A 144,179-nucleotide genomic window follows, 5' to 3' on the forward strand; every position below is an offset into this window, starting at 1 on the left:
ATTTATGCTCCAAATACTAATTGGTGTGCAAGCTGGAATCCTAATCCGAATTGGACTTGGATTAGGTGCAAATTTCTTTTGATTCCTTACTCCAATTGGACTTGAATTTAATTGGGTTAGCCTTATTTGACTTCATCATGGCCCTTGTAAAATTAAAGTCTATTAGATTTCTTCTTTGCACAAATCCACTTATTTAATTTCATTACCCTACGAAAGACAAATTCACGCATTAAAATTTAATTAAGCACAAAATTGATTATTCAGCATTATTCCAAAATCAACTATAAATTGCATGAATTAACTCAAAATAAGTATGATAATACTTTCTAATAATGATATAAATATGCAAAATTCAGCTATTATCAGTTTCCAGAAGTTCAAACTTATATTTTATCCTATCCAATTGTGTATAGCAGTTTAAAGTCTTAATCCCATTTTAATAAATATTCTCTTTGGTCCCTAGCTGATTGTGCTACCTTTTGTTTTTGCTTTTTGAAGCAGATATTGCTATCTTCAAATTAAACAGCAAACTAGCAGTTCAACTTGTTACTAGTGAGATTGCTTATTTGGTTGATGTTATTTAACTTTCTTATTTCTTTAGTTATATTAATTACTTACATATGCACCTTATCCTCTATTTTTCTTTTTCATGATAAAAATATACCAATGTCGGAAACAAGTAACTATCTCTCTAGTTCTAATAGTCATTTATGTGATGTTGACAACTACATCATTAGGACTTCCCTGAAATTTCATACATTTGGTAGGAGGTTTTATAGTTGTCGCTATTAGTCGCTGGTAAGTACCATATCCAAGTATTGGCAAAATATTTGTGTTATGCATTAAAGAACCAATTCGTTGTATTCCTATTTATGTGCTGTATTTTATTGTGCAGGACGATGACCGTGCATGCAAGTTCTTCAAGTGGTTAGACACCAGTATTTTTTGTACGCATGGTGCAGCAACAACACCTATAGTTATAGCCAAATTCAAGCGATTAGAGCATATGGTGGAAGTTGCTAACAAATAGTTGAAGCAAGCACACGCCTTGACAAACATAGCATTCGAAAGGGAGCAGGTTGCAAAAAGAAATGCTGAAAGAGCCAAGGCTGCACACATGATTTCTGAAGAGAAAGTAAAGAAGTTGACAATAGCTCTAGTAGTCTCCTGGGTCATGTTTGTAGTATTGCTTATCTTGTCTAGTAGGTTTGGGGAAGTCGAAATCAGGCAGAGGTGTTTGCCATAATGGGATGTGTATGTATGTAATAATACAGACTTATATTATTACATTTGTTTTGTATGTTAATCGTACAACTTATTCTGTATTGCAAATAACAATTTATGATATGTATGTAGTTGTACTTCTTAAAACAATGGGGAGACGTTTGATGGAGATAATGTTAATGGCCAAGTTGATGGAGATTGTAAGTTCTATTGTTGTATATGTGTCTATACCACAGGATCTTCCTTGGAAACGTCACCCGTCTTTGAACATTTCTTGGACAAAAGACCACTGACAATGCCACCCTTGGCTTTCTTGTCTTGGGCCTTAGCTAATTTTTGCTTACTGAACCTAGTCGTCATTCCTGGAAGGAATAAGACAACATAAAAAATAAAATAAAATAAAAAAGAAGAAGAAGAGAAGAAGACATAAGCTCATGATTTCAAGAAAGGGAAAGAAGCACTTACTCTTTTTCACAACTTCCAAATTCTTCCGAACCTTAGTAGATGGTTCGGGACCTAAAAAATGAAGAAATAAAGATTGGGGAGAGACGAGCTCGTCAAAATTCTTGACAAACTCCAAATATTCCTTTACTTTTCAACATGATGCTGATACCTCTTCTTCAGATGAGGACGTTGGGAAACTACAAACAAAAACACAAGTATGTCACATACCATCGTCACTCATAAAAGAAAAGAAAAACAACAGAAAGACGAGAAAGACGCACTAGACACGGGAACTCCCCAACTATGAAAAAACTTAAGGACTTCATCCAAGTCCATACCAGGGACGAACTCCCAACCACTTCCAGAAACAAAAAAGAAGTTTGGCTTCCAATTTCGGAGAGACGATGGGTAATCGAGTATTAACCTAGAAGCCCTATCCCACGGCTTAAACTCATAATAGCCAGCGTCCTTTGATTTTCTCAAACGATAAAAATGAAGGAATTCGTCCCTCCTAATGACATCGCCATCATTGGTAGACATCCAAACCACCATGCAAGAGATGATGATCCACCAAGAGTTGGGCACTAATTGTGCTAGATAGCCAGGGTCCTTTGATTTTCTCAGACGATAAAAATGAAGGAATTCGTCCCTCCTAATGACATCGCCATCATTGGTAGACATCCACACCACCATGCAAGAGATGATGATCCACCAAGAGTTGGGCACTAATTGTGCTAGAGCAAGATGCAAATAAGAAAAAAGTTCCTTAACAAAGGGATGAACAGGGAAGTGAAGACTTCTAGTAAAATCGGCCTCGTAAAAACAAACTTCATCAGCATAGGAGTGACAGGCTCTCTCCTCGTCACTCAGGATCCTAATCTTTATCGAATCAGGGAACTGAAACATATCCCTGATCTGCTTCTCGTCCTTTCATGTAAGAGAACACGAGATGTTCCAAACTTTTATAAGGGGTGGAAGGAGAAGTAGCCTCTGAAATCACTCGATCATCAAATGAGGATAACCCCGTCTCCAAGTCACTAGACCTAACCTTAGACATCTTTAACGACCTAGCTACCTTAGTAGAATGGGAAACCAGAGCGAATAATGAAGAAAGAACAGACTTGTATGGGCAGTCCTCCCCCACTAAAAGACTGATCCACTTGAGACACTCTCCCTTTACAAACTCGAGTAAACAACCTAGGCGAGCAAAGAAAAAAGCTATTAAAGGACATCAACCCTAATAGCAAAGTAATCTACCATGGAAGAACAGGAAAAGAAGCAGGAGCACGAAAAACTTACCAGGGGACGCAGGACAGAGAAAGGAAGCTTAAAGGAGAGACAAACCCTAGAACAAAAACAGAACAAGGAAAGATTGTAGAAGAAAGGAAACAAGAGGGAAAAATGCAAAATAAATGGCCAAAGCATGCGTGGGAAAATCGAGAAACGTCTGCACGTTGAACGCATCCTGACCGTACACATAGCATCCAACTGCTTAAAAATCAACTTGTCATAAATGCACAGTAACAAAATACGAAGCGTTAAAAAAATATGTTCTCATCTCGTCCAACAAACAAAGATTTGAACAAGGGGGCAGCTAATGAGTCAGAAATTTACGATCGTCATTAACCAAAGGACGATGTCAAGCATTTATTACTCTCATTGATGACAACACGTAACGGACGGAGCAACGATCACAGAATGAGTTGTGAACTTCAGACAAAAATTTTGTAACGCACTAGCCGTTGAACATAAATACAGCAATTCGTTGCCCATTAATTAGGCACTCAACTATGAAAGAGAAAGCACTAGAAACCCAAGGTACAACCAATCACACACACAAATACTCTACGAAAGCACTCTTCACTCTTTTTCTCTCAAGAATTTTTCTCCCCTACTAACTTAAGCATCGAAGGCGGTTTGGCTGACATCACACTAGTGTGTTACTCTTTCACCCTGTTCATTTTGTAGGTTTTCCACCTACAGAGACAATACCATTCACAGCATCGTCCATCCACTACAACGAGGAGCTCAACTGTTGATTTTTTGCATCATCAATATCCATATATGAAAATTTAGAAAGAAATAACAATAGTAAGATGAGTTTATTTAATCAAAACTATCATATACAAATACATATGCGTAAGTTGCAACATGGAAAAAAAAAAAACGAAAAATGAAAAACAAAAAAACAGAAACAAAAATGTGAGGTGCAAGAAGGATTCTAGGGAAAGACTATTGGTGAATATATATATATATATATATATATATAAGTTTTGAAATTTTGATAATAGATTTTTACTTGGAGTAGAATTTAAATTTTTGAAACTTAAATGATAAAGTTTTAGCTAAATTAAATTATAATTAAATCTCATCCCTAAATTCAAGTAAATATATCCTAACAATTAATAAAATAATTTTTAAAATTTATTAATAAAACCTAAGATGAAACTTAAGGGGGAAGAAGCGTGGGGTGCTGTGTAGGATTCCAGATTTTAGTTTAAATTTTTTTTAAATACTAGTATTATACCCGTGCGATGCACGGCTTAATCAAGAAAAATGTGCATACTAAAGAAAATATTTATTAATTTAATTAAAATTAAATAATAAAATAGATAATAAAACTAAAGTAAAGTTTTCTATTAAAAAAAATCATATATAAGTCCAAAATTAATTGAATGGAAAACGGTAGATAATTATGTAACTAATATAAAAGGAGATGCCAAATCGAAAATAACTTCATTAGCATTGGATATGATGAAAATTAAGAAGTGATACCTTTTGGCAATGTCCTGCACACCCATATATATATGTCTATATATATATATATATATATATAAGTTGCTGAGTATCCAACCTGCTAGGAAAAAGCTATAGAGTATAAACCATATATTAGCGGCATCCATACCCACCAATATGAATCAACATAAATCATAGCTAACATATACTAAATTTACAAGACATTAAAATTTAAGATTCAAAATATAATGGGAAAGTCAAATACAGGTGAGTTTTAGTTACCCCTTATAGACTTGTTTTCATGATATTAGTGCAAAAAATAATATATGAAGAAATAAAGACCTAATCACTTGATGCATACTAAAGCTTTAAAAAAGTAAAATTTTCTCATATAATAGAAGTATAAGTGTAGAACATATAATTTTTAATTAAATGTGTGATGTACGGATATATTAGCAATATATATATAAACTGTGAAGAGTTTAATCCATATAATTCTTTAGTTATTCGTGTGAGTTCAACAACAACAATCATTTAACAAAGTATCAAAATAATCATGTGATGTAGCAACATTCATTTAACAAAGTATTTAGGAATAATCAAGAAATTCATTGTTAGGAATACTCTAATAAATTAATCTATTTCTATTGATAAGACATACCTGTAGCATTAATAAAATATTTCATCCAACTTGCAATTGCATATTTAGAACAAACTTTGATTAGAATACAATATTTACAAAAGCAAGCAACAAAAAGCTTTTAAACAAACCACAATGATAGGATGTAATTGTGCAAATTGTCCAAATCAAAACATAATTGTAAGCAAATAAAAAATAAAAAATAAAAAATAAACTTCAATAAACTATGTTAACCACCTAAAAAGAGTTTTTTTTTTTTTTTTTTTTTTTTTTAAGAAGAGAAATACATACCACATATATATGTCTTGGGGATTAGGGGATTTTTATATATTGATGTGAGTTTCTCTTCTCCAAAATTTCCTCATATTGGTCTATTAACAAATGCCAAAACTCTCCTTAAATAGTTCATTAACAAATACTCTTAAAGCACAGGACCATAAGTTGAAACTCGATTGTTATTAGTGTCCAAAATAAAATTTAAATAAACAATTTTAAAAATTTTGTTTGAAATTGTGAGGCCAGAGAAGGAAACCCACAAAAATAATCGATTTGACTCAAACAAAAAGGGTAAATTTAGGTTTAACTAATATAAAACTTTAAATTATAATGAGATTAAGAGTTTTAATTAATTTAAAAATAATAATATAAAGAGAAGGTATATAAATAAAGAATTTGGAAGTGAAGAGAAACCTAAGGCTATAAAATGAAGTGTATTAATTGATAAGAAGAATTTTTATTAAAAATATAAAAAGAATTAAAGTAGTACTTGTAGCAATTTAACAACAAAAATAAATAAATAAACGTGACCAAGTTTTTAATACCTTTGGAAATATCTCTTGTAATTTGTAAACTGACTTGAACCCCATCTCCAATAACTTGTTATCTGCACATAAATTGAAACCAAAAACAAAAAAGATACAATCTTTTTACTTTTTTCTTGCAATTTAATGATTATAGAGATACATATGACTAATTTCAGCCCAACAATCATACCAAGCATTCCCTAACTAAAGTAAAAACCCTAGCTTTCATATACCTAAAACCTACAAAAAAGATACAATCTTTTTACTTTTTTCTTGCAATTTAATGATTATAGAGATACACATGACTAATTTCAGCCCAACAATCATACCAAGCATTCCCTAACTAAAGTAAAAACCCTAGCTTTCGTATACCTAAAACCTAGTACCAAACCAAACCTCTTGCTCTTCTTGCTTTGCTCTTTGCTTTGCTCACCATGTTGAAAGTAAAAACTCTGAGAAATCATCATAGGGTTAAGAGTGAGCTTGAGGTGCGGGGCATTAGAGGATTTTTATATGTTGATGTGAGTTTCTCTTTCTCCAAAAAAATAGATGATATATCAACTTAAAAGAGGTTTAACTAATGTAGAACTTTAAATTATAATGAGATTAATATTTTTAATTAATTTTAAAATAATAAAATTAAGAGAAGATGTGTAAATAAAGAATTTGGAAGTGAAGAGAACCCTAAGGCTAGAAAAAGAAGTGTATTAATCAGTAAGAAGAATTCTTATTAAAAAAAAGAAGAAGATAAGAAGACTTAAAGTAGTACGTGTAGCAGTTTTTTTTATCAATTAAGATTTTTTATCAACTTCTAAATTTATCTTAAAAATCTTATTTCCAACGTATTTTAATTATATCTTTCCCAATTCTAAAATCTCTCACGACTCTACGTTAAAAAAAAAAAATTATATGAATTATAAAATAAGTAGTTGATATGAGGTAAAAGAAGTTTAAGTAAAAATTAAATAGGAAAACACAAATTGCTACTTTATCCAAAAGCAAAAAAAAAGAAGTTGATAAGAACAAAATTTAGGATATATTTTATCAACTTAGAAATTATAGGAGAATAAAAATTATATATATTTTTAAAATCTAAAAATCTAAAAAAAAATTTCTACAATATGGTGAAACCATTTGGCGCAACCATGACGTCTAAGCCCAACTTTTATTATATATAATATGATTTTCCTAGGGAAGGAAGTTAAAAAAAAAAAAAATATATATATATATATATAATAAACTTTTAGTTTCAATAAAATTTTAAAATTTTAATATTTAAATGATGAATTTTTATGTAAATTAAACTATTGTTAATTTTATCCATTAATTTGAGAAAATATATCCTAACAATTAATAAAAAAAATTAATTTAATAATTAATGAGAGTATATGTTTATTAGGAAAAAATTGAGAGAGAGAGAGAGAGAGAGAGAGTATAAATTTATCAACTCCTATGAATCTATACAACATATAAATCCTTCTAATACAAATAAATATGCGTAAGTTGCAACTTGAAAAACAAAAAACAAAAATGTGAGGTGCAAGAGAGATTCTATGGAAAGATCATTGGTGAATATATATAAGTTTTGAAATTTTGATAATAAATTTTTAGTTGGAGTAGGATTTAAAGTAACACTCATTGTTACTTTATTTGAAAAAATTGATAAGAACAAATAAGTTGTTATCTTTATCAATTAAAACATAGATACATGTTGCATGTTTGTTAAAACACTTATTGTTACTTTATCTAAATATATTTATAAGAACAAGTCAGTTGTTATCTCTATCAACTGAAACTTAGATGTATATTGCATATTTTGTTAAAACACTTACTGTTATTTTATTTAAAGAAATTTATAAGAAAAAAAATAAGTTGTCATCACTATCTAAATTTTTTTTATCCAAAATATTGTTGTAATTTGGTGAAGTCATTTGGTACAACCACAACTTAGAAAAAATTGCAACAATTTAGTGAAGTCATTTGGCATAACCACAACTTCTAAACTCAACTTTTATTATAAAAACATTTATTGTTATTTTATCTAAAATACATGTTACATGTTTTGTTAAACATTTATTATTATTTCTCAACACAAAGAAACAAAACACTTATTGTTTCTTTATCTAAAAAAATCGATAAGAACAAATAAGTTGTCTTTGTCAACTGAAACTTAGATGCATGTTGCATATTTTATTAAAACACTTGTTGTTATTTTATCTAAAGAAATTGATAAGAATAAATAAGCTGTTGTCTTTATAAACTGAAACTCAAATGCATGTTGCATGTTTTGTTAAAACACTTATTGTTATTTTATCTAACAAGCATGTTGCGGGTTTGTTATAACACTTATTGTTACTTTATCTAAAAAAATTTATAAGAAAAAATAAGTTCTCTCTATTAATTGAAACTTAGATGCATGTTACATGTTTTGTTAAAACACTTATTGTTATCTTATTTAATGAAATTGATAAAAACAAATAAGTTTTTGTTTCTATCTAGAAATTGTTTTTATCCAAAATGTTTTTGTAATTTGATAAAGCCACTTAGCGCAACCACGGTTTAGAAAAAATTGCTGCAATTTAAGGAAACCACTTTACGCAACCACGACTTCTAAACCCAACTTTTATTATAAAATCACTTATTATTATTTTATCTAAAATGCATGTTGTATGTTTTGTCAAAACACTTATTATTACTTTATCTAAAGAAATTGATAAGAACAAATAAATTGTGTCTATTAACTAAAACTTAGATGGATGTTGCATGTTTTATTTATTAAAATACTTATGTTACAAAATCGAAACTTTCAACTTTTTATTATCCTTTTAAAATTAAAATTTTGACATATAAGCTTTATAAATTTACAACTCATTATAATTTATTTTATTTTTTAATTTCTTTAATTAGATTGCAAAACTGACGCACGACACATAAACACGTTGGGACTTGAAAAGAGTTAAGAGACATTCACATTAGGATTGCTCTCTTCCCACCTCAAAACGCTACAGCTACCACAACCGCTTAGTAGTGACAGGGAAAGCTTAATTGAAGTGGAAGCAATTGGACATGAGCTTACAGGTATTACGGTCTACCCTTGTCAAAATCCATGGATCATTTTGTGGCAAGCCCAACAAATAGATTTGCACCTTTTCAAGCTAACCAGAAATCAAGGCCAACCAAAATGTTTTTTAGATTGTAACCAAGAAATAAAACCTTATAATTTATGTTTTTCATTACACTACAGTATAATTTCGAATTTCTAAAAAAAAAAAAAAAAAAAAGACGAATTTCATTTACTTTTCTCATTTTCTTATTTCTAATTTTAAGCCCTTAATTTATAAACACAAGTCACAACAATTTCTACCCAAATATATAAAGCCATCGGCATACCAGTCCTGATTCTTTTAAAAAATTCAGGTACAAAGTTATCTCCACTTTTGTGTGTATGGAATCCAGTTACGTTAGCAATTAGCTCACTTCTCATTAAAAAAAAAGAAAAGAAAAATGGTACGTGGTCCAGGTCCGGGTCCAGCTGCGTTGAGATTCGCACCACTCAACAACAAAACTATTAATAATAGTTTTAACTGTTGTTGGAGTCGACCAGTGGTCAGGTTGAGGAATCTTGGTCTTGCTGCTGCTACTACTCAGGGCCACATCTTCACTTCATCATTTCCTTCTTCTCCGTCTGGCTTCATCACCCTCAGGTTCTCTTACTAGTTCCTCCTTTGGCCTTTGTTTAATACAATTACATATCAGATTAGCCAGAATATGATGCACGGTGCATACTCATATTAGTTTTGTGAATGATTAATGCATTTCTGAAGTTTTGAACTAATACACGCGCATTAATTCCACCGCATTCACTATTGGCCAAATTAAATATCTTATCTCAATTTTATTGTGCAGATGCAAATTCTAAGAAGTAAGAACATCTTTTTGGTGTTTCAGCTTCAACTTTATGTTATGACAATTTTGTGATTACTAATGCAAATTTTGGCTTGCAGAAAGAAGAGGCTTAGTAGGAGGTTGATTGGCGAGAGGTTGATATATAAAATGGCTGACCATGAACAAAAGGCAGTGACTGCAGATGTCTCCTCAGGGGATATGATTTTTCAACCTATATTGGAGGATGGAGTCTTTCGATTTGATTGTCCTCCAAATGATAGAGATGCAGCATATCCTAGTTTATCTTTTATAAACAGCAAGGATAGGGAAACACCCATTATGAGTCACAAGGTGCCCTTATACACTCCGAAATTTGAATGTCTTTTTGAAAAGCAGATTGTTAAAATTGAGGTCAGTTCCTTCATTGCTTTCTTTGATTTGGTTCTCCACATTTCTTTTTATCTCTTTTCTAATGCAATTTCAAGTCTTACATTATTCCTCTTAATTCATACAATGGAATTTGCTTCTAATGTAGCTTCCTTCTGGCACCTCCTTCTATGGGACTGGAGAAGTTAGTGGACAACTTGAGCGGACTGGAAAGAGAGTAAGTCAATTTGTTTGATATTCCATCCACGAAAGCTCTATACTTTCTCTACAAATATTGAGCAGTTGCCTTTCTTTTAGGTTTTTACTTGGAACACGGATGCATGGGGTTATGGTCCAGGAACTACATCCTTGTACCAGTCTCATCCTTGGGTGATGGCTGTTCTGCCCAATGGGGAGGCACTCGGGGTGCTTGCTGACACAACACAACGCTGTGAGGTACTGTGACAATTGAATATATGGAAATAAAACTTTCTGAAATCTTTATAGTTATACTTTATAGTTTTTTACGTATCTATTGGTTGCATGTATCTTTTCATAAACAGATTGACCTGAGGAAAGAATCAAGGATACAGTTTGTTGCTCCATCCTCATATCCTGTTATTACATTTGGTCCATTTCCTTCACCCACTGCTGTCTTGATAGCTTTATCTCATGCAATTGGTAATTTCCTGATCCATCTTAGCTATTATTTCTTTAGTCCTCTTTATGTATAATTTCAATTAATTTAATGTGGCCACAATTATCAAAGTGATTACAGAAGAGCTTAAAATTCATTGATTGAGGTGTCTTATACCGCATAGTATTAGTCTACCTAGTTCTAGTGCGCTTTACTCAATGATCATATATCATTACTTGTCTTCTAATATTTGCTTTACTTCTAATTATGAGACTCCATTAAAATTTCAACAGTGTGAGTCTTCTAGAAGAACTTGATAAGACTTCAAAGTTTCTCTAATCTAAGAATATCTCTTTTCAATTGAATCATATTCTAGCATGGAGATTTTTTTTTTTTTTAATGTTTTTGTGTCGCATTATTTTTTCGGCAAGAACTAAGTTCTACTTGGATATATGTAACAAATCTTTGTATTTGTGTCTTGTTCATGAAGAAACAAAATTACGTTGTTAACAGTAATTATTTGACTACCACACAGTGCAACCAGTATCTACTGACTTGTCCTTTATTCTTAAAAATTATCATTTTGGTAGTGAGTTATATATGCTGAATAACTGATTATTTTTTCTTCAGGATCTGTATTTATGCCTCCAAAGTGGTCCCTCGGCTATCAACAATGTCGTTGGAGCTATGATTCAGACAAGAGAGTTCTTGAGGTTGGTAATTTCTAGTTTACTCAGGTTAATACCAGCCTCTCTCCTTCCTGCATGTATTTGTACATGCATGCTTGCAGTAAATCATGTTCAAGTACTCTACACAAGTTCTCTTAATTTTTTAAGTTTTTTATTTCCCGAGTGATATATGTGAATAAATTTGACTATACTGTGAAGAATACAGTATATTGTCAAAATTCTTGATTTATTCTCTAAATCTTTTCTAAGGAGAAAGCAAAATGCTCATATTGGTTAGTTCATTGTTTTACAATCATGGACCCTCTATGGACGATTCTATTTTGAACATTATTATAATTATTATTATTTTTTTTTCTCCATTTTTGAACACCTTACTTTTGCAGATTGCCAGAACATTCCGGGAGAAAGGTATACCTTGTGACGTAATATGGATGGATATTGATTACATGGATGGTTTTCGGTGTTTCACCTTTGACAAGGCATGTCCTCCTTTAGTGTCTTCTGTATGACAATTCCATAGGCATAAATTATTAGCTATCTCAGTTGAATTTAGTCGCATATTTTTTTGTTCCTTGGAAGTGGATTGGCTGTTCTTGATTAAATCTATATCCTTTTTCTTGATGTGGAAAAATGAATCAATATGTTGCTTTTACCTTTTTTTTTGGGTTTTGCTCCCCAACAAATTCTGAAGTTTATCCATTTTTTCTTCAGTCATTCAGTAATGGAATAATAAATCATGGTTTTTTTACTTGAGTAATCCATTGCTTGTGGCTATTTCCTTTTTTCTGTTTGTTATTTACAATAATATAATTTTACTGATAAATACATTCAGTGTTTTCGTAGTAGGTTCTATCTTGTGCTACACATTACTACAAAAAGTAGTTTGTGTTGTGACTTGGAAATGGATTAGCTGTCTTGCATAAAACCTTTCACATCATTTTTGACATGAACAATAAATCATTATGGTATCTTTCAGGACCGTTTCCCAAATCCAAAATCTTTGGTAGATGATCTTCACCAGAATGGTTTTAAAGCTATCTGGATGCTTGATCCGGGGATCAAGCACGAAGAGGGTTATTTTGTCTATGACAGCGGTTCAAAAAGTGATGTCTGGACTCAAAAAGCTGATGGAAGGCCTTTTGTTGGTATATCTTCTTCATTCACTAGTACTTAATTTTGACAGTTGATGTGTTAAAATATTCCAATCCAATTTCAGGGAAGGTGTGGCCTGGACCCTGTGTTTTTCCTGACTTTACGCAGTCAAAAGTTCGTTCCTGGTGGGCTAGTTTAGTTAAAGATTTCACATCTAATGGTGTTGATGGTATATGGAATGATATGAATGAACCAGCTGTTTTTAAGGTAATTCAATAATTCTTTTTAGAACTTGCCTCTTTCATTGTTATTTAATCTAATTATTTTTCTTTGCAGGCTGTAACAAAAACGATGCCTCAAAGTAATATTCATAGGGGAGATGATGAGCTTGGAGGTTGTCAAAATCACTCTTATTATCACAATGTATTACTCTGTAACCCTAGCCTTTTGCTTTTTCCATGTTACATGCTTGTTAAACCTAGTTTGTATTTGCTGTCGGAATGCATTTGAAATGAATTGCTTTGATCCCATAGGATCCTTTCTATGACCTAGACTGGCATAACAAATTATGAACTTCTCTCAGATAAGGGTTTGGCTATTACAGGTGTATGGCATGCTGATGGCAAGATCAACATATGAAGGCATGAAGTTGGCTAATGAAAATAAGCGTCCTTTTGTCCTCACCAGGGCTGGGTTTATTGGTAGCCAAAGGTATGCTGCAACATGGACAGGAGATAACCTTTCAAACTGGGAGCATCTTCATATGAGTATATCCATGGTACTTCAATTGGTAAGCAATTAGGAGTTCACACTTATTTAAAGAAAAAAGAAGTGATTTTTGCAGTCTGTGCTGTTTGCCTGAAGCAAAATGGGACACTTGAATTCACTTTTGTGCCTTCTTGTGTAATTTATGCTTTTGCCATTCCTGCCAACTTTCCACAAATCTTTTCTTTTATCCAGTGGTCTTGTGGAGAACTTTGGGGCTGTCTACATTGTCGTATGTGCATGGGAAATCAAACTCATTGATGCAGCCATGAAAAATAAGGGTCAAGTTGCTAATCTTAGGATAATTTTTGGTTTTGTCGAGTTAAATGCTTTTTACTTATGGGACTTACATGCAATGTTGGATTGAGACAAGTCTTAAATGGTTCGAACTTAAGTCTTTAGGAGTCTAGGGCTACAACATTTTCCTAATTTGGATTACAGGTTTGGAAGTTGTAGGTGTATTTTATGAGCAGGGGAAGATCTGGCATATAATTTTACTTTTATGGTTATTGACTTGATTGTGTTTGGTCTAAGAGTATTCTAATTTTGGATTTCTAATAGTGCTAAGAACTATTCTGTTTGTTTCAATTTAGGAGTCCTGTCCAAGAAAGTTAAGGAAGAAAAGTTTTATGAATATGCTTTTTTGAATATCTTAAATTTATTTATCCCAACTTTAATTTAGATATTTTTCCTTTTTCTTCCTTTTCTTGGTTCAGTTTTGGACACAATGAAATGTTTTTCATTTCCAGATAATACTTTGGATAAGTGTATTCATGTTCAACTTTTTCTAGTATTACTCTACTTTAACTTTGGTTTTAGTTTGTCTTCAGGGACTTAGTGGTCAGCCACTTTCAGGACCTGATATTGGTGGGTTTGCTGGAAATGCAACACCCCAGCTTTTTGGAAGGTGGATGGGTGTAAGTTCTATGTTTCCTTTTTGCCGCGGGCATTCTGAAATTGACACGATTGACCATGAACCCTGGTCTTTCGGGGAAGAGGTTTGTCCTCCTTTAGCAATACAGCAATAACTTATGTTGAGTATGTGAATGAGCCTTTTTAACTTATTGATGATCAGAGTGCATCATAGTACCACTTCATTAAATGCAGACATATATTTTTGTTAAAACAACATATGATGATTGATAAATTATCAATTGTCCCAAAAACTTAAGTTGTTAGGAAATAAAGAATTTAATCATTATGTGGGCCCAAAATCCTTGGGTTTGAACTCAGGATCACTTGCTCGTATTCCATGATACATTATTGATTATACCAAAAGCTTAACCTGTTAGAAAATGGTGAATTTAAATTATTTAATACTTAACCATTAACTATGAGAGTTTTATATTCAACATATTTATGCCTAGTTTTTCAGCTGTTTCTAATTCCTATTTTTGGGCTTGAAGGGATCATCATGCAGTACATAGAATATGAGTGAGGTTAGAGTACGTTTAATGTCATTTGAGTTTTCTTTCTGGTCATTTGGATGAGAGGTTAGCCTATTTTCTATCATCTCAAAAATGTGAGGAGGGGGTTGGGGTAGGGCCATAGGTCCCAATATTTCTAAATGGAGCCATATCTTTGTGGTATCTATATTGAATACTAGTAGCTCTTGGATACTTCCTGATATATATTTCATTTCATTGACGTACCCAAAATTTTACAATGATATTTACATCTTATAAAAAATGTATACGCTATGTCTTGGATGCTCTTGGACATGTGCCAATGCAATAAACACCTTGAGTAGAATGAATCATGTGTCTTCAAGCTACAGTTTTCCACCTGAATTTTGAGTGAGTGGTATACTGCATAGTTGGAACTATTAAAGCGCACGCATTTATGTATATTGCACTAGTATATGGAGAGCTTAAATCCAATCAGACTAAACTATTGGAATTTGGAAATGACTTTTTGAAGTCGTATATTTAGGCACTATTGATTGCCACCTATTAAATTGTTGTAAAGTTCTTTAAATTCATGTTATTCTGTTGTGGCCACAATTTAGTTCAGAACTTACTTCAGTTTTGTTCATTAGTGTGAAGAAGTTTGCCGCCTAGCTTTGAAAAGGCGTTACCGCCTTCTGCCACACATATACACTCTTTTTTTTAAGGCTCATACAATTGGTACTCCAGTGGCGATGCCTACTTTTTTTGCTGGTGGGTTCTTGTGCTGTTTAATAAGAAATTCCATTTGATGGAATTTGCGAAATTGATTACTTTATTTATGGGGTTTGATGTGTGTCAATTCCTTTTGCAGATCCAAAAGATCCCAACTTAAGGAAGCTTGAAAATTCTTTTCTTCTGGGACCAATTTTAATCTATGCAAGGTTTTCATCTTTTCCTTCACAGATAGATTATTTATTGGGTGATTGTAGAATGTATTCATATGTGTTTATATGGTTCAGTTTCTTGCTCATTCTGCTACTTGGATTATTATAGTTAACATACACTTTGTTTCTTGCAGATTAACATTTAACCTTGCATCTAGTATACTTCCTATGTACTTGATGTATTCTTTTTTGTAATGGAATTGATTACTTATAAAAAAATAATAATAATAATTAGAACTTCTAGAATCTTTGAACCTTAATGAAAGAATTTTCTAAATATAATGCTGGGTGGCTGTCTTCAATAAGTTGGCTGGCCAAACATTGTCTTATTTCTCATTAATACATCCATCTGATGGCATACCATACTCTTTTCACAATCTTTATTCCGGATACCTCATTCCTAACAAGGTCAATACCTAATTTCATTTTTACGAGATAAAACAAAGCCTTATTGTGTAGCAACCATTACAATTAGAAATTACTACTACTCACTTTTATACTTAGATTCTTGTGATATCTGTGATTCTTATCTGTTGCACATAACTTTATCCAATTTTATAAGACTTATTTTATTTGCATTGCTGAGGAAAATAAAAACAGAAAATGTGAATGTGATGTTATGACCCTCTTGATTTTGAATATTTAATTATAAGCCTTTACCACATAAAGGTCTATTTTGTGCTCTCTGGTTTTATTGGTATACATTTTTTGTTTTCTGTTGCTGAATACCTATGCATTTAACCCATACAGTTTGTACTAACATCCTTGACATCTTGATTAGCACTATGCCTGGTCAGTGTTTGGATAAATTGGACTGTACATTGCCTAAGGGAATTTGGCTGAGGTTTGACTTTGATGATTCGCATCCGGTATCTTTTACTTCACTTCTTGCCTCCTTTCTTTTCTTTTCTTTTCTTTTTGTCTGTGTGTGTGCAGTAAAATGTTTTGCATTGTTGGTTTCTCATTTTAATTTTTTGTGGACATGTCAGGATTTGCCAGCATTATATTTACAAGGTGGATCGGTTATACCTTTGGGTCCACCTCATCAGCATGTTGGTGAATCTAATCCTTCAGATGACTTGACACTTCTTGTGGCTTTAGATGAACATGGTAAGTTTGGTGCTTTCAATATTGTTAGGAATAATATGTAAATTGTTCACTTGTTGATTCCAGTAGTTTCAAGTTTCAATTGGCTATTCACCAATTCAGGCCAGGTTCTGAAGCCTGCTTGTTTACCTGAGCTGTTTTAAGTCCGAGTTTTCTGTCCACAGTATTCAATCTTGCATGGACTGTTTAAAATGATAGATTGGCTTTAAAGACATCATTGTATGGTCTAAGGACATACTTCTCTTTTCATTTACAGGGAAAGCTGAAGGTTTTCTGTTTGAAGACGATGGTGATGGATATGAATTCACTAAAGGTGGATATTTGTTGACATACTATGTTGCTGAACTTCAATCATCAATTGTTACTGTGAGAGTTTCCAAGACTGAAGGATTATGGAAGAGGCCAAAGCGTCGTATACATGTGCAGTTATTGCTTGGTGAAGGTGCAATGGTATGTCTTCTTTTTTTGGAGGGACGAGGCTGTACATTCTTGAGACATGCATATGGTAGTAAACCGACATAGGTGGTCCTCTGCTTTATTTTTATTTGTTGATTTTTTCAAATCTGGGTACCTTCAACAGCTTGATACGTGGGGCATGGATGGAGAAGTGCTGCAAATTATGATGCCTTCAGAACAAGAAGTGTATAAGTTGGTTTCTACCAGTGAAAAGTATTACAAGACTTGTTTGGGTAATACAGCTTCTGCAAGGCGGTGTGCTAGCTCACATATTTTTGGTTACATGTGCATATTAGTCTTGCTAAATGATAATATGTTTCTGAACAATTAGCCTTTATCCAAACCTTCTGCTACAAGGAAATTTAAAATTTCGGGTTGGCTATGTGTTATATATATAATGATTTCTTGTGTTTGTACATAGGCTTTCAGACTTTTTTTACTAGAGTTCTTGCTAGATATATATTATAATTTCTTGTGTCTAGATATAGGTTTTCAGACATGTTTGTCCCTCAGTTCTTGCCAATATTCTTCTCACCCACCCCCACCCTCTCTTTTTATTTTTGGGTGCGGGGATTTGGGTGTATGAGGTGCATGATTTGCATTTTTGTCTTGCATTCTTTTTCTAAAGAGTATCTAATACTATTTGTACACTTCTTGTCACTAAAAGAATTTTTTTAATGCAATTCGTTAATTTTTATTGGTTGTCATACTTTTTGCTGATGAAATAGGTTGTTAATTGCAGAAAATGCTAAGCGCATTCCAGATATAGAAGAGGTTTCTGGACAAAAGGGAGTAGAACTTTCAAGGACTCCTATAGAACTGGACAATGGTTATTGGATTCTAAAAGTAGTTCCATGGATTGGGGGTAGAATTATTTCCATGATGCACCTTCCCTCAGGTAATTCTTTTGAATTGGTACAAGCTCAATATTTTTGAATTTGTTCCATGATAATATTTGAGAATAATAGCTCCGATTTTAGAATCAATTGATTCAGAGCCATATTCAGGGATGGCTATACCTTGAGATAACATGATACTTGATGTTTGTATTAAGGAATATACAGGACGACCTTAAAAGAATTGGTATGGTACATTTTGGAGGTAGATAATAGATTATGTTTTGTCAGCAATTATTACAATCAATATTATGCCTTACATATTTAACTATTTGCATGGGCACTACTACCAAGGCACTCTCAGTTGTAGGATTTTACAAACTGGTGTTATCCTGGTTTAGCGCCCAATAAGTTTTCTAGTCAACTAAGCATTCTGCTATCTTTTAGGAAAATGTTTTAGAAAATATTTCTGTGCCTTTTCTGCATTTTTTTGTTGTGAGCTTCTCTGTTGTATATAATCATGCTCAACAAATCCTCTAAGAAACTCCTTATTAGGTCTGTACTTCCAGTAAAGTAAATATTGATAGGTACAATTTGTTGTTTTATTGAATATGAATTGAGTATCAAAGAACCATTTAATTTTTCTTTCTCTAATAGCAAGTTTGTAAGATGCTAATTTTGTTTTAATTTTTCCATAAGAGTAATTTATGTTGGTTTACATCACACCTCAATTATGAAGTCTCCCCAATCCCAACCTATTTGGCACTTTGTAATGATTAAATTAGCTGAATAAGTCTCATGTTAAATGGAGAGAACAGTCACTGCTGATCAAATGGTTCATTTGACGTATATTAGATCATGTCATATATATTGTAATCATGATTGCTAGGTCATCTTAAGTATGCTAATTTATATTGTTGTAATATACAGTATCCACTCTTTATGGGTAATGCTTCATCTCTCCTCCATGTAATCATGAATGTAGGAATGCAATGGCTTCACAGCAGGGTTGATATCAATGGTTATGAAGAGTATAGTGGCACTGAGTACCGGTCTGCTGGATGTTCTGAGGAATACAATGTCATTGAGTGAGTTGCTAACCTATTTTTTAGTAACGGTCTTTATAGGAGAAGCATAAGTTTAAATGATCCATGTAGAATATACAAATTATGTCTATGTAATTACTTACTAAATGTAAGTAGTCACTCCAATGTTTGTCAAGTATCTGATTTATGAATCAGCTGCTAATTTTTATTATTAATGATATGTTTGCGTTAGCATGGTTGTGTTATGTGGTGAAAATAGCTTTGATATAGAATCTTTCACTTGGATCTAGATACTCTTCTATTAGGTCCAGGATCTCCTACTTTGATATCATTTGATGCAGTGGATGAAGCTTAGATATGGATGTGGTTCAGGAAGTTACGTTTTTTGCTAATTGACATTAACAAAAATGTTATGAAGAAATGCCAGTAGTAAGGCTGCATATTATAGCAAAGTGAGGAACAAGATTGAAGTTGAACTATAGATATAAATCTCTAGCTTTAGGGGACCAAAGAAATATTCCAAATTTGGATAAAATTCAGTTTTGGCAGGATCTCTACAAGGAAAGCAAGTCAATGGGTATTGAAGGTCTTGTTGGAAATCATGAGGGAATTTTTCTTTTGCTTCCTTTTTGAGATCAATGGTGATGGGTTGCACCAGCAAGGATGGACAACATCTTTAGAACTCAACTGCTGATTATCTGAGGAAAAGAAACATTATTTTAGTGAATTGGTGTTGTTTGTGTAAATGGGTTGGGGAGACAAGTGATATTCCCCTTTTGCCAAAGAATTGTGGGATATGGTTTTGGCTCTATCTGGAGTTTAGTGGGTGATGGCTTTGGGGCTTATAGATTTACTTGATTGCTGGCAAAGCATGTTTGGGAGACATCAGAATTGTGATATTTGGAAAGCCATCCCTTATTGCTTGATGTGCTTCCTTTGGTGGGAAAGAAATGCTAGAAATTTTGAGGGTTGTGAACAAACCATTCAAAGCATAAAATTGCACTCTCAGGACTTTGTGTGAATGGATGACCGCATCAAGAATCTTTCCTTTCTCCAACTTATTAGAATTTATAGATCATTGTACTTTTAGAGCTTAGTTGTGATATAGATCTAGTATATGCACTATGTACTTGGTTCATTCAATTTCTTTTAATAAAAACTATTCTTTATCAAAAAAAATTTGAAATTTTGAGAGAGTCCATGGGACCAATGGAGATGGATTTGGAATGCTAGGGTACCTTGAAAGGTTGCTTTCTTTACTTGGGAAGCAGAATTTGGTAAAATTTTGATAGTGGGTAATCTCTGGAAGTGGGGAGCCAGTTGAGCACCTTCTACTTCATTGTTCAATAGCTTGAGATATTTGGTCGTTTGTGTTTCTCTTATTTGAAGTAGTTTGGGTTATACCAAAGACTGCAACAAATGCTAGTGTCAACAGCACAAACAATCCAAGATATGGAAAGTGGTTCCATTGTGCATCTTGTGGATAATTTGGAGAGAAAGGAACAATAGAATTTTTTATGGTGTTGAACAACGCAATCATTTCATTGACCAATATTTTGTGGGATTCCCTAGCTTATGTTTTTGCATGGCTGCCTCAAAAGGAGGGTTGGTATTAGTAGCATTATTGCCACAGTTCTTTTTTTTTTTTTCCCCCCTTGGAATACTTGTATAATTCCATTTATTCTTTAAGTTTTATTTCTTTGTAGGCATAAACTTGAGCATGCAGGAGAGGAGGAATCAATTATGTTAGAAGGTGATATTGGTGGTGGATTGGCCCTTCAACGGAAAATATATATTCCAAAGAATGATCCCAAGGTTTTCCGAATTGACTCTAGCATTGTTGCCCGTAAAGTTGGTGCTGGTTCCGGTGGGTTTTCAAGGTGAAAATTACTGTCTTTTCTCTTTTCCTTTTTGGCCTGTCAAGAATTTTGGTAGTATTTCTAACACTCTGATGGAATTGTGAATATGCATATGTTTTTCCCTATTGAATTGCTTGACATATTTATCCTCCCAAGTCACTTGGTTAATGTTGCCTGGTTGATCTTGGTGCTAAAATTTATCTAATTGCTGCAACAATATTGTCAAATTTACATGCTTTCACGTGCACACCTTGTTTGCCTTTTAAGTTTGTTGTTATAGCCTTACAGAACTCCTTGACTGAACTCTGCAGTCCATTGTTAGTAATGCTCCTAATCATATTGTATAATCAAGCACACACTAACGCCCCACCTCCCATATAGTCCCAAAATTGGCCATGAAAAGGAAAATGGAAATAGAAACAACAACGTGTATGGAATGCACGTGGGGTTTGTTTTGATCTATCATTTTGGCTCTTGAAGGTTTGGTTGCTGGATTAAGGTGTTTGACCTTAGGGATTTGCCTAGATCTTAGGGGTATAGTGTGTTAAGTATTTGATAAAGGTTCTTGGTGAGAAATACGCTAGGGTTTATTGAAGATGAGATTAGGGTTTTGGTTGTGCATGAGAATGATGAATGGGTTGTGACTCTTTCAAGAGAGTTACCTTCTCCAAGATGAGATTGCTTCTAGGGAATCTCTACCTCCAAGCAAGACTACAATAGTGAGAGCAACAGCAAGTCTATTATTCCACTTGATGAATGAAATGGAAATTACAAGTCTATTTATAAATGACTAGCTTTGATCTAATTGGCTGACTTGGCTCAAGATTATTGGCTAACTAATTAAACATATGATCATTTGGATTTACACGTGTTTAATGTGATAAATGTGCTTAAATCCTAACTAACTCAAGCTAGTCTAGTCTATCTAGTAATAACTAACTTGTAATTAACTAACCGTTATTATGTGCACTCTTGATCTAAGCCCTTGATTGTCAACTCAGGGCTGAACCACTTGCATGGGAGTGAGGGGAAGCTGCCGTGTGAAAATGTAAGCACTCAGAGCAAGGAGTTCCAATTGGCACTTCGTGGGGGAAGAGAACTGCCAAATGGAACTCCCTGACTGCTGATCAGCATTCTAGGGTCTTCCCTAAGTGCTGATCGACAGTTGGGAACAGTTAGGGTCAGAAGCTCTAAGTCTTGAGTTTCTGTTTTATTTGCGACCCAAGACCTTTTGAAAAACTTAGTGTGAGTTTGGATAGCGCGTTTTGCGCACTATCCGTGCGGCTGCATCTTTTTGTGTGGGTCCCATGCACTGTTCACGGGACCTGCAAGTACTGATTTTAGCAAATTTTTCTTTAAAACTGGGTCCCACGACACTATTCACACATTTAAAAATTATTTTGCTATAGTGTTTTCAGTTTTCAGCAATAAATGGTACCCAAACAGACTCTTAGATTGATACTTTGCTCTTTGCTGGAGACTATCAAACCCAAAAGCTTTAACTGTCAGGAAGTGATCTTACAATGTGGAAAAAAGTGTACACTAACAAGCTAGATCTGTCATGGTGGTCTGGTTCTAATAACCCAGTTTGTGATAGCATGTGCACAGTTTGCAGTTTGCATAGCATTTCATTGTGGATGTTGTGGTGCTGTGGTTGTTGAACAGGAATGCATGTCTCAAAGGTTTAGAATTTGAAGGTCAGCTTGTTCTCCATGATTATCCACATGTTACAAGACGGAGCCTCCTAAACCTGCATAAAGCCTGCTGCTTGGTGCAATATGCCAGAGTTTCTGTTGGGCTGTATGAGCCTTTTTAAGCAGCCAATCATATAACATTAGGGGGTACAAAAGGTTAAAAGAAATGGTGATTTGATTGAAACCTCCCCCCCCCCCCCCCCCCCCACAAAAGAAAAAAAAACAAAAATAGAAAAGATTACCTACAATAGGTGTATATATCCATGGTTAGATTACATTTTTCTTTTACCCTTCATGTTTGCAAAATTTAGAAATGATCAAAGATCGATAACTATGTCATTTATTAAATGTTTGAATTTCAAGTTTATGTATTTTGAAATAATGCATAAAAGATAAGTTTCTGGATTAAATAATAAATAACATCCAATTGGCACAAAATTTGGTTTGCGTGTTAAGAATATAGAGAACATGTAATATAGCGGTGTGAGATTTAAACTTTTTTTATCCATTGAAAATTTATTAGGTTGTGTAACATTACTTAAAGTTACTTCATGAGCAAGTTGATCTTGACCCTTTATATATATATAATAACGAATTTAATTAATTAATAAATGAAGACTCAAAATTGAGTCCATCCTACTGATTACAAATGAAGGTTTACATGGTCCATGATAACTAAACTTTATACAAAATATATTGATGTAGAAGAACAAGTGTGAGTTGGTGGGTTTATTGATGTCAGCAGTTTGGGACTGTCAAGAAGTTGGGTTTGAACTTTGCCATGTAAACCAATTTGGAGCTTGATGGCTATCATCAGTTGTAGAAGTTTCTTCTTCTTCTTCTTCTTCTTCTTCCTCCTCTTCTTCTCTCTCTCTAATTTTTTATTATTTATTTTGAACGGTTGGTTGAGTGGGTAGGTCTTACCTAGTTCTCAATGTGTTGGATGGGCTTGACAAACTTGGATGTTTGGATTTTATTATCGATGGTTGCGGCTTGAACTTGTGGTGTTCAGATTGTGTGATTTGAGGCTTCTGATGACTGAGGTAACCAATAACAATGGGTGACTTGTTGGATCGTTGATTGTCGTAGGTGGTAGGTTTGTGGCGGTTTCACGGGTTTGGGGTCAAGGGTTATGGTAGATTGGATGTTAAGGTCTAGTTTACTAGATCAATGTTTGCTCTGATACCAAGCTATGCAACACATAGTTGCAAAGGGCGTGTCTGACACTGTTTTTTTGGGGCCTTTAGGTAGAGTTTCAAGGATTACAACAAAGAATGAAAGATACGATGTAATCAATTAAATTAAATTCATAAACAAAATCCAAATGAAATTAATATTACAAATCTATGAAGAAAATTAGCAACATTCTTGTTTGGCTTTTAATCAGCGTTGTCATTCAACAAAGCTCTCTTAGCTAGCAGTTTTTCTTATCCCTTTACTGTAACAAACTTTTTAGATGGAAAGATTTTGATACATTTAATTTTCATCATACTTGATGATTCTAACTTTGACTCTTCATCTTTTTGACTCTATTTCTGTCTTTGAATTCTTGCATAATTCTTGGTTTTGCTTTTGTGTTGTAGACTTGTTTGCTTGAGAGTACACCCTACATTTGGTCTCTTGCACCCAACAGAATCGTTTGTGTCATTTACTTCCATTGATGGGTCCAAGCATGAAGTGTGGCCAGAATCTGGGGAGCAGTTTTATGAAGGGAATCTACTTCCTAATGGTATTTTTTTTTTTTTGTGCACTTTAATATCTTTAATGCCATTATAGTGAAAACTTAAAGCTATTTTATTGTGTTGTGGGTATGAAAATTTCTCTGGGAATAAAATTAATGGAGGACATGTTTTCCTTTCAAAATCTGGTTATTTCTTTTCATATGAGAACTCAACGCTTTGATGTAAAATGTGTGGCTGGAGCGAAATCGTGTGTGGATTGTGTGGCTGGAGCGAAATCGTCGATCTTTTGAAGATAAAGAGAAAACGTTGGAGGAGTTAAAGATTTTATGCCAACGCAGTCTAATGGAGTGGTCTCATTGCTGGGGTTTTACTGAGTGTTCTTCCCTCTCTGAGTTTATGCCTTCCCTTAGCTTAGTTTCCTGACTTCTCTCTTGCTATTGTGTTGTGTAGTGTTGTGCTGTGTTGCTGTTTTGTTGCTGTTGTGTTGTGTTGTTGTTCATCATCATGAACATCTTGTACTTCTCTTTTCTTTTTTTTCCTCTTTAATATAAGTTTTCTAATTACCTATCAAAAAAAAGTAAAATGTTCTGTTTTTTTTTCCCAATAATGTTTTTAGAATTTTTTTTTTTTTTTTAATTTTTTTAAACTATTAAGTGATTCTCTAGCTTTTAATCAAACAAACAAATGCATGAGTAGATGTCTTCCAGCTCCTATAAATTTTATACTGGAGTTACTTTTTGCAAGGCAATGTTTGAAGCTGGGATTTCCAAACCTAAATTGAATCTTTAAGGAATTTTGTTTTTCTCATAGCCAGTCCAAGTCTAGAAAAAGGACGGTTATGGTAGGTTGAAGGCCAACATAAAAAATTGGTTAACTTTTCTTATAATTGGGCCCATTTTAGATAGAAGTTGGTCCCTTACTAACAAAGCGTTGCATTGGACTTTGAAGTTCAGATGTAGTGAAAAGTGAGCAAGAGTTAGCTAGGTCTAGCTGGGGCATTCCCTGTAAAGCACATTACATCATGCCATGGTGTAGTGAGTGGCAAGGGTTCTTGCACTTTATGTAGGGCTGTAAACGAGTCGAGCTTTGTTGAGCAGTGCATGTTTAAGCTTGGCTCGTCAAGAAATTACAAAAGCTCAAGCTTGGCTCGAGTTTGTGACAAGCCTAAAAATAGTGTTTGAGCTTGAGCTCGAGCTCGTGGGAAAGCCAAAAAGCTTGAACTTGGCTTGGCTTGGTTTGATTAGATTAATTAGTCAAGCCAAAGTCAAGCTTAATATCAAGCTCAAACTTGAGCTTAAGTCAAACTTTTAAGCTAGAGATCTTGAAAAAAATTACATTATTAAATGCTTAAATCTCTAAAATTAAGAGAAAAAATAGTATACTCATTTTATCATGCATTTAGTCCTACTTATGATTAGCCATTATTCAAATTAAAAAGTTACATAATTAAATTCATTCATTCATCATTTATTGTCTATAGTTTCAGAAATTGTTCAAAATACAATTTTTACATTCACATTAGATGGTGATGAATTAGAAAAATACTTGTTTGTAACTATTATGAATGAAAAAAAAATAACATGTTTCATAATTTTACTATAGATGATTGATAAGAAATGATCATAAGTGGCCCACTTAATTAATTAATTTATTTTTAAATGTAACTATAGTCTAAAATGGTTCTTGGTCAATTTAGAGGGAAAGAAAAATATTAAGGTAATGGGTAGTGGTTCTATGTTGGTCATGTCATTATTAAGATATGTATAATGAGTATATTCAGCTAACGCATATAAACTTATAAATGAGCATATGATTGAATTGTTTTGTATCAAGCCTAATAGCTCATGAGCTTGTTCATGAACAAATTTTTTTTCTTGGGCTTGGCTTGTTTATTAAACGAGTCCAAAAATAAGGCTCAAGCTTGGTTTATTTATAAACAAACAAATATGAACGAGTTTTTTATCGAGTCGAGTCCGAGTTGTTCATGATCGACTTGGTTCATTTACAACCCTATGTATGGGTGAGGATAAAAGAATTTAGTTCAAGACAATAAGATTTGTTTTGTAACTTGGAATATAGAGTTTTTAATAGGGAAAATCATGGAAATGATAGAGACAATTTGTAGTAGGAGAAGAATAAGCATAGTGTGGTTACTGAAAACTGAGTGCGTAGGTGAGAAATCTAGAGGAATTGAACATATAGGATCTAAACAATGGTATACAATAAAAGACAAATAGAAATGGGGATAGAATTTGCAATGACATATAATCTTATATTTGCAAACACTTGCTTTAAGAAAGTGGATTCACACTTTATTACTTTCAAAAGTGGGACAAACAGTGGTCAAATAGATTTCATCCTTAAAAAGTTGATAGTATATATTGCAAATAATGCAAGATGATACTATTTTTTTTTATAGGTAATATGAGAACTATTATTAATGAAATAAGAAAAAAACATACAAGGTGTTCATGATGATGAACATAGAAAAGCATAAACAGTAAACAGAACAGAAGGAATCAGGAGCCTAGTCTAAGAGAAGAAAAAAACTGTAGAAGAGGAGCAGTCTATAAAACCCCAACACCAAGACCAATCAAAAAGTCTATGCCGGCACAAGTCTTTTAACTCAACCAACGTCGTCTCAGAATCTTCAAAGCAACGAAGATTACGTTCCAACCAAATAGTCCACATCAAAAAGCCTGGAATTAAATTCCAAATATCTGAATTATGTTTCCCAAGCTGGTAACTCCAACAAAGTAATAACCTTTCCATAGAGCCAGGCAAGACCCACTGAATACCAAAAGCTTGAAGCATAAGGACCCATAAAGAGTATGCTACAAGACAATGAATAAGGAGATGATCCACAGATTCCCAACTGCAGCCATACATGCAATGCCGATTCGCCAAAGGGCAACCTCTAAGCATGAGATTATCCAAAGTAAGAATGCGGTCATGAGCAACCGTCCACAAGAAAAAAGCCACCCTTTTGGGAACCTTTGCTTTCCAAATGCCCTTCCAAGGGGAAATACAGTTAGGTGTCTTCTGTAACTCGTTATAAAAAGAACGAGCATCAAACTTACCGTTTCCATTAAGGCCCCAACTCAGTGTGTCGCTGCCTACTCCCTGTGGAAGACGAGCTTGAATAAAAGCAAGTAGAGAGAAAGATGCAGCTAACTCCCAGTCTTGGAATTCCCTATAAAATCTCCGGTTCCAAGTTCTAACATTTCCCCCCACTTGATGACACAACACCTCAGAGATACAAGCTTACTTATTAGCTGAAATCGCATATAACTCAAGATACTCAGACTTAGATTGGTGGTACTAGATATTTGTATTAGAAGATTGAAAAGAAGAGATATTAGAATGAGTAACACAAGAATTAGGTGGTGGGGTTTGAAGGAAGAGAAACAAGTTGTGTTTAAAGATAGAATGATTGAAAGCAAGTGAGACCTAGATGAAGTTTTTGATAGGATGTGGAATGAAATGACCAGTTGTATTAAAAGAGTGCCTAAAGAAGTTATTGGAAAATATAAAGGATGTATGATATTGACCACAAAGACGTGGTGGTGGAGGTCCCAGCAGCAGAGGGAAAAGTGAGTGAACTATACAAGTCTACGTAGATGTAGAGACAATGTCGCTTATGTAAGTTTGGTAAAAGGAGAAATAAAGATGAAAAAGTTGTAAAATTGGATGGTCGAGAGATACCAAAGAGTGAGTGTTTTGATATGTTGAATTTGTAATTCATAAAGATGGACAAATTGAAGGAAATGTGAATCATAGGATAAGGGCATGGTGGATGAAGTGGGGAAATGTATTTGGAGTATTGTGTGATAGTAAAATTCCCACTTAATTAAGTACAAAGTTTTTTAAGAGTGTTATAAGATCAACTATGCCCTGTGGTATTGAATATAGAACTATTAAGAAGTAACAGGTTAATTATAAAAAAAGTTAATAAATAAGAAGTAACAGGTCATGTCATCAAATAAAAGTACCGGAAATGAGAATGTTAAGATATTGGAAATATAAAGAAACATAGGATACGAAGTGAAGAAATTCATTTAAAGAAAGTGATTGCTCTTATTGATGAAAAGATGAGGGACAGTCGCTAGAGATTGTTTGGTCATGTGCAAAAGAGAGTGATTAATGCACCAATGTGAAAGAGTCTCTTGATTTAAGTCGGGTAAAGAGGAAGAGAAAGTTCTAAACTAATGTTGTTAGAAGTAGTAGAAAGGACCTGTTAATTAAATGGAGATGCAAAATATGATGTTGAATGGGATAGAATGACAAAGAAGAATACATGTCGCCAACACTGATTAGTTTGTTGAGTATCTATGGTTGATCCAAGGTTTTGGGGCTAAAGCTTTGTTGTTGTTAAGTTTCTGAATAAAGCTGTGTTGCCAGAAATATTAGACTAATAATCGGGAATTGGAAGCTTTCAGGAGCTTCATCAATACCATTTATAGCACTCCTGTAAGGGGGATCGGGGAGGATAAGAGATGTTGGTTGCCTTGTAAGAGTAAGGGGTTCACGGTTAGTGCATACTATCATCTTCTAGTTGGCCATAGTGAGCAGTTTTTTCCTTGGAAAAGCATTTAGAAGCAGAAGATTCCCCCTAGAGTGGCTTTCTTTGTTTGGACCGCTGCCTTGGAGAAATGTCTGACAATTGACAATTGAGGGAAAAGAAAGGTTTGCATTTTGGATTGGTGTTATATGTGCAAGTGTAATTGTGAAACTGTTGACCATCTTTTCCTTCATTGCCCGGTTGCTTTGGTGTTGTGGGATATGGCGTTTGGTTTATTTGGAGTTTATTGGGTTATGCCAATGTCTGTTGTTGGGCTATTTGCTTGCTGGCAAGGTCAATTTGGTCGCCATCATAATGAAGATATATGGATGGTTGTTCCTCATTGTTTGATGTGGTGCATTTGGAAGGAGAGAAATAGTATGTGTTTTGAAGACATTGAGCGTTCCATGCCTGACCTCAAGCTTCTATTTTTCAGAACTTTATTGGACTGGTTCTCTGTGTGGAGGAACCATCCTTTTTCTTCTATTTTGGATTTACTTGATTTTTGTAATGTTCGTTCTTGATTTGTTCACCCCTGTATAGTCCCTGTGTACTTAGGTGTCTCTTTTTTTATTATCAATGAATCTTTATTACTTATAAAAAAAAAAAACTTGAAGAAAGGATGTCAGTTGTAGTTTTTATCCATCTCCATTGTGGACAAGAGTCATCAAATTAGGTGCGGATGCTTGGATCTGGATGAAGAAATCAAAATATGAATTTCAAGTCTTAGAAAGAGCTTAGAGCTTGAAGAAGGAACAGCACATTGGCTGCTTTGTTCAGCTGTAGGCTTGAGTCATTAGAGGGTCTTGGAAGTAAGGATGACTCAGTTATGCAGATATAGACAAAGTATGGTATTTACAAACCTAAAGCCTTTTATTTTTCTTATATAAAAAAGAAAACCCTAAGAGTTAGGACTTATTCTCAGGAATATCGTTACACTTAGTAACACGTATAATTATTATGTCAGAAATTGATAATGCATGGTTTGAAAATATTAGCTATGCTCTATGCTTACCACGGTAGAAACTGATTACTAAGTTGATGGAACTGAGACAAGATATGCACTTTGTTTCCAAGTGTTATAATTATATGTCCCACGATTAATCCTAGATTACATGCCCAAAAATATCTAAGATTACAGTGGATGAACAGCAACGAATTTGATCCACTCAACAATAGAGAAGAAACTGGTATAAAATGAGCATAAACTACATATTCATTGAATATCTGTAAATCATACTGGGTATTGTAGATATCCTTCTATATAAATGCTCTTTACACATTTTAAGGTATGACCAATTCAATCTGTAGTTAGTGACTGCCATTACTGCCATATATCCAAAGATTGCTGATACAAGTTTTATAAGTTATTGCTTTCTCTTCTCTGAAATATATTTTCTCAGTTCACATTTTTTATAAGAAGCTGCAATTACTTTTAAAAGCTATCCTAGGACTTCTTCTCAAAAGCCAACAAAAAAGTCTAAGCCACTTCACAAAATTGGCAGAAAGCTAAAGCACTGTTCAGCTTTTTAAAGGCTGATGCAATCCTTAAGAAACTGTGAAAAACCCCATTATTGGGCCTGACTTGTTTCTTAGTTAACTCAGTTTGTAGAAATTATTTTCCTATCACATTGATCAGAAGTTGGTTTCTAACTTTCTATTGCCGTTGTTGTTTCAGGTGAATGGATACTTATTGATAAATGTCTGGGCTTGGGGCTAGTCAATCGGTTTAATGTCAAAGAGGTTTTCAAGTGTCTCATCCATTGGGGAACTGGGACGGTTAATTTGGAGTTGTGGTCAGAAGATAGACCTGTTTCAAATCAATCACCTCTCAGGATCTCCCATGAGTACGAGGTGATAGAAATCCCAAAATTGTGATCCAACATATAGATTATAGAGTTGCTGTCAGAAGATTCTGTATAGGATCTCCCATGAGTACGATCTTGAAATCAAACTTATATTCACTTTAAATGTGTCTTACATTTGGTTATCAAAAAAAAAAAAAAAAAAAAAAAAAAAAAGGTCTTACAATTACTGCCCCGGGCTACCGTTCCCTTTCAACATTTTTTTGACACCACACCTGACATCATAATGGGGTCCACTATATGAACTCTTAATTTCACCGGCTACATGCATCCATGATCAATCCCTATAATCCTTTAACAGGTTCTACCTCTTACATGATGAGTAAACCATCTCGAGTCTCGACGAACTTTATCAATTAATAGTGCCAATCTGACGTGAGATAGAATATGAGGTTTAATTTTTATGAATAATGCTAGAGGTACGAATTATTCTATAAAATTTTTTACAAACTGCTGATGTGATAGATGATTATTGATAAATGAAAAAATGATATTAATGGTGGGTTTAGGTGAAAACTAATAAGACATTGGCTCATCAACATTTTGTAAAAATGTTGTAAAATAATTTGTGATTGTAGCATTATTCAATTTTTATTATTTGTTAATTTTTAAACTTATTTTTCTGTAGTTTTTGTTATTTTAGGATTTAGCATTTTATTTTCTTGATTTTAGGTGTTTTTAAAGGCTTTCCTACTCAAATTAGAATCCTATTATGGTCAATTAGGATTATTTTCAAATAAAACAATATATATATATATATATATATTTTATGTGCGTGTGGATTCTAGGTTTTCCTTGTGGAATCAATGAATCACTTATGGACATAAGGGTTCCATTGTGCTAGAACAAGATCTAGTCCTTTCACGCTTACTATTCTGAGTCAATTTGTATAAGAATTTGTTAGTATCCTGAAATAGTGAAAGGTGACCGTGAAAGTGTAAGCCTTCTGGATGGGGATTCAAACTAATGGTGAGAAGATTACTCGTGAACTCAATGAGAGTTGAGACATGCTCTTCAAGTTAGATTTGAATTGAATAACAAGAAGGATAACATTCACGAAATATGACTCACAATAAGCTTATTGGTAATCACAATTCCTTTCATGAAATTTATAAGGATTATAGATTTTTTTTTTTTTTTTTTTGAAGAATTATAAAATTTAATGTCTGTTTTTATAAAGAAGAATTCCTTCTTAAGACTTGATTTAGAGGATTTTTTTTATTATGTGGATAGTCCTAAAGAAAGAAAGGTTAAATTTTCTTTGTATAAACTTAGTTGATATGCCCTATGTAAGGACTATATTTGAGTTCCCAGCCCACTATGTGGATGGACTTAGGCCCAAAAAGCCCAAAAACAATGAATTTGTAGAGGGTGGGTTGGAAAATTGGGTTTTAGTTAATCAAACGAACACTGGGAAGGATTCAGATGATAAGAGAATGAAAAGAAAAAAGGGTTGTATTGAAAAAATCGTCCTCAGCAAAGTCCGAGGAGGTCTGTTCTTTTATATTACTCACAAGTCCGATTACAAGTTTGATTCTGGAATGCTATTTTGTTTTTCTCTCTTTTTTTCGATCCCTCAATCTCGTTTCCTCCTTCTTCTTTTATACTCTCCCTCATTTTCATCTCCACCTTCCACCAGTATACTAGATGGTTTGTGCTGATACTTGTCCTATCAGCACTTCCCATAAGTCCTCATGTAGTAGCTGTAAGGCTGAAATACACTGTTCAGGTATCACTTCTACATTAATGCAACCAGGGAGTTAGCTGTAGTGCATTTAATGCGGAGGTAGCAGCTTTCTCCCCAGATATTTTAGGGCTTTTTCTTATCTGATATCTCTGCAATGCTTGTCCGCCCAAACTGAATTTTCGGGGTTGCCATCCTTGCTGTCAAACCATCTTCCAGGACTTCGGCCCAGTTTGGCCGAGGACATTTTCATCCTCGGCACACTCTCCAAAGCTATTATGACCAAACCCCACCTTTTATTTATCAGCACAGTCACCTCTAACGAAGACTTCTCCTCCTTAGGCAGATCATTGCCCTTGGCTTGGGCCATAGGCCCAATATATGGATAAATAATGAACTTTTGGGCCTAAGGGCCCTACAATAGCCCCTCGAGATTCCCCTTTTTGGTTTCTCGAGAAGAAAGGAGGATTTCGATGTCCCTAAATTAGCTCCGTGCCTATTTCCCCCTTGCTCTGCTTATGAAGACGCCCTTTTGTCTACTCAAGACACGCTCCTGGCACTGCAGCATTCGAGACACGTCCGTATTAAATTTTGGCTACTCTTTGTCCCCCACGTTCTACGACATGATGCGAATCATATGGTTGAAGGCTTCATTGGGAATTGAGCGGGAGCTTTCCCGCTCTCTGCTCTCTCCTTGGTATAAATATCTATTAAATCAACTTCTTTTCTCACTTTAGCATTCATTTCATTCTAGTGCTCATACCTTGAACACCTGAGCCCTTACAAATACTAAAGACCTGTCCAAGGACACCTTTATTCTTTCCGTAAGTCTTCTTGAACTTTTACTCTTTAATTTTCTACACATTCCTGTTTTTTTCACGTTCTTTCTTTTTCTCCTCGGTTCTAATTTCCTTCCTCAATCTCTTTAGTTTTCCCAGCCTTTTCTAGAGATTAGTAGATTTAAGAGCTTAGTGGATTTTGAGGAGGGGATAGAAAGCTTTAGGGCTCGTTATAGGATCCCTCCAAGAGTAGGAATTAGGTACTATAGTGAGGGTCAATGGCACGAGGATAAGCAAGTCGGGGAGGTAGTAATCCCGATGATTGCCTTTATAGAAGGAGGGATGAAAATCCCCATGGGTGGAGTCACTAGAGACTACCTTAGATCTCATAGGTTGGCCACCACTCAGTGCGCCTCTAGTATGTTTAGGATTTTAGGCTCCGTGGATGCCCTTAACGAAAAAATGGGTTTAGGTCTAACTCATCATGATGTCAATTAGGTCTATAACTTTCACCGTCTAAAGGGGCAGGGATACTACTTGAAATCAAGGTATCCCAAGGTTAGGCTCATTCAATGCCTCCCCGAATCCAACAAGGGGCTAAACAAAGACTTCCTGATCTTGTTAGGGGAGTGGAGTGATGGTCTCCCTTACCCGACTAGAGAGGGAGAACCAAGTGGGGTACTAGGTCTAGGGTACTCATTTATAAGTCCTTTCTCTAATTTGTTGTATTTTCATATCTGATAAAATTTTATTTCCCTGATGGATTTGCAGACAGACGCACTGTGGAACCGAATTTTAACTTGGTCAACAAATAAAGTTTAGATAAAATACTCCACGTCGAGGTCTTTGTACACGACGATGGCCAACTACGAGCGGCTCACATAATCTTAGGGTACAAGCCGATCTCGTCCGACTTTTAGGCATCGAAGTGCATGATCAGAGCCAGAGACCCCTGTCTTCACCGCATCAGTGTAGCCGTCCCTGGCTTTCTCCTTCCTGAGGGTGTCCCCGTTCCAGAAGGCACCTTCTCGACCCAACCCATCCGAGAAAGCGATCTTCTTATTCAATCGATCCCGGAGGGTATTCCTAGAACAGATCTCCCCTCCCAATACACAGCTGGTGCATCTGGTACTTCTAAACATACCGATAAAGAAGAAGTAGTTGAAGTATTAGAGTCCGAGGACGAATTTGCAGCCTTCAACCGTCCTTTGTCCCCAGAAGCTTCAACCCCTGATCTCAGCCCACCATTTTCACCAATAATCGACGAAATGGGGATACAACGCAAACCTAAATCCAGTTTGCTAGACTTGATAGAGTCCCAACTCGGGGATGATGCACTTGGGAAGGCAGCATGCACCAAGCCTCCGATCCCTCCACCTGCTCTGCCCTCTCAGGCGACTAACTTGAAGAGGAAGAAGGAGCCGAAAAGGAAAAAGGTGATGGGAGCAAGGCAAACCCTTCCCCCCCGTGAGGATGATGTTCAAAAGGCATCAAAACAATCCAGAACGGGGCAGAGGGGCACCGAGAGGGGTGCCAAGAAGAGGAGTGGTCCCCATGTTGGGTCTCTAGCCTGGCTCCCTGCTCCAATGCTGAATGGGGAACCCCTCCTTGCTAACGCCTCCATTAGCGACTTTCAAGGAGGAGTAGCCGGTTACGTGGTTGACATAGTGGAGCAAGCCTTGCTGCTCCCCGAGGACATGGCCAAACTACATGATATGAGGAGACATGAGGTTTTTCTCAGTCTCAAAAGATATCTTGCCATGGTACGTCCCCCTCTTTTCTTTCTAACTTATTCTCATAACTTTCCTCTTCTAACTCTTGTTTCTTTCTTTGGTAAGCTGTTTAAGCCTCTTTCCGGGCCGAGGAGATGGCCAACTCCTGCCATCGACAGATGAAGGAAGAGGAAGGGAGGCATAACGCTGCTATGGAGGCCTTTAGCGTGGCCGAGAAGAGCAACCAGGAACTCAAAAAGAAGCTACAGGAGGAGGAGAAAGAAAGGAAGTATGCAGTGGCAGCCCTGGAAAATGTTGAAAAGCAAGCTGAAAACCAAAGGCTGCTGCTGCGTACTGCTGAAGACAACCTGGCCTCCTCCAGGACTCAGATTATTGCATTAAAAAAGAAATTAGAGGAGGTCAAAAAGGCTAGAGTTCTCGCCGAGAAGGCCCAAGAGGAGGCAGAGAAAGCTAAAGATAAAGCAGAGTAGCACGGCTATGATGTTGGCGTGGCCGAGACTGAGGACGCCCTTAGGGCCGAGGTCCCTGCTGTATGTAGAACTTGCTGCAACCCTGACATGGGATGAATCCCTCAACCAGGTTGGGGTTAAGGCCTCTTTTATGCTCAGGAAGGCAGGAAGTGTCTACTACCCGCTAGCCATACGCCTTGCAAGCTCTTCGGATTCCAAAGCTGACCCAACACCCTCAGAAGCAGGTGAAGTCCAAGGAAGTCCACCCAAAGCCCCTCTTGCACCTAATACTTCTTCTAAGGGTGGGGAACATGTCGAGGACACTACCAGAGCTGGAGATGTCAACAAAGGCACGGTCCAAGGCACTAACTTAGCTCTAGCTGTTATAGGGGATCTCCTCAAAGAAAAAGGAACTTCCCAAAGCATGGAGCTGGTGTCGGCAACTCTTGCCACACCCCCAATAGTGGACCCTAAGGATAAGGCCCAAGTACCCCCCCACAGCAGTGGATACCCAACCTCTCAAAGATGCAAAGGAAAAAATTGTAATAAAGATGAAAAAATAGTTGTATCTTTTTATTGTTATCTAGCAACCTTTGTTAAAGGCCTAAACTTAATGGAAGTTGCAGATTTTCTTCTTATGATTTTGGTTTTTATGTTGCCCCTACTTTAAACTTTTCTTGTTGTGATGGAATATATCTTGAGTGACCTATCCGTCTAAGTAACAACCCATACCTCACACAAAAATATGATCAGTATTAAAACAGATTAAATCTGCTAAGTTAATCACCTCGGACATGCCTAATTCTAACTTGAAAAACTTGCACAACATTGTGACGTGAACATAGGTTTTAAAATTACAATCTGCCTTACTTAAAAACAACTTTATAAGACTTGAGAGGCAGGCCACTTTCATACAGATATAAGCATGCCTGCAAATGCTTTGAGTGATGCTCATGAGCATCCATTTGGGACCTCTTGTTGCAATGAAAATCATTGTTGTTTGGGAGTAATTACACCTAATGCCAAAAATAGTTAATAACGCTTACTAATTTACCATAAACAAATACTTCACAAAATTCGCTATACCCAAGGTTTTGCCCTGACATTTAGCCATTTGAAAGGAAGTGTCAATTCGTCCAAGGTATGTGGTTCGAGGAGTCAGGCATGACCAAGTTTCTGTTTGGTACTTAGGTGGCTGTAATAATGTGTTAACTTTTCCAAAGCAGATGGTCCGAGGAACCAGACATAGCTAAGGTTCTGTTTAACAATTAGAAATATAATTGAAAGATAATTAAAAGATATCAATTTTCCCAAGGTATGTGGTTCGAAGAGCCAGGCATGACCTAGGTTTTGTTTGATTCTTAGATAGTTGTCATAATGTGTTAATTTTCCCAAAGCAGATGGTCCGAGGAACCAAGCATAGCTAAGGCTTTGTTTAACAGATATCAATTTTCCTAAGGTATGTGGTCCGAGGAGTCAGGCATGACCTAGGTTCTGTTTGATTCTTAGATAGTTGTCATAATGTGTTAATTTTCCCAAAGCAGATGGTCCGAGGAACCTGGCATAGCTAAGCTTCTGTTTAACACTTAGAAACATAATTGAAAGATATCAATTTTCCCAAGGTATGTGGTTCGAGGAGCCAGGCATGACCTAGGTTCTGTTTGATTCTTAGATAGTTGTCATAATATGTTAATTTTCCCAAAACAGATGGTCCGAGGAACCAAGCATAGCTAAGCTTCTATTTAACACGTAAAAATATAATTGAAAGATATCAATTTTCCCAAGGTATGTGGTCCGAGGAGCCAAGCATGACCTAGGTTCTGTTTGATTCTTAGATAGTTGTCATAATATGTTAATTTTCCCAAAGCAGATGGTCCGAGGAACCAGGCGTAGCTAAGGTTCTGTTTAACACTTAGAAATATAATTGAAAGATATCAATTTTCCCAAGGTATGTGGTTCGAGGAACCAGGCATGACCTAGGTTTTGTTTGATTCTTAGATAGATGTTGATAACGCATGACACATAATACAACAAACCCAAATAGGGTGAAGGAAGCCTTTATTAATAATAATACCTCTTATGGTTGTTTACATTCCAAGGGTATGGTACAACTTTTTCCTCTAGATCCTCTAGATAATAGGCACCTATCTCGACCGCCAATGTAATACGATATGGCCCTTCCCAGTTGGGTCCTAACTTTCCTCATACTGGGTTCCTTGCCATTCCTAGGACTTTTCTTAAGACCAAGTCGCCAACTGTTAATGGCCTTAACTTCACGTTGGCATCATTCCTGCTTGAGCTTGTTTTGGTAGCAGGCCAATTGGACCATGGCGCTTTCTCTACATTCTTCAATTAAATCCAATAGGGGTGTGTATGGGTTGGGTTGAGTCGGGTTGAAGGGATTTTTTGACCCAACCCACCATGGTGGGTCAAAAAAAAATTCAACCCAACCCAACCCAACCCACATGGGTCGGGTTGAACCCATGGGTTTGACAAATTATTATTATTATTGTTATTAAATTGAGTAGAAAAAAAAAAAAAAATATATATATATATATATATATTAATATATTAAAAAAACCTAAAGATTAGTATCAATATAACTCCCTAAAGGCAAACAACACTAATGACTAAACAACAATAGTAATTTATTAGGATTTGTGTGAACTAATTGACTTTTATATAGGATAGGAAGAATTGTCTATTTGAAAAAATTTATTAATTATATAATATATTTTATATATATATTAAATTAGTATTAGCAGGAGAAACTGAGGAAATGCTGCTTTACAGCTGGTTTTTTTTTTTAATTATTAAATATATAATATATATTTAAAAATATATATATATATATATATATAAAAGTGCCCTACAATTGATTTAAAAAAATGATTAAATATAAAATATATTTTAAATGTATATTAAATATGGGTGGGTCGGGTTGGGTTTGGCGGATTTGTAATTTTATGACCCAAACCCAACCCGACCCGCCATTAAAAAAATTTTGTAACCCAACCCAACTCACCAAGCCTTAAAAACCGACCCAACCCGGTGGGTCGGGTCGGGTTGGGTCGAGTTTGGTGGGTCGATGGGTTTTCTGCACACCCCTAAAATCCAAGCTCTTCTCCAACAACTCATCATTTTTGCTTGAAATGAAGGAATTTGATCTCAACGTGGGGAATCCGATTTCTAGAGGGATAACAGCCTCAACCCCATAAGTCATAGAGAAAGGCGTCTCCCCTATGGAGCTTCGAGGTGTAGTCTGATAGGCCCATAGGACATGGGATAGCTCTTCTACCCATTTCCCCTTTGCATCATCCAGTCTCTTTTTAAGTCCACTTACTATGACTTTGTTGACAGTCTCGGCCTGCCCATTTCCCTGTGGATACGTCGGGGTGGAGTATCTATTCATTATGCACAGGTCATAGCAATATCTTCTGAAGGCTTTACTATCAAATTGAAGTCCATTGTCCGAGATAAGGGTTCGAGGGACTCCAAACCTAGTGACAATGTTTTTCCAAAGGAATTTTTTGACATCCACATCCCTGATATTCGCCAGAGGCTCAACTTCAACCTATTTAGGCTGTGTTTGGTTGCTGTAAAACGTTTTCCGGAAAATACATATTTTCCGGAAATGCTAATTTCCGGAAAAGGAAAATATTTCTGTGTGTTTGGTTGTATTTCAAAAAATTTTCCGGAAAATATTTTCTGGTGTTTGGAAAAGAAGAAGGAAAACACAAATCCAGAAAAACACAAGCCATAACCCAGAAAAAAATCATCAACGATCGCGATACACAAGCCACAACCCAGAAAAAAATCATCAACGATCGCGATCTCGCGAAGGCGAGATCGCGATCAACGTCGCGATCTCGTGACGGCGCGATCTCGCGAAGCGTCGATCACGGTCGTCGGACTAGAGCTAGCGAGATCGGCGCGGACTGGAGCTCAGACTGGTCTTCTCCTCTCGCGCGTGCGCTCTCTCTCTCTCTCTCTCTTTTTCCAGAAATCCTTTGAAGTGAAAATGGAAGTGGTAATTGATTTCCGTGGTCAAAGGCCTTTTTTTTCGGTCAACGGATTTCAATTTCCGGAAAATAGAATTTTCGGGACCAACCAAACAGCCTCATTTCCGAAAAAGCATTTCCGGAAATGATTTTCACCCAAAACAAACACAGCCTTAGTGAAATAATCTGTGCCGACCAACAAATACCTCTTATTCCCTGCTGCGTTAAGGAAAGGCCCCACAATATCCAAGCCTCATTGAGCGAAAGGATAAAGGGCTGGTTAAGGGATTAAGGACTCCTCCTGGTTGATGAATGTTTGGTGCAAACCTTTGGCATTGGTCGCACCTCTTCACATATTCCTGTGCTTCTTTCTACATGCTTGGCCACCAATAACCTTGTGTGAAAGCTCTGTGAGATAAAGATCTGCCCCCCGTGTGACTTCCACAAATCCCTTTATGCAACTCTTCCAGGAGCAGCTCAACCGCTTCAGGGTGTACGCATAGCAGGTATGGGCCAGAGAAGGATTTTTTATACAGCTTTTGGTCCATAGACAGCCAGAACCGAGGAGCTTTTCTTCGTATCTTGTCAGCTTCAAATTTACTTTCAAGCAGGACGTCTTCCTTAAGAAATAACACAATAGGGTCCATCCAGCTAGGCCCCGCCCTTATTTAGTGAACATGGACCACATGCCTTCCCTCCTCATAGGGTTTGCACAAGTCTTCCACAAGGATTACCCTAGGCAAGCCTTGTGCCGAGAATGTTGCTAGTGTGGCAAGAGAATCTGCATGGGCATTCCTACTTCTAAGAACTTGTGATAAAACAAAAGACTCAAAATTAGCCTGTAAATGTCTAACCTGACACAAATATTCCTGCATTCTATAATCTCTTGCCTCCAACTCCCCTTGGACCTGGCCTACAACCAACCTTGAGTCAGAGAAAATCTCCACTGTTTTCCCACCCATCTTCTGAACCGTGGTCATCCCTACCAATAGAGTTTCGTACTCGGCTTCATTGTTCGTAGCTGAGAATCCCAATCTTAGGAACTTTTAAATTGTGATCTTCTTTGGAAATATCAAAACAAGTCCCACCCCAGATCCTCTGTGGTTAGCTGCACTATTAACGTAGACCATCCATGGTAGGGGCTCTTGCAAGGAGATTACGCCAACCGATTTTCCATCTATGTTCCGCTCTTCTAATTCATCTTCTGATGGTGTTTCGGCGAACTCAGCCACCAAGTCAACGAGAACCTAACCCTTGACAGAGGTGCGGGGCATATATTTGATATCAAAAGCCCCTAGGATCGTGCCCCATTTAGCAATTCTCCCTATATAGTCAACGCTCCGAAGTAAAGATCTGAATGGGAGCTGGGTCAAAATAACAATCGTGTGTGATTGGAAATAATGGGAGAGCTTACGCGTGCCATGCATCACTGCTAAAATGGCCTTCTCCAGTGGTAAGTAACGGACCTCGGCCTTATGTAATGACTTGCTCACGTAATAAACCGACCTCTGTACACTATTATCTACCCAAATTAACACCAAACTCACCGCTTGAGATGCCACTACAATGTAGGCAAACAAGACTTCATCTTCCTTAGGACTGGACATAATGGGCAGTCGAGACAAATATTCTTTCATCTGTTGGAATGCTAGGACACATTCTTCAGTTCATTCAAACCCCTTCCACTTGTTTAACAACTTAAAGAAAGGTCTACACCGATCAGCTGACCGAAAGATGAATCGGTTTAAGGCGGCAGTCATCCCGATTAACTTTTGGACTTCTTTTGGATTCTGAGGTGGTTGCAGGTTGTTGATTGCCTTAATCTAGTTGGGATTGACTTTAATTCCACGGTGTGTGACCATGTAGCCTAAAAACTTGCCTGACCCAACACCAAAAGAACACTTGAAAGCATTAAGTCGTAGTTTGTGTTTCCTTAAGATATCAAAAAAATTCCTGAGATCGTTAACATGCTCGGACTCTGTCTTGCTTTTTACTACCATATCATCGATATAAATTTCAATGTTTTTCCCTAACTGTGGTTTAAACATCCTAGTCATCATCCTTTGGTAGGTAACCTCTACGTTCTTCAAACCAAAGGGCATCACTTTATAATAGTAGTTTCCTATAGGAGTGACAAAAGATGTCCTCTCTTGGTCGTCCAAGGCTAAAGGTATCTGATGATACCCTTGAAAGGCATCCAGAAAGCTCATTCGAGGATGGCCCACAGTTGCATCTACCAGTTGGACAATCTGAGGCATAAGGAAATGGTCCTTTAGGCAAGCTTTGTTCAAGTCCGTAAAATCTACACATGCATGCCACTTCCCTGTCTTCTTCTTGACCACTATGGTGTTAGCCAACCATTCAGGGTAAAAAACCTCTTTAATAGCCCCAGCCCGCTTAAGTTTCATCACTTCGTCCTTTACAGCATCCGAATGCTCCTTAGATGAACGCCGAGGTGGTTGTTTCCTAGGGGTGACAGATGGATTGACATTCAGGTGATGGCAAATGAAGCTCGGATCCACTCCTAGAGCCTCGTAAGCATTCCAAGCGAATACATCAATGTTGTTCTTAAGAAAGACTACCAACTCCTCCTTCTCCCGAGGTGGCAACTGAGCCCCAACCTGAAAAATCTTTTCCGGATCATCACTGATGGGGAATTTCTCCAAATCGTCATATTTGGCCTCCTCGGTAGGCCCCCTTGTTGGTAATTCTGGAGACATTGACTGTTATAAACCTTCCTTGACTATGGTCGAGAACACAGCTGTTGGCTGATGCAATATTACAGACACGAGGCACTGCCTAGCCATAGATTGGTTCCCTACCAGTTCCTCAACCCAGTCTCCAGACAGATACTTAACTTTCTGATGTAGAGTTGAAGAAATGGCACCCAAGGTTTGAAGCCAAGGTCTGGCAACAATGGCCGTGTAGGGGGAGTATGCATCCACCATTATGAAGTCCACTTCTGAGCCGGCCTGCACGGGCAACCTAATCTGGCCCTTTGGGGCAACAACCTTCCCATCAAAACTTACCAGAGGCGAATCGTAAGCTGTCAGGTTTTCAAGTTTCAAGTTCAGTCCTTTATACAGGTCAGGATACATGACTTCTACACAACTGCCCTGGTCCACCATTACCCTCTTCACATTATACTCCCTTATTCTAAGGGTGATCACTAAAGCGTCATCATGTGTTTGGATAGTTTCGATCTTGTCTTCATCTGAGAAACTCAATGAAGGTTAGATATCTAATCTAGCTTTCTTCGGCTCGGAGTTGGGGTCCCCGGCTGGTGACCTGGCCACAGACATCACCCTGGCAGGTTGAGAGCCAGTCCTTCCAGGCCCAGCAAATATAACATTGATTGTGCCTAACAGGGGCCTTGAAGAAGCATTCCCCTGAGCCCCTGATCTTGACTGGTCTCCCTGTCTATTGGGTCGGTACAGAAATTGTTGCAACTTCCCCTCCTTAACCAGTTGTTCCAGATGGTTCCATAATGTTCGACAATCCTCAGTGGTATATTCTCGGTCTTAGTGATACTGGCAATGGAGGCTTTGGTTGCGTCTTAAAGGATCTCCACTCATCTTGTTCAGCCATTTGATATACGGCTCGTTCTTGATCCTCTCTAAAACTTGATGCACTGGTTCTCGGAACACAGTGTTTACCATTTGTGGGGTAGCAAGCCCAGATTGTCCGGAAAAATCTCGCCGGGGTTTATTATTATTGTAGCGTTCCGACCTGAAATCCCTCCCCTCTTGAGGGATAACCTTGCCCTTTCCCTTATCTTGCAGTTGGTCTTCCTCAACCCTTTTATACTTGTCAATCCAATCCATGAGTTGACGTATACTGGTGACAAGTTTACCCGTCAAAGACTTCCTTAAGCCGTGCTCCGTAGGCAGGCCGAGCTTGAAAGTACTGATGGCCACGTCTTTAAAATCACCCTTTATCTCGTTGAACATCTCCCAATATCAATCCGAGTATGTTTTTAGAGTTTCTCCCTCTCTTATAGACAGAGATAGCAAAGAAGCCAAAGGACGAGGAGTTCTGCTGCACGTAATAAAACAAGACCTAAACGTTTGGGTGAGTTCCTTAAAGGAACTAATGGAACCTGCCTTCAGACCATCAAACCACCTTATTGCCACAGGCCCCAAACTGGACAGAAAAACCTTGCACATCAAGGCTTCGTTCTTGGAATATACAACCATCTTTTGATTAAAGTAGCTAACATGTTCAACAGGGTCCGTTCTGCCGTTATACAAGGTGAAAGTGGGTTGAGTGAATCGCCGAGGAAGTCTTCCTTCCTCAATCCAGCAAGTGAAGGGTGATTTGGAAATTTGGTTGAGTGCTTTACTCATGGCGTCATTTACTAGCCTCCCGAAGATGAATTATTGTCCCTGCGTCTATAGCGGTAATCTTCGTCATATGAGAAAGATTCGCTGGAGGGAGTTCTTGACCTTTGCCTGTAGTCTTTGTCCTCCTCATCATCGAAAGAGTAGTCAGAATTGGAAGGAGCTCGCCTTCTGCACTCGTGGCGTAAGCTTCTCTTTAGGTAATCAATCTCTTTCTGCATGTTTCTGGCATTTTCCTCATGAGAGATATGGTTTTTACCTTGAAACTGACTCTTACTGATGTGGGTAGTGTGTACACTTCCCTCCTAGTCTCTCATTCGCTCAAGTTCATAAAAATGATCTTGATGCTGAGAGCCCATTGATTCTGCTGGATTTGGACCTGATCCTACCTTCGTTCAGCGTCTAACTCACTATCACACCGGTATTTCTTCCCACAAACGGCGCCAATTGTAAGGGCCAAATTTGAGTTCCCAGCCCACTATATGGATGGACTTAGGCCCAAAAAGCCTAAAAATAATGAATTTGTAGAGAGTGGGTTGGAAAATTGGGCTTTAGTTAATCAAACAAACACTGGGAAGGATTTAAATGATAAGAGAATGAAAAGAAAAAAGGGTTGTATTGAAAAAATCATCCTCGGCAAAGTCTGAAGTGGTCTGTTCTTTTATATTACTCACAAGTCTGATTACAAGTTTGATTTTGGAATGCTATTTTGTTTTTCTCTCTTTTTTTCGATCCCTCAATCTCGTTTCCTCTTTCTTCTTTTATACTCTCCCTCATTTTCATCACCACCTTCCACCTGTATGCTAGATGGTTAGTGCTGATACTTGTCTCATTAGCACTTCCCATAAGTCCTCATGTAGTAGCTGTAAGGCTGAAATACACTGTTCAGGTATCACTTCTACGTTAATGTGGTCAGGGAGTTAGCTGCAGTGCATTTAATGCGGAGGTAGCAACTTTCTCCCCATATATTTTGGGGTTCTTCCTTATCTGATGTCTCTACAATGCTTGTCCACCCCAACTGAATATTCGGGATTGTCATCCTTGCTGTCAAACCATCTTCCAGGACCTCGGCCCAGTCTGGCCGAGGACGTTTTCATCCTCAGCACACTCTCCGGAGCTATTATGACCAAACCCCACCTTTTATTTATCAGCGCAGTCACCTCTGACGAAGACTTCTCCTCCTCAGGTAGATCCTTGTCCTCGGCTTGGGCCATAGGCCCAATATATGGATAAATAATGAAATTTTGGGCCCAAGGGCCCTACACCCTGAATTGGTGAGAATGAATACAACATCATAGAATTTGATTAGGTTAAGACAAAATTTGTTCATTGTCAAAGATGCTTACAATTGAGTTTTTCCCTCTCTTTTTTTATGATGTAATTGTGTCATATACAAAGCAAAATTATAGGTCAATAAGTTCAAACTGAATTATATTGATGAATTTTGCATTCAACAATCGAGAGAAGATATAAAATTGGGAATCAACAATATAGAACCAAGCTTTGAAGAAAAATTTCAAGTGGTTGAAAAAAAATCAAGTCTTTCGACAATTTGACAAATTGAAACTTGAAGATAATTCTTCTTAAGAAATTGATGTGGTGGTTAAAGAGAAGAAAAAGGAGCTAATTTAGGAGATTGTAGAAAATCATAAAATGGAGATTATTGTGGAAGACCAATTAAAGGTGAATGTGATGGTGAGCTCAAAATTCCCAAAATCCAATTGATTTCCTAAAGACCATTGCTACACCATCTATTAATTTTTCTGGAGTTGAAAAGTTTATTTTCTTTAGAGATTAAATTTTGTAAGGATGTGATGTAAAATCTATGTTTTACCCCTCTAATCCCAACATGCCATATCATCTTATCATATATCTAAGAATAAGCACAACCACACTCAATCAATTCTAATACCCATATATAAATCCAATCAAATTAGAAGTTTATTAAGATGTTATTAGTTGTGGTAAGATGTATTGAAATTTAAGTAAAATGTTAATGCAACAATTTCTTATTGGATGGTGTAAAACCTGAGTTTTACACCCCATCCTTACCAAATTCGAACCTTTTTCTTTAATCCGTTATTGGTTATATTGCAAACCAGTTGAAGGGTGAAAAGAAGCAATTCTAAATTAATAATTGTGGCAAATAATTAGAAGAAATTCTAAAGCATGATTGTGGGAAATAATTCGGCGCTAGCTCCCCTCCCGTTCTAATTTCTCCTGTTGTCTCCCATTTTTACACAAATGAGAGACACGTGGCTAACAACAAATCCAAGGCTTAAAAATAAGCCATGTCAAACATTATACCCTCTCATTCTTTCTCAACCCTTTTTAGCAGCTCCCTAGAAAAACCGCTGTCCACATGCCACCGTAATGCCTTTCTCCAACAAGATCAAAACTTGATCGAAGTCGTGGGGACACATGAAGCCAGCTATTATCAAGCATTTTTCATTGGGTGGTGACCAATTAAACAACACCAAATCAAAATTAAAATTTAAAATAAAGGTTATACTATTAAAGTTCTATTTTTTTTTTTCTGGGTTTGTATAACCTATAACAAAAATTGATCTTTCAAAATGATCTTTGATGGTTTCCACTAGTACAGAATGGTCAGCCACTCCAAACCCATCTCCAGCATGCTCAAAACTCTTTCAGGAGCTTCAACAATTTGATGGGGAACGGAACAATGAATTGGGTCTTTGATTTGGGTTTTATTAATTGTGATTCAAATGTGAAGAGAAAGGGGAATTAATTGGATAAATGAATAAACAAATTAATGAATAAAAGATTAGAACTTGTGAAAGAAACCATGAGTTGGATGAAGGAGTGGTTTCGGCAGAGCATATATCATGGTAGCTTTCAAGAAGGAGAGGAAGCTTTTAAAGCTTCCATGAATGATTCTTTCACAGCTCAGTAAACAATTCCGATGAAGTCTCATCCATTAACAAAACGATGAAGATCTTCAATGCCGGCTTCAACTTAGTGGAGAGCAAGTTTTGGTGGAGTGTGGGAGGTGGTTTTTCTAAGGAATTAAGAAGCTGCTAAAAAGAGTTGGAGAGAGAGGGCATTATGTTAGACGTGGCTCATTTTTAAGCCTTGGATTTATTGTTAGCCACGTGTCTTTCGTTTGTGTAAAAATGGGAGACAACGGGAGAAATTAGAACAGGAGGGGAGCCAGCCCCAAATAATTCTAACCAAATTTTGAAGATGGTCAAGTATTTAAAATATCTTTTTATTTGAAGCAGAAGATTTCAATTTCCAGACAAAAACTCGAGGTCAAGTTTTAATTTTCATTATTTTAGGATTTTATTTCTTGAGTAATTCTACACAAACTATTTTACAAGCTTTTTTATAAACTATTGATGTGAAAAATTCTTATTGAAATTAATATTTATAATAATAGAGCGATTAAATTTTTATGTTAGCTTTTATTGAAATTATTATTAAAAAGAATCAAATCAAAACTGGAAAGAACTCACTCAATCTAATAAGAAACAGTATATTAAGCCAATTATGCTAATGATCCAACACAAACTTTAAATGTTTATGTGTATTCCCAGAAGCCAATCATTCCTATAAACTCCAATTCTTTCTGCAAGAACATGATCAATCACAAGTCATACACGAAACATTGAAATTTGAGATTCCATCTTATTCTCTTTTCTCAATACATTCTAAGCAATCAAGCAGAGGATACAAAAAGAATGAAACACATGCAAGATTAAATAACCATAAACAAAATGACCAATCACGAAAACGATAAATACCCATCAAAATCAAACCCCAAACAAACACAAATCCTCACGAAAAATCAATATAATGTGAACTTTATCAAATTCTTCTAACAGAACAGAGGGGGAAAAAAGTCAACTTGGAAAGAACAAACCTCACAAATGCCATCATCAAGCAATTTTGGTGAAAAAGTGAAGCACAAATCAAAAAAATTTAGGGAAATTTCAAACCAACTCTACAGTACTTGAAATGGGTTTTGTTGTTGCTGTGTAAAACCTTTTTCCCTACGCCGGGGAGGTTAATTAATGGTAAGGTCCTTTCTGAAATTGGAGCAAAGTCGAAGAAAGAGGAAAGAAAGCACGGTCAAGAGAGAGAGTGAATGCAAGACAGCAAATAAACAATGGATTTTTATTGTTTGGTGAGAACAATTCCCTCACTAGAGCTGGTGAGGTACCATTCATGGCTTAGGGATCTGTTTCTTCTTTTGTGGGTCTTGCTTAGGGTTTTGTTTAGTAATCGTCGTTCTAGATAGGTTCTTGTGGATGGTTTGGAGGAGAAGAATTTGAGAGAGACAAACTGAAGAGAGAAGCGTAGACTATAGAAAAACTGAGAGAGAGGAGAAGAAAGTCAGAGACTCAGAAACTGAGTACTCCCCAACGTGAAGATGGTACTCCCCAAAGTGGGAAAAAATAAAGGAACAGTACAATGTAACAAAAGTGCAATTACATATGATGTTGGTACTCTATAATATGATAATTGAACCATTAAATGTGATAAAAAAAAAAAAAAAAAAAAAAAAAGAGAACCACCGAATATGACAAAAATACAGTTATATGTGATGTTGATATTGCGTAATGTGAGGATGATACCATACATATGATGTTGATACTGCACAATGAGAGGATAATACCATCAAATATGAGAAAAAAAAAAAAGGAATCACCGAATGTAACAAAAGTACAGTCACATGTGGTGTTGGTATTGCGCAATGTGTGAATGATACCATCAAATGTAAGAAAAAATAAGATAACCACAAAATGTGACAAAAGTATAGTCACATGTGATGTTTGTACTATGCAATGTAAGGATGATACCATCAAATATAAGAAAAAATAAGGGAACCACCAAATGTGACAAAAGTACAGTCATATGTGATGTTGGTACTGTGCAATGTGAGGCTGGTACCATAAAATGTAAGAAAAAAAAAATAAAAGAACCACCGAATGTGACAAAAGTACAGTCACATGTGATGTTAGTACTGCGCTTTGTGAGACTGGTACCATAAAATGTGAGGAAAAAAAATAAGAGAATCACTGAATGTGACAAAAGTACAATCACATGTGATATTAGCACTGCGCAATGTGAGAAGAGTAATATAAAATATGAAAAAAATAAAATAAAAGAACTACTGAATGTGACAAAAGTATAGTTACATGTGATATTGGTATTATGCAATATAAGGATGGTACCATCAAAGAGAAAAAATAAGAGAAAATCACTGAATGTGACAAAAGTACAATTAGATGTGATGTTAGTATTGCATAATGTGAGGATGATACCATCAAATATGAGAAAAAAAAAAAGGAACTACCGAATGTGACAAAAGTACAGTCATATGTGATGTTAGTACTGCACAATATAAGGATGGTACCATCAAATGTGAGAAAAAAAATAAGAGAATCACCGAATGTAACAAAAGTACAATCATATGTAATGTTAGTACACAATGTAAAGATGGTACCATCAAATGTAATATTTTGGTAATTTGATATAGCAGGTTGTCTACTAATAAAAACCGCACCCCAAACAAAAAGAGGGGTAATGTAGAGTTACCCTGCAAGCCTTACAAATTTACACTTCATTATAATTTATTTTATTTTTTAATTTCTTTAATTAGATTGCAAAACTGACGCACGAGCGGCACGACACATAAACACGTTAGGACTTATAAAAAGAGTTAAAGAGACATTCACATTAGGATTGCTCTCTTCCCACCTCAAAACGCTACAACTACCATAACCGCTTAGTAGTGGCAGGGAAAGCTTAATTGAAGTGGAAGCAATTGGACATGAGCTTACAAGTATTACGGTCTACCCTTGTCAAAATCCATGGATCATTTTGTGGCAAGCCCAACAAATAGATTTGCACCTTTTCAAGCTAACCAGAAATCAAGGCCAACCAAAATGTTTTTTAGATTGTAACCAAGAAATAAAACCTTATAATTTATGTTTTTCATTACACTACAGTATAATTTCGAATTTCTAAAAAAAAAAAAAAGACGAATTTCATTTACTTTTCTCATTTTCTTATTTCTAATTTTAAGCCCTTAATTTATAAACACAAGTCACAACAATTTCTACCCAAATATATAAAACCACCGGCATACCAGTCCTGATTCTTTTAAAAAATTCAGGTACAAAGTTATCTCCACTTTTGTGTGGATGGGATCCAGTTACGTTAGCAATTAGCTCACTTCTCATTAAAAAAAAAAAACAAAAATGGTACGTTGTGCAGGTTGAGATTCGCACCACTCAACAACAACACTAACAACAACACTAGCACTAGCACGAGCAGTGTGTCTATTAATAATAGTTTTAACTGTTGTTGGAGTCGACCAGTGGTCAGGTTGAGGAATCTTGGTCTTGCTGCTGCTACTACTCAGGGCCACATCTTCACTTCATCATTTCCTTCTTCTCCGTCTGGCTTCATCACCCTCAGGTTCTCTTACTAGTTCCTCCTTTGGCCTTTGTTTAATACAATTACATATCAGATTAGCCAGAATATGATGCACGGTGCATACTCATATTAGTTTTGTGAATGATTAATGCATTTCTGAAGTTTTGAACTAATACACGCGCATTAATTCCACCGCATTCACTATTGGCCAAATTATATCTTTGTTCCATAAAGTTTAGATCATGACTGATTTTAATCTCTGAAGTTTAAGGTGATCACTTTTTTAGCCTTGACTGAAAATTTAAAGTGATATGGTTTATTTTAGTCCCTAACAGACTTAGAGTGAAATTTAAACTTTAGAGACTAAAATTGATCACGGGCTAAACTCAAGGGACCAAGTTGGATCCGACCCGATCACTTCGGGTCTCTTAAATTTGGATCCGCCGCCGACCTGCCGGCGGCGAAGGTTCGGATGGTCGGACGTCGTCGTTTTCCGGTCGGTTTCCGGTCGGGCTCGGACTGTGGGAATCGTCGCCGGATTTTGCCAAAATCTGCTTATTTTTGCTTGATTGACCGGATTTCGAAGAGATCTCGGCGGATCTCAACGAGATTAGGCCGAATCTTGAAGAGATCTCAGCAGATCTCAACTAGATCAGGCCCGATCTCGAAGAGATCCGGCGAGATCTCGACGAGATCTCGGTGGATCTAGAAGAGATTCGCCGAGATATCGACGAGGTCTCGGTGGATCTCGAAGAGATCAGGCCAGATCTCGACGAGATCTCGCCGGATCTCGACAGATCGGACGAAATAGACCGGCGAACTACTTCAATCGACGGAGAAAGTAATTTTCGGTGCGTTTTCCGGTCGGGTCGGTTGAAAATCGGTTTTCCATGCTATAACCCGTCAACCGACCCGCCGGTCTCGGGTTTTGGGAGCAGAGTCCGCCGCCGACCGTCGCCGGCGTCTGGTCGGCCGGTTCTCGGTCCGGGTCGGCCGGGTGGGTCGGTTGACGGGTCTGGTTGGACACCCCTAGGACCAACAATGGATTTAAACCTTAAATTTTATCCTTTTGTCAATATGGGTAAAGAAAGAGTTTCTCATATGATTGTTGGTCCCTTAGCTCATAAGCGGGTTTAATCCCTAAAGTTTAAAGTGATCGTTTTTAGTTCACAACAAACAAATTTAAAGTAATCGCTTTTAGTCCCAAAAAGCAAGCTGTGATCTGGGCTAAATTTAAGGGACCAACCATGTATTTAAACTTTTAGTTTTCATTTTCTGTGTATATGGGTAAGGAGATAGTTTCTTATATGATGTTTATACAAATGATAAATATCTGAGAGTGATGAACCGTTGCCTGCTTAAATCTTTATTAATTAATGTCATCTTCAGCATTATCGTCCTCTGCTGTGTTGTTTGGAAAAATAGAAATTGAGAAGAGAACAGGGGAGAATACTAATACTACATGTCGGGGAAGGACTACTAATGCAAATTTTGGCTTGCAGAAAGAAGAGGCTTAGTAGGAGGTTGATTGGTGAGAGGTTGATATCTAAAATGACTGACCATGAACAAAAGGCAGTCACTGCAGATGTCTCCTCAGGGGATATGATTTTTCAACCTATATTGGAGGATGGAGTCTTTCGATTTGATTGTCCTCCAAATGATAGAGATGCAGCATATCCTAGTTTATCTTTTATAAACAGCAAGGATAGGGAAACACCCATTATGAGTCACAAGGTGCCCTTATACACTCCGAAATTTGAATGTCTTTTTGAAAAGCAAATTGTTAAAATTGAGGTCAGTTCCTTCATTGCTTTCTTTGATTTGGTTCTCCACATTTCTTTTTATCTCTTTTCTAATGCAATTTCAAGTCTTACATTATTCCTCTTAATTCATACAATGGAATTTGCTTCTAATGTAGCTTCCTTCTGGTACCTCCTTCTATGGGACTGGAGAAGTTAGTGGACAACTTGAGCGGACTGGAAAGAGAGTAAGTCAATTTGTTTGATATTCCATCCACGAAATCTCTATACTTGCTCTACAAATATTGAGCAATTGCCTTTCTTTTAGGTTTTTACTTGGAACACGGATGCATTGGGTTATGGTCCAGGAACTACATCCTTGTACCAGTCTCATCCTTGGGTGATGGCTGTTCTGCCCAATGGGGAGGCACTCGGGGTGCTTGCTGACACAACACAACGCTGTGAGGTACTGTGACAATTGAATATATGGAAATAAAACTTTCTGAAATCTTTATAGTTATACTTTATAGTTTTTTACGTATCTATTGGTTGCATGTATCTTTTCATAAACAGATTGACCTGAGGAAAGAATCGAGGATACAGTTTGTTGCTCCATCCTCATATCCTGTTATTACATTTGGTCCATTTCCTTCACCCACTGCTGTCTTGATAGCTTTATCTCATGCAATTGGTAATTTCCTGATCCATCTTAGCTATTATTTCTTTAGTCCTCTTTATGTATAATTTCAATTAATTTAATGTGGCCACAATTATCAAAGTGATTACAGAAGAGCTTAAAATTCATTGATTGAGGTGTCTTATACCGCATAGTATTAGTCTACCTAGTTCTAGTGTGCTTTACTCAATGATCATATATCATTACTTGTCTTCTAATATTTGCTTTACTTCTAATTGTGAGACTCCATTAAAATTTCAACAGTGTGAGTCTTCTAGAAGAACTTGATAAGACTTCAAAGTTTCTCCTAATCTATATAATAAGAATGTCTCTTTTCAATTGAATCATATTCTAGCATGGAGATTTTTTTTTTAATGTTTTTGTGTCGCATTATTTTTTCGGCAAGAACTAAGTTCTACTTGGATATATGTATCAAATCTTTGCATTTGTGTCTTGTTCATGAAGAAACAAAATTACGTTGTTAACAGTAATTATTTGACTACCACACAGTGCAACCAGTATCTACTGACTTGTCCTTTATTCTTAAAATTTATCATTTTGGTAGTGAGTTATATATGCTGAATAACTGATTATTTTTTCTTCAGGATCTGTATTTATGCCTCCAAAGTGGTCCCTCGGCTATCAACAATGTCGTTGGAGCTACGATTCAGACAAGAGAGTTCTTGAGGTTAGTAATTTCTAGTTTACTCAGGTTAATACCAGCCTCTCTCCTTCCTGCATGTATTTGTACATGCATGCTTGCAGTAAATCATGTTCAAGTACTACATAAGTTCTCTTAATTTTTTAAGTTTTTATTTCCCGAGTGATATATGTGAATAAATTTGACTATACTGTGAAGAATACAGTATATTGTCAAAATTCTTGATTTATTCTCTAAATCTTTTCTAAGGATAAAGCAAAATGCTCATATTGGTTAGTTCATTGTTTTACAATCATGGACCCTCTATGGACAATTCTATTTTGAACATTATTATAATTATTATTTTTTTTTATCTCCATTTTTGAACACCTTACTTTTGCAGATTGCCAGAACATTCCGGGAGAAAGGTATACCTTGTGACGTAATATGGATGGATATCGATTACATGGATGGTTTTCGGTGTTTCACCTTTGACAAGGCATGTCCTCCTTTAGTGTCTTCTGTATGACAATTCCATAGGCATAAATTATTAGCTATCTCCGTTGAATTTAGTCGCATATTTTTTTGTTCCTTGGAAGTGGATTGGCTGTTCTTGATTAAATCTATATCCTTTTTCTTGATGTGGAAAAATGAATCAATATGTTGCTTTTACCTTTTTTTTTGGGTTTTGCTCCCCAACAAATTCTGAAGTTTATCCATTTTTTCTTCAGTCATTCAGTAATGGAATAATAAATCATGGTTTTTTTACTTGAGTAATCCATTGCTTGTGGCTATTTCCTTTTTTGTGTTTGTTATTTACAATAATATAATTTTACTGATAAATACATTCAGTGTTTTCGTAGTAGGTTCTATCTTGTGCTACACATTACTACAAAAAGTAGTTTGTGTTGTGACTTGGAAATGGATTAGCTGTCTTGCATAAAATCTTTCACATCATTTTTGACATGAACAATAAATCATTATGGTATCTTTCAGGACCGTTTCCCAAATCCAAAATCTTTGGTAGATGATCTTCACCAGAATGGTTTTAAAGCTATCTGGATGCTTGATCCGGGGATCAAGCACGAAGAGGGTTATTTTGTCTATGACAGCGGTTCAAAAAGTGATGTCTGGACTCAAAAAGCTGATGGAAGGCCTTTTGTTGGTATATCTTCTTCATTCACTAGTACTTAATTTTGACAGTTGATGTGTTAAAATATTCCAATCCAATTTCAGGGAAGGTGTGGCCTGGACCCTGTGTTTTTCCTGACTTTACGCAGTCAAAAGTTCGTTCCTGGTGGGCTAGTTTAGTTAAAGATTTCACATCTAATGGTGTTGATGGTATATGGAATGATATGAATGAACCAGCTGTTTTTAAGGTAATTCAATAATTCTTTTTAGAACTTGCCTCTTTCATTGTTATTTAATCTAATTATTTTTCTTTGCAGGCTGTAACAAAAACGATGCCTCAAAGTAATATTCATAGGGGAGATGATGAGCTTGGAGGTTGTCAAAATCACTCTTATTATCACAATGTATTACTCTGTAACCCTAGCCTTTTGCTTTTTCCATGTTACATGCTTGTTAAACCTAGTTTGTATTTGCTGTCGGAATGCATTTGAAATGAATTGCTTTGATCCCATAGGATCCTTTCTATGACCTAGACTGGCATAACAAATTATGAACTTCTCTCAGATAAGGGTTTGGCTATTACAGGTGTATGGCATGCTGATGGCAAGATCAACATATGAAGGCATGAAGTTGGCTAATGAAAATAAGCGTCCTTTTGTCCTCACCAGGGCTGGGTTTATTGGTAGCCAAAGGTATGCTGCAACATGGACAGGAGATAACCTTTCAAACTGGGAGCATCTTCATATGAGTATATCCATGGTACTTCAATTGGTAAGCAATTAGGAGTTCACACTTATTTAAAGAAAAAAGAAGTGATTTTTGCAGTCTGTGCTGTTTGCCTGAAGCAAAATGGGACACTTGAATTCACTTTTGTGCCTTCTTGTGTAATTTATGCTTTTGCCATTCCTGCCAACTTTCCACAAATCTTTTCTTTCATCCAGTGGTCTTGTGGAGAACTTTGGGGCTGTCTACATTGTCGTATGTGCATGGGAAATCAAACTCATTGATGCAGCCATGAAAAATAAGGGTCAAGTTGCTAATCTTAGGATAATTTTTGGTTTTGTCGAGTTAAATGCTTTTTACTTATGGGACTTACATGCAATGTTGGATTGAGACAAGTCTTAAATGGTTCGAACTTAAGTCTTTAGGAGTCTAGGGCTACAACATTTTCCTAATTTGGATTACAGGTTTGGAAGTTGTAGGTGTATTTTATGAGCAGGGAAAGATCTGGCATATAATTTTACTTTTATGGTTATTGACTTGATTGTGTTTGGTCTAAGAGTATTCTAATTTTGGATTTCTAATAGTGCTAAGAACTATTCTGTTTGGTTCAATTTAGGTGTCCTGTCCAAGAAAGTTAAGGAAGAAAAGTTTTATGAATATGCTTTTTTGAATATCTTAAATTTATTTATCCCAACTTTAATTTAGATATTTTTCCTTTTTCTTCCTTTTCTTGGTTCAGTTTTGGACACAATGAAATGTTTTTCATTTCCAGATAATACTTTGGATAAGTGTATTCATGTTCAACTTTTTCTAGTATTACTCTACTTTAACTTTGGTTTTAGTTTGTCTTCAGGGACTTAGTGGTCAGCCACTTTCAGGACCTGATATTGGTGGGTTTGGTGGAAATGCAACACCCCAGCTTTTTGGAAGGTGGATGGGTGTAAGTTCTATGTTTCCTTTTTGCCGCGGGCATTCTGCAATTGACACGATTGACCATGAACCCTGGTCTTTCGGGGAAGAGGTTTGTCCTCCTTTAGCAATACAGCAATAACTTATGTTGAGTATGTGAATGAGCCTTTTTAACTTATTGATGATCAGAGTGCATCATAGTACCACTTCATTAAATGCAGACATATATTTTTGTTAGAACAACATATGATGATTGATAAATTATCAATTGTCCCAAAAACTTAAGTTGTTAGGAAATAAAGAATTTAATCATTATGTGGGCCCAAAATCCTTGGGTTTGAACTCAGGATCACTTGCTCGTATTCCATGATACATTATTGATTATACCAAAAGCTTAATCTGTTAGAAAATGGTGAATTTAAATTATTTAATACTTAACCATTAACTATGAGAGTTTTATATTCAACATATTTATGCCTAGTTTTTCAGCTGTTTCTAATTCCTATTTTTGGGCTTGAAGGGATCATCATGCAGTACATAGAATATGAGTGAGGTTAGAGTACGTTTAATGTCATTTGAGTTTTCTTTCTGGTCATTTGGATGAGAGGTTAGCCTATTTTCTATCATCTCAAAAATGTGAGGAGGGGGTTGGGGTAGGGCCATAGGTCCCAATATTTCTAAATGGAGCCATATCTTTGTGGTATCTATATTGAATACTAGTAGCTCTTGGATACTTCCTGATATATATTTCATTTCATAGACGTACCCAAAATTTTACAATGATATTTACATCTTATAAAAAATGTATACGCTATGTCTTGGATGCTCTTGGACATGTGCCAATGCAATAAACACCTTGAGTAGAATGAATCATGTGTCTTCAAGCTACAGTTTTCCACCTGAATTTTGAGTGAGTGGTATACTGCATAGTTGGAACTATTAAAGCGCACGCATTTATGTATATTGCACTAGTATATGGAGAGCTTAAATCCAATCAGACTAAACTATTGGAATTTGGAAATGACTTTTTGAAGTCGTATATTTAGGCACTATTGATTGCCACCTATTAAATTGTTGTAAAGTTCTTTAAATTCATGTTATTCTGTTGTGGCCACAATTTAGTTCAGAACTTACTTCAGTTTTGTTCATTAGTGTGAAGAAGTTTGCCGCCTAGCTTTGAAAAGGCGTTACCGCCTTCTGCCACACATATACACTCTTTTTTTTAAGGCTCATACAATTGGTACTCCAGTGGCGGTGCCTACTTTTTTTGCTGGTGGGTTCTTGTGCTGTTTAATAAGAAATTCCATTTGATGGAATTTGCGAAATCGATTACTTTATTTATGGGGTTTGATGTGTGTCAATTCCTTTTGCAGATCCAAAAGATCCCAACTTAAGGAAGCTTGAAAATTCTTTTCTTCTGGGACCAATTTTAATCTATGCAAGGTTTTCATCTTTTCCTTCACAGATAGATTATTTATTGGGTGATTGTAGAATGTATTCATATGTGTTTATATGGTTCAGTTTCTTGCTCATTCTGCTACTTGGATTATTATAGTTAACATACACTTTGTTTCTTGCAGATTAACATTTAACCTTGCATCTAGTATACTTCCTATGTACTTGATGTATTCTTTTTTGTAATGGAATTGATTACTTATAAAAAAATAATAATAATAATTAGAACTTCTAGAATCTTTGAACCTTAATGAAAGAATTTTCTAAATATAATGCTGGGTGGCTGTCTTCAATAAGTTGGCTGGCCAAACATTGTCTTATTTCTCATTAATACATCCATCTGATGGCATACCATACTCTTTTCACAATCTTTATTCCGGATACCTCATTCCTAACAAGGTCAATACCTAATTTCATTTTTACGAGATAAAACAAAGCCTTATTGTGTAGCAACCATTACAATTAGAAATTACTACTACTCACTTTTATACTTAGATTCTTGTGATATCTGTGATTCTTATCTGTTGCACATAACTTTATCCAATTTTATAAGACTTATTTTATTTGCATTGCTGAGGAAAATAAAAACAGAAAATGTGAATGTGATGTTATGACCCTCTTGATTTTGAATATTTAATTATAAGCCTTTACCACATAAAGGTCTATTTTGTGCTCTCTGGTTTTATTGGTATACATTTTTTGTTTTCTGTTGCTGAATACCTATGCATTTAACCCATACAGTTTGTACTAACATCCTTGACATCTTGATTAGCACTATGCCTGGTCAGTGTTTGGATAAATTGGACTGTACATTGCCTAAGGGAATTTGGCTGAGGTTTGACTTTGATGATTCGCATCCGGTATCTTTTACTTCACTTCTTGCCTCCTTTCTTTTCTTTTCTTTTCTTTTTGTCTGTGTGTGTGCAGTAAAATGTTTTGCATTGTTGGTTTCTCATTTTAATTTTTTGTGGACATGTCAGGATTTGCCAGCATTATATTTACAAGGTGGATCGGTTATACCTTTGGGTCCACCTCATCAGCATGTTGGTGAATCTAATCCTTCAGATGACTTGACACTTCTTGTGGCTTTAGATGAACATGGTAAGTTTGGTGCTTTCAATATTGTTAGGAATAATATGTAAATTGTTCACTTGTTGATTCCAGTAGTTTCAAGTTTCAATTGGCTATTCACCAATTCAGGCCAGGTTCTGAAGCCTGCTTGTTTACCTGAGCTGTTTTAAGTCCGAGTTTTCTGTCCACAGTATTCAATCTTGCATGGACTGTTTAAAATGATAGATTGGCTTTAAAGACATCATTGTATGGTCTAAGGACATACTTCTCTTTTCATTTACAGGGAAAGCTGAAGGTTTTCTGTTTGAAGACGATGGTGATGGATATGAATTCACTAAAGGTGGATATTTGTTGACATACTATGTTGCTGAACTTCAATCATCAATTGTTACTGTGAGAGTTTCCAAGACTGAAGGATTATGGAAGAGGCCAAAGCGTCGTATACATGTGCAGTTATTGCTTGGTGAAGGTGCAATGGTATGTCTTCTTTTTTTGGAGGGACAAGGCTGTACATTCTTGGGACATGCATATGGTAGTAAACCGACATAGGTGGTCCTCTGCTTTATTTTTATTTGTTGATTTTTTCAAATCTGGGTACCTTCAACAGCTTGATACGTGGGGCATGGATGGAGAAGTGCTGCAAATTATGATGCCTTCAGAACAAGAAGTGTATAAGTTGGTTTCTACCAGTGAAAAGTATTTCAAGACTTGTTTGGGTAATACAGCTTCTGCAAGGCGGTGTGCTAGCTCACATATTTTTGGTTACATGTGCATATTAGTCTTGCTAAATGATAATATGTTTCTGAACAATTAGCCTTTATCCAAACCTTCTGCTACAAGGAAATTTAAAATTTCGGGTTGGCTATGTGTTATATATATAATGATTTCTTGTGTTTGTACATAGGCATTCAGACTTTTTTTACTAGAGTTCTTGCTAGATATATATTATAATTTCTTGTGTCTAGATATAGGTTTTCAGACATGTTTGTCCCTCAGTTCTTGCCAATATTCTTCTCACCCACCCCCACCCTCTCTTTTTATTTTTGGGTGCGGGGATTTGGGTGTATGAGGTGCATGATTTGCATTTTTGTCTTGCATTCTTTTTCTAAAGAGTATCTAATACTATTTGTACACTTCTTGTCACTAAAAGAATTTTTTTAATGCAATTCGTTAATTTTTATTGGTTGTCATACTTTTTGCTGATGAAATAGGTTGTTAATTGCAGAAAATGCTAAGCGCATTCCAGATATAGAAGAGGTTTCTGGACAAAAGGGAGTAGAACTTTCAAGGACTCCTATAGAACTGGACAATGGTTATTGGATTCTAAAAGTAGTTCCATGGATTGGGGGTAGAATTATTTCCATGATGCACCTTCCCTCAGGTAATTCTTTTGAATTGGTACAAGCTCAATATTTTTGAATTTGTTCCATGATAATATTTGAGAATAATAGCTCCGATTTTAGAATCAATTGATTCAGAGCCATATTCAGGGATGGCTGTACCTTGAGATAACATGATACTTGATGTTTGTATTAAGGAATATACAGGACGACCTTAAAAGAATTGGTATGGTACATTTTGGAGGTAGATAATAGATTATGTTTTGTCAGCAATTATTACAATCAATATTATGCCTTACATATTTAACTATTTGCATGGGCACTACTACCAAGGCACTCTTAGTTGTAGGATTTTACAAACTGGTGTTATCCTGGTTTAGCGCCCAATAAGTTTTCTAGTCAACTAAGCATTCTGCTATCTTTTAGGAAAATGTTTTAGAAAATATTTCTGTGCCTTTTCTGCATTTTTTTGTTGTGAGCTTCTCTGTTGTATATAATCATGCTCAACAAATCCTCTAAGAAACTCCTTATTAGGTCTGTACTTCCAGTAAAGTAAATATTGATAGGTACAATTTGTTGTTTTATTGAATATGAATTGAGTATCAAAGAACCATTTAATTTTTCTTTCTCTAATAGCAAGTTTGTAAGATGCTAATGTTGTTTTAATTTTTCCATAAGAGTAATTTTTGTTGGTTTACATCACACCTCAATTATGAAGTCTCCCCAATCCCAACCTATTTGGCACTTTGTAATGATTAAATTAGCTTAATAAGTCTCATGTTAAATGGAGAGAACAGTCACTGCTGATCAAATGGTTCATTTGACGTATATTAGATCATGTCATATATATTGTAATCATGATTGCTAGGTCATCTTAAGTATGCTAATTTATATTGTTGTAATATACAGTATCCACTCTTTATGGGTAATGCTTCATCTCTCCTCCATGTAATCATGAATGTAGGAATGCAATGGCTTCACAGCAGGGTTGATATCAATGGTTATGAAGAGTATAGTGGCACTGAGTACCGGTCTGCTGGATGTTCTGAGGAATACAATGTCATTGAGTGAGTTGCTAACCTATTTTTTAGTAACGGTCTTTATAGGAGAAGCATAAGTTTAAATGATCCATATAGAATATACAAATTATGTCTATGTAATTACTTACTAAATGTAAGTAGTCACTCCAATGTTTGTCAAGGATCTGATTTATGAATCAGCTGCTAATTTTTATTATTAATGATATGTTTGCGTTAGCATGGTTGTGTTATGTGGTGAAAATAGCTTTGATATAGAATCTTTCACTTCGATCTAGATACTCTTCTATTAGGTCCAGGATCTCCTACTTTGATATCATTTGATGCAGTGGATGAAGCTTAGATATGGATGTGGTTCAGGAAGTTACGTTTTTTGCTAATTGACATTAACAAAAATGTTATGAAGAAATGCCAGTAGTAAGGCTGCATATTATAGCAAAGTGAGGAACAAGATTGAAGTTGAACTATAGATATAAATCTCTAGCTTTAGGGGACCAAAGAAATATTCCAAATTTGGATCAAATTCAGTTTTGGCAGGATCTCTACAAGGAAAGCAAGTCAATGGGTATTGAAGGTCTTGTTGGAAATCATGAGGGAATTTTTCTTTTGCTTCCTTTTTGAGATCAATGGTGATGGGTTGCACCAGCAAGGATGGACAACATCTTTAGAACTCAACTGCTGATTATCTGAGGAAAAGAAACATTATTTTAGTGAATTGGTGTTGTTTGTGTAAATGGGTTGGGGAGACAAGTGATATTCCCCTTTTGCCGAAGAATTGTGGGATATGGTTTTGGCTCTATCTGGAGTTTAGTGGGTGATGGCTTGGGGGCTTATAGATTTACTTGATTGCTGGCAAAGCATATTTGGGAGACATCGGAATTGTGAGATTTGGAAAGCCATCCCTTATTGCTTGATGTGCTTCCTTTGGTGGGAAAGAAATGCTAGAAATTTTGAGGGTTGTGAACAAACCATTCAAAGCATAAAATTGCACTCTCAGGACTTTGTGTGAATGGATGACAGCATCAAGAATCTTTCCTTTCTCCAACTTATTAGAATTTATAGATCATTGTACTTTTAGAGCTTAGTTGTGATATAGATCTAGTATATGCACTATGTACTTGGTTCATTCAATTTCTTTTAATAAAAACTATTCTTTATCAAAAAAAATTTGAAATTTTGAGAGAGTCCATGGGACCAATGGAGATGGATTTGGAATGCTAGGGTACCTTGAAAGGTTGCTTTCTTTACTTGGGAAGCAGAATTTGGTAAAATTTTGATAGTGGGTAATCTCTGGAAGTGGGGAGCCAGTTGAGCACCTTCTACTTCATTGTTCAATAGCTTGAGATATTTGGTCGTTTGTGTTTCTCTTATTTGAAGTAGTTTGGGTTATACCAAAGACTGCAACAAATGCTAGTGTCAACAGCACAAACAATCCAAGATATGGAAAACGGTTCCATTGTGCATCTTGTGGATAATTTGGAGAGAAAGGAACAATAGAATTTTTTATGGTGTTGAACAACGCAATCATTTCATTGACCAATATTTTGTGGGATTCCCTAGCTTATGTTTTTGCGTGGCTGCCTCAAAAGGAGGGTTGGTATTAGTAGCATTATTGCCACAGTTCTTTTTTTTTTTTTCCCCCTTGGAATACTTGTATAATTCCATTTATTCTTTAAGTTTTATTTCTTTGTAGGCATAAACTTGAGCATGCAGGAGAGGAGGAATCAATTATGTTAGAAGGTGATATTGGTGGTGGATTGGCCCTTCAACGGAAAATATATATTCCAAAGAATGATCCCAAGGTTTTCCGAATTGACTCTAGCATTGTTGCCCGTAAAGTTGGTGCTGGTTCCGGTGGGTTTTCAAGGTGAAAATTACTGTCTTTTCTCTTTTCCTTTTTGGCCTGTCAAGAATTTTGGTAGTATTTCTAACACTCTGATGGAATTGTGAATATGCATATATTTTTCCCTATTGAATTGCTTGACATATTTATCCTGCCAAGTCACTTGGTTAATGTTGCCTGGTTGATCTTGGTGCTAAAATTTATCTAATTGCTGCAACAATATTGTCAAATTTACATGCTTTCACGTGCACACCTTGTTTGCCTTTTAAGTTTGTTGTTATAGCCTTACAGAACTCCTTGACTGAACTCTGCAGTCCATTGTTAGTAATGCTCCTAATCATATTGTATAATCAAGCACACACTAACGCCCCACCTCCCATATAGTCCCAAAATTGGCCATGAAAAGGAAAATGGAAATAGAAACAACAACGTGTATGGAATGCACGTGGGGTTTGTGTTGATCTATCATTTTGGCTCTTGAAGGTTTGGTTGCTGGATTAAGGTGTTTGACCTTAGGGATTTGCCTAGATCTTAGGGGTATAGTGTGTTAAGTATTTGATAAAGGTTCTTGGTGAGAAATACGCAAGGGTTTATTGAAGATGAGATTAGGGTTTTGGTTGTGCATGAGCATGATGAATGGGTTGTGACTCTTTCAAGAGAGTTACCTTCTCCAAGATGAGATTGCTTCTAGGGAATCTCTACCTCCAAGCAAGACTACAATAGTGAGAGCAACAGCAAGTCTATTATTCCACTTGATGAATGAAATGGAAATTACAAGTCTATTTATAAATGACTAGCTTTGATCTAATTGGCTGACTTGGCTCAAGATTATTGGCTAACTAATTAAACATATGATCATTTGGATTTACACGTGTTTAATGTGATAAATGTGCTTAAATCCTAACTAACTCAAGCTAGTCTAGTCTATCTAGTAATAACTAACTTGTAATTAACTAACCCTTATTATGTGCACTCTTGATCTAAGACCTTGATTGTCAACTCAGGGCTGAACCACTTGCATGGGAGTGAGGGGAAGCTGCCGTGTGAAAATGTAAGCACTCAGAGCAAGGAGTTCCAATTGGCACTTCGTGGGGGAAGAGAACTGCCAAATGGAACTCCCTGACTGCTGATCAGCATTCTAGGGTCTTCCCTAAGTGCTGATCGACAGTTGGGAACAGTTAGGGTCAGAAGCTCTAAGTCTTGAGTTTCTGTTTTATTTGCGACCCAAGACCTTTTGAAAAACTTAGTGTGAGTTTGGATAGCGCGTTTTGCGCACTATCCGTGGCGGTTGCATCTTTTTGTGTGGGTCCCATGCACTGTTCACGGGACCTGCAAGTACTGATTTTAGCAAATTTTTCTTTAAAACTAGGTACCACGGCACTATTCACACATTTAAAAATTATTTTGCTATAGTGTTTTCAGTTTTCAGCAATAAATGGTACCCAAACAGACCCTTAGATTGATACTTTGCTCTTTGCTGGAGACTATCAAACCCAAAAGCTTTAACTGTCAGGAAGTGATCTTACAATGTGGAACAAAGTGTACACTAACAAGCTACATCTGTCATGGTGGTCTGGTTCTAATAACCCAGTTTGTGATAGCATGTGCACAGTTTGCAGTTTGCATAGCATTTCATTGTGGATGTTGTGGTGCTGTGGTTGTTGAACAGGAATGCATGTCTCAAAGGTTTAGAATTTGAAGGTCAGCTTGTTCTCCATGATTATCCACATGTTACAAACGGAGCCTCCTAAACCTGCATAAAGCCTGCTGCTTGGTGCAATATGCCAGAGTTTCTGTTGGGCTGTATGAGCCTTTTTACGCAGCCAATCATATAACATTAGGGGGTACAAAAGGTTAAAAGAAATGGTGATTTGATTGAACCCCCCCCCCCCCCCCCCACACAAAAGAAAAAAAAAAACAAAAATAGAAAAGATTACCTACAATATGTGTATATATCCATGGTTAGATTACATTTTTCTTTTACCCTTCATGTTTGCAAAATTTAGAAATGATCAAAGATCGATAACTATGTCATTTATTAAATGTTTGAATTTCAAGTTTATGTATTTTAAAATAATGCATAAAAGATAAGTTTCTGGATTAAATAATAAATAACATCCAATTGGCACAAAATTTGGTTTGCGTGTTAAGAATATAGAGAACATGTAATATAGCGGTGTGAGATTTAAACTTTTTTTATCCATTGAAAATTTATTAGGTTTTGTAACATTACTTAAAGTTACTTCATGAGCAAGTTGATCTTGACCCTTTATATATATATAATAACGAATTTAATTAATTAATAAATGAAGACTCAAAATTGAGTCCATCCTACAGATTACAAATGAAGGTTTACATGGTCCATGACAACTAAACTTTATACAAAATATATTGATGTAGAAGAACAAGTGTGAGTTGGTGGGTTTATTGATGTCAGCAGTTTGGGACTGTCAAGAAGTCGGGTTTGAACTTTGCTATGTAAACCAATTTGGAGCTTGATGGCTATCATCAGTTGTAGAAGTTTCTTCTTCTTCTTCTTCTTCTTCTTCTTCTTCTTCTTCTTCTTCCTCCTCTTCTTCTCTCTCTCTAATTTTTTATTATTTATTTTGAACGGTTGGTTGAGTGGGTAGGTCTTACCTGGTTCTCAGTGTGCTGGATGGGCTTGACAAACTTGGATGTTTGGATTTTATTATCGATGGTTGCGGCTTGAACTTGTGGTGTTCAGATTGTGTGATTTGAGGCTTCTGATGACTGAGGTAACCAATAACAATGGGTGACTTGTTGGATCGTTGATTGTCGTAGGTGGTAGGTTTGTGGCGGTTTCACGGGTTTGGGGTCAAGGGTTATGGTGGATTGGATGTTAAGGTCTAGTTTACTAGATCAATGTTTGCTCTGATACCAAGCTATGCAACACATAGTTGCAAAGGGCGTGTCTGACACTGTTTTTTTGGGGCCTTTAGGTAGAGTTTCAAGGATTACAACAAAGAATGAAAGATACGATGTAATCAATTAAATTAAATTCATAAACAAAATCCAAATGAAATTAATATTACAAATCTATGAAGAAAATTAGCAACATTCTTGTTTGGCTTTTAATCAACGTTGTCATTCAACAAAGCTCTCTTAGCTAGCAGTTTTTCTTATCCCTTTACTGTAACAAACTTTTTAGATGGAAAGATTTTGATACATTTAATTTTCATCATACTTGATGATTCTAACTTTGACTCTTCATCTTTTTGACTCTATTTCTGTCTTTGAATTCTTGCATAATTCTTGGTTTTGCTTTTGTGTTGTAGACTTGTTTGCTTGAGAGTACACCCTACATTTGGTCTCTTGCACCCAACAGAATCGTTTGTGTCATTTACTTCCATTGATGGGTCCAAGCATGAAGTGTGGCCAGAATCTGGGGAGCAGTTTTATGAAGGGAATCTACTTCCTAATGGTATTTTTTTTTTTTGGTGCACTTTAATATCTTTAATGCCATTATAGTGAAAACTTAAAGCTATTTTATTGTGTTGAGGGTATGAAAATTTCTCTGGGAATAAAATTAATGGAGGACATGTTTTCCTTTCAAAATCTGGTTATTTCTTTTCATATGAGAACTCAACGCTTTGATGTAAAATGTGTGGCTGGAGCGAAATCGTGTGTGGATTGTGTGGCTGGAGCGAAATCGTCGATCTTTTGAAGATAAAGAGAAAACGTTGGAGGAGTTAAAGATTTTATGCCAACGCAGTCTAATGGAGTGGTCTCATTGCTGGGGTTTTACTGAGTGTTCTTCCCTCTCTGAGTTTATGCCTTCCCTTAGCTTAGTTTCCTGACTTCTCTCTTGCTATTGTGTTGTGTAGTGTTGTGCTGTGTTGCTGTTTTGTTGCTGTTGTGTTGCGTTGTTGTTCATCATCATGAACATCTTGTACTTCTCTTTTCTTTTTTTTCCTCTTTAATATAAGTTTTCTAATTACCTATCAAAAAAAAGTAAAATGTTCTGTTTTTTTTTCCCAATAATGTTTTTAGAATTTTTTTTTTTTTTAATTTTTTTAAACTATTAAGTGATTCTCTAGCTTTTAATCAAACAAACAAATGCATGAGTAGATGTCTTCCAGCTCCTATAAATTTTATACTGGAGTTACTTTTTGCAAGGCAATGTTTGAAGCTGGGATTTCCAAACCTAAATTGAATCTTTAAGGAATTTTGTTTTTCTCATAGCCAGTCCAAGTCCAGAAAAAGGACGGTTGTGGTAGGTTGAAGGCCAACATAAAAAATTGGTTAACTTTTCTTATAATTGGGTCCATTTTAGATAGAAGTTGGTCCCTTACTAACAAAGCGTTGCATTGGACTTTGAAGTTCAGATGTAGTGAAAAGTGAGCAAGAGTTAGCTAGGTCTAGCTGGGGCATTCCCTGTAAAGCACATTACATCATGCCATGGTGTAGTGAGTGGCAAGGGTTCTTGCACTTTATGTAGGGCTGTAAACGAGTCGAGCTTTGTTGAGCAGTGCATGTTTAAGCTTGGCTCGTCAAGAAATTACAAAAGCTCAAGCTTGGCTCGAGTTCGTGACAAGCCTAAAAATAGTGTTTGAGCTTGAGCTCGAGCTCGTGGGAAAGCCAAAAAGCTTGAACTTGGCTTGGCTTGGTTTGATTAGATTAATTAGTCAAGCCAAAGTCAAGCTTAATATCAAGCTCAAACTTGAGCTTAAGTCAAACTTTTAAGCTAGAGATCTTGAAAAAAATTACATTATTAAATGCTTAAATCTCTAAAATTAAGAGAAAAAATAGTATACTCATTTTATCATGCATTTAGTCCTACTTATGATTAGCCATTATTCAAATTAAAAAGTTACATAATTAAATTCATTCATTCATCATTTATTGTCTATAGTTTCAGAAATTGTTCAAAATACAATTTTTACATTCACATTAGATGGTGATGAATTAGAAAAATAGTTGTTTGTAACTATTATGAATGAAAAAAAAATAACATGTTTCATAATTTTACTATAGATGATTGATAAGAAATGATCATAAGTGGCCCACTTAATTAATTTATTTATTTTTAAATGTAACTATAGTCTAAAATGGTTCTTGGTCAATTTAGAGGGAAAGAAAAATATTAAGGTAATGGGTAGTGGTTCTATGTTGGTCATGTCATTATTAAGATATGTATAATGAGTATATTCAGCTAACGCATATAAACTTATAAATGAGCATATGATTGAATTGTTTTGTATCAAGCCTAATAGCTCATGAGCTTGTTCATGAACAAATTTTTTTTCTTGGGCTTGGCTTGTTTATTAAACGAGTCCAAAAATAAGGCTCAAGCTTGGCTTATTTATAAACAAACAAATATGAACGAGTTTTTTATCGAGTCGAGTCCGAGTTGTTCATGATCGACTTGGTTCATTTACAACCCTATGTATGGGTGAGGATAAAAGAATTTAGTTCAAGACAATAAGATTTGTTTTGTAACTTGGAATATAGAGTTTTTAATAGGGAAAATCATGGAAATGATAGAGACAATTTGTAGTAGGAGAAGAATAAGCATAGTGTGGTTACTGAAAACTGAGTGCGTAGGTGAGAAATCTAGAGGAATTGAACATATAGGATCTAAACAATGGTATACAATAAAAGACAAATAGAAATGGGGATAGAATTTGCAATGACATATAATCTTATATTTGCAAACACTTGCTTTAAGAAAGTGGATTCACACTTGATTACTTTCAAAAGTGGGACAAACAGTGGTCAAATAGATTTCATCCTTAAAAAGTTGATAGTATATATTGCAAATAATGCAAGATGATACTATTTTTTTTTATAGGTAATATGAGAACTATTATTAATGAAATAAGAAAAAAACATACAAGGTGTTCATGATGATGAACATAGAAAAGCATAAACAGTAAACAGAACAGAAGGAATCAGGAGCCTAGTCTAAGAGAAGAAAAAAACTGTAGAAGAGGAGCAGTCTATAAAACCCCAACACCAAGACCAATCAAAAAGTCTATGCCGGCACAAGTCTTTTAACTCAACCAACGTTGTCTCAGAATCTTCAAAGCAACGACGATTACGTTCCAACCAAATAGTCCACATCAAAAAGCCTGGAATTAAATTCCAAATATCTGAATTATGTTTCCCAAGCTGGTAACTCCAACAAAGTAATAACCCCTCCATAGAGCCAGGCAAGACCCACTGAATACCAAAAGCTTGAAGCATAAGGACCCATAAAGAGTATGCAACAAGACAATGAATAAGGAGATGATCCACAGATTCCCAACTGCAGCCATACATGCAATGCCGATTAGCCAAAGGGCAACCTCTAAGCATGAGATTATCCAAAGTAAGAATGCGGTCATGAGCAACCGTCCACAAGAAAAAAGCCACCCTTTTGGGAACCTTTTCTTTCCAAATGCCCTTCCAAGGGGAAATACAGTTAGGTGTCTTCTGTAACTCGTTATAAAAAGAACGAGCATCAAACTTACCGTTTCCATTAAGGCCCCAACTCAGTGTGTCGCTGCCTACTCCCTGTGGAAGACGAGCTTGAATAAAAGCAAGTAGAGGGAAAGATGCAGCTAACTCCCAGTCTTGGAATTCCCTATAAAATCTCCGGTTCCAAGTTCTAACATTTCCCCCCACTTGATGACACAACACCTCAGAGATACAAGCTTACTTATTAGCTGAAATCGCATATAACTCAAGATACTCAGACTTAGATTGGTGGTACTAGATATTTGTATTAGAAGATTGAAAAGAAGAGATATTAGAATGAGTAACACAAGAATTAGGTGGTGGGGTTTGAAGGAAGAGAAACAAGTTGTGTTTAAAGATAGAATGATTGAAAGCAAGTGAGACCTAGATGAAGTTTTTGATAGGATGTGGAATGAAATGACCAGTTGTATTAAAAGAGTGCCTAAAGAAGTTATTGGAAAATATAAAGGATGTATGATATTGACCACAAAGACGTGGTGGTGGAGGTCCCAGCAGCAGAGGGAAAAGTGAGTGAACTATACAAGTCTACCTAGATGTAGAGACAATGTTGCTTATGTAAGTTTGGTAAAAGTAGAAATAAAGATGAAAAAGTTGTAAAATTGGATGGTCGAGAGATACCAAAGAGTGAGTGTTTTGATATGTTGAATTTGTAATTCATAAAGATGGACAAATTGAAGGAAATGTGAATCATAGGATAAGGGCATGGTGGATGAAGTGGGGAAATGTATTTGGAGTATTGTGTGATAGTAAAATTCCCACTTAATTAAGTACAAAGTTTTTTAAGAGTGTTATAAGATCAACTATGCCCTGTGGTATTGAATATAGAACTATTAAGAAGTAACAGGTTAATTATAAAAAAAGTTAATAAATAAGAAGTAACAGGTCATGTCATCAAATAAAAGTACCGGAAATGAGAATGTTAAGATATTGGAAATATAAAGAAACATAGGATACGAAGTGAAGAAATTCATTTAAAGAAAGTGATCGCTCTTATTGATGAAAAGATGAGGGACAGTCGCTAGAGATTGTTTGGTCATGTGCAAAAGAGAGTGATTAATGCACCAATGTGAAAGAGTCTCTTGATTTAAGCCGGGTAAAGAGGAAGAGAAAGTTCTAAACTAATGTTGTTAGAAGTAGTAGAAAGGACCTGTTAATTAAATGGAGGTGCAAAATATGATGTTGAATGGGATAGAATGACAAAGAAGAATACATGTCGCCAACATTGATTAGTTTGTTGAGTATCTATAGTTGATCCAAGGTTTTGGGGCTAAAGCTTTGTTGTTGTTAAGTTTCTGAATAAAGCTGTGTTGCCAGAAATATTAGACTAATAATCGGGAATTGGAAGCTTTCAGGAGCTTCATCAATACCATTTATAGCACTCCTGTAAGGGGGATCGGGGAGGATAAGAGATGTTGGTTGCCTTGTAAGAGTAAGGGGTTCACGGTTAGTGCATACTATCATCTTCTAGTTGGCCATAGTGAGCAGTTTTTCCCTTGGAAAAGCATTTAGAAGCAGAAGATTCCCCCTAGAGTGGCTTTCTTTGTTTGGACCGCTGCCTTGGAGAAATGTCTGACAATTGACAATTTAAGGAAAAGAAAGGTTTGCATTTTGGATTGGTGTTATATGTGCAAGTGTAATTGTGAAACTGTTGACCATCTTTTCCTTCATTGCCCGGTTGCTTTGGTGTTGTGGGATATGGTGTTTGGTTTATTTGGAGTTTATTGGGTTATGCCAATGTCTGTTGTTGGGCTATTTGCTTGCTGGCAAGGTCAATTTGGTCGCCATCATAATGAAGATATATGGATGGTTGTTCCTCATTGTTTGATGTGGTGCATTTGGAAGGAGAGAAATAGTATGTGTTTTGAAGACATTGAGCGTTCCATGCCTGACCTCAAGCTTCTATTTTTCAGAACTTTATTGGACTGGTTCTCTGTGCGGAGGAACCATCCTTTTTCTTCTATTTTGGATTTACTTGATTTTTGTAATGTTCGTTCTTGATTTGTTCACCCCTGTATAGTCCCTGTGTACTTAGGTGTCTCTCTTTTTATTATCAATGAATCTTTATTACTTATAAAAAAAAAACTTGAAGAAAGGATGTCAGTTGTAGTTTTTATCCATCTCCATTGTGGACAAGAGTCATCAAATTAGGTGCGGATGCTTGGATCTGGATGAAGAAATCAAAATATGAATTTCAAGTCTTAGAAAGAGCTTAGAGCTTGAAGAAGGAACAGCACATTGGCTGCTTTGTTCAGCTGTAGGCTTGAGTCATTAGAGGGTCTTGGAAGTAAGGATGACTCAGTTATGCAGATATAGACAAAGTATGGTATTTACAAACCTAAAGCCTTTTATTTTTCTTATATAAAAAAGAAAACCCTAAGAGTTAGGACTTATTCTCAGGAATATCGTTACACTTAGTAACACGTATAATTATTATGTCAGAAATTGATAATGCATGGTTTGAAAATATTAGCTATGCTCTATGCTTACCACGGTAGAAACTGATTACTAAGTTGATGGAACTGAGACAAGATATGCACTTTGTTTCCAAGTGTTATAATTATATGTCCCACGATTAATCCTAGATTACATGCCCAAAAATATCTAAGATTACAGTGGATGAACAGCAACGAATTTGATCCACTCAACAATAGAGAAGAAACTGGTATAAAATGAGCATAAACTACATATTCATGGAATATCTGTAAATCATACTGGGTATTGTAGATATCCTTCTATATAAATGCTCTTTACACATTTTAAGGTATGACCAATTCAATCTGTAGTTAGTGACTGCCATTACTGCCATATATCCAAAGATTGCTGATACAAGTTTTATAAGTTATTGCTTTCTCTTCTCTGAAATATATTTTCTCAGTTCACATTTTTTATAAGAAGCTGCAATTACTTTTAAAAGCTATCCTAGGACTTCTTCTCAAAAGCCAACAAAAAAGTCTAAGCCACTTCACAAAATTGGCAGAAAGCTAAAGCACTGTTCAGCTTTTTAAAGGCTGATGCAATCCTTAAGAAACTGTGAAAAACCCCATTATTGGGCCTGACTTGTTTATTAGTTAACTCAGTTTGTAGAAATTATTTTCCTATCACATTGATCAGAAGTTGGTTTCTAACTTTCTATTGCCGTTGTTGTTTCAGGTGAATGGATACTTATTGATAAATGTCTGGGCTTGGGGCTAGTCAATCGGTTTAATGTCAAAGAGGTTTTCAAGTGTCTCATCCATTGGGGAACTGGGACGGTTAATTTGGAGTTGTGGTCAGAAGATAGACCTGTTTCAAATCAATCACCTCTCAGGATCTCCCATGAGTACGAGGTGATAGAAATCCCAAAATTGTGATCCAACATATAGATTATAGAGTTGCTGTCAGAAGATTCTGTATAATAAAACTTTTTAAGTATGTCTTGTATGAGGATTAAGTGATGGCCCAACGATAATGACATTTTGTTATCTGCCTATTTAAAATAAAATAAAAAAATTATGACTTTTGTAACAATCTTGAAATCAAACTTATATTCACTTTAAATGTGTCTTACATTTGGTTATCAAACAAAAAAAAAAAAAAAAAAAATGGTCTTACAATTACTGCCCCGGGCTACCGTTCCCTTTCAACATTTTTTTGACACCACACCTGACATCATAATGGGGTCCACTATATGAACTCTCTTAATTTCACCGGCTACATGCATCCATGATCAATCCCTATAATCCTTTAACAGGTGCTACCTCTTACATGATGAGTGAACCATCTCGAGTCTCGACGAACCTTAATCAATTAATAGTGCCAATCTGACGTGAGATAGAATATGAGGTTTAATTTTTATGAATAATGCTAGAGGTACGAATTATTCTATAAAATTTTTTACAAACTGCTGATATGATAGATGATTATTGATAAATGAAAAAAATGATATTAATGGTGGGTTTAGGTGAAAACTAATAAGACATTGGTTCATCAACATTTTGTAAAAATGTTGTAAAATAATTTGTGATTGTAGCATTATTCAATTTTTATTATTTGTTAATTTTAAACTTATTTTTCTGTAGTTTTTGTTATTTTAGGATTTAGCATTTTATTTTCTTGATTTTAGGTGTTTTTAAAGGCTTTCCTACTCAAATTAGAATCCTATTATGGTCAATTAGGATTATTTTCAAATAAAACAATATATAAATATATATATATATATATATATTTTATGTGCGTGTGGATTCTAGGTTTTCCTTGTGGAATCAATGAATCACTTATGGACATAAGGGTTCCATTGTGCTAGAACAAGATCTAGTCCTTTCACGCTTACTATTCTGAGTCAATTTGTATAAGAATTTGTTAGTATCCTGAAATAGTGAAAGGTGACTATGAAAGTGTAAGCCTTCTGGATGGCGATTCAAACTAATGGTGAGAAGATTACTCGTGAACTCAATGAGAGTTGAGACATGCTCTTTAAGTTAGATTTGAATTGAATAACAAGAAGGATAACATTCACGAAATATGACTCACAATAAGCTTATTGGTAATCACAATTCCTTTCATGAAATTTATAAGGATTATAGATTTTTTTTTTTTTGAAGAATTATAAAATTTAATGTCTGTTTTTATAAAGAAGAATTCCTTCTTAAGACTTGATTTAGAGGATTTTTTTTTTATTATATGGATAGTCCTAAAGAAAGAAAGGTTAAATTTTCTTTGTATAAACTTAGTTGATATGCCCTATGTAAGGACTATATTTGAGTTCCCAGCCCACTATGTGGATGGACTTAGGCCCAAAAAACCCAAAAACAATGAATTTGTAGAGGGTGAGTTGGAAAATTGCGTTTTAGTTAATCAAATGAACACTGGGAAGGATTCAGATGATAAGAGAATGAAAAGAAAAAAGGGTTGTATTGAAAAAATCGTCCTCAGCAAAGTCCGAGGAGGTCTGTTCTTTTATATTACTCACAAGTCCGATTACAAGTTTGATTCTGGAATGCTATTTTGTTTTTCTCTCTTTTTTTCGATCCCTCAATCTCGTTTCCTCCTTCTTTTATACTCTCCCTCATTTTCATCTCCACCTTCCACCTGTATACTAGATGGTTAGTGCTGATACTTGTCCTATCAGCACTTCCCATAAGTCCTCATGTAGTAGCTGTAAGGCTGAAATACATTGTTCAGATATCACTTCTACATTAATGCAACCAGGGAGTTAGCTGTAGTGCATTTAATGCGGAGGTAGCAGCTTTCTCCCCAGATATTTTAGGGCTCTTTCTTATCTGATATCTCTGCAATGCTTGTCCGCCCCAACTGAATTTTCGGGGTTGTCATCCTTGCTGTCAAACCATCTTCCAGGACTTCGGCCCAGTTTGGCCGAGGACGTTTTCATCCTCGGCACACTCTCCGAAGCTATTATGACCAAACCCCACCTTTTATTTATCAGCACAGTCACCTCTGACGAAGACTTCTCCTCCTCGGGCAGATCATTGCCCTTGGCTTGGGCCATAGGCCCAATATATGGATAAATAATGAACTTCTGGGCCTAAGGGCCCTACAATAGCCCCTCGAGATTCCCCTTTCCGGTTTCTCGAGAAGAAAGGAGGATTTCGATGTCCCTAAATTAGCTCCGTGCCTATTTCGCCCTTCCTCTGCTTATGAAGACGCCCTTTTGTCTACCCAAGACACGCTCCTGGCACTGCAGCATTCGAGACACGTCCGTATTAAATTTTGGCTACTCTTTGTCCCCCACGTTCTACGACATGATGCGAATCATAAGGTTGAAGGCTTCATTGGGAATTGAGCGGGAGCTTTCCCGCTCTCTGCTCTCTCCTTGGTATAAATATCTATTAAATCAACTTCTTTTCTCACTTTAGCATTCATTTCATTCTAGTGCTCATACCTTGAACACTTGAGCCCTTACAAATACTAAAGACCTGTCCAAGGACACCTTTATTCTTTCCGTAAGTCTTCTTGAACTTTTACTCTTTAATTTTCTACACATTCCTCTTTTCTTCACGTTCTTTCTTTTTCTCCTCGGTTCTAATTTCCTTCCTCAATCTCTTTAGTTTTCCCAGCCTTTTCTAGAGATTAGTAGATTTAAGAGCTTAGTAGATTTTGAGGACGGGATAGAAAGCTTTAGGGCTCGTTATAGGATCCCTCCAGGAGTAGGAATTAGGTACTATAGTGAGGGTCAATGGCACGAGGATAAGCAAGTCGGGGAGGTAGTAATCCCGATGATTGCCTTTATAGAAGGAAGGATGAAAATCCCCATGGGTGGAGTCACTAGAGACTACCTTAGATCTCATAGGTTGGCCACCACTCAGTGCGCCTCTAATATGTTTAGGATTTTAGGCTCCATGGATGCCCTTAACGAAAAAATGGGTTTAGGTCTAACTCATCATGATGTCAATTAGGTCTATAACCTTCACCGTCTAAAGGGGCAGGGATACTACTTGAAATCAAGGTATCCCGAGGTTAGGTTCATTCAATGCCTCCCCGAATCCAACAAGGGGCTAAATAAAGACTTCCTGATCTTGTTAGGGGAATGGAGTGATGGTCTTCCTTACCCGACTAGAGAGGGAGAACCAAGTGGGGTACTAGGTCTAGGGTACTCATTTATAAGTCCTTTCTCTAATTTGTTGTATTTTCATATCTGATAAAATTTTATTTCCCTGATGGATTTGCAGATAGACGCACTGCGGAACCGAATTTTAACTTGGTCAACAAATAAAGTTTAGATAAAATACTCCACGTCGAGGTCTTTGTACACGACGATGGCCAACTACGAGCGGCTCACATAATCTTAGGGTACAAGTCGATCTCGTCCGACTTTTAGGCATCGAAGTGCATGATCAGAGCCAGAGACCCCTGTCTTCACCGCATCAGTGTATCTGTCCCCGGCTTTCTCCGTCCTGAGGGTGTCCCCGTTCTAGAAGGCACCTTCTCGACCCAACCCATCCGAGAAAGCGATCTTCTTATTCAATCGATCCCAGAGGGTGTTCCTAGAACAGATCTCCCCTCCCAATACACAGCTGGTGCATCTGGTACTTCTAAACATACCGATAAAGAAGAAGTAGTTGAAGTATTAGAGTCCGAGGACGAATTTGCAGCCTTCAACCGTCCTTTGTCCCCAAAAGCTTCAACCCCTAATCTCAGCCCACCATTTTCACCAATAATCGACGAAATGGGGATACAACGCAAACCTAAATCCAGTTTGCTAGACTTGATAGAGTCCCAACTCGGGGATGATGCACTTGGGAAGGCAGCACGCACCAAGCCTCCGATCCCTCCACCTGCTCTGCCCTCCCAGGCGACTAACTTGAAGAGGAAGAAGGAGCCGAAAAGGAAAAAGGTGATGGGAGCAGGGCAAACCCTTCCCCCCCGTGAGGATGATGTTCAAAAGGCATCAAAACAATCCAGAACGGGGCAGAGGGGCACCGAGAGGGGTGCCAAGAAGAGGAGTGATCCCCATGTTGGGTCTCTAGCCTGGCTCCCTGCCCCAATGCTGAATGGGGAACCCCTCCTTGCTAACGCCTCCATTAGCGACTTTCAAGGAGGAGTAGCCGGTTACATGGTTGACATAGTGGAGCAAGCCTTGCTGCTCCCCGAGGACATGGCCGAACTACATGATATGAGGAGACATGAGGTTTTTCTCAGTCTCAAAAGATATCTTGCCATGGTACGTCCCCCTCTTTTCTTTCTAACTTATTCTCATAACTTTCCTCTTCTAACTCTTGTTTCTTTCTTTGGTAAGCTGTTTAAGCCTGTTTCAGGGCCGAGGAGATGGCCAACTCCTGCCATCGACAGATGAAGGAAGAGGAAGGGAGGCATAACGCTGCTATGGAGGCCTTTAGCGTGGCCGAGAAGAGCAACCAGGAACTCAAAAAGAAGCTACAGGAGGAGGAGAAAGAAAGTAAGTATGCAGTGGCAGCCCTGGAAAATGTTGAAAAGCAAGCTGAAAACCAAAGGCTGCTGCTGCGTACTGCTGAAGACAACCTGGCCTCCTCCAGGACTCAGATTACTGCATTAAAAAAGAAATTAGAGGAGGTCAAAAAGGCTAGAGTTCTCGCCGAGAAGGCCCAAGAGGAGGCAGAGAAAGCTAAAGATAAAGCAGAGTAGCACGGCTATGATGTTGGCGTGGCCGAGACCGAGGACGCCCTTAGGGCCGAGGTCCCTGCTGTATGTAGAACTTGCTGCAACCCTGACATGGGATGAATCCCTCAACCAAGTTGGGGTTAAGGCCTCTTTTATGCTCAGGAAGGCAGGAAGTGTCTACTACCCGCCAGCCATACGCCTTGCAAGCTCTTCGGATTCCAAAGCTGACCCAACACCCTCAGAAGCAGGTGAAGTCCAAGGAAGTCCACCCAAAGCCCCTCTTACAGCTAATACTTCTTCTAAGGGTGGGGAACATGTCGAGGACACTACCAGAGCTGGGGATGTCAACAAAGGCACGGTCCAAGGCACTAACTTAACTCTAGCTGTTCTAGGGGATCTCCTCAAAGAAAAAGGAACTTCCCAAAGCATGGAGCTGGTGTCGGCAACTCTTGCCACACCCCCAATAGTGGACCCTAAGGATAAGGCCCAAGTACCCCCCACAGCAATGGATACCCAGCCTCTCAAAGATGCAAAGGAAAAACTTGTAATAAAGATGAAAAAATAGTTGTATCTTTTTATTGTTATCTAGCAACCTTTGTTAAAGGCCTAAACTTAATGGAAGTTGCAGATTTTCTTCTTATGATTTTGGTTTTTATGTTGCCCCTACTTTAAACTTTGCTTGTTGTGATGGAATATATCTTGAGTGACCTATCCGTCTAAGTAACAACCCATACCTCACACAAAAATATGATCAGTATTAAAACAGATTAAATCTGCTAAGTTATTCACCTCGGACATGCCTTATTCTAACTTGAAAAACTTGCACAACATTGTGACGTGAACATAGGTTTTAAAATTACAATCTGCCTTACTTAAAAACAACTTTATAAGACTTGAGAGGCAGGCCACTTTCATACAGATATAAGCATGCCTGCAAATGCTTTGAGTGATGCTCATGAGCATCCATTTGGGACCTCTTGTTGCAATGAAAATCATTGTTGTTTGGGAGTAATTACACCTAATGCCAAAAATAGTTAATAACGCTTACTAATTTACCATAAACAAATACTTCACAAAATTCGCTATACCCAAGGTTTTGCCCTGACATTTAGCCATTTGAAAGGAAGTGTCAATTCGTCCAAGGTATGTGGTTCGAGGAGTCAGGCATGACCAATTCTGTTTGGTACTTAGGTGGCTGTAATAATGTGTTAACTTTTCCAAAGCAGATGGTCCGAGAAACCAGATATAACTAAGGTTCTGTTTAACACTTAGAAATATAATTGAAAGATAATTAAAAGATATCAATTTTCCCAAGGTATGTGGTTCGAAGAGCCAGGCATGACCTAGGTTTTGTTTGATTCTTAGATAGTTGTCATAATGTGTTAATTTTCCCAAAGCAGATGGTCCGATGAACCAAGCATAGCTAAGGCTTTGTTTAACAGATATCAATTTTACTAAGGTATGTGGTCCGAGGAGTCAGGCATGACCTAGGTTCTGTTTGATTCTTAGATAGTTGTCATAATGTGTTAATTTTCCCAAAGCAGATGGTCCGAGGAACCTGGCATAGCTAAGCTTCTGTTTAACACTTAGAAACATAATTTAAAGATATCAATTTTCCCAAGGTATGTGGTTTGAGGAGCCAGGCATGACCTAGGTTCTGTTTGATTCTTAGATAGTTGTCATAATATGTTAATTTTCCCAAAACAGATGGTCCGAGGAACCAAGCATAGCTAAGCTTCTATTTAACACTTAAAAATATAATTGAAAGATATCAATTTTCCCAAGGTATGTGGTCCGAGGAGCCAGGCATGACCTAGGTTCTGTTTGATTCTTAGATAGTTGTCATAATATGTTAATTTTCCCAAAGCAGATGGTCCGAGGAACCAGGCATAGCTAAGGTTCTGTTTAACACTTAGAAATATAATTGAAAGATATCAATTTTCCCAAGGTATGTGGTCCGAGGAACCAGGCATGACCTAGGTTCTGTTTGATTCTTAGATAGATGTTGATAACGCATGACACATAATACAACAAACCCAAATAGGGTGAAGGAAGCCTTTATTAATAATAATACCTCTTAAGGTTGTTTACATTCCAAGGGTATGGTACAACTTTTTCCTCTAGATCCTCTAGATAATAGGCACCTATCTCGGCCGCCAATGTAATACGATATGGCCCTTCCCAGTTGGGTCCTAACTTTCCTCATGTTGGGTTCCTTGCCATTCCTAGGACTTTTCTTAAGACCAAGTCGCCAACTGTTAATGGCCTTAACTTCACGTTGGCATCATTCCTGCTTGAGCTTGTTTTGGTAGCAGGCCAATTGGACCATGGCGCTTTCTCTACGTTCTTCAATTAAATCCAATAGGGGTGTGTATGGGTCGGGTTGGGTCGGGTTGAAGGGATTTTTTGACCCAACCCACCATGGTGGGTCAAAAAAAATTCAACCCAACCCAACCCAACCCACATGGGTCGGGTTGAACCCATGGGTTTGACAAATTATTATTATTATTAAATTGAGTAGAAAAAAAAAATATATATATATATATATATATATTAATATATTAAAAAAACCTAAAGATTAGTATTAATGTAACTCCCTAAAGGCAAACAACACTAATGACTAAACAACAATAGTAATTTATTAGGATTTGTGTGAACTAATTGACTTTTATACAGGATAGGAAGAATTGTCTATTTGAAAAAATTTATTAATTATACAATATATTTTATATATATATTAAATTAGTATTAGTAGGAAAAACTGAGGAAATGCTGCTCTACAGCTGGTTTTTTTTTTTTAATTATTAAATATATAATATATATTTAAAATATATATATATATATATATAAAAAGTGCCCTACAATTTATTTAAAAAAATTATTAAATATAAAATATATTTTAATTATATATTAAATTTGGGTGGGTGGGGTTGGGTTTGGCGAATTTGTAATTTTATGACCCAAACCCAACCCGACCCGCCATTAAAAAAATTTTTGTAACCCAACCCAACCCACCTAGCCTTAAAAACCGACCCAACCCGGTGAGTCGGGTCGGGTTGGGTCGAGTTTGGTGGGTCGATGGGTTTTCTGCACACCCCTAAAATCCAAGCTCTTCTCCAACAACACATCATTTTTGCTTGAAATGAAGGAATTTGATCTCAACGTGGGGAATCTGATTTCTAGAGGGATAACAGCCTCAACCCCATAAGTCATAGAGAAAGGCGTCTCCCCTATGGACCTTCGAGGTGTAGTCTGATAGGCCCATAGGACATGGGATAGCTCTTCTACCCATTTCCCCTTTGCATCATCCAATCTCTTTTTAAGTCCACTTACTATGACTTTGTTGACAGTCTCGGCCTGCCCATTTCCCTGTGGATACGTCGGGGTGGAGTATCTATTCGTTATGCACAGGTCATAGCAATATCTTCTAAAGACTTTACTATCAAATTGAAGTCCATTGTCCGAGATAAGGGTTCGGGGGACTCCAAACCTAGTGACAATGTTTTTCCAAACGAATTTTTTGACATCCACATCCCTGATATTCGCCAGAGGCTCAACTTCAACCTATTTAGGCTGTGTTTGGTTGCTGTAAAACGTTTTCCGGAAAATACATATTTTCCGGAAATGCTAATTTCCGGAAAAGGAAAATATTTCTGTGTGTTTGGTTGTATTTCAAAAAATTTTCCGGAAAAAATTTTCTGGTGTTTGGAAAAGAAGAAGGAAAACACAAATCCAGAAAAACACAAGCCACAACCCAGAAAAAAATCATCAACGATCGCGATACACAAGCCACAACCCAGAAAAAAATCATCAACGATCGCAATCCGAGATCGCAATCTCGCGAAGGCGAGATCGCGATCAACGTCGGGATCTCGTGACGGCGCGATCTCGCGTTCGCGAGATCGCGATCGACGCTTCGCGAGATCGCGCCGTCGATCGCGATCTCGATCCGGTGCGATCTCGGGAAGGCGAGATCGCGATTGACGGCGCGATCTCGCGAAGCGTCGATCGCGGTCGTCGGACTGGAGCTAGCGAGATCGGCGCGGACTGGAGCTCAGACTGGTCTTCTCCTCTCGCACGCGCGCGCTCTCTCTCTCTCTCTCTTTTTCCGGAAATCCTTTGAAGTGAAAATGGAAGTGGTAATTGATTTCCGTGGTCAAAGGCCTTTTTTTTCGGTCAACGGATTTCAATTTCCGGAAAATAGAATTTTCCGGACCAACCAAACAGCCTCATTTCCGAAAAAGCATTTCCGGAAATGATTTTCACCCAAAACAAACACAGCCTTAGTGAAATAATCTGTGCCGACCAACAAATACCTCTTATTCCCTGCTGCTTTAAGGAAAGGCCCCACAATATCCAAGCCTCATTGAGCGAAAGGATAAAGGGCTGGTTAAGGGATTAAGGACTCCTCCTGGTTGATGAATGTTTGGTGCAAACCTTTGGCATTGGTCGCACCTCTTCACATATTCCTGTGCTTCTTTCTACATGCTTGGCCACCAATAACCTTGTGTGAGAGCTCTGTGAGATAAAGATCTGCCCCCCGTGTGACTTCCACAAATCCCTTTATGCAACTCTTCCAGGAGCAGCTCAACCGCTTCAGGGTGTACGCATAGCAGGTATGGGCCAGAGAAGGATTTTTTATACAGCTTTTGGTCCACAGACAGCCAGAACCGAGGAGCTTTTCTTCGTATCTTGTCAGCTTCAAATTTACTTTCAAGCAGGACGTCTTCCTTAAGGAATAACACAATAGGGTCCATCCAGCTAGGCCCCGCCCTTATTTAGTGAACATGGACCACATGCCTTCCCTCCTCATAGGGTTTCACAAGTCTTCCACAAGGATTACCCTAGGCAAGCCTTGTGCCGAGAATGTTGCTAGTGTGGCAAGAGAATCTGCATGGGCATTCCTACTTCTAAGAACTTGTGATAAAACAAAAGACTCAAAATTAGCCTGTAAATGTCTAACCTGACACAAATATTCCTGCATTCTATAATCTCTTGCCTCCAACTCCCCTTGGACCTAGCCTACAACCAACCTTGAGTCAGAGAAAATCTCCACTGTTTTCCCACCCATCTTCTGAACCGTGGTCATCCCTACCAATAGAGTTTCGTACTCGGCTTCATTGTTCGTAGCTGAGAATCCCAATCTTAGGAACTTTTCAATTGTGATCTTCTTTGGAGATATCAAAACAAGTCCCACCCCAGATCCTCTGTGGTTAGCTGCACTATCAACGTAGACCATCCATGGTAGGGGCTCTTGCAAGGAGATTACGCCAACCGATTTTCCATCCATGTTTCGCTCTTCTAATTCATCTTCTGATGGTGTTTCGGCGAACTCAGCCACCAAGTCAGCGAGGACCTAACCCTTAACAGAGGTGCGGGGCATATATTTGATATCAAAAGCCCCTAGGATCGTGCCCCATTTAGCAATTCTCCCTATATAGTCAACGCTCCGAAGTAAAGATCTGAATGGGAGCTGGGTCAAAATAACAACCGTGTGTGATTGGAAATAATGGGGGAGCTTACGCGTGCCATGCATCACTGCCAAAATGGCCTTCTCCAGTGGTAAGTAACGGACCTCGGCCTTATGTAATGACTTGCTCACGTAATAAACCGACCTCTGTACACTATTATCTACCCAAATTAACACCAAACTCACCGCATGAGACGCCACTACGATGTAGGCAAACAATACTTCATCTTCCTCAGGACTGGACATAATGGGCAGTCGAGACAAATATTCTTTCAACTATTGGAACGCTAGGACGCATTCTTCAGTTCATTCAAACCCCTTCCACTTGTTTAACAACTTAAAGAAAGGTCTACACCGATCAGCTAACCGAAAGATGAATCGGTTTAAGGCGGCAGTCATCCCGGTTAACTTTTGGACTTCTTTTGGATTCTGAGGTGGTTGCAGGTTATTGATTGCCTTAATCTAGTTGGGATTGACTTCAATTCCACGGTGTGTGACCATGTAGCCTAAAAACTTGCCTGACCCGACACCAAAAGAACACTTGAAAGCATTAAGTCGTAGTTTGTGTTTCCTTAAGATATCAAAAAAATTCCTGAGATCGTTAACATGCTCGGACTCTGTCTTGCTTTTTACTACCATATCATCGATATAAATTTCAATGTTTTTCCCTAACTGTGATTTAAACATCCTAGTCATCATCCTTTGGTAGGTAACCTCTACGTTCTTCAAACCAAAGGGCATCACTTTATAATAGTAGTTTCCTATAGGAGTGACAAAAGCTGTCCTCTCTTGGTTGTCCAAGGCTAAAGGTATTTGATGATACCCTTGAAAGGCATCCAGAAAGCTCATTCGAGGATGGCCCACAGTTGCATCTACCAGTTGGACAATTTGAGGCATAAGGAAATGGTCCTTTAGGCAAGCTTTGTTCAAGTCCGTAAAATCTACACATGCATGCCACTTCCCTATCTTCTTCTTGACCACTACGGTGTTAGCCAACCATTCAGGGTAAAAAACCTCTTTAATAGCCCCAGCCCGCTTAAGTTTCATCACCTCGTCCTTTACAGCATCCGAATGCTCCTTAGATGAACGCTGAGGTGATTGTTTCCTAGGGGTGACAGATGGATTGACATTCAAGTGATGGCAGATGAAGCTCGGATCCACTCCTAGAGCCTCGTAAGCATTCCAAGCGAATACATCAATGTTGTTCTTAAGAAAGACTACCAACTCCTCCTTCTCCCGAGGTGGCAGCTGAGCCCCAACCTGAAAAATCTTTTCCGGATCACCACTGATGGGGAATTTCTCCAAATCGTCATATTTGGCCTCCTCGGTAGGCCCCCTCGTTGGTAATTCTGGAGACATTGACTGTTATAAACCTTCCTTGACTATGGTCGAGAACACAGCTGTTGGCTGATGCAATATTACAGACACGAGGCACTGCCTAGCCATAGATTGGTTCCCTACCAGTTCCTCAACCCGGTCTCCACACAGATACTTAACTTTCTGATGTAGAGTTGAAGAAATGGCACCCAAGGTTTGAAGCCAAGGTCTGGCAACAATGGCCGTGTAGGGGGAGTATGCATCCACCACTATGAAGTCCACTTCTGAGCCGGCCTGCACGGGCAACCTAATCTGGCCCTTCGGGGCAACAACCTTCCCATCAAAACTTACCAGAGGCGAATCGTAAGCTGTTAGGTTTTCAAGTTTCAAGTTCAGTCCTTTATACAGGTCAGGATACATGACTTCTACACAACTGCCCTGGTCCACCATTACCCTCTTCACATTATACTCCCTTATTCTAAGGGTGATCACTAAAGCGTCATCATGTGGTTGGATAGTTTCGATCTTGTCTTCATCTGAGAAACTCAATGAAGGTCAGATATCTAATCTAGCTTTCTTCGGCTCGGAGTTGGGGTCCCCGGCTGGTGACCTGGCCACAGACATCACCCTGGCAGGTTGAGAGCCAGTCCTTCCAGGCGCAGCAAATATAACATTGATTGTGCCTAACAGGGGCCTTGAAGAAGCATTCCCCTGAGCCCCTGATCTTGACTGGCCTCCCTATCTGTTGGTTCGGTACAGAAATTGTTGCAACTTCCCCTCCTTAACCGATTGTTCCAGATGGTTCCATAATGTTCGACAATCCTCAGTGGTATATCCTCGGTCTTAGTGATACTGGCAATGGAGGCTTTGGTTGCGTCTTAAAGGATCTCCACTCATCTTGTTCGGCCATTTGAAATACGGCTCGTTCTTGATCTTCTCTAAAACTTGATGCACTGGTTCTCGGAACACAGTGTTTACCACTTGTGGGGCAGCAAGCCCAGATTGTCCGAAAAAATCTCGCTGGGGTTTATTATTATTGTAGCGTTCTGACCTGAAATCCCTCCCCTCTTGAGGGATAACCTTGCCCTTTCCCTTATCTTGCAGTTGGTCTTTCTTAACCCTTTTATACTTGTCAATCCAATCCATGAGTTGACGTATACTGGTGACAAGTTTACCCGTCAAAGACTTCCTTAAGCTGTGCTCCGTAGGCAGGCCGAGCTTCAAAGTACTGATGGCCACATCTTTAAAATCACCCTTTATCTCGTTGAACATCTCCCAATATCAGTCCGAGTATGTTTTTAGAGTTTCTCCCTCTCTCATAGACAGAGATAGCAAAGAAGCCAAAGGATGAGGAGTTCTACTACACGTAATAAAACAGGACCTAAACGTTTGGGTGAGTTCCTTAAAGGAACTAATGGAACCTGCCTTCAGACCATCAAACCACCTTATCGCCACAGGCCCCAAACTGGACAGAAAAACCTTGCACATCAAGGCTTCGTTCTTGGAATATACAACCATCTTTTGATTAAAGTAGCTAACATGTTCAAGAGGGTCCGTTCTGCCGTTATACAAGGTGAAAGTGGGTTGAGTGAATCGCCGAGGAAGTCTTCCTTCCTCAATCCAGCAAGTGAAGGGTGATTTGGAAATTTGGTTGAGTGCTTTACTCATGGCGTCATTTACTAGCCTCCCGAAGATGAATTATTGTCCCTGCGTCTATAGTGGTAATCTTCGTCATACGAGAAAGATTCGCTGGAGGGAGTTCTTGACCTTTGCCTGTAGTCTTTGTCCTCCTCATCATCGAAAGAGTAGTCAGAATTGGAAGGAGCTCGCCTTCTGCACTCATGGCGTAAGCTTCTCTTTAGGTAATCAATCTCTTTCTGCATGTTTCTGGCATTTTCCTCATGAGAGATATGGTTTTTACCTTGAGACTGACTCTTACTGATGTGGGTAGTGTGTACACTTCCCTCCTAGTCTCTCATTCGCTCAAGTTCATAGAAATGATCTTGATGCTGAGAGCCCATTGATTCTGCTGGATTTGGACCTGATCCTACCATCGTTCAGCGTCTAACTCACTATCACACCGGTATTTCTTCCCACAAACGGCGCCAATTGTAAGGGCCAAATTTGAGTTCCCAGCCCACTATATGGATGGACTTAGGCCCAAAAAGCCTAAAAATAATGAATTTGTAGAGAGTGGGTTGAAAAATTGGGCTTTAGTTAATCAAACAAACACTGGGAAGGATTCAAATGATAAGAGAATGAAAAGAAAAAAGGGTTGTATTGAAAAAATCATCCTCGGCAAAGTCCGAAGAGGTCTGTTATTTTATATTACTCACAAGTCTGATTACAAGTTTGATTTTGGAATGCTATTTTGTTCTTCTCTCTTTTTTTTCGATCCCTCAATCTCGTTTCCTCCTTCTTCTTTTATACTCTCCCTCATTTTCATCACCACCTTCCACCTGTATGCTAGATGGTTAGTGCTGATACTTGTCTCATTAGCACTTCCCATAAGTCCTCATGTAGTAGCTGTAAGGCTGAAATACACTGTTTAGGTATCACTTCTACATTAATGCGGTCAGGGAGTTAGCTGCAGTGCATTTAATGCGGAGGTAGCAACTTTCTCCCCATATATTTTGGGGTTCTTCCTTATCTGATGTCTCTACAATGCTTGTCCACCCCAACTGAATTTTCGGGATTGTCATCCTTGCTGTCAAACCATCTTCCAGGACCTCGACCCAGTCTGGCCGAGGACGTTTTCATCCTCAGCACACTCTCCGGAGCTATTATGACCAAACCCCACCTTTTATTTATCAGCGCAGTCACCTCTGACGAAGACTTCTCCTCCTCAGGTAGATCCTTGTCCTCGGCTTGGGCCATAGGCCCAATATATGGATAAATAATGAAATTTTGGGCCCAAGGGCCCTACACCCTGAATTGGTGAGAATGAATACAACATCATAGAATTTGATTAGGTTAAGACAAAATTTGTTCATTGTCAAAGATGCTTACAATTGAGTTTTTCCCTCTTTTTTTTTATGATGTAATTGTGTCATATACAAAGCAAAATTATAGGTCAATAAGTTCAAACTGAATTATATTGATGAATTTTGCATTCAACAATCGAGAGAAGATATAAAATTGGGAATCAACAATATAGAACCAAGCTTTGAAGAAAAATTTCAAGTGGTTGAAAAAAAATCAAGTCTTTCGACAATTTGACAAATTGAAACTTGAAGATAATTCTTCTTAAGAAATTGATGTGGTGGTTAAAGAGAAGAAAAAGGAGCTAATTTAGGAGATTGTAGAAAATCATAAAATGGAGATTATTGTGGAAGACCAATTAAAGGTGAATGTGATGGTGAGCTCAAAATTCCCAAAATCCAATTGATTTCCTAAAGACCATTGCTACACCATCTATTAATTTTTCTGGAGTTGAAAAGTTTAATATTTTCTTTAGAGATTAAATTTTGTAAGGATGTGATGTAAAATTTATGTTTTACCCCTCTAATCTTAACATGCCATATCATCTTATCATATATCTAAGAATAAGCACAACCACACTCAATCAATTCTAATACTCATATATAAATCCAATCAAATTAGAAGTTTATTAAGATGTTATTAGTTGTGGTAAGATGTATTGAAATTTAAGTAAAATGTTAATGCAACAATTTCTTATTGGATGGTGTAAAACCTGAGTTTACACCCCATCCTTACCAAATTCGAACCTTTTTCTTTAATCCGTTATTGGTTATATTGCAAACCAGTTGAAGGGTGAAAAGAAGCAATTCTAAATTAATAATTGTGGCAAATAATTAGAAGAAATTCTAAAGCATGATTGTGGGAAATAAAACCTTATCATTTATGTTTTTCATTCCACTACAATGTAATTTCGAATTTCTTAAAAAAAAAAAGACGAATTTCATTTACTTTTCTCATTTTCTTATTTCTAATTTTAAGCCCTTAATTATAAACACAAAGTCACAACAATTTCTACCCAAATATATAAAACCATCGGCATACCAGTCCCGATTCTTTTAACAAAGCGGATATTCTAATTATTCATCACAAAGTGAAAATTCAAAAAATTCAGGTACAAAGTTATCTCCACTTTTGTGTGTATGGGATCCAGTTACGTTAGCAATTAGCTCACTTCTCATTAAAAAAAAAAAAAAAAGATCGTGGTGCAGGTCCGGGTCCAGCTGCGTTGAGATTCGCACCACTCAACAACAGCAACAGCACTAGCACGAGCACTGTATCCATTAATAATAGTTGGGTTCGGTTAATGTGTATTTTTAAGACACGTTAATCTATCTATTTTTAGAAATATTTTCTCAAAAATTAAAAAAATTGTCGTTATTTTTTCAATTCTCGAAAAAAATTTTCAAAAATAAAAATTAATTTCTTTGAGAGGAAAATGAAAATTAATTTAGGCCCTTAGGCAAACATTAGTAAAATCCATAATAATTTTAACTGTTGTTGGAGTCGACCAGTGGTCAGGTTGAGGAATCTTGGTCTTGCTGCTGCTGCTACTCAGGGCCAGATCTTCACTTCATCATTTCCTTCTTCTCCGTCTGGCTTCATCACCATCAGGTTCTTTTACTAGTTCCTCCTTTGGCCTTTGTTTGATACAATTACTTATCAGATTAGCCAGAATATGATAAGGAAAAAAAAAAAGTTAACTAAATGTGTATATACACGGTGCATACTCATATTAGTTTTGTGAATGATTGATGCATTTTTGAAGTTTTGAACTAATACACGCGCATTAATTCCACCGCATTCACTATTGGCCAAATTATATCTTTGTTCCATAAAGTTTAGATCATGAGTGATTTTAATCTCTGAAGTTTAAGGTGATTACTTTTTTAGTCTTGACTGAAAATTTAAAGTGATCTGGTTTATTTTAGTCCCTAACAGACTTAGAGTGAAATTTAAACGTTAGAGACTAAAATTGATCATGGGCTAAACTTAAGGGACCAACAATGGATTTAAACCTTAAATTTTATCCTTTTGTCAATATGGGTAAAGAAAGAGTTTCTCATATGATTGTTGGTCCCTTAGCTCATGAGCGGGTTTAATCCTTGAAGTTTAATGTGATCGCTTTTAGTTCACAACAAACAAATTTAAAGTGATCGCTTTTAGTCCCAAAAAGCTGTGATCTGGGCTAAATTTAAGGGACCAACTATGTATTTAAACTTTTAGTTTTCATTTTCTGTGTATATGGGTAAGGAGATAGTTTCTTATATGATGTTTATACAAATGATAAATATCTGAGAGTGATGAACCGTTGCCTGCTTAAATCTTTATTAATTAATGTCATCTTCAGCATTATCGTCCTCTGCTGTGTTGTTTGGAAAAATAGAAATCGAGAAGAGAACAGGGGAGAATACTAATAGTACATGTCGGGGAAGGATTACTAATGCAAATTTTGGCTTGCAGAAAGAAGAGGCTTAGTAGGAGGTTGATTGGTGAGAGGTTGATATCTAAAATGGCTGACCATGAACAAAAGGCAGTCACTGCAGATGTCTCCTCAGGGGATATGATTTTTCAACCTATATTGGAGGATGGAGTCTTTCGATTTGATTGTCCTCCAAATGATAGAGATGCAGCATATCCTAGTTTATCTTTTATAAACAGCAAGGATAGGGAAACACCCATTATGAGTCACAAGGTGCCCTTATACACTCCGAAATTTGAATGTCTTTTTGAAAAGCAGATTGTTAAAATTGAGGTCAGTTCCTTCATTGCTTTCTTTGATTTGGTTCTCCACATTTCTTTTTATCTCTTTTCTAATGCAATTTCAAGTCTTACATTATTCCTCTTAATTGATACAATGGACTTTGCTTCTAATGTAGCTTCCTTCTGGTACCTCCTTCTATGGGACTGGAGAAGTTAGTGGACAACTTGAGCGGACTGGAAAGAGAGTAAGTCAATTTGTTTGATATTCCATCCACGAAAGCTCTATACTTGCTCTACAAATATTGAGCAGTTGCCTTTCTTATAGGTTTTTTCTTGGAATGCATGGGGTTATGGTCCAGGAACTACATCCTTGTACCAGTCTCATCCTTGGGTGATAGCTGTTCTGCCCAATGGGGAGGCACTCGGGGTGCTTGCTGACACAACACAACGCTGTGAGGTACTGTGACAATTGAATATATGAAAATAAAACTTTCTGAAATCTTTATAGTTATACTTTATAGTTTTTTACGTATCTATTGGTTGCGCGTATCTTTTCATAAACAGATTGACCTTAGGAAAGAATCGAGGATACAGTTTGTTGCTCCATCCTCATATCCTGTTATTACATTTGGTCCATTTCCTTCACCCACTGCTGTCTTGATAGCTTTATCTCATGCAATTGGTAATTTCCTGACCCATCTTAGCTATTATTTCTTTAGTCCTCTTTATGTATAATTTCAATTAATTTAATGTGGCCACAATTATCAAATTGATTACAGAAGAGCTTAAAATTCATTGGTTGAGGTGTCTTATACTGCATAGTATTAGTCTACCTAGTTCTAGTGCGCTTTACTCAATGATCATATATCATTACTTGTCTTCTAATATTTGCTTTACTTCTAATTGTGAGACTCCATTAAAATTTCAACAGTGTGAGTCTTCTAGAAGAACTTGATAAGACTTCAAAGTTTCTCCTAATCTATATAATAAGAATGTCTCTTTTCAATTGAATCATATTCTAGCATGGAGATTTTTTTTTTTAATGTTTTTGTGTCGCATTATTTTTTCGGCAAGAACTAAGTTCTACTTGGATATATGTATCAAATCTTTGCATTTGTGTCTTGTTCATGAAGAAACAAAATTACGTTGTTAACAGTAATTATTTGACTACCACACAGTGCAACCAGTATCTACTGACTTGTCCTTTATTCTTAAAATTTATCATTTTGGTAGTGAGTTATATATGCTGAATAACTGATTATTTTTTCTTCAGGATCTGTATTTATGCCTCCAAAGTGGTCCCTCGGCTATCAACAATGTCGTTGGAGCTACGATTCAGACAAGAGAGTTCTTGAGGTTAGTAATTTCTAGTTTACTCAGGTTAATACCAGCCTCTCTCCTTCCTGCATGTATTTGTACATGCATGCTTGCAGTAAATCATGTTCAAGTACTACATAAGTTCTCTTAATTTTTTAAGTTTTTATTTCCCGAGTGATATATGTGAATAAATTTGACTATACTGTGAAGAATACAGTATATTGTCAAAATTCTTGATTTATTCTCTAAATCTTTTCTAAGGATAAAGCAAAATGCTCATATTGGTTAGTTCATTGTTTTACAATCATGGACCCTCTATGGACAATTCTATTTTGAACATTATTATAATAATAATTATTATTTTTTTCTTCATTATTGAACACCTTACTTTTGCAGATTGCTAGAACATTCCAGGAGAAAGGTATACCTTGTGACGTAATATGGATGGATATCGATTACATGGATGGTTTTCGGTGTTTCACCTTTGACAAGGCATGTCCTCCTTTAGTGTCTTCTGTATGACAATTCCATAGGCATAAATTATTAGCTATCTCAGTTGAATTTAGTCATATTTTTTTGTTCCTTGGAAATGGATTGGCTGTTCTTGATTAAATCTATATCCTTTTTCTTGATGTGGAAAAATGAATCAATATGTTGCTCATACCTTTTTCTTTTTGGGTTTTAGTCCCCAACAAATTCTGAAGTTTATCCATTTCTTCTTCTGTCATTCAGTAATGGAATAATAAATCATGGCTTTTTTACTTGAGTAATCCATTGCTTGTGGCTATTTCCTTTTTTGTGTTTGTTATTTACAATAATCTAATTTTACTGATAAATACATTTAGTGTTTTCATAGTAGGTTCTATCTTGCTACACGCCACTACAAAAAGTATTTAATTTCAAAAAGTGGTTTGTATTGTGACTTGGAAATCAATTAGCCATCTTGCATGAAATCTTTTACATCATTTTTTACATGAACAATAAATCATTATTGTATCTTTCAGGACCGTTTCCCAAATCCAAAATCTTTGGTAGATGATCTTCACCAGAATGGTTTTAAAGCTATCTGGATGCTTGACCCAGGGATCAAGCATGAAGAGGGTTATTTTGTCTATGACAGCGGTTCAAAAAGTGATGTCTTGACTCAAAAAGCTGATGGAAGGCCTTTTGTTGGTATATTTTTCTATATTCACCAGTACTTAATTTTGACAGTTGATGTGTTAAAATATTCAAATCCAATTTCAGGGGAGGTGTGGCCTGGACCCTGTATTTTTCCTGACTTTACGCAGTCAAAAGTTCGTTCCTGGTGGGCTAGTTTAGTTAAAGATTTCACATCTAATGGTGTTGATGGTATATGGAATGATATCAATGAACCAGCTGTTTTTAAGGTAATTCAATAATTCCTTTTAGTGCTTGCCTCTTTCATTGTTATTTGAACTAATTATTTTTCTTTGCAGGCTGTAACAAAAACGATGCCTGAAAGTAATATTCATAGGGGAGATGATGAGCTTGGAGGTTGTCAAAATCACTCTTATTATCACAATGTATTACTCTGTGACCCTAGCCTTTTGCTTTTTCTACGTTACATGCTTTTTAAACCTAGTTTGTATTTGCTGTTGGAATGCGTTTGAAGTTAATTTCTTTGGTCCCATAGGATCCTTTCTATGAACTTGACTGGCACAGCAAATTATGAACTTCTCTCAGATAAGGGTTTGGCTATTACAGGTGTATGGCATGCTGATGGTAAGATCAACATATGAAGGCATGAAGTTGGCTAATGAAAATAAGCGTCCTTTTGTCCTCACCAGAGCTGGGTTTATTGGTAGCCAAAGGTATGTTGCAACATGGACAGGAGATAACCTTTCAAATTGGGAGCATCTTCATATGAGTATATCCATGGTACTTCAATTGGTAAGCAATTAGGAGTTTACACTTGTGTAAAGAAAAAAAAATTATCTTTGCAGTCTGTGCTGTTTGCCTGAAGCAAAATGGGACAATTGAATTCACTTTTGTGCCTTCTTGTGTAATTTATGCTTTTGCCTTTCCTGCCAACTTTCCACAAATCTTTTCTTTGATCCAGTGGTCTTGTGGAGAACTTTGGGACTGTCTACATTGTCGTATGTGCATGGGAAATCAAACTCATAAAAATGATGCAGCCATGAAAAATAAGGGTCAAGTTGCTAATCTTAGTATAATTTTTGGTTTTGTTGAGTTAAATGCTTTTTATTTATAGGAATTACATGCAATGTTGGATTGAGACAAGTCTTAAATGGTTTGAAGTTAAGTCATTAGGAGTCTAGGGCTACAACAGTTTCCTAATTTGGATTACTGGTTTGAAAGTTGTAGGTGTATTTTATGAGAAGGGGAAGATCTGGCATATAATTTTACTTTTATGGTTATTGACTTGATTGAGTTTGGTCTAAGAGTATTCTAATATTGGATTTCTAATAGTGTTAAGAACTATTCTGTTTGTTTCAATTTAGGAGTCCTGTCCAAGAAAGTTAAGAGAAAGTTTTATGAATATGAATATCTTAAATTTATTTACTCCAACTTTAATTTAGATATTTTTCCTTTTTCTTCCTTTTCTTGGTTCAGATTTGGACACAATGAAATGTTTTTTGTTTCCATATAATACTTTGGATAAGTTTATTCATGTTCAACTTTTTCTAGTATTACTCTACTCTAACTTTGGTTTTAGTTTGTTTTCAGGGACTTAGTGGTCAGCCGCTTTCAGGACCTGATATTGGTGGGTTTTCTGGAAATGCAACACCCCAGCTTTTTGGAAGGTGGATGGGTGTAAGTGCTATGTTTCCTTTTTGCCGCGGGCATTCTGAAACTGACACTATTGACCATGAACCCTGGTCTTTCGGGGAAGAGGTTTGTCCTCCTTTAGCAATACAGCAATAACTTATATTGAGTATGTGAATGAGCCTTTTTAACTTATTGATGATTGGAGTGCATCATAGTACCACTTCATTAAATGCAGACATATATTTTCATTAGAACAACATATGATAACTAATAAATTATCAGTTGTCCTAAAAACTTAAGCTGTTAGGAAATAAAGAATTTAATCATTATGTGGGCCCAAAATCCTTGGGTTTGAACTCAGGATCACTTGCTCCTATTCCATGATAAATTATTGATTATACCAAAAGCTTAATCTGTTAGAAAATGATGAATTTAATACTTAACCATTAACTAAGATAGTTTTATATTCAACATATTTATGCCTGGTGTTTCAGCTGTTTCTAATTCCTATTTTTGGGTTTGAAGAGATCATCATGCAGTACATAGAATTTGAGTGAGGTTAGAGTATGTTTAATGTCATTTGAGTTTTCTTTCTGATCATTTGGATGAGAGGTTAGCCTATTTGCTATTATCTCAAAAATGTGAGGAGGTGGTTGGGGTAGGGCTATAGCTCCCGATATTTCTAAATGGAGCCATATCTTTGTGGTATCTATATTGAATACTAATAGCTCTCAGATACTTCCTGATATATTTTATTTCATAGACGTACCCAAAATTTTAGAATGATATTTACATCTTATAAAAAATGTATACGCTATGTCTTGGATGCTCTTGGACATGTGCCAATGCAATAATCACCTTGAGTAGAATGAATCACGTGTTTTCAAGCTACAGTTTTCCACCTGAATTTTGAGTGAGTGGTATACTGCATAGTTGGAACTATTAAAGCACACACATTTATGAATATTGCACTAGTATATGGAGAGCTTAAATCTAATTAGACTAAACTATTGGAATTTGGAAATGACTTTTTGAAGTCGTATATTTAGGCACTATTGATTGCCACCTATTAAATTGCTGTAAAGTTCTTTAAATTCATGTTATTCTGTTGTGGCCATAATTTAGTTCAGAACTTACTTCAGTTTTGTTCATTAGTGTGAAGAAGTTTGTCGCCTAGCTTTGAAAAGGCGTTACCGCCTTCTGCCGCACTTATACACCGCCTTCTGCCGCACTTATACACTCTTTTTTTTAAGGCTCATACAATTGGTACTCCAGTGGCCATGCCTACTTTTTTTGCTGGTGGGTTCTTGTGCTGTCGAATAAGAAATTCCATTTGATGGAATTTGTGAAATTAATTACTTTATTTATGGGGTTTGATGTGTGTCAATTCCTTTTGCAGATCCGAAAGATCCCAACTTAAGGAAGCTTGAAAATTCTTTTCTTTTGGGACCAATTTTAGTCTATGCAAGGTTTTCATCTATTCCTTCACAGATAGATTATTGGGTGACTGTAGAATGTATTCACATGTGTTTATATGGTTCAGTTTCTTGCTCATTCTGCTACTTGGATTATTATAGTTAACATAAACTTTGTTTCTTGCAGATTAACATTTGACTTTGCATCTAGCATACTTCCTATGTACTTGATGCATTCTTTTTTGTAATAGAATTGATTACTTATTAAAAAAATAAAAATAAAATTAGAACTTCTAGAATCTTTGAACCTTAATGAAAGAATTTTCTAAAGATAATGCTGGGTGGTTGTCTTCAATAAGTTAGCTGGCCAAACATTGTCCTATTTCTCATTAATACATCCATCTGATGGCATACCATACTCTTTTCACAATCTTTATTCCAGATACCTCAATCCCAATAAGGTCAATACCTAATTTCATTTTTACGAGATAAAACAAAGCCTTATTGTGTGGCAACCATTACAATTAGAAATTACTACTACTCACTTCTATACTTAGATTCTTGTGATGTCTGTGATTCTTATCTGTTGCACATAACTTTATCTAATATTATACAACATATATTATTTGCATTGCTGAGGAAAATAAAAACAGAAAATGTGAATGTGATGTTATGCGATATGTCCTCTTGATTTTGAATATTTAATTATAAGCCTTTACCACATAAAGTTCTATTTGGTGCTCTCTGGTTTTATTGGTATACATTTTTTGTTTTTTGTTGCTGAATACCTATACATTTGACCCATACAGTTTGTACTAACATCCTTGACATCTTGATTAGCACTATGCCTGGTCAGGGTTTGGATAAATTGGACTGTACATTGCCTAAGGGAATTTGGCTGAGGTTTGATTTTGATGATTCGCATCCGGTATCTTTTTCTTCACTTCTTGCCTCCATTTTTTTTTTTTTTGCAGTAAAATGTTTTTTATTGTTGTTTTCTCATTTTAATTTTTTGTGGATATGTCAGGATTTGCCAGCATTATATTTACAAGGTGGATCGATTATACCTTTGGGTCCACCTCATCAGCATGTTGGTGAATCTAATCCTTCAGATGACTTGACACTTCTTGTGGCTTTAGATGAACATGGTAAGTTTGGTGCTTTCAATATTTTTAGGAATATATGTAAATTGTTCACTTGTTGATTCCGGTAGTTTCAAGTTTCAACTGGCTATTCTCCAATTCCGGTCATGTTCTGAAGCCTGCTTGTTTACCTGTGCTGTTTTAAGTCCGAGTTTTCTGTCCACAGTATTCAATCTTGCATGGATTGTTTAAAATGATAGATTGGCTTTAAAGACATCATTGTATGGTGTAAGGACATACTTCTCTTTTTATTTACAGGGAAAGCTGAAGGTTTTCTGTTTGAAGACGATGGTGATGGATATGAATTCACTAAAGGTGGATATTTGTTGACACGCTATGTTGCTGAACTTCAATCATCAGTTGTTACTGTGAGAGTTTCCAAGACTGAAGGATTATGGAAGAGGCCAAAGCGTCGTATGCATGTGCAGTTATTGCTTGGTGAAGGTGCAATGGTATGTCTTCTTTTTTTGGAGGGACAAGGCTGTACATTCTTGAGATATGCATATGGTAGTAAACCAACATAGGTGGTCCTCTGTTTTATTTTTATTTGTTGATTTTTTCAAATCTGGGTACCTTCAACAGCTTGATACATGGGGCATGGATGGAGAAGTGCTGCAAATTATGATGCCTTCAGAACAAGAAGTGTATAATTTGGTTTCTACCAGTGAAAAGTATTACAAGACTTGTTTGGGTAATACAGCTTCTGCAAGGCAGTGTGCTAGCTCACATTTTTTTGGTTACATGTGCATAATAGTCTTGCTAAATGATAATATGTTATCAAAAAAAAAAAAAAAAAAAAAAAACAATTAGTCTATATCCGAACCTTCTGCTATGAGGAAATTTAAAATATTCGGGTTGGCTATGCATTATATATATAATGATTTCTTGTGTTTGTACATAGGCTTTCAAACATAATTTTTCCTAGAGTTCTTGTTAGATATATATTATAATTTCTTGTGTCTAGATATAGGTTTTCAGACATTTTTGTCCCTCAGTTCTTGCCAATATTCTTCTCACCCACCCCCACCCTCTCTTTTTATTTTTGGGTGCGGGGATTTGGGTGCATGAGTTCATGATTTGCATTTTTGTCTTGCATTCTTTTTCTAAAGAGTATCTAATACTATCTGTATGCTTCTTCTCACTAAAAGAATTTTTTTAATGCAATTCATTAATTTTTATTGGTTGTCATGCTTTTTGCTGATGAAGTAGGTTGTTAATTGCAGAAAATGCTAAGTGCATTCCAGATATAGAAGATGTTTCTGGACAAAAGGGAGTAGAACTTTCAAGGACTCCTATTGAACTGAACAATGGTTATTGGATTCTAAAAGTAGTTCCATGGATTGGGGGTAGAATTATTTCCATGATGCACCTTTCCTCAGGTAATTCTTTTGAATTGGCACAAGCTCAATATTTTTGAATTTGTTCCATGATAATATTTGAGAATAATAGCTCCGATTTTAGAATCAATTGATTCAGAGCCATATTCAGGGATGGCTGTACCTTGAGATAACATGATACTTGATGTTTGTATTAAGGAATATACAGGACAACCTTAAAAGAATTAGTATGGTATATTTTGGAGGTAGATAATAGATTATGATTTGTCAGCAATTATTACAATCAATATTATGCCATACATGTTTAACTATTTGCATGGGCACAACTACCAAGGCACTCTCAGTTGTAGGATTTCACAAACTGGTGTTATCCTGGTTTAGCGCCCAAAAAGTTTTCTTGTCAACTAAGCATTCTGCTATCTTTTAGGAAAAAATTATGGAAAATATTTCTGTGCCTTTTCCGCATTTGTTTGTCATGAGCTTCTGTGTTGCATATAATCATGCTCAACAAATCCTCTAAGAAACTCCTTATTAGGTCTGTACTTCCAGTAAAGTAAATATTGCTAGGTACAATTTATTGTTTTATTGAATATGAATTGAGTATCAAAGGACCATTTAATTTTCCTTTCTCTAATAGCAAGTTTGTAAGATGCTAATTTTGTTTTAATTTTTTCCCAAGAGTAATTTTTGTTGGTTTACATCACACCTCAATTATGAAGTCTCCCCAATCCCAACCTATTTGGCACTTTCTAATGATTAAATTAGCTTAGTAAGTCTCATGTTAAATGGAGAGAACAGTCACTTCTGATCAAATGGTTCATTTGACGTATATCATATCATGTCATATATATTGTAATCATGATTACTACATCATCCTAAGTATGCTAATTTATATTGTTGTAGTATACAGTATCCACTCTTTATGGGTAATGCTTCATTTCTCCTCCATGTAATCATGAATGTAGGAACGCGATGGCTTCATAGCAGGGTTGATATTGATGGTTATGAAGAGTATAGTGGCACTGAGTACCGGTCTGCTGGATGTTCTGAGGAATACAATGTCATTGAGTGAGTTGCTAACCTATTTTTTTGGTAACGGTCTTTATAGGAGAAGTATAAGTTGAAATGATCCGTATAGAATTTACAAATTATGTCTATATAATTACTTACTAAATGTAAGTAGTCACTCCAATGTTTGTCAAGGATTTCATGTATGAATCAGCAGCTAATTTTTATTATTAATGATATGTTTGTGTTAGCATGGTTGTGTTATGTAGTGAAAATAGTTGGGATATAGAATCTTTTGCTTGGATCTAGATACTCTTCTATTAGGTCCAGGATCTCCTGCTTTAATATCATTTGATGCAGTGGATGATGCTTAGATATGGATGTGGTTCAGGAAGTTACATTTCTTGCTAATTGACATTAACAAAAATGTTACAAAGAAATGCCAGTAGTAAAGCTGCATGTTATAGCAAAGAGAGGAACAAGATTGAAGTTGAGCTATAGATATAAATCTCTAGCTTTAGGAGACCAAAGAAATATTCCAAATTTGGATCGAATTCAGTTTTGGCAGGATCTCTGCAAGGAAAGCAAGTCAATCGGGTATTGGAGGTCTTGTTGGAAATCATGAGGGAGTTTTTCTTTTGCTTCCTTCTTGAGATCAATGGTGATGGGTTGCACCAGCAAGGATGGACAACGTCTTTAGAACTCAACTGCTGATTATTTGAGGAAAAAAAACATTATTTTAGTGAGTTGGTGTTGTTTGTGTAAATGGGTTGGGGAGACAGTTGATATTCCCCTTTTGCCAAAGAATTGTGGGATATGGTTTTGGCTGTATTTGGAGTTCAGCGGGTGATGGCTTGGGGTTTACTTGATTGCTGGCAAAGCAAATTTAGGAGACATCAGAATTGTGAGATTTGGAAAGCATCCCTTATTGCTTGATGTGCTTCCTTTGGCGGGAAAGAAATGCTAGAAATTTTGAGGGTTGTGGATTAACCATTCAAAGCATAAAATTGCACTCTCAATACTTTGTGTGAATGGATGACAGCATCAAGAATCTTTCCTTTCTCCAACTTATTAGAATTTATAGATCATTGTACTTTTAGAGCTTAGTTATGATATTGATCTAGTATACGCCCGATGTACTTGGTTCATTCAATTTTTCTTAATAAATTTTTTTTTTTTTTGATAGGTAATCAGAAATTTATTAATAAAGAGAAAAAAGAAAAGAAAAGTACAAGTTGTTCATGATGATGAACAACAAGAAAAAAAGAACAAACAGAATAGCAAAATAAGAAATCAGGAAACTAAGCTAAGGGAAGACATAAACTCAAAGAGAAAAGAACAATCAGTAAAACCCCAACAACGAGTGCAGAGGCACTAAGTACCAGTTCCGGTGCCGCTGCGCTCTCCGGCGACTCGAAATCACCACACCTAACACCATTCAATCACTCGCCTATTACCCATGACGTCTGAGCACCAGATTTTACTTGTAAAGAACTGGGCTTGACCAAACTGCCCTTCTTGAAAGAAGGCACTTGCACCATGGGTTGGGCTTCATCAAGCCCACCTTTTAGTTTAGTGACTACTGGCCCACCACCAACATCCTTGGGCCAGCTGATCTCCTTAGCACTCAGAAAAGTCACTACACGTCTTCCTCCCACAGGCTTGCACACCCTCAAAGCCAATAAAGAAGGAGTCAACTTAAACTTACAAGCCCGCGTGGGTCTGCCAGATAAAGCTGAAACATTGTCATTTCTAGCTAAACCATTTTCAAAAGAAACTCCATGAATCACCCAATCTCATATATCTTCGAGACAAGTAAGTAACCACTCTATGCCCCTACGTCCAACCCAAATAGAGCTCTTAACATTCCGACGTGTCTCATGTATGGCATACGAATCAGACCGCCCCCCATCAAAAGAAAAAGAAAAAAGTTTTGCATCAACATGAAAAGACCTCTTGCTACCCCCAAGGACAAAGGATTGAGGTTTAGGAGGGATGTTTAGAGAGGTTTCGATGGAGGGAGGACATGGTAAGGTTAAAGGTGCAGGTACAAAGGACGGCTGTTTAGGTAGAGCTTGGTTTGACCTCTGAGGTGGTGGGAGAGGGGATGGCAAAGGCAGTGGTGGAGGAGGGATATAAGGATATGGGAAAAGCCCGAACTGTGGAGGAAAGCATATGGGGGAAGGAGAGGGAAAAAGTGAGGGTGGAAAAAAAGGAAAGAAAGAAGGTGATGGTTGAGGGAGAGGGAGAGGGTGGGGTGGAGAGGCCGAGGATGGGGTGGGGGAGGGGGAGCATGCATGGTCTAGCAACCTCAAATCACCCCGTCTACCATGTACCATATATCAAATAGTCAATCACCAAAATTTGTCAATCTAGTTGAACAAGAGTGTGTGTGTGTGTGTGTATGAGAGAGAGAGAGAGAGAGAGAAAGAGAGAGAGAGAATTAGAAAAAGAAGAAAGTAAAGGGAAAAGCTTATGTAGTTTTGATTAGCTTTTTGTTTCCCTTAGTACACTGCTAGTGTACCAGGGGAGCAGTGTTTTTTTTTTGATGATTTTTAATAAAAATTATTATTTATCAAAATTTTTTTTTGACATTTTGAGAGAGTCCGTGGGACCAATGGAGATGGATTTGGAATGCTAAGGTACCTTGAAAGGTTGCTTTTTTTACTTGGGAAGCAGAATTTTGTAAAATTTTGATAGTGGGTAATCTCTAGAAGGGAAGTATGGTAATGATAGATTGGTGCTATAGTTCAAGAATAGTGGTGAGCCAGTTGAGCACCTTCTACTTCATTGTTCAATAGCTTGAGGTATTTGGTCGTTTGTGTTTTTCTTATTTGAAGTAGTTTGGGTTATACCAAAGACTGCTGCAAATGCTAGTGTCAACAGCACAAACAATCCAAGATATGGAAAGTGGTTCCATTGTGTGTCTTGTGGATAATTTGGAGAGAAAGGAACAATAGAATTTTTTATGGTGTTGAACAACGCGATCATTTCATTAAACAATATTTTGTGGGATTCCCTAGCTTAAGTTTTTGCACGGCTGCCTCAAAGGGAGAGTTGGTATTAGTAGCATTATTGCTACAGTTCCTTTTTTTTTCCTTGGAATACTTGTATAATTCCATTTATTCTTGAAGTTTTCTTTCTTTGTAGGCATAAACTTGAGCATGCAGGAGAGGAGGAATCAATTATGTTAGAAGGTGATATTGGTGGTGGATTGGCCCTTCAACGGAAAATATATTTTCCAAAGAATGATCCCAAGGTTTTCCGAATTGACTCTAGCATTGTTGCCCGTAAAGTTGGTGCTGGTTCCGGTGGGTTTTCAAGGTGAAAATTTCTGTCTTTCTCTTTTCCTTTTTGGCCTGTCAAGAATGTTGGTAGTGTTTCTAACACTCTGATGGAGAATTGTGAATATGCATATGTTTTTCCCTATTGAATTGCTTGACATATTTATCCTCCCAAGTCACTTGGTCAATGTTGCCTGGGTGATCTTGGTGTTAACAGTTATCTAATTGCTGCAACAATATTGTCAAATTTACATGCTTTCATGTGCACACCTTGTTTGTCTTTTAAGTTTGTTGTTATAGCCTCTCAGAGCTCCTTGACAGAACTCTGCAGTCCATTGTTAGTAAGGCACCTAATCACATTGTATGCTAACATTGTATAATCAAGCACACACTAACACCCCACCTCCCATATAGTCCCAAAATTGACCATGAAAAGGAAAATGGAAATAGAAGCAACAACAATGTGTATGGAATGCACTTAGGGTTTGTGTTGATTTATCCAGGGGTGGAGGCACGTAATGCTTTGACCCCCCCAAAATTTTTTAAAACCTCTATAATGGTATGAAGAAATAGGTCTCACACTTTCTCATTTAGGAGCTGCCCCCCTATGAGAAAAACTTGGCCCCTCCTCCAATACATAGCCATAAAAATGCCCCACCCCAAATTCCTACTTTTCATCTTTTTTACTTTTCCTTTCCTTCTCTAAGACATGTTAGCCATATCCCAATTTATTTTTCTTGAGTGAGGCCATATCCCATAGCTATTCAAAGACCTATGTTGTACTAGTGTGGGAATTATCATTAGAGAGTAGAGAGACTGTGAGGGTACAGTATTAGACTATTAATAGGAATGAAATTGATTTTGAATTTAGTTGGGATGAATGAAATTGATTTTGAATTGATTTTTTACCATAGTAGTCTAATTTGGTTGAATTTAACTGCTATTTATTTTATGGTTGCTTATAGTGACTTTATTATATTTAATTTCTATAAATATTATTTCTTGTAAATGTAGTCTAATTTTGGTTAGATTTAATGTTTTTTTCTAAAACTAATGTAGGAAGACATGTATATATGTATATATGTCATACTTTGTATTTTTCTTTAATTGCAAATCAATATGATAATATTACCTCGGCCCCCCAACCAAAAATTTCTAGTTATGCCCTTGGATTTATCATTTTGGTTCTTGAAGGTTTGGTTGCTGGATTAAGGTGTTTGACCTTAGGGATTTGCCTAGATCTTAGGGGTATAGTGGGTTAAGTATTTGATAAAGGTTCTTGGTGAGAAATACGCTAGGATTTGTTGAAGATGAGAATAGGGTTTTGGTTATGCATGAGAATGATGAATGGGTCATGACTCTTTTGAGAGAGTTACCTTCTCTAAGATGAGATTGCTTCTAGGGAATCTCTATCTCCAAGCAAGACTACAATGGTGAAAGCAACAGCAAGTCTATTATTCCACTTGATGAATGAAATGAAAATTACAAGTCTATTTATAAATGACTAGGTTTGATCTAATTGGCTGACTTGGCTCAAGATTATTGGCTAACTAATTTAACATATGATCATTTGGATTTACGCGTGTTTAATGTGATAAGTGTGCTTAAATTCTAACTAACTCAAGCTAGTCTCTGTAGTAATAACTAACTTGTAATTAACTAACCCTAATAATGTGCACTCTTGAAATCACATCCATCTAAGCCCTTGATTGTCAACTCAAGGCCAAACCACTTGCATGGGAGTGAGGGGAAGCAGCCGTGTGAAAATGTAAGCACTCAGAGTTCCAATCGGCACTTCGTGTAGGAAGAGAACTACCGAATGGAACTCCCTGACTGCTGATCGGCATTCTAGGGTCTTCCCTAAGTGCTGATCGACAGTTAGGAACAGCTAGGGTCAGAAGCTCTAAGTCTTGAGTTTCTGTTTTATTTGCGACCCAAGACCTTTTGAAAAACTTAGACTGATACTTTGCTGGAGACTATCAAACCCAAAAGCTTTAACTGTCAGAAGTGAGCTAACAATGTGGAACAAAGTGTACACCAACAAGCTAGATCTCTCATGGTGGTCTGGTTCTAATAACCCAGTTTGTGATAGCATGTGCACAGTTTGCAGTTTGCATAGCATTTCATTGTGGATGTTGTGGTGTTGTGGTTGTTGAACAGGAATGCATGTCTCAAAGGTTTAGAATTTGAAGGTCAACTTGTTCTCCATGATTATCCACATGTTACAAGACAGAAACTCCCAAACCTGCGTGAAGCTTGCTGCTTGGTGAAATATGCCAGAGCTTCTGTTGGGCTGTATGAGCCTTTTTAATTAGCCAATCATATAACATTAGGGGGTACAAAAGGTTAAAAGAAATGGTGATTTGATTGAACCACACCCCCCCCCAAAAAAAAATAATAATACCTTAAATGATTGAATTTCAAGTTTATGTATTTTAAAATAATGCATAAAAGATGAGTTTCTAGATTAAATAAATTTTTTTTTTATAAGTAATAAAAATATATTAAAAAGAAGAAGGGTGTCACTTGAGTATATAGGAAGTATACATCAAGGACAAAAACAAATCAAGTGCGTAAAGTACAAAAGTCCATGAAACCATGGACTGAAGAAAAAGAACGAAAGCCTAACACTGAAACCCAATCCAAAAGAGTCTTAAGGAAGAAGAGTTTAAGATCTAAAACCAATCTCTCTAAATCCTCAAAATGCTGGTTATTCCTCTCCCGCGAAATGCACCATATCAAACAATGGGGCATAGACATCCAAATAGCAGCATTCTGATGCCTCCCAAACTTTCCTTCCCAACAAGCCAACAGCTCCACTGTTTTCGAATAATCCAGTAAATGCCAAACAAAGTAAACACCATAAACCACAAATAAAATAAGGCAATGGATAAGGAGATGTGGTCTACTGATTCCCCATTTCTTTTACACATACAACACCAATCCAAAATCAAAATCTTTTGTTTCCTAAGATTATCAATAGTCAAAATGTTCCCCAAAGCTGCAGTCCAAACAAAAAAAGCAACTCTAGAGGGGACCTTAGACTTCCAAACAGTCTTCCAAGGAAAAGACTAATCGAAACTTTTTGTCAGAACCTAGTAATAAGAACGAATAGCAAAACCTCTTCCTATAGTAGGTTTCCAACACATCTTATCGTCCCCAACTCCTCTCAAAGAAGCTCCATAAGTTCTAGACATTAAACTGTAAAAGGATTCCAATTCTCAATCTTCACTGTATCTTCTAAAATTTAGATCCCAGAAAAGAACACCGTTCGGGAACTTCATCAAATCAACCACATAGGCCTCCTTATTTTGACTTAAAGAAAAAAGTCTCAGATAGCGCACACACAAAGAAGTGTCCCCACACCATATGTCCTGCCAAAATCTAACATTAAACTCGACCCCAACCTCAAATTGGATGTGACAAACAAAAGATGACCAACCACGGTTAATAGACTTCCACAAACTCACTCCATGAGGGCTAGTAATGGGAAGAAAGCACCAACCTCCCCCTTCACAACCACACTTTGCCCCTATCACTCTCCTCCACAAGGCCTGTCGCTCATTCCCAAATCTCCATAACCATTTTCCAAACAAATTTTTATTAAAACTTCTCAAACTTCTAATAGCTAAACCTCCAGAATGAAGAGGTGCGCAAACCATAGCCCATTTCACTAGGTGAGTTTTTTTAACATCCCCCATACCACTCCAGAGAAAATTTTGTTGAAGTTGCTCAATACGGTTTGCAACCTCCACCAGAAAAATAAGTTGGAAGATTGGACAAAGTACTTTTAATAAGAGTAACGTTACCTCCTTTGGAGAGATACAGTCATTTCCAACCTACTAACCTCCTCTTCATCTTCTCAATAATTGGATTCCAAATAGAACTATCTCTGACATTAGCACCCAACGGACAACTTAAATATTTCATCGAGAGCCTTGCTTGCACCCTAGCACATCCACCATATTTCTATATTTGGAACCACACCCACAAGGACCAATTCAGATTTACCTATATTAATTTTCAACCCAGAAACAACTTCAAACCAAAACTGCACCCGTTGGAGAAACAGAATCTGACCAAGATCAGCATCACATAAGACCAAGTTATCATTAGCGAAGAGAAGATTGGTCACCTGAAAAGAGTTACCTGTGGGACCCACCCTAATACTAGACATGAGCCCATCCCTCACTACCTTATCAAACATTTTACTAAAAGCATCCATAACAATGATAAACAATAATGGGGATAATGGATCGCCTTGTCTTATACCTCTAGAGCTTTCAAAGAAACCACATGGAGTTTCATTAATGAGAATGGAGAATTTAACAGTAGAGATGCAGAAGAAAACCCATCTTCTCCATTTTTCAGGAAAACCATAACGATCCAACATATAAATGAGGAATTCCCAATTCACATGATCATATGCCTTCTCTACATCCAGCTTACACAACACCCAAGGAACTCCTAATTTCAGCCTACTATCCAAGCATTCATTGGCAATAAGAACGGAATCTAAAATCTGTCTTTCTTTGACAATAATTTTGTACACTCCCCCAATTAAACTAATAAGCCGAAAATCCCTTACCTCCACTGCATTAGATTTTTTAGGAATTAAGGAGATGAAAGTAGCATTCAAACTTTTCTCAAACTAAGCATTATCAAAAAAAATATTGAAAAACATCCAATTAGCACAAAATTTGGTTTGCGTGTTAAGAATATAGAAAACATGTGATCTAGCAGTGTGAGATTTAAAATTCTTTTATCCATTGAAAATTTATTAAGTTGTGTAACATTACTTAAAGTTACTTCATGAGCAAGTTGATCTTGATCCTTTATATATATATATATAATAACGAATTTAATTAATAAATGAAGACTCAAAATTGAGTCCATCCTACTGATTACAAACGAAGGTTTACATGGTCCATGACAACTAAACTTCATACAAAATATATTGATGTCGAAGAACAAATGTGAGTTGGTGGGTTTATTGATGTCGGCAGTTTGGGACTGTCAAGAATTTGGGTTTGAACTTTGCTATGTAAACCAATTTGGAGCTTGATGGCTATCATCAGTTGTAGAAGTTTCTTCTTCTTCTTCTTCTCTCTCTCTAATTTTTTATTTTGAATGGTTGGTTGAGTGGGTAGGTCTCACCTGGTTCTCAGTGTGTTGGATGGGCTTGACAAACTTGGATGTTTGGATTTTATTATTGATGGTTGCGGATTGAGCTTGTGGTGTTCAGATTGTGTGATTTGAGGCTTCTGATGACTGAGTTCACAATGGGTGGCTTGTTAGATTGTGTGATTTGAGGCTTCTGATGACTGAGGTAACAATGGGTGGCTTGTTGGATTTTGGATTGTCATAGGTGGTGGGTTTGTGGTGGTTTCACGGGTTTGGGGTCAAGGGTTATGGTGGATTGGTTGTAAAGATCTAGTTTACTAGATCAATTTTTGCTCTGATGCCAAGCTATGCAACACAGAGTTGCAAAGGGCGTGTCTGACACTATTTTTGGGGCCTTTAGGTAGAGTTTCAAGGATTACAACAAAGAATGAAAGATACCATGTAATCAATTAAAATTAAATTCATAAATAAAATCCAAATGAAATTAATATTACAGATCTATGATGAAAATTGGCAACCTATTCTTGTTTGGCTTTTAATCAGCATTGTCATTCAACAAAGCTCTCTTAGCTAGCAGTTTTTCTTATCCCTTTGCTGTAACCAACTTTTTAGATGGAAAGATTTTGATACATTTAATTTTCATCATACTTGATGATTCTAACTTTGACTCTTCATCTTTTTTACTCTATTTCTGTCTTTGAATTCATGCTAATTCTTGGTTTTGCTTTTGTGTTGTAGACTTGTTTGCTTGAGAGTACACCCTACATTTGGTCTCTTGCACCCAACAGAATCGTTTGTGTCATTTACTTCCATTGATGGGTCCAAGCATGAAGTGTGGCCAGAATCTGGGGAGCAGTTTTATGAAGGGAATCTACTTCCTAATGGTAATTTTTTTTTTTTGTGCACTTTAATATCTTCAATGCCATTATAGTGAAACTTAAAGCTATTTTATTGTGATGAGGGTATGAGAAGTTCTTTGGGAATAAAATAAATGGAGGACATGTTTTCCTTTCAAAATCTGGTTATTTCTTTTCATACACTTTGATGTAAAATGTTCTGAGTTTTTTTCCCAATAATGTTTTTAGAATTTTTATTTTTTAAAACTATTAAGTGATTCTCTAGCTTTTAATCAAACAAACAAATGCATGAGTAGATGTCTTCCAGCTCCTATAAATTTTATACTGGAGTTACTTTTTGCATGGCAATGTTTGAAGCTGGGATTTCCAAACCTAAATTGAATCTTTAAGGAATTTTATTTTTCTCATAGCCAGTCCAAGTCTAGAAAAGGACGGTTGTGGTAGGTTGAAGGCCAACATAAAAAATTGGTAACTTTTCTTATAATTGGGTCCATTTTAGATAGAAGTTGGTGTCCCTTACTAACAAAGCGTTGCATCAGACTTTGAAGTTCGGATGTAGTGAAAAGTGAGCAAGAGTTAGCTAGGTCTAGCTGGGGCATTCCCTGTTAGCAGCACATTACATCACACCATGGTGTAGTGAGTGGCAAGGGTTCTTGCACTTTATGTATGGGTGAGGGTAAAAGAATTTAGTTCAAGACAATAAGATTTTTTTTGTAACTTGGAATATAGAGTTTTTAACAGGGAAACTCATGGAAATGATAGAGACAATTTGTAGGAGAAGAATAAGCATAGTGTGGTTACTGAAAACTAAGTGCATAGGTGAGAAATCTAGAGGAATTGAACATATAAGATCTAAACAATGGTATACAATAAAAGACAAAAAGAAATGGGGATAGAATTTGCAACAACGTATAATCTTATATTTGCAAACACTTGCTTTAAGAAAATGGATTCACACTAGTACTTTCAAAACTGGGACAAACATTGGTCAAATAGATTTCATCCTTAAAAAGTTGATAGTATATATTGTAAATAATGAAAGATGATACTAGGAGAGAGTATAACCACTCAAACTTAGATTGGTGGCACTAGATATTTGTATTAGAAGATTGAAAAGAAGAGATATTAGAAAGAGTAACACAAGAATTAGGTGGTGGGGTTTGAAGGGAGAGAAACAAGTTGTGTTTAAAGATAGAATGATAGAAAGCAAGTGAGACCTAGATGAAGATTTTGATAGGACGTGGAATGAAATGACCAGTTGTATTAAAGAGTGCCTAAAGAAGTTATTGGAGAATATAAAGGGTGTATGATATTGAGTCATTGACCACAAAGACTTGGTGGTGGAGGTCCCAGCAGCATTGGGAAAAGTGAGTGAACTATACAAGTTCACCTAGATGTAGAGACAATGTCGTTTATGTAAGTTTGGTAAAAGTAGAAATAAAGATGAAAAAGTTGTAAAATTGGATGGTCGAGAGATACCAAGAGTGAGTGTTTTGATATGTTGAATTTGTAATTCATAAAGATGGATAGATTGAAGGAAATGTGAATCATAGGATCAGGGCATGGTGGATGAAGTGGGGCAATGTATTTGGAGTATTGTGTGATAGTAAATTCCCACTAAATTAAGTACAAAGTTTTTTAAGAGTGTTATAAGATCAATTATGCTCTGTGGTATTGAATATAAAACTATTAAGAAGTAACAGGTTACTTATAAAAAAAAGTTAATAAATAAGAAGTAATAGGTCATGTCATCAAATAAAAGTACCCAAAATGAGAATGTTAAGATATGGGAAATATAAAGAAACATAGGATACGAAGTGAAGAAATTCATTTAAAGAAAGCGATCGCATTTATTGGTGTTGCAAAATATGATGTTGAATGGGATAGAATGACAAAGAAGAATACATGTCGCCAACACTGATTAGTTTGTTGAGTATCTATAGTTGATCCAAGGTTTTGGGGCTAAAGCTTTGTTGTTGTTAAGTTTCTGAATAAAGCTGTGTTGCCAGAAATATTAGACTAATAACTTGAAGAAAGGATGTCAGCTGTAGTTTCTATTTGTCTCCATTGCGGACAAGAGTCATCAAATTGGGCGCGGATGCTTGGATCTGGATGAAGAAATCAAAATATGAATTTCAAGTCTTAGAAAGAGCTTAGAGCTTGAAGAAGGAACAGCACATTGGCTGCTTTGTTTGGCTGTAGACTTGAGTCATTAGAGGGTCTTGAAGTAAGGATGAGTCAATTATGCAGATCTAGACAAAGTATGGTATTTACAAACCTAAAGCCTTTTATTTTTCTTATATATATAAAAAATAAAACCCTAAGAGTTAGGACTTATTCTCAGGAATATCTTTACACTTAGTAACGCATATAATTATTATGTCAGAAATTGATAATGCTTGGTTTGAAAATATTAGCTATGCTCTATGCTTACCATGGTAGAAACTCATTACTCAGTTGATGGAACTGAGACAAGATATGCACTTTGTTTCCAAGTGTTATAATTGTATGTCCCACGATTAATCCTAGATTACATGCCCAAAAATATCTAAGATTACAGTGGATGAACAGCAACGAATTTGATCCACTCAACAATAGAGAAGAAACTGGTATAAAATGAGCATAAACTACATATTAATTGAATATCTGTAAATCATACTGGGCATTGTATATATCCTTCTATATAAATGCTCTTTACACATTTTAAGGTATGACCAATTCAATCTGTAGTTAGTGACTGCCATTACTGCCATATATCCAAAGATTGCTGATACAAGTTTTATAAGTTATTGCTTTCTCTTCTCTGAAATATATTTTCTCAGTTCACATTTTTTATAAGAAGCTGCAATTACTTTTAAAAGCTATCCTAGGACTTCTTCTCAAAAGCCACCAAAAAAGTCTAAGCCACTTCACAAAATTGGCAGAAAGCTAAAGCACTGTTCAGCTTTTTAAAGGCTGATGCAATCCTTAAGAAACTGTGAAAAACCCCATTATTGGGCCTGACTTGTTTATTAGTTAACTCAGTTTGTAGAAATTATTTTCCTATCACATTGATCAGAAGTTGGTTTCTAACTTTCTATTGCCGTTGTTGTTTCAGGTGAATGGATACTTATTGATAAATGTCTGGGCTTGGGGCTAGTCAATCGGTTTAATGTCAAAGAGGTTTTCAAGTGTCTCATCCATGGGGGAACTGGGACAGTTAATTTGGAGTTGTAGTCAGAAGATAGACCTGTTTCAAATCAATCACCTCTCAGGATCTCCCATGAGTACGAGGTGATAGAAATCCCAAAATTGTGATCTAACATATAGATTATAGAGTTGCTATCAGAAGATTCTGTATAATAAAACTTTTTAAGTATGTCTTGGATGAGAATTAAGTGATAGCCTAGCAATAATGAGATTTTGTTATCTGCCTATTTTAGAAAAAAAAAAAATTATGACTTTTGTAACGAGCTTGAAATCAAACTTATATTCACTTTAAAATGTGTCTTACATTTGGTTATCAAAAAAAAAAAAAAAAAAAAAAAGGTCTTACAATTACTGCCCCGGGCTACCGCTTCCTTTCAACATTTTTTTGACATCACACCTGACATCATAATGGGGTCCATTATATGAACTCTCTTAATTTCACCGGTACATGCATCCATGATCGATCCGTATAATCCTTTAACAGGTGCTGCCTCTTACATGATGAGTGAACCATCTCGAGTCTCGACTAATTTTGATCAATTAATAGTGCCAATCTGACGTCAGATAGAGTATGAGGTTTAATTTTTATGAATAATGCTAGAAATACAAATTATTTTATAAAAAATTTTACAAACTGCTGATATGATAGATGATTATTGATAAATGAAAAAATGATATTAATAGTGGATTTAGATGAAAACCAATAAGACGTTGGCTCATCAACATTTTGTAAAAATGTTGTAAAATAATTTGTGATTGTAGCATTATTCAATTTTTATTATTTGTTAATTTTTAAACTTATTTTTCTGTAGTTTTTGTTATTTTATTTTCTTGATTTTGTGTTTTTAAAGGCTTTTCTAGTCAAAATAGAATCCTATTATGGTCAATTAGGATTATTTCCAAATAAAACAATATATATATATATATATATATATATATTATGTGTGTATGGATTCTAGGATTTCCTTGTGGAATCAATGAATCCCTTATGGACTTAATGGTTCCGTTGTGCTAGAACAAGATCTTGTCCTTTCATGCTTACTATTCTGAGTCAATTTGTATAAGAATTTGTTAGTATCCTGAAATAGTGAAAGGCAATAGTGAAAGTGTAAGCCTTCTGGATAGCGATTCAAACTAATGGTGAGAAGATTACTTGTGAGCTCAATGAGAGTTGAGACATGCTCTTCAAGTTAGATTGAATTGAATAACAAGAAGGATAACAATCACAAAATATGTCTCACAATTAGCTTAATGGTAATCACAATTTCTTTCTTGAAATTTATAAGGATTATAGATTTTTTTTTTTTTTTTTTGAAGAATTGTAAAATTTAATGTCTGTTTTTATAAAGAAGAATTCCTTAAGACTTGATTTAGAGGATTTTTTTTTGATTATATGGATAATCCTAAGGAGAGAAAGGTTAAATTTTCTTTGTATAAACTTAGTTGATATGCCCTAGATTGGTGAGAATGAATACAACATCATAGAATTTGATTAGGTAAAGACAAAATTTGTTCATTGTCAAAGATGCTTATAATTGAGTTTTTCCCTCTCTTTTTTTATGATGTAATTGTGTCATATGCAAAGCAAAATTATAGGTCAATAAGTTCAGACTCGAATTATATTGATGAATTTTGCATTCAACAATCGAGAGAAGATATAAAATTGGGAATCAACAATATAGAACCAAGCTTTGAAGAAAAATTTTAAGTGGTTGAAAAAAAAAATCAAGTCTTTCAACAATTTGACAAATTGAAACTTGAAGATAATTCTTCTCAAGAAGTTGATGTGGTGGTTAAAGAGAAGAAAATGGAGCTAATTTAGGAGATTGCAGAAAATCATAAAATGGAGATTATTGTGGAAGACCAATTAAAGCCAAATGTGATGGTGAGCCAAAAATTCCCAAAATCCAATTGATTTCCTAAAGACCATTGCTACACCATCTATTAATTTTTCTAGAGTTGAAAAGTTTAATATTTTCTTTAAAGATTAAATTTTGTAAGGATATGGTGTAAAACCTATGTTTTACCCCTCTAATTCTAACATGCCACATCATCTTATCATATATCTAAGAATAAGCACAATCACACCCAATCAATTCTAATACCCATATATAAATCCAACCAAATTAGAAGTTTATTGAGATGTTATTAGATGTGGTAAAATGTATTAAAATTTAAGAAAAATGTTAATGTAACAATTTCTTATTGGATGGTGTAAAACCTGAGTTTTACACCCCTTCCTTACCAAATTCGAACCTTTTTCTTTAATCCTTTATTGGTTATATTGCAAACCAGTTGAAGGGTGAAAAGAAGCGATTCTAAATTAATAATTGTGGCAATAATTAGAAGAAATTCTAAAGCATGATTGTGGGAAATAATTCTAACCAAATTTTGAAGATGGTCAAGTATTTAAAATATCTTTTTATTTGAAATCTTCCAGACAAAAACTTGAGGTCAAGTTTTAATTTTCATTATTTTAGGATTTTATTTCTTGAGTAATTCTACAGACACAAACTATTTTACAAACTTTTTTTATAAATTGTTGATGTGAAAAATTCTTACTAGTTCTCTTTTGGGCTTATCACTAACATCATATTTTAACTTACCAATAATCACCCACCACATCAGTAGTTTGTAAAAAAATTGTAAAATAGTTTGTGTTTGTAGCAGTATTTTTATTTCTTTGATTTTACGTGTTTTTGCATTGACAACAATTTCAATAAAGTGCAGTCATATTCAGCGAAATTTTATCACTACAATAACATAACAACGCAAACTATTCGTTCTTAATCATATAAAAGCAAGTATGATTTAAGCGCGGATAAACTACCTTCACATTTGTGTTTCTATTTCAAGCTACTCTATTTCACACATTTACACTATTACTACAAATCACAATAAATTAAGAGAATAATATCCCATATTTGGTTTTGCAAGCATTGTAGTGTATTCTTTAAATGAAAAACAAGCAGACACAATACTGAGTGAATACAAAAATCACATTGTTTGGATAACTCCCACATTAACTGGCAAATTAGACCTGAAAACGGCTCCCTAGGTTAAAACATGACCATAAAGGTGGCCTTCCAAAATCTCAGATTGGTCTTTAGACTGTAACCAGAAAAGAATAATTGTCTCACATGTATCAGAACTCAAAGTCTATATAACAGTCAAAGCCAACAATAACAACATCCACGTCTGCAGTTTTAGAATATACCCTCAGACCAAGGTTACATGCGCTAGAGCTCCGTTTAAGACAGTAAGATGTTGAACATTCAGGGGACACATCAAAAGGAATAAAACTTGAGACAACATTACAAGGAATCTTCAAATTGGCAATCCTAAGGGGTAACACAATTTACTTGGGGCCAAAACTCACTTATCAAAAAAGAAGGAAAAAAAAAAAAGATAAAGAACTTTTCAAATTGGCTTGAATTCAATGCTCAAAGAAAGTGTTAGGGTTCTCATTGCATCAACAAACCTTTTAGACAAGACACGGAGAAAATGCCTGACATTCTCCATCAAAGAGAGCAGCTCCAATATCTCTAAAAAAATCAATCAATAATAAAGTCATTGTGATTATTATGATTAGATGGGCATTAAATAAGTACTAAAGTAAATGCAATCTTACCAAGAACAAGCCTTAACTGAAGATAACTAACATTTGTCTTCAATCTGGATAATACAACTTTTACACCATAGTCTGAAGCACAACAAAAAATAATAACAGAAACAAATAAGAGTTAATCGTATGACATAAAAAAGACTATGCTTGCAAACTTTTGGTCCAGCCATATGGTTTAAGGCCCACAGGATTTTAAAAAAAAAATTCTGGCTTAGCCTAATTTCCTAACTGTTGAGTAATACATTAGTGAGAGGTGCATACTGTCTTAAGAATCTACAAAACACATTTATGCGTGTCTATTATGTTCACATCTTGGCCTAGGGGGTGAAAACCAGAATATTCGGGTCCAATATGTTGTTGTAGCCCTGCGGATATTTCTCTTTCTAACCATACAATTACTAGTACGCCTATTGTGATTCCTAATACTAGAGTCAAAATAGGGACAAGCACCCATATAATTCCATAGACCCCTTCTAAAGATTCCACTCTGTAAAAACTTGCTCCTAGATCTTTTAAGTGTAATTTTCTTAGGTTTTTTCATATTCAGAAGGGATACAATCATACAAGTGATATTACCCTACTCTTTACCTTCAATTTGTTTGTGTTGATGTCACCCTAGAATGCATAGATGCTGCATTTTTGCTCAGATACCCACATCTGATACACATCATACCAGATAGTCTTTTTTTTTTTTTAGGGCCAATATGTCTAGGATATGCCTGTAATACAGCTTGGATACCGTTGTAACCCAACCCCCAATAATGAGAGATAGTCCAAACTTGTAAGAATATTTATTTATATTTAAATTGATACATGATTAACAATATATAAAAAATAAATGCTTAACAATATATAAAACTATATATATAAATAAAAAAATATTTAATAAGCAATTAATACATGAATCCCCAACATATCACACCCTAGGCTTTTCAAGAAATATTGTATCCATGTATTGTACCCATACCCGTACCCGTATCAGTATTTATGCATTCATTGGCCACCACCTCCCACTGACTCCTCTTTGTCTTGAGATCCACTCCCCCACTTAATGTTGGGCTTTGTGAAGCTTAGTTGTGTTTGATCTGGTTGACGATCCGACCTGACCCGAATAATGTTGCATGGTTTTAATGGGAGATTTACTGAGGCTGCCCCTGGACCCCCGGGAAAAAAAAATTTGGCCCGTTTTTGTGTAGAAAAGCGCAATTTTGTGATTAGGGTTTTATCGTGTGGTGTTGTCGTGTTTTTTGAGAGAAAAAAAAAAAAAAATGTAGCCGCACTTTTGTATTTTTTTCCCTAATAATAGTGAAATCCTTGCAACTCCGTGGACGTAGACAAATTGCCGAATCACGTAAAATATTGTCTTATACGTGTGATTGTTTTCTTTGGCGTGTGTTTTTTTTTTTTTTGTTTCTCACAGGTTGGGATTTCGGTTAAATTCCCTACACTTAATTCTCTTCACATTGCTTTGCATAGGGTAAGCATACTTGTACTTCTCATCCTATTTCCAAGTTTGTAATGTATTACAAATTTATCTCCATCTCTTTGTGCTTTTACCCCTTCCATGTCTTCTAAGGCTATTCTCCAGTCTATTTAGGAGGCTTCGTCTATTCCAGACTTAAGGACAGCCATGGAAGAAGAGATGTCAGCACTCCATTAGAATGATACTTGGGATTTAGCTACTCTTCCATCAAGAAAATCTATTATTAGTTGTTGAAGGGTATACACTGTGAAGTACTTATCAGATGGATCTATTGAGCATTTGAAAGCTTGATGGGTTGCAAAAGGAATACTTAGAGACATTTTCTCCTATTGCTGAAATTCTTGTGTATGAATTTTCATATCATTAGCTACTAATCTTGGTTGGCCAATGTTTCATTTAGGAAAAAAAAAAAGAAGCAATTTTACAGGGTGAATTACATGAATAAGTCTATATGGAACAACTACCAGGGTTTGTTGTTTAGGGGGAGTCTGGTAAGGTGTGTCAACTGCATAGAGCCATTTATGTCCTTACTCCTTAGGCAATCTCCTGAAACTTAATTTGTTAAATTCAGTGAAGCAGTAGTCAGGTTTGAACTGTGTCGTTAATTTGATTACATTGTATTCTCTCATACCTCTAAGAGAGGAAAGATCATATGAATAGTTTTATGTTGATGACATAATTATTACGGGTGATGATAGGAAGGGAATTAATGTGTTGAAGGCATTTTTCGAAAACTCGTTTTGAACTAAAAATTTGGGTAAGTTACGATATTTCTTGAGTATCGAGGTAGCACGATCTAAAGGAGGGATTAATTTGTCATAAAGGAAATATTTGGATATTTTGAAAGAAACATGTGTTAAGTTCTGAATCTGTAGACACTCCCATGGATCCCAATGTCAACCTGTACATGGATTAGAGGGAGTTGTTATCTAATCCTAGGAAATACTGTCATGGCAAGCTAAACTATCTCCCCATCACTCAACTAGACATATAGTTTGCTGTTAGTGTTGTGAGTCAGTATGTGACAACTCCTAGTTTTTGTTGTTTTTTTTTTTATTATATATGACAGCTCCTAGTCTCTTTGCATTGTGAAATATCTTAAAGCATATTCAGGTCGTGGACTTATATATAGAGCTATATGGTCATTTAAGGGTAGAAGCATTAACAGATTCAGATTAAGCAAGGTCATCCTCAGGTAGATGATCTACTACTGGATATTGTACTTTGTAGAGGGAAACCTGACCACTTGGAAAAGCAAGAAGTAGGGTATTGTGTCCCAACCTAACGTAAGATGAGTATTGGGCCATGCCTCATACATTGTGTGAACTTATGTTGATTTTTCTAGAGGAAATATGGCCATGTGTAGTGATAATCAGGCAATGATCCATATTGCTTCTAATCCTGTATTACATAAGCAAACATGCATATATAGGTAAATTATCGTCTTGTCCAAGAAAAACAGCAAAGTGGTGTAATTGCTACCTCATTTGGATTTGTTTACTAAACTCTTGTGTGAAGCTCATTTGAATTTGTTATGTAATAAACTGGGATTAGATAATATATTGTCCCAGCTTGAAGGGCAGTGTTACAAGTAATGCATTAGTAATAGAGGCAAGCTAGTAATTTGTACTGTAATTTAATTAATTAAAAAAAAAACCTAAAACACATTTTTCATCACACAACAGTAACTTCTAGTTGCTGAGTACACTATCCTGCAGCGGATTTCAGTACTGAGCAAATTTCCCTTTCTATCTATATGTTGTATTTCCAGATATTATAAGAAATCAGTTCCTTGTTAATAAGCCAATTTTTTTCTCAAAACTAGGAAAAAAGAAACAGAAAAAAAGAAGTTCAAGATTAGAATTGTGCATTTTGTAAGCTTACCAAATTGAGGCTTCAACTTTGGAGAAAGACCATGCAATGCATATTTGGCATAGGCTAGCAACCTAACCCGTTGTGAAGCACCCAACCTGCTAATGATAGATCTCAGTAGCCCACTGAAAGAAAGAACAAAGGATGTGGAAACTATCAGTCAGCATTTTTCTTTCTTTATTTCATCATTTCCCCTTTATCCCTCTTCTTTGCTAGAAATTAGTTAGCATCTTATATAATTACTGAGCCCTTCTTACTCTGTACGCAATATTCTGGAAAATTCTGGAGGCAGAGATTCCATAAATGAAGATATGTCCTCCATCTTCAGAGACTTCAACTCCTGCTTTAAATTCCTTTTCTCTTCAATAGACATTCCCCCCAAAAGAGTTGATTTACTATCAAGCCACAAAAGTTACATGAGATAGCTGTTGTAACTGTTTAAAGGACCACTAAAGGACAAATGAGATATCCAGCAAGAAAGAGGAAAAAGGACTGAAAAGAGGAGTTCCAGAACATTTCCATTAGTAGAAAGAAAGGGGGCAAAAAAGAAAGTATAGATTACTGTATCTAGGGAAAAATTTATGATGGTAGTTTCCACGAGGTCACCAAAAAACAGATTATCAATTCGAATTTCAAGAATTTATATGTGAAAGAAAAGTATACAGGGCCCATAAGCCAACATCTATCTCTAACTAAGAACCAAAAAAATTGCATTGAGAAAAGGCTACTAATAAAAAGTATTTTGTGGAATATTGTCTCTTTATCCACTGACTCAATCTCAGTGACTAGAAGATTGGAATGTTGTAGCAGGATTGCTTCTTTTTTTTTTTTTTTTTTGGGAGGTGGGGGGGTGTGGATGAGGTTGGGGCGGGGAAGCGGGATTTTTTTGATGGAGATGAATTCAACCATCTAGTATAATAGAATATGGTATGTTCTGTACAAGTTGGTAGCTTGGGTATTCACAAGTTGGGAACTTTTAATCAAACCTTATTATGAAAAAGGAAATGGCGTTATGAGGAGGTACATGATCATCTTTGGAGACAGTTATCAAAGGCACGCTGGAGTTCCTCCTGAGACTCATCTGTTTTAAGCTAGGAGATGATAGTGGGTTTCAACTCTAGTATGACGTGGTGTGGTGTTAAGGCTTTAAAGGATAGGATTCTGAACTTATAGAGAGCTATGGATAAATAAGGTCCAATTGCCTTGCCTATTGGAGTGATTAGAGTAGGGGATCAGCTTGGAATACCAGGTCTTTGAGACAGTTTCATGATTGAGTGCTACTTTAATCTTCCATTGAGTTGTGATGTTGATAGTATCTGTTGCAGGCTCCCTAAAAATTTGAAGGTTACAATTTGTTTGTTTTATGAGGTAATAAGAATGCCCAGAATGCTAGGATTTCTGTGGAAGAGTAGTTGGTCTGCAAAGGTACCATGGGAAGTTGCTTATAGTGGATGGACAGCCTTTGGGTAGATTTCTGACAGTTGATAATCTTTGTGTTATGTGGATTGGCGAGAGATAAATGATCGCAAATTTAACGCCACAAAGGCTCAATAGAAACTCTTGTCCATTTGTATATGATGTTTATACGACTGAATGTAGATTATAGGCAGTTTTCATTATGATTCATTTTGGACTTTACTGGTTTCTTGAATTTTTGGTTGTAATTTGTTCAGGGGATTACGTGTTTCACAATTTGTATTTATTCTTTTAATTTTCTCAAAAAAAGTTACATTACTTGTAAAACATAATACAAACAGATTAGAACTAAACATTTTTGAAGAAGAGGCAAGTTGGTCATGATAAACTTCGTACGTGTCCAGAATCTTAATATAAAGTTTGATATAGCTGACATGCTTGATAAGGTTTACAAATGAATTACATTATGGTGAATCCTGACATTTTGGTCATCGTAGGTTTAAAACTATCAAAAGCACTTGAATACCACTATTTTATTCTGAAAATATTTAATCTAACTTCCTCCCTGGTATTAATTTTTTTTATTTAATTGATTTTACTTAGTTTTTACACTTTGCAAGGCAATCTATGAATCATCATCACAAATCATTACCTGAGGTGTAGAACTGAGTGATGTCAAAAGACACAACTTTCATCAAGACTCTAATTGACTAGTAAAATACTCTTTGAACGAACTAAAAGGACAATAAATAATCACCTGTCAATAGTTCTTCCAGTGAAAATGAGAGGCAAGTATTTAAAGTACTTTCCAACACCAAATCGTTCACCTAGCTGTTGTATTTTATTTGCGTCCAGAAGAATTAAAGCCTTCCAAAGTTCACAATAGTCAATTCTAAATCCTTCATCCAGTTGTCTGTAGATTCCATGATCTAAAAGAACTGTACCATTTATGTATGACAAAGAGAATGATAAGAAATCTCATACACAACATTGTTTTATCTCAGATAAAATTAATAGATATTTAATCATCAATCAGGACATACCCAAACAAAAGCCATTCCGACCTTCTGGAGAAACTAATATATTACCAGGGTGAGGATCTCCATGAATGAAACCATGGATGAATATCATTTCAGCAAATACTTCCATCAATGCTTTTGCAACCTACAATAGGTGAACCATGTCATTTATCCAAGACTTACGTAGCAGAGAAGTTTGCATAACTGCCCTAGGATGAGCTATGAAGGTCCTCTCAGCTCAATTATAAAAGGATAATTAAGTTACAACTCATACACTTAAAAGTATTCCGCACCCTGCCAGTGTTTCATCATTAATGAAAGATTTGATTGGACAATATCATGCTTGAATATAGGATTATATATTCAGGACAAAAAGAGAGACTTCATATGGCTGAAATGAGCCAAGCTTCAAGCAAGTAGCTTGTGCTCAGCATGCCTTGACTAATCTTTTGCTAGCAAACCAAGCCTGGGTTCACTTTCAAGCTTGTTAAGAAAATGAGACGGGCTCAGTTCATTAGGCTTGTGAGCCAAAGCTTAATGAGTTAGGCTATGTTTGATATCTCTACATGGAATGCATTCTGCAAGTTTCAAAACATAGGAAAGAAAATAAAAATAACTCTTCTTTTTATTTTTTGGTTAAGTAAGAAATCCAGTCCCAAAAGCCACCTAATTATCGTATTTTCAGGCAAACATAATGAAGAGGACTTTATGTTCACAATGATGAACACAGTATCATAAAAAGTTGAAAAATACAAAAAATGTCAAATGGAAGATCTAAGAGAATTTTGGAACTCTAAAATAGAAGAACAGTGTGTTAAAACCCAAACCCAAGACCAATCAAATAGAGTATGAGCTTGGAAAAATGGAAGGAAAGAAATGGTAATTTGTTTCAATTACAATTATACCCCTATGATATAAGAATGTTTTTAAATTATTTTCCAGAGTACTTCAAGTTTGATTACAATAACATACTGTATTAACAAATGAATATTAGAATAGAATCAATAGATGCTCAAAATTCATTAGGGGCTAACCATTTTTTTAAAAGAAAAATTCTGAGTATAGCATTGTGCAAATAAATAGAATTTTTTAATAATTACTTTAACAATTAACTAAAATACAAATAAATAGAATAAATTTGAAAAAAATGGCAATGTTGAATAAAAAATATCTATAAAAAAATTAAACAGATTTTTACAGCTTATATAAGCAAAATAGAAAACAATAAAGCATAAGCAAACAAAGTAATATAAAATCATAACTAATCCTATAAGTACAAATCATAATTGCATAAAAACGAAAAAGTAATTCCAATTTTCATATTGTAAAAAATAATAATAATAACCGCTCAAAAATAATGTGTGGGGAGTAGGGATCGGGTAGAGAAAAAAATCCCATGCCTCTTTCCATCCCATTTTCTTCATATCAAACAGATGAAATTCTTGCTCTCCCCTATCTTTTCCTCTTTCTATCCTCCCAAAATTGTACCAACCAAACACATCATTAGTTTCTTGGAGAAAAGTGAGATGGAGAGTGAAAGAAATTATTATTTAAAAAAAAAAGAAGTTAGAGAAGTAGCTTGCGACCTCTCAACCCACATTGATTTGAGTAATTGGTGCAAACCCATTAGCATGAATAAGCTTCAAAGCAATGCTGGCAATGAACTTAAGTTGCTGAGCATCTATACTATGCTCAAACTTGTGTTCTTTTCTCAGCTGAGCTCTGGAAAAGCTTGAACATCTATAAAATCTCACTAAGTCAAGCATGGGCAGCCATTTGCAGCTGTAGAACATCTAACATCACAATAGCATAAAATGATTACAAAGACAACCTGTAGCTTGTAAGAAAACCAACCTTGATTGGATTGATTCCCATCTCTTTTAATAATTCCACATCATCAACCTGAAATTTAAGGAGCTTCCTGTTAATAGCACATAACATTTAAAGTCAAAAAGCATCCCCAGAACGCTGCCTGTGTACATGGGGAGTATGCTCGTTTTAAATTTCAATAAAAATCTTCAATTTCCTATAAAAAAAAATAATAATAACATCCAAAGTTAAAAGCATAATATAACAACAATATCATAAGAGAGTCATTGGAAATCATTGTATATATCCATGCATGTAATCTCAAATATCTTGTAACTCTTTAACACATGAAGTATAATATTCTTTCATATATAAATAAATGGGATTATAATAGATCACAAGACATCCATAAACTCTTGATATCATGAGTTCATTGTTCAAAGCCGCCACAAGAAGCCAAAAATGTCAATTCAATACCAATTGAAGGATAATGATAATAACTACATGTCCAAGAGTGCCAAAATAATTGTCTTCACAGTTTCTTTTTAATTTTTAATTTTTTGGTTGATTTCACAGTCTCATTATTTCTTTATTTACATTTCTCTTTGATCATACAATGATATTTAAGTTTCAATCTTCAAAAATTTCTCTTATCTTTTCTCTCAACACATTCTTACATTAGATACAGTAAGTTCCCAACAGGCTTAAGCCATGATGAATTCAAGTCTAATTAGGGTTTTCAACTAACTGGTCTACTTTGATCAGATAATATGTTTATTGACTCTGTTGCACTCTGTACATGGTGGTGTCTGCTGGCAAGCAATGGGCCAATCTGCCAAAGCCATGTGTCCAAGATCAAATAAAAGAATAATTATATTACTTATCAAAAAATAAAAAATCAAACCATAGAAAGCAAAAGGGATTCAACTCACTAAGTTAACTCACACAGTGGCTAATTCATAGAGGATATCCTAGTCAACATAAAGTTCAAGCAATAAAGTCAAAATCCAAGAGCTTCATTCTGAAACTTGAGGACAAGTTTTCCTTTCAGAGGGGCAGTATGATTATTGATACAGGAGTCTAATGCATTACATGGACAATGATGATGTGGCATGGTGACGTAGCATGAGGGACTGACATGGCACAATGCCAGCCAAGCCTAAGGGCTCAATTTTACGTGCCATATGGTTAATGTTGCTAAATCCACATGTGACAAGTTTTTTGTAATATTTGAAAATTGGAGAGAAAATTAGTTAGTGGCACATGTTAGATTTTAGGAAGTTGTTAGAAGTAAAAGTCATGTGTCTTATTAAATCTAGTGTTTGCTTTTTCTAGTTTTTATTGTTAAGTATAGTTATGTTTTTTTTTTTCCATCCAATCTGTCTAACAATAGCTGGTCCAATATCCGCTTCAGTGGCTGCATGTTACAATTATATTCAAGCATGTGGAAAATGTGAGTTAGTGATGGATGATGTCATCACCAATAACTAGCTCCTAGGCTATAATTATCCATGTACATGCATTGTATAGATTTAATTTATAAGTAAGTAATTATTTTTTATTGAGAACCAAGTAAAAGCTTATGTTCACGATGATGAACACAGGGAAAATAAGTACAAAAAAACTCAAAAGGCAAATCTAAGGGAAATTTGAAACTCTAAAATAGAAGAACATTGTGTAAAACCCCAAACCCAGGACCAATCAAAGAGAGTACAAGCAAACAGAGCTTTCAATTGATCCAAAGAGCTTTCCATGTCTTCAAAAGTACAACTATTCGTCCACTTCCAAACAAGCCAACACTATATTCCAAATATCTGAACCAAACTTACCAAGCCAGTTTCTCCAGCTAAATAGCACAGAAACAACATTCCCTGGCAAAACCCATTGAATCCCAAACATTTGAAGTGCAACTCCCCACATAGGGGAAGCAATGTCACAATGAATTAAAAGATGATCTACTGATTCCCCATTGTTGTGGCACATACAACCAATGCCTGTCCACAAAAAGAACGACCACCATCTTAGGAACCTTAACAAACCAAATACCTTTCCAAGGGAAAAGAACTAAAGTGGTGCCCTGAATCTCTCTATAAAAGGACCTGGTATCAAAAATTCCATTTCCCTTAACATTCCATTTCATCCTATCCACCCCCTGCCCCTGGGAACTAGAGAATAAATAAGATTGAAGAAAGAGAGAACATCACCCAACTCCCAATCATGAAAATTCCTATGAAAGCTCAGGTTCCAGCTCCTTGCTTTGAGAGCCCAACACATCAGAAATGAAGACATCCTTGTCCACTGTATAGCTAGATAGATTATAGTGAATTTCGGTTTTGAGTTTAGATTGAGGTGTGAATTCCCTCTCTTTCTCCACTTCCCTCTCTCTCTAGAATCTTTCTCTATCCAGAAAATGTAAGCATTAATTTTCTTGCATCATGTTGTCAGCCCATTTGCTATCGCAAGACTACCCTTTTATTTATTATGTTTTGTTCATTATTATGCCTTTAGCATTTTAAAAGGTCATGTGACTACAATGTGACTTTTTTTTTTTTTTTTTTTTTGAAGAGGGGGGGACTACAATGTGACTTCTAATAAAATTAAATGGTTAGGACTTAATTGTTACATGGAAGCTGAAGCGCTAGAAGTTATTAAAGGCTATTATAAATAGCCTCTTTTAAGTCATTACAAGCAGCCTTTTCTTATCTTATTTATGAAATTTTCAGCTCTAGATATGTCTCGAGCTCTTTCAACCTAGAAATTGATACTATATTGTTTCAACTTCAATCTTGTTATCTTCTCTTCACTGTTTTATTACTTGAATTTCTTCTTAAACACTTCATGAGCGTCAATTTGCTCAAAATATCTTTGGCAGATTCATTTCAGATCTACACTAGATCTAAGTTTTCCTCACCGCATCAATTCACCCTCCATATCGCCCTCAAGGAAAGTTCAAAGCAGAATCCCCCCTCAATGCCTCGTAGTACCTAAGAAGAACAGAGAATTGATTACTTCTATTTAGTCTCCAATCACTCTGTCATCCGCCCCAAGCTGAATACACCACAATACAGCAATCAAAAGGCGCATAACAACTTTAACTCCCAAACCTAACGAGGACTCAAGAATTCCTTTAAGTGAAAACATATGCCTATGAGAAAAACAGTCAACACACAGGACCAAAACAGTAAAAGAGGGGGGGAAAAACCTTCAACTTTTCCAAATGGGAATTTGGTGCATAGCAAACTCTTTTTGAAATTTTATTTTTCTTTCTTTTTCTAGCTTCAAATGTTTGAAAGAGTTCTTAAAATTGTCCTGATGATTCTACACTAGCCATTTCACTTCTTACAGGCTTTAGACAAATATTAGAAGTTTAAAACAGTCTAAAGAATCCAAATACAAACACAAACACGCATAAGTCAAAGGTATCTAAGTATCATACCTTATGACCCCGACAAAACTCCATTGTCAGAACCTGGGTTGTTGTCAACTCCTGGATCCATTTATACGGTGGTCAGGTAGACAAAACATGTCAATATATTTATCATCAAATTCATGTATTTATGAAGTACTGAAGACAACAGTTTGATAGAGAATGAATTAAAGTTTAGAGGGAAAAAAATTGAAAGTAAAATAATATTATTCAAAAGAAGAAGTGCTTAAATACACAGGGTGTGCACCAGACCACTACTAAATTTAAACAATCTATGATTCTAAAAATGAGCAAGAATGGATAATGCCAAAGACAGTCATCCCGTCTTACAAACTTCTTAGAATAAATTGTTTAATGAATTAAAAATGAGAAGGAAAACTCAATTACCACACCCAAAATACATGAGGAACCCAGTGGATAATGCTAAAGACAGTCATCCCGTCTTACAAGCTTCTTAGAATAAATTGTTTAATGAATTAAAAATGAGAGGGAAAACTCAATTACCATACCCAATATACATGAGGAACCCGGACCATGTCATTGTTTTTGAAGTTTTTGGCAGTTCTCTCAGAATTTCTTGCTTCCTGAATAAAATCTGCAGAGCAATAAAAGAGGAAAAAAAAAAAGCTATTGTTGCAATGATCTTAGATAATGATTCAAAAGTACCAATATTAAAAGTCATGCTTGTCTAAATTAACAAGCAATATGTAAGGCATCATCTGATAGAAATGCCTCTCAACCATGGTCATAAGCATTCATGTCAGGCTACATTTAGATGCACTATTAGACAACTCGTTACCAGTTAATAATCACAAATTAAAATTTTAATAAATTAAAAAAAAAAAAAAAAAAAAAAAAGCAGAAAATGATTGAAATGTGGAAAACAATTACATATGTTCCAACACCAAAATGGTAAAAAGGCAAAACTGTATTACATATTATGTGACCGCACATTAACTAAATGTACTTCATATGATAGAGGCCTTAGTATAGATATTTTGGATGTTTCTAGAAGTGCTTTTGATCGATTTGTTAAACTGAAATCTAATTCTATTTTATACTTTGGTTCCAAATTTGACCAACTTGAAGTTGGCAAAAACAACATTTTAAATTTGATCCTGTTGTGCTTGATATGGTGTATTTGGAGGAAGCAAAATAGTCGTACTTTTGAGGATGTGGAGAGTTCAGATAATCAGCTGCTTGCATCCTTTGTTGGTACCTTTTTGATTGGTCTCAGGTTTGGGGACTCACATCTAGTGAATCTCTCCCGATGTTTGTAGATTCACTTCTCTTTTGTATATGGCTGTTTGTGTTTTAGTTTTTTTTTTTTTTTTTGGAAATCTTTGGCTGCTTTATGTTTTTTGCATAAAGTAGTCCTTCTTTAATGATACTTTTTCTTACCTATCCAAAAAAAAAAAAAATACCAACTTGAATGTAACAGCCAGGCCAAAAGGCTGTATAGCCTGCAAAACCAATGGGGATTGATGCTTTCCAATTAGTAAGTTTATGAATGGTACCAAGGAGAGAATAAACTATTAAGAAGGATTTGGCCACTGTGAGTAGTGCAAGGTTTTTATGTTAGGATACTTGGCAAACTGCCAACAGAGTTAAGGGACATAATTAATTTCCTTTTTTTATTAACACAACCGCAAAATCTAAATACACCTAATACAAGCATGGTAAACAGCATAGTGCTCTGTCTAATGTTGTAATTAGTTTAGTTGATGCCTCACAAAACCATCCTTCAAAATCAAGAACTTCCATAATGACTTTCTTCATCATGTCACCAGCTGTATCATATGGTTCATGTTTCTTTCTTTCTATTGGATCTTCTGACACTCCTTGAGCATGATAACCCCTAGTATTGTGCCTTTGATGAGTATCGACAACCTGGCTTGCCGATTGGTCTACTTAATTCTTACTATTCTCACCATCATTATTACCATTATTGGTTCCAAATGTTTCCCCATCTTTACCAGTTGCTTCATCATGCAATGGAAGGCTAAATCTGTTGTGTTGTGCGAAACTTTGAATAAGAACAGCATCTTGCTCACTATCAGCCACTTTCCCCCTAAACGGGAAGGCATGATGCAAAACATAGCCCTACTACCAATTGTCATACGGCAAAGGGTAACGAAACCAAATCTGATATAGAAGTTTTGGGGAGTAACTTTTAACAGAGATTATTGAAGCACTGGGATCAGGGTTTGGAGGGAAAAGGTTGGAAAATATTATGGAATGTATGGGTTTTAAAAGAGTAAGGAAAGGGTAGGATTTTGAGAATAAACAAAGGGGAATCACTTGAAGATTTGGGCACTGTTCCAGTGCTGAGAACAGTTCCATGAATAGTGTTTTGGTGTGTTTAGGATTTTGGATTGCAATTTGACATATGAGTGATTCAGACGTTAGAATTTAGGGAATGATTAGATATTAGATCTAATCTTAGCCGAAATTTGATCAAAGTTCACTAGAAATTTCAATAGAAAATAGAAAGATGAACATATCCAAGCATCAGACCATGGGAAGGACTTGTATCACCCAATTGCTGAATTTTTCATAAATGTAGTATTATTTCAATAGAAATCCTTATATCCATGTATAGAAGCAGTAAGCACCTAATCCTAGTGGAACGATGGACTTCTTAAATCCTAATAAGACTTTGACTCATTGGGCCTTTACTACTCAGCCCAAACTAATGATTAAACTCACAAATCGAAATCTCATTACTAAATAAAACCAAAATTAGGACACGAGACCACAACTAAAGGCCATATCCAGAAACCAAAAATTACAAAATTGCCACTGACACTAAAGAAAAAAAGGAAACTAAAGAGTTCTGATGAGGAACTTTTTTTTATTATAAATAATTCTGACCAGAAAATAATTCATCCCAAAAAACATAATAAATAAATACTCATGATCAGATGGCAAGATTATTCATGTTCCCAAGTAGCCTTAGCATCATCTGGCATGTGTCAAAATATGCTTGGATATTAGAAATAGCTTTTAGCCTTTAATATGTCCTCAATGGTTGCTGGCATAGTCCATCAGTTTCATTGTCCACTAAATTTTCATTCAAAACATTTCAATCACTACTTAATTCATTACCTAAACTGAGTCATAGGTACTCAATATCATGGTCAATAATTATACAATATGTTGAGGCATGCATTCAATAATTTAAAGATATCTTTCTTATAAAAGATAGTATGGATGTCTATTAGCACTGCCTTATTGGGTAAGTGGTTATGGCAGTTTGCTGTGGAGACAAATGCCATGTGGAGAGTTGTGATAGTTAACAAGAATGTGATGCAGGAGATGCAAGAAAATTATTATTTAATATTATTTATGTTTGTAAGTCAATTGTATTTTTATATTTTAGGTCCTAGTAGTTTATTGGACTATTAGTATTTTAATTTGGAAAGCAAGGTTATTTTTGTAATAAGCCAATTAGGGTTTCCTAGCCATTTAGAACTAGAATTTAGCAATCCTTTATAAGCAACCTATTGTGCTCCTTGAAGAGATAGTTGATATTTTGATGAATGAAAAAAATGGTCATTTGGTCTCTTTTGGTCTGGTGCTAATTCCAGGTCTACCTTAGGTGCTGACTCCAAGCAAGGCCTAGGTACTGACTCCTAAGTCATATCTCTTTATTTTATTGTTATTTTAGTTTTGTTCTGGTTGTCCTGCGTCATATTTGGTATCAGAGCAAACACCGATCTATTTGAAGCATTATCCAGTCAATCCAGAACCAAAAAAAAAAAAGAAGCTTTCATCGTATATTTTCCACCACCAGAAATCCAGCCACCACACCACCTTCAAAATCCCTTCACAACATCCCTGCCAAACCAACATTAGAAAACCATCTCTCAATACCCACACGTATCAAGCCACCAGAAGGTTACCCGTCAACCAAAGCCCTTTGACCCAACAACCAACAAACCCCATCTGTCAATCTTGGCCACCGTTGAAGCTCCACACCAGCTGCCAGAAAAGCCAGCCACCACAACCACAAACACCTTTGGAAGCCTCAATGGTGCACGCCACTGGTTCTACTGCAACGCCAAGCCTGAACATCTATCCAATCTCATGAGGTAACCCACTAGCCTGTCTAAATTTCCCTATTCCCCTTCTTTAGCCATTTACATGACCTACCTGATCTTATTAACCTTAAACACATTTGACCCGACCCAAAGACAACCCACCTTTTGCCTCAGCCTTTACTGTCCCAACCCAGTTTAAAAAAATAAAAATAAAAACCTTAATTAGGCCCAATTGTCCCAACCCATTCAAACTACTGAACCCACTAGCCCACACCCCCCCCCCCCCAAAAAAAAAAAAAAAAAAAAAACCAATTAACCAAAGAGCCCAGTCCTATACCCATCCATTGCAAAACCCACCCTGGCTCAATTTAAAAAACATATAAGGAGTCATATTAACCCATTAAACCCAGAAGCCAACCCGTGCACATCAAGTGTTCTTCAACTTTGCAAAAATTTTCCATATTGGTGTTTTGTGACTCCAAGCTTGAGCTGAAAATGACTGCCTTTGATAGAGAATTTGAGAAGGAGATTAAGGAGGCTAGGAATACACTCCTTAAGCCTCCTTCCTCCATTGATGATCTCCTCACTCTTCTTGATAAAGTTGAAAATTTGTTAGCATATGTGGAGCAAGAACCATCCAAATCAACGCGAGATGCACTTTTACCCTCAGTGAAGGCACTAATCACTAATAAACTTTTGCGACATGCTGATATGGATGTGAAGGTTTCAGTTTTATCTTGCATTATTGAGATTACAAGGATAACAGCACCAAATGCCCCATATAAGGATGAGCAAATGAAAGAAATATTTCAATTGATTTTGGCAGCATTTGAAAATATGTCTCATGTGTGATGCTGGATCTTGAGCGTGATGCATTGATTGTTGAGATGTTTCAAAGTTTCTTGAAGATAATTAGGTCCAACCATCCACCTGCTATACTTTCAGCCATAGAAACAATTATGAATCTGGTCATAGATGAAAGTGAAGATATTTCCTTGGATCTTTTCAGTTCACTTTTTGCTAGTGTAAGAAAGGAAAATCAGAATGTTTCACCTATTTCGTGGAAATTGGGGGAGCAAATAATCACTAGGATTAATGCCCAACTAGAAAAGATAATGGCACCCACTCAAAAACTACCCAGCAAGCTTGAGGGTGCACATGATGTGAAAGTTGAAGTAGTTAAATGTGCTTCTAATCAACCCTCCATAGTGCTTAAAGATCTACATCTTGGTAAAGTTGAAGAGGTTAAAACTACATTGTTTCCTATGGTTTAAAAGGTTCAAGATGAGATTATAGTGATTTCACACATCGATTTTGTTATTCCAAATGAGTTTGATGTGGTGGAATTCAAGTTTTTTCTTTTCTCTGTGCTCCCTAAGATGATTCTAGACTTGAAGCAAGTGTCTTGTCAACACTCTACTCCTTCAATGCTTTAAAACTCGAGGTTGAGTTTTCTCCAACCAAAGGAAAATGATGCGGGAGATGCAAGAAAATTATTATTTAATATTATTTATGTTTGCAACTCAATTGTATTTTTATGTTTTAGGTCCTAGTAGTTTATTGGGCTATTAGTATTTTAAATTAGGAAGCAAGGTTATTTTTGTAATAAGGCAATTAGGGTTTCCTAGCCAATTAGAACTAAGGTTTAGCAATCCTTTATAAGCAACCTATTGTACTCCTTGAGGAGATAGTTGATATTTTGATAAATGAAAAAAATGGTTGTTTGGTCTCTTTTGGTCTGGTGTTGACTCTAAGTCTACTCTGTGCTGACTCCTAGTGATTTCCCCACTTAATGCTGACTCCTAGGTCATATCTCTTTATTTTATTGTTATTTCAGTTTTGTTCTGGTCGTCCTGCGTCAGTATGGCTATTGAAATATCCAATGAACCTCATGGGGTTTCATTGTGGAAGCACATTAGAGGTGGTTCGGGGAAGTTTTCTCAAAATCTTTTGTATAAGGTGGGGAAGGGATTTCGGATTTGTTTTTGGAATGACATATGGTGTGGGGAGCTACCTCTTAAAGAAGGCATTCTCGCTGTTGTATCGCATTGCAAGGAATAAGGATCCATTTGTGGTTGAGCATTTGTGTTGGCAAAATGGGATTATGGTTTCAAGAGCTACCTCTTAAAGGAGGCATTCCTATTGTTGTATCACATTGCAAGGAATAAGGATCCATTTGTGAAAAGCATTTGTGTCAGCAAAATGGGATTGCATGTCCTGTTTATTAGACTGATACAAGACTGGGACTTTGAGAGCTTGGATTCTTTCTTTGCTCTTCTTTATTCTACTGAGGTGGGTCGGAGTGAGGAAGATAAAGTGGTATGGTTAGCCACCTAGAGTGGTTCCATTGAAGTTAAGTCGTATTATAAAATTTTAACAGGTAGCGGTAGCAATTTCTTCCCTTGGACAAGTATCTGGAAGTTGAAAGCTCCTTCTAAAGTCTTTCTTCATTTAGACAGCTGCTAAGGGGAAGATTCCCACATTGGACATTTTGAGGAAGAAGAATATTTGAATTGTTAACAGGTGTTGCATGTGTAAGAGTGATGGAGAATTGGTGGATCGCCTACTCCTTCATTGTTCTTATGCCTACAACCTGTGGTCATTTGTGCTCAGCTTGTTTGGTACTTTGGTATATCTTGGGTTATGCCTAAACGAGTGGTTGAGTTGCTAGCTTGTTGGCATAGAGGTGTTGGGCAACATAGAGCAGCTTCTTTTTGGGGTTCTATTCCACAATGTATTATGTGGACTATATGGAGGGAGCAAAACAACCAAGCTTCCAAAGGGGAGGAGCATTCTATCATTGAGTTGAAGCACATTTTCATTTTATATTTGTTTGAGTAGATACCACAATGTATTATGTGGACTATATGGAGGGAGCAAAACAACCAAGCTTCCAAAGGGGAGGAGCATTCTATCATTGAGTTGAAGCACATTTTCATTTTATATTTGTTTGAGTAGATAACTGCTTTGAGTGGTTTTCCCATACCTTCTTTGCTAGATTTTCTAGATTTATGTAGTTTTGTGTACTCTTTTCTTTCCTTTTGTACACTCCCTGTGTACCAGGGAAACTGTTTTTGCTGTACCTCTCTTTTTTATTTTTCAGTAAAGTTTTTCTTTACCGATCAAAAAAAAAAAGTATGGATGTCTATTAGTCACACACCCGACTTTGTCATCTAGAACCATCAAATGGCCAAGACAAGGAAGAGGACAAACAATTATGAAGCGATTCAAAGAAGACTTTTGTTGAAATATCAATTTCATATTTTTCTATACAACATTCCAAACAATTTATCTAAGTTTCTTGAGGTGAAACACAAAAGTTAAATAAGAGGATATAGTAAATGACAATAAAGCAAGAACTATCAGATCTCAAGATTCTGCGCAGCAATAACCAATACCCAGTACAACTACCAAAAACATTCTATAACTCACCAAGTTCTAAAGAAATAGCTTCCACAAATTCCGACACTAGCCACTGAAACCTGTATTCAGGAAGAAGCTGTGGAAAAAAAGAAGAAGAATGAAAAGAAAAAACTGATCAAGCAAGTGAAAAACATTGAGCAATAAGAATATAAATTATAACAGCAAAAAAAAATTCAATATGAAAAGGAACAAGGAAAAATTGAGTTCCTCAAAAGATCCTCAGCCAAAAATAATACAAAAGAACATAGAACTTTCAGATTCTCAAATCCCATAGAAGTTTAAGTCAAATTACTTATTATTATACATATCTTCTCTCTCTCTCTCTGGAAAGTAAGAAAGTGGATATTGAAACAAAATTATTATATACAGATTATTAAAGTGTAAGGGAGACAAGGAATAAATTTCACAGATGCGAGTCATTTCAGCTAACCAAAATACAGAATGATTTTGAAACAATAACACAAAAAAAGGGTACTAATTGACACCACAAGGCTTGTAAACTGAAAGCAAGAGCCACTAATGCACAAAGATAAGCATAATGGTCCATTGGTTCCTGGAATCTTGAGAAGATTCCTATACACTTTCTGGGAATTTTACAGATTCCCTTTGATTAGTTCGCAGCTTTGACTCAAGATTCTGGCAATCTCAAATTGTTACTGACTTCACATTCCCATGTCTCATGCCCAACTTGGTAACGAGATTTCCCACCTGGTGGGAATGATGGGTATTGTGTGTAATGTGTAGAATACTTGAACTATCTCTTTTCAATAAAGTTACGTTATTTATAAAAAAAATAAAAGGAGGCTTAATGGTTGATCACAAGAACATGTCTAATGGTCAATTGCATTGGGACACCAATTTCATGAGAACTATGCAGGATTGGGAGCTAGAACCTTTATCTTCATTTCTTTGTCTTCTTTATTCCAATATATTAAGGAGGCATGGAGAAGATTAAATTTGTTTCATCCCATCCAAAAGCCATGCATTTGAGGTTAAAATGTATTATAAATTTCTGGGGTGGTAGGCAAATTAAAAAATGTAATATAAATTTTTGATAAATTTGTGATCTCTAATGACAGACCCCCTTTCCCTTGGAAGAGTATTTAGAAGACCAAGGCCCCCTTGAGAGTCACATTCTTTACATTGACTGTAGCAGTAGGTAAAATTCTAACGATGGATAATTTCAGAAAGCAACACATCATAATGGTGGATTGGTGTTGTATTTATAGAAAGAGCAGGGTAAACATGGATCACTTACTCCTCCATTTTGAAGTAGCCAAGGAAATTTGTGATCTGATCTTATGTTTGTTTCGGGTGCAATGGGTCAGGACTGGACGGGTGGTGGATTTACTCACTTGTAAAATAGGATGATTTGATAGGAACCATAATGAAAGCATATGGAATGCCATTCCTTATGCATCATGTGGTGTTATTGGTGTATTAGAGAAAATGCAACATGCATAGTTTTGAAGATTGTAAGACAACAATTTCTGAGTTGACACTTCTATAACCTTCATGATTGGATAGCTTTTTCTCTCAAACTTGTCGAAATTCTTGATCTTTTTTGTTTTTTCATGATTTCTTGGTGTATCTCTTGTATACTTCCCATGTATATTGGTTGCACCTTTTTGCGCTGTTAATAAATTTTGTTCACCTATAAATAAAAAATCATAGTATCAAGAAATTCAATACATACCCATGCAATGGATTTCGAAAGGAAAGACATTGTACTTGTGTCTAGTTTCATCAGGTCCTCTAACCCGGGATATTGCACCTACAATCCACCAAATTATAAAATCAACAAGAACTACTTGATGAACAAGATGCAGCAAATGTAAAGCATAAGCAAAAAGGACAAGGGAAAGATACGATTTAATGCTTCCTAAGATGATTAAGAACAAATAGCAGGATAAAAAAAAGCAGATAATTACTTCTTCTTTTCCAAGGAAATTATTTATTACTAGCAAATTGACCATTATAAATGCTGTAAACTTCAAAGACATGTGGAATGAGATGACAATACAAACTATGATGATGCAAGTTACTTCCAGCATTGGTATGCATCCTTACAGGTAAATTCTATGAATGTCCTCACCATCTTGTGTACATGAGCTAGACTCCTGTTATTGGCATCTTTCATGCACTATTATTCAGGGGAAGAAAAAAAAAGTTCCATCGCACCCAATGTACCATTTTTACGGGGTCTTGGAGAGGTGGTTAATAAGAAACCTTACTCTCAATTTTGGATAGGCTAATTCCTTGAGGGTCTATTTTCTATGCAAAAATTAAGTGTTAGGCTGTTAAGCATTGCCACAGGTGATCAGAAAAACCATACTGTGGGATGCTAGCAATCTGACCATTAAGAATGCAGTAAAGTTCATAGACCAATGGAGTGACAAGTTGAAAACACAAACTATAATAACTTATGTTACTTTCAGCATAAGTTAATATCCTAAGCACCACTTTTGATTTTTTATTGAAATTTTTTACTTTTATTAAAAGAAGGAGAAGAAGAAAAATTAACTATATAATTATCAACTATAATAATTTTTTTATAGGGATTATCAACGATAATAATAAAAATATCAAATAGAATTCAGTTTTCTATACAAAATCAGACATGGATGGTGCTTTAAGTGGAGATGGGAGGCAAGATCTCAGTATATTTAAATCAACGATATGTGTGCACGCACACACACACACACATACATGCATGTAGGTAGATAGATACACATACACACGAGCACACACATACGAAAGTAGAAACGCAGAAGGATAAATAAATGTGTATAAGTTCTTCTTTTTTTAAGTATATATGAAAAAATCCTTTTTTTTAAAAGGAACTAGGCTCCCATTATTGGCGCCATTCATGCACTATTATTATTAAAGACCCCAAAAAAATTGTTGCTACCATAACAGGGATATTGTCTGGTACAAGTGTAAAGTCTTGGGCTGCTACATTTATGCACATGGATTCGAGTTTTGAGAATAGCCACTTCATGCCAGAAAAACTGAAAGTAGAACAGTGTCTAAGCCACCCCTCCTAAGGCCCCAGTTAAATGGAACTAACACTAGGTAATGACCCTAAGATCACTATTATAATATGTAAAAAATGAGCACAATTGATGAAAAAGAGAAGAAAAGACAGCTACGCAAAAAAAAAAATTTATGGCATGTTCTTACAAGATGAAGATATTGGACGACATATAGATTTGCTAGATCACTATTCATATTGAAGAAACATTATTGGTTCATTCAACAAGTACGTAATATGAAGACCAAAATTATATCAAAATCACTTAAACTGACATTACTTTCTCACCAAAAAACACCAACCTTAATTGCTACTTCTTTGTGGTCTTTCAAGATCCCATGGTGCACTTGAGCAATAGAGGCAGCAGCTATTGGTTGCTCATCAAGTGACAGAAATCTGAAGTGTACATTCTAAAGTCAAGAAAAAGTTCCAACCTTTCAAGTACAAAATTTTAATTGTTTATTTTACTTTTTTGAAAGAAGGGTGGGAGCAGAGTAAGTAAATAAGCATATTTTAAGGAATGTAATACTAACTTGGAAAGTGCCGGAGGTGCAATGCATGCTGCGAGAGAGAGGGAGAGGAAATTCTTGCAGAAGAAAAGTTGTGCCACGGTGGAGATAGAGAGTTAAGAGAGCTTAAGACGTGGATGAAGAACTTACTAACTTAATCTAAAAGCCGCTGGGAGATGGATTTTTTTTTTTTTTTTTTTTTTGAGGGGGGGGGGGGGGGGGGGGGGGGGGGTGGGTGGGGAGGATATGATGACTATCCTGCAATGGTGTTGCAGGGAGATGGATATGGAGTTTTAAAAAATAAAGAAGGAGAAATCACAAAATTGATGGAAGACCTTATTAAATTCTTTTAAAGAGAGAGAGAGAGAGGAAGGAAAGAAAGAAGAAGAAACTAAGCAAACTCTTGTCCCAAATTCAAGCTCCCAAGTACCCTTGGCATCATCCAACATGTGTCAATTTAATGCTTGGGTTTTGGAACACTTTTATATGTCTTTAATGGTTGTTCCCAAGGTCCTCCATCAACCTAGTAACACCAAATACTCATCCAAGGAAAGATCACACTACCTGACCCTCATATTGCCTCATGATAAACAAACAACAAACTTTCATTACTATTCAACCTCCACTTCATGATGATGATAAACCTAATCCCTTTGGATATTGGAATAAATAGCGTCAAACAATGAGTATACAAATTTTAAGTCCCAGTCATTTAAAGCCCGTACCATCCTGATGTTCCAACCTTTCCCTCCTTCAACCAAAGTCTCCACATGTGAATGAGCCAAAGCATCCTTATTCACTACAATGGAGAAAAATTTTGGATACACTTCTTTCAAAGCATGATTCCCATACCATCTGTCATAGCAAAATCCCACTCTTTGACCATCTCCAACATCTTCCAAATGCAAAAAGTTTGTGAATCACTCCAACCATCCATCATAGCAATATCCCACACCTTAAGACTTCGCCAAAGACTACAACCATGTGTTCTTCTAACTATCTCCAATGTACTTTCACTCCTAGCTTCCTTGTATTTCATACCTACTCCCCATCCCCAAAGGTTATTGCCTACCTCCCTAAAGCACTAGAGTCATTACCCAACAAAGCTTGTTAAAAGTAATCAGTTTTCTCACCCCTAGTCCCCCTGTGGGAGACACAAGAAGATTTTTATTTAATATTATTTATGTTTGCAAGTCAATGTTATAGGTCGTAATAGTTTATTAGGCTATTAGTATTTTAATATTTGGAAACAAGGTTATTTTTGTAATAGGCAATTAGGGTTTCCTTCGCCAATTAGAACCAGAGTTTAGCAATCCTCTATAAGCAAACTATTATACTCTTTTCAAGGCAAGTTATGATTTGATGAATGAAAAAAATGGTCTTTTGGTTTATTTGGTCTAGTGTTGACTCCAGCTCCGCCCTAGGTGTTGACTCCTAGTGGTTTTCTCGCTTGGTGTTGACTTTTACATCATATCCCTTTATTTTCATGTCTTTTAATTTTACTATTTAATTGTTTTGGTTGTCCTACATCACCCACATGTTTATGTTGGGAGGCATACTGTATTCCACTCCACCAGATGAAATTTAAACTCATCCCCCAATCCACCCACAAGAAGTTTCGTACAGCTTTTTCAAACAATTAGTCACATAGGTAGCAATACTAAAGCTAGAATGAGAATCCTCAAAATTGAGATTCTCACTCTGCGTTCACATTAATGGGATTGATTGTAAGGGTTTGGAGGAAAAGGAGGAAGAAATTTTCTGTTGAACAGTGGAAGCATTTGGGCCTTGTGTTGGATTTTTTTTTTTTTTTTTTTACCTCATATCAGTGCTTCCTTGCAACTTTGAAAGACCAAGTATTCATGTAACTTCATTGAATACAATTCTATGGTAAGTAGCTAAAGCTATGAAATTAAATGATATATCAGATATAGTTAATAAAGAACAATATGTTAAAGATGCATGATGCTAAATAAAGACATTCTCAGACGAAGACCCCACCCCCCACATATGTTCCATTGAAACTGATGGTAATTACATTTCCACTCACAAAAGATAGACATGTAACAAGTTCTCCATAGGAGAGTATTCTAAAAGTCAAACCCCAAATCTGCATAAAGTGAATGAGTTATTCCATATGAAAAACAGGACAGCAAAGAATTGGTAATACCCAGGCATACATAAAGTTTGCAACAGTCATCATAACATAAACATCGAAAAAATGACAAACAGATAAATTGATTTGGAAAACTGACTTACATCTCAGACAAATCCTGTCCCAGGTTGCTGATTAGAACCTTTTTTATAGCCTTGAAATGACAAGGAACTGCCTAAGGCATAAGCGACCACAGAATGAGCATAAGAACCAATCAGATGCATTCCTATTCCCTACCTATTTAAATAAGTGCATATTTTTATATAAAAAATAAATTTAAAATAAATAAATAAATAATAAAAATAAATGAATATAAATAAACATATGTATTAATTCAGACCTGATCCTGTAATGAAGAAAGAGTTGATGAGTATTCTTTTGGAACCTGCCGCACGGCAGCAACAAACTGACCAGCTTTGACATAGAAACCTTTATTTGCTTCACATAATTTCAGGATTCTTTTGGCCGAGCGTAGGTGGACCTAAATGCAATGGTAAGATCAAATTCCCATTAGAACTAAAGCCCACTGATATGCTACTTATTAGAATAATGGTTAAATGATTAAATTCAGCCTTTTCAAACAACTTAAGCTTTTAGGACAATTGGTAATTTATCATAGTATTCAAGTAGATGGTCTTGAGTACAAACCCTATCTCCACTCTACTCTCATTTAAAAGGTTAAAATTTCACGTGTTGAGCCCACTTGTTAAGGGAGAGTATGAGCCCACATGTGAAGGAGTGTTAGAATATAGTTAAATGATTAAATTCACAATTTTCTAACATCTTAAGTTTTTAGAACAATTGGTAACTATATGCAAATAAGGAATCCCACTTATTTATTTATTTATAATATGATAGTTACAATGGGGGAAGGGGATTTGAACATAGACATATCTGTTGGAAATATGAGGAGGTGCTACTTGAGCTACAGGGCTCTTGGAACAGGAATTCACTACTCAAAAACTAAACATTAAAAGCCCTAAAGAAATACATGCATTTTATAGATTAATCAAATGCTTTTGATTGATTCTGAAAAAACTAGCAACATGTTTGAAACCTAAGTTACAGAATCAGATCTGAACCCAAAGAAGCTCTGTTGCATATATTACAAAACTGTCAGTTTCCTTCTTTCATTAAGCTATTTTCTTAAATGCATGTGTTCTGACAATTATGGAGTAAGAAACAAAATTTGTTATTGAAAGAGCAATTTCAAACATGTGAAACTTCTAATTGCATACTAACAAACATGTGCTCTAGCGGTGACAAACTCTGGTTTGGCAATATTCTTTTAAGTAAATAATTCAATGAAAAGTAACAAAGAAGGAAGCAACCCTAGCACTCAGTAAGTATAAAAGAGAAACCAATATTCTAGTTTTCTTAAAAGCTTAAGCTAATAGGAAATGAAGAACTTAATAATTTAACCAATATTCTAACAAAATATTTTTAAAAATAATTCCAAAGGGCCATCAGAAAAGATTATAAAAGCAAATTGCCACTCGAAAAGCAACAATCTTAGGGGGAAAATACTACAACTGCATCACTAAATTGCATAAACAAGGAAGAAAGAGCAAAAACAATCTCATTATATATATATATATATATATACATGCACAACTAAGCTGAACCAGTTCAAATACCAAATCAGTTCCATTGAAGGTTTTGCATTCTTGCTTCTAGTATAGCGTGCAATCTAATAATGTTGTAAAAATTTAAATATCTTTGCATTCGCTTCTTCGGCTTTTTCATGGCATCCAAACACAGCTTTCAAATTTGTGGTAAAATTGTTTTCTTATCACCAAAATAGGCAAAATTTTAATTTTATTTAAGATTCTAATTAGAAAGACTCACTTTAGCAACTACATTCCCCAAAACAACAATATTTAAAAACACACAAAATAAATAAATTTAAAAAACCCAAAAACTTTTCATATATGTATTTTCAATTCCAACCATTTCTCAGAAACCAAACAGAGAGAGAGAGAGAGAGAGAGAGAGAGAGAGTTTTAAAAAAAGAAAAGAAAACCTCAGATAAAACGCGAAGGTAGTCATCGGAATCCAGAGGCAGGCCATGTAAAGAATACTTGTAGTCAACAACAGTGCAGGCAATCTGCAATACAAAAGTAAGATTAAGATTAACATCATTCATTCCTCTAAGAAATATTGTATTTATTAGAGAGAGAGAGAGAGAGAGAGATGGGAGAGACGGTGGAGATTGCACGAGACGAGCGAAGGACGCCATGGTAGAGAGTGGTAAATTTGGAGGAGGAAGTGAGGAAAGATTCGGCTGAATTTGGGCTGAATTGCAAGCCCACGCCAGTGGCTGTGGCTGTGGCTGTGGCGGCAATGAGAAGGTATACACCGCTCTTCGCGGGAAACTTTAATATTTTACTCATTAATTTTTGCTGGGGTTCGCTCTTTACTCATTTATTCTTCTATATACTGAAACAGGAAGACGCAGACTTGTAATATAATATATATGTAGCAGTAAGGACTAGTCTAGGACTGCTGCTGGAGGATTCGGACTGTATCTGAAGGAATACTGCTTGCATGCTACACCTAAATCTAACAAAATAGCAACTTAAACCCATGGTTTTGAAAACGTGAATGGTCATCAGATAACCGAAAAAATATCCGGTTTCCTGTTTTCCCCCGATTGAACCACCAATTTTTAAATATCGGTGTGGTTTTTAAATATCGGACCGGTTGGTCGGTGTGGTTTTTAAAACCCTGCTTAAACCCAAACCACAAAATCAGTGGCGACTCCAATAAATATTTTTTATTTATTCCTTAACAAATATAAATTGGCGAAAATGGCCAACTGGCCTTAAAAACGAAACTATCTAGTTAGTAGGCTCTTTTTATAAACATATTTCATTTATAACATCTCGAGTCTTAAAGACTCGATTTTGGGCTTCAAAATCGAGTCTTTAAGGCTCGGTTTGTATGCTTGACCACGTCTGATGTGGCAGAGTTGCCATCTGGCATTGACATGGAAATCGAGTCTCTTAGACTCGATTTCTAACCCCTATATATAACGCTCACACCAAACACCAGAGCATCAGAGGAGGAAAAACCCAGAGAAAAAAAAAAGAAAAAAGAAAAGAAAACCAGAAACAGAGAGGAAGAGAAGATCGAGATCGGAGACCCAGGCGCGCGCGGCATGACCAGAAACTGACCAGCGACCCAGGCGACCAGGGGCTCGCGCGGCCTGGGGCTCGCGCGGCCTGGGTCGCGCGCGGCCTGAGGCTCGCGCGAGCTTGGGTCGCGCACGGCCTGAGGCTCGCGCGCGGCCTGGGGCTCGCGCAAGCCTGGGTCACGCATGGCCTGAGTCTCACACGAGCCCTAGGCAGGCTCGCGCGCGGCCTGGGGCTCGCGCGAGTTAGGCCGCGCGCAACCTGGGGCTCGCACACGGCCTGAGTCTCGCGCGAGCCCCAGGCCGGCGCGAGCCCCTGGCCGCGCTGGTGAGGTTTGGCAGTGAGGTTCTCTGTTTCTCTCCCTCTGATCTGATCTGAGTAGCTATGTGTTTCTCTTTCTCTCCCTCTGATCTGATCCGCGTTTGGGTATTTTGGCATGTAGAGACTTAGAATTTTTTTAAAAAAATTTTGGGATTGAAATCGAGTCTCTAAGACTCGATTTTCGGTTGGAATACACGTGGAAATCGAGTCTAAGAGACTCGATTTCCATGTCAATGCCAGATGGCAACTCTGCCACATCAGACGTGGTCAAGCATACAAACCGAGCCTTAAAGACTCGATTTTGAAGCCCAAAATCGAGTCTTTAAGACTCGAGATGCTATAAATGAAATATGTTTCTAAAGAGAGCCTACTAACTAGATAGTTTCGTTTTTAAGGCCAGTTGGCCATTTTCGCCATATAAATTATACAATCTAATATAAAGAAAATTTTATATATTGACAATAACAACAAAAAAACACGCAAATACATAAAATTTACAATCGTCTTCTACGAGTTTTCATATTTTAAAATCATTGCATGATAGTCTCATTATTAATACTACAAACTACATCTTTTTCAATATACACAACCAAGCAATCATTCATCCACTGATCTCCCATTCGATTGCACAGTTCATTCTTTATATATTTCATTGCTGAAAAATTTCTTTCTACTGTTGCAATAGCAACTAGAATGGTCAAATCTAACTTCACAAGCAAATAGACTAATGGATAAGTCTCATGCTTCCTTGTGCTCACTAACTTTTCAACAAGTTCACTAACTCCTTGAAGCTCTAAAAAGAAGTCATAGATGCACATATCAAAAATGTAATTCTGCAATTGAGAGTCAAGTGCAAAAATATATGTCCCAAGAAAATCAGAGAGATAGAACTTAGCTAGACGTATCAATTTTTCCTTATCGAAAGCCACAAATGAATTACTTGGATTCAAGCAAGCCATACAAAGTAGCAAATCGGTATTCGCCTCAGAAAAACGATTGTTAAGCTCTTGAAGTTGCATATCTATGACTGTGTAGAATAGCTCAACAAGATAATTATGTAAATTTGTATTTTGTTGAGTGTTGTGTCGTAGCCTCCTACTAACTACAAATACTTCATCTATATTCAAGATAAAAATATCATGTGTGATGCAAAATGAAGATACTTCAGTCAATAAAGATTTTCATTCATCATCTCTCATCACTTGTGATCGTTGCTTAGACACTTTAACCAGATCCATAACATTTATTATATCTTGATTTTTTTTTTTTTTTTTGCAATGCTATTGACAACTCATTTGTGATCCCTAAAATGTTTTTCATCAAGTATAGAGTAAAGACAAATTCAAAATATAGAATTGACCTTATAATAAATCTAGCTTCAACTTTTTGGTTGGAGATGCCATCTTCTTCAATAATCTCAAGTACATCAACAACAGCAGAGAACATCAAAATCAAGTTGAGAATGGTCCCATAATATAATCCCCAACGTGTATCACCAGGGCGTTTAAAATTGGTCTCTTGATTCAAACCTTGTCCACTTCTACGTACACCATTCTCTAAATCTTCTTTAATTTTGGAAAATTGTGCATCTCGAAGAGCATCTTGTCTCTTACAAGAGCCTCCAACAATAGTTACTAAATTACGAACCACATAAAAAAATTCAGCAATGTTAATGTGATTTTTAGCAACAGCAACAAGTGTCAATTAAAGTTGATGAGCAAAAAAATGGCCATAAAATGCTGACTTATTCTCTTTCAAAATTAAAGTTTTGAGACAATTGATATCA

General features: G+C 36.2%; 4 protein-coding genes across 8 annotated transcripts; 3 read left to right on the plus strand and 1 right to left on the minus strand.

The window, feature by feature from the left end:
* Nucleotides 1-9,292: 9,292 nt before the first annotated feature.
* On the plus strand, nt 9,293-72,664 carry LOC126714137 (uncharacterized). Of its 3 annotated transcripts, none has more exons than XM_050414145.1 (24): nt 9,293-9,551; nt 9,852-10,143; nt 10,268-10,336; nt 10,417-10,554; nt 10,662-10,779; nt 11,366-11,448; nt 11,808-11,903; nt 12,401-12,569; nt 12,641-12,783; nt 12,853-12,939; nt 13,121-13,306; nt 14,112-14,188; nt 55,953-56,043; nt 57,084-57,204; nt 57,305-57,374; nt 58,159-58,246; nt 58,367-58,487; nt 58,741-58,934; nt 59,065-59,173; nt 59,683-59,838; nt 60,762-60,864; nt 62,528-62,701; nt 65,974-66,119; nt 72,308-72,664. In XM_050414145.1, exons 1-24 carry the CDS (start codon nt 9,352-9,354, stop codon nt 72,505-72,507), a joined length of 3,231 nt encoding a protein of 1,076 aa, XP_050270102.1. In that variant the 5' UTR covers nt 9,293-9,351; the 3' UTR covers nt 72,508-72,664. The 3 variants fall into 3 exon arrangements, with proteins under 3 accessions (XP_050270102.1, XP_050270101.1, XP_050270100.1); XM_050414143.1 differs by lacking the exons at nt 9,852-10,143; nt 10,268-10,336; nt 10,417-10,554; ... (6 more) ...; nt 13,121-13,306; nt 14,112-14,188 and adding exons at nt 49,952-50,155; nt 51,616-51,907; nt 52,032-52,100; ... (6 more) ...; nt 54,617-54,703; nt 54,885-55,070 and having other exon boundaries at nt 9,337-9,383; nt 55,876-56,043; XM_050414144.1 differs by lacking the exons at nt 55,953-56,043; nt 57,084-57,204; nt 57,305-57,374; ... (7 more) ...; nt 65,974-66,119; nt 72,308-72,664 and adding exons at nt 15,320-15,440; nt 15,541-15,610; nt 16,395-16,482; ... (6 more) ...; nt 24,195-24,340; nt 30,533-30,825 and having other exon boundaries at nt 9,297-9,551; nt 14,112-14,279.
* Nucleotides 72,665-88,510: 15,846 nt separating this feature from the next.
* Nucleotides 88,511-94,324, plus strand: LOC126701023 (uncharacterized). Its single transcript, XM_050399174.1, has 13 exons — nt 88,511-88,610; nt 89,460-89,751; nt 89,876-89,944; nt 90,025-90,156; nt 90,264-90,381; nt 90,973-91,055; nt 91,413-91,508; nt 92,021-92,189; nt 92,262-92,404; nt 92,474-92,560; nt 92,742-92,927; nt 93,726-93,893; nt 94,262-94,324. Exons 2-13 carry the CDS (start codon nt 89,509-89,511, stop codon nt 94,322-94,324), a joined length of 1,557 nt encoding a protein of 518 aa, XP_050255131.1. The 5' UTR covers nt 88,511-88,610; nt 89,460-89,508.
* A 1,702-nt stretch (nt 94,325-96,026) lies between these two features.
* LOC126701034 (uncharacterized) lies at nt 96,027-111,150 on the plus strand. Its single transcript, XM_050399181.1, has 10 exons — nt 96,027-96,110; nt 96,210-96,330; nt 96,583-96,776; nt 96,907-96,995; nt 97,534-97,703; nt 98,627-98,729; nt 101,820-101,993; nt 104,114-104,248; nt 107,816-107,961; nt 111,032-111,150. The coding sequence occupies exons 1-10, from the start codon at nt 96,027-96,029 to the stop codon at nt 111,148-111,150; spliced, it is 1,335 nt and encodes a 444-aa protein (XP_050255138.1).
* A 3,057-nt stretch (nt 111,151-114,207) lies between these two features.
* LOC126714139 (uncharacterized) lies at nt 114,208-141,565 on the minus strand. 3 transcript variants are annotated; one of them, XM_050414147.1, is made up of 16 exons: nt 141,143-141,564; nt 140,962-141,045; nt 139,279-139,419; nt 139,043-139,113; nt 136,577-136,670; nt 134,937-135,014; nt 133,250-133,316; nt 126,284-126,369; nt 125,784-125,834; nt 122,393-122,440; nt 120,608-120,683; nt 120,277-120,457; nt 118,361-118,498; nt 118,116-118,228; nt 114,755-114,826; nt 114,208-114,668 (listed from the first exon to the last, which is right to left on the minus strand). In XM_050414147.1, the coding sequence occupies exons 1-16, from the start codon at nt 141,329-141,331 to the stop codon at nt 114,544-114,546; spliced, it is 1,614 nt and encodes a 537-aa protein (XP_050270104.1). In that variant the 5' UTR covers nt 141,332-141,564; the 3' UTR covers nt 114,208-114,543. The 3 variants fall into 3 exon arrangements, with proteins under 3 accessions (XP_050270104.1, XP_050270103.1, XP_050270106.1); XM_050414146.1 differs by having other exon boundaries at nt 120,563-120,683; nt 141,143-141,559; XM_050414149.1 differs by lacking the exons at nt 114,208-114,668; nt 114,755-114,826; nt 118,116-118,228 and having other exon boundaries at nt 118,357-118,498; nt 120,563-120,683; nt 141,143-141,565.
* Nucleotides 141,566-144,179: the final 2,614 nt, after the last annotated feature.

This window comes from Quercus robur, chromosome 2, assembly GCF_932294415.1.
Source record: "Quercus robur chromosome 2, dhQueRobu3.1, whole genome shotgun sequence".
NCBI classification, from domain to species: Eukaryota; Viridiplantae; Streptophyta; class Magnoliopsida; order Fagales; family Fagaceae; genus Quercus; species Quercus robur.

Coding starts and splice junctions, on each gene's coding strand:
- LOC126714137 (XM_050414143.1), top strand. CDS start 9,352: ATGGTACGTGGTCCAGGTCCGGGTCCAGCTGC. Junction 57,375..58,158: donor CCAATTTTAATCTATGCAAG/GTTTTCATCTTT, acceptor CATCTTGATTAG/CACTATGCCTGGTCAGTGTT. Junction 59,839..60,761: donor CATGATGCACCTTCCCTCAG/GTAATTCTTTTG, acceptor TCATGAATGTAG/GAATGCAATGGCTTCACAGC.
- LOC126701023 (XM_050399174.1), top strand. CDS start 89,509: ATGGCTGACCATGAACAAAAGGCAGTCACTGCAGATGTCTCCTCAGGG. Junction 90,382..90,972: donor AGCTTTATCTCATGCAATTG/GTAATTTCCTGA, acceptor TTTTTTCTTCAG/GATCTGTATTTATGCCTCCA. Junction 92,405..92,473: donor ATGAACCAGCTGTTTTTAAG/GTAATTCAATAA, acceptor TTTTCTTTGCAG/GCTGTAACAAAAACGATGCC.
- LOC126701034 (XM_050399181.1), top strand. CDS start 96,027: ATGCCTGGTCAGGGTTTGGATAAATTGGACTGTACATTGCCTAAGGGA. Junction 96,777..96,906: donor TGCTTGGTGAAGGTGCAATG/GTATGTCTTCTT, acceptor TACCTTCAACAG/CTTGATACATGGGGCATGGA. Junction 96,996..97,533: donor TTGGTTTCTACCAGTGAAAA/GTATTACAAGAC, acceptor CTGATGAAGTAG/GTTGTTAATTGCAGAAAATG.
- LOC126714139 (XM_050414146.1), bottom strand. CDS start 141,331: ATGAGTAAAATATTAAAGTTTCCCGCGAAGAGCGGTGTATACCTTCTC. Junction 133,317..134,936: donor TTTCGAAATCCATTGCATGG/GTATGTATTGAA, acceptor TTTTTTCCACAG/CTTCTTCCTGAATACAGGTT. Junction 114,827..118,115: donor AAAGTTGAAGCCTCAATTTG/GTAAGCTTACAA, acceptor GTTGTGCTTCAG/ACTATGGTGTAAAAGTTGTA.